Here is a 144,179-nt window from a genome sequence, read left to right as displayed (position 1 = left end):
GTTTCCTGACATTTAGGGAGAGATTATTGTTGCCGCACCAGTTCACCAGATTCTCTATCTTATTCCTGTACTCTGTCTCGACATTGTTTGAGATCCGACGGTGGTGTCGTCAGCAAACTTGAATATCGAATTGGAGGGCAATTTCGCCACACAGTCATTGGTGTATAAGGAGTATAGTAGGGGGCCGAGAACACAGCCTTGTGGAGCACCTGTGTTGAGGATGATCGTGGAGGATGTGTTGTTGCCTATGCTTACTGATTGTGGTATGTGAGTTCGGAAGTTCAGGATCCAGTCCCAGAGGGAGGTGCCAAGGCCCAGGCTACGGAGATGAGTTTCGTGGGAATAATAGTGTTGAAGGCTGAGCTGCAGTCACTATATAGGAGTCTGACATAGGTGTCCTTGTTATGCAGGTGTTCCAGGGTTGATTGCAGGGCCAGATAAATTGCTTCTGCTGTGGACCCGTTGCAGCGGTAGGCAACAGTGGATCCAGGTAGTCCGAGAGGCTGGAATTGAATCATGCTATGGCTAACCTTTCGAAGCACTTCATAATGATGAATGTCAGAGCCACCGGCCGATAGTCATTAAGGCACGCTGCTTGGTTTTTCTTAGGTACCGGGATGATGGTTGTCTTCTTGAAGTATAAAGGGACCTCAGATTGTAGTAAAGAGAGGTTGAAGATGTCTGTGAATACATCCGCCAGCTGATCTGTGCAGAATCGGAGTGCACGTCCGGGTACCCGATCCAGACCAGTTGCTTCCCATGGGTTGCTTTCCATGGGTTGCGTTCCATGTGTTGACTTTCAAGAAAGCTGCTCTGACATTTATAATGGTGGCGCCCGATAGAGGTTCATCCAGGATTTCCAGTGTGGATGGCCTGCTCTCGCTGACCTCTTGCTCAAAACGGGCATAGAATGCATTGAACTCATCAGGGAGGGGTGGGTTGGAGCTGACGATTTTATATGCATTCGTCTTGTAGCCTGTTATGTCTTGCAGACCTTTCCATAGTCGGCGGGGGTCGGTGTGGCTAGCCTCCGATTCTAGCTTGGTCCGGTATTGCCTTTTGGAATCTTTGATGGATCTCCTTAGATCGTATCTGGCTCGTTGTCACCTGACTTGAACGCCTCAGACGTGAAACAGGGAGGACTTAGTGCAGCTTAAATAAATATTGGTTAGGCCACAGATGAGTTATTGAGTGCAGTTCTGATCGCCACACTATCATGAGGACGTGATTGCACTGGAAAGGGTGTATGGGAGTTTCAGCAGGATTTTGCCTGGAATAGAAGATTTCAGCTGTGAGGGGAGACTGAATAGGCTCGTTTTGTTTTCGAAGGAACACAGCAGGCTGAGGTGGATCTGATAGACGTACACATAATTATGAGATGCAATGATAGGTAGATCGTTAGTATACTTTCCCCATGGCGGGAGTGTCTAAGACTAGAGAACATAAGTTTAAGGAGAGAAGCAAGTTGTTTAGGGGGTTTATGAGAAACAAAAACATGCTGTGAAACATGCAGCCTGAGAGGGTGATCGGGGAAAGTACTCTCGCAGCATTTAGGAATTATTTGCACAATAACTTGAATCCCCACGGCAAAGTCGGCTATTGACCAAGTGCTACTAAATGCAATTACCATAGATTGGCATTTGATGGTCATGGTGTCTCTATGTTGTGTGACTCTATGGCTCTAAGACTTTATGTGAATGTACACTGAACTCCACCAGCCAATGACCTGACCAATCTACCAAATTTTCAAAGGCCAAATATATTGGGATTTTCAGAAAGATTTTGATAACACAAGAGGTTAGTGAATAGAATTAAAGTGAGTGGGAATCGGTAAAAATTACTGGCATAGATTGAGAACAGTTTAACGAACGACACCGAGCTTACGACAAATGGGTGATTGACAAGTTAGCGGACTGTGACTGGTTCTTTAATTTAAGCCTCCCCGTTGTTTATCATGAGGATCAGGACCCGGGATCCCAGCTACTCACATTCAGTATCAATGATGTGAAACTTTAAATGTAATATTTACGAGTTTTCAGGTGATATGGAAGTAAATGAAATTGTGGTTGTGAGGAAGAGGTAAAGACACCTCTATGTGATTTGGAATTAATGGCTGAATTAATGGCGAGAGGACACCTGAAGTGTTAGGTGCAGTTATGGTTTGCTTACCTAAGGAATGCTGTGCTTGTCAGACAGGAAGTTCAAATTGGGTACACCAGATTAACACCTGGGATGGAGGGATTGTCTTCGAGGGAGGATTAAACAAACCGCGTCTTTGTTCGATGTAATTTAGAAGAACGAGAGGTGATCCCCTGCTCTAGACTTTACAGCCAGTCTGTCCATCTTTGTCGGAATGTTATGTTTCACTTAGCTCCCCTCTCATTCTTCTAAATTTCAATGAAGACAGATACAACCGACTCTATCTTTGCGCATATGACAAGCCTGCCATCCCATGAATCAGTCTGGAGAACGTCTGGTTGCATTCCCTCTATGGTACCTATATCATTTCTTAAATATTAGGACCAAACAGCACTCATTTCTCCAGGTGTGGCCTCACCAATGCACTATACAGTAGCAGTAGGGCGTCATTGTTCCTGAACTAAGTTCCTCCTGCAATGAAGGCAAAAATGCCATTTGTCTTCCTGACTACAAGCTGTGATTGCTGGGAAAGGACCTAATAGAGAAATGGTCAGCAGTAAAATATTACATTGCGACGAAGGTAATATTCACAATGGCAATCACCAATGCAGTAATAATTCAGACAGAGTGTCAAGCAGCATTTACAGTTAATCAAACTGTGGTGCAATAAATTGAGCCAGGGCTTTGAATCGTATTATTAAAATATGGTCCATATTAATTGAAATTGAGAGGGACTAGTGTGAGGATTACTCATACATAATTGTAATAAACGAGATCGTCCAGTGATGTGTTTACACTGGAACACTCAAGAAATGGAAGCAGGAGAGGTCACCAGACACTTCAAGCCGGGCGCTCCATTCAGTAAGATAATGATTGATCTATGTTGACTTCAACTCCTTTCCGTTGTCATTTCCCCATCACTCTCTATTCCCCAATCTATCAAATATATTTCCACTTCCACTTTCATTATTTCTAATGACCCAGCCTCCACTACCCCATGGAGCAGAGAAATCCAGAGATACACCATCCTCTGCGTGAAGAAATTTCTACACAGCCCATTTTAATTGACCTGCTCTTTATCTTGTAGCTATGCCCCTTGTTCGAGACTCTCTCATTGGTGAAAACATCTTACCAGCTACCCTATCAAAACGCCTCAAATTCCGAGGAATACACAATTTAGTCTCTCTTGGCAGGACAACTCTCTGATCCAAGGAATTATCTGGGGAATCTCTGCTGGACTACAAAACCTCCCAATGTGTTAACGCTTTTGCAACAAAATGTTTTTTCCCTCATTAACAGCGTGTTAGACCTGCCTGCTAGCTTTTTGTGATTCCTGCACTAGAACACCTAGGGCCCGGTCCATTTAGTCTCTCTCTCCATTTAGATAATAATCTGCCCTTTTATTCCTCTTAATGAAGAGCATCTCCTCACACTTGCCCACATTAAACTCCATTTGCCAGGTTTTCGCCCAGACACCTACTCTATCTATCGCCCTTTTCAGAATCACAATATCCTCATCAGAACATAGCCTTGCACCTTGCACCTTTCTTCGGCAAATTTGTATAGGTTACATTCTGTTTCAGCCGATTTCAATCCATGCTCACAGACTTCCTCCAATTCCATTGTCGTTTACTTGATGCACCATCCTCCTAAGCAACACCATTGCAAATGTTCATACAATGCCCAGACTGTCATAACTGAGAGAGATCTAGTGCTGTGTTTACTCATAGATGCATTAGATTGCAATTTTGAACAGTGTTTTCTCACACAAGACCTAGATTGTAATCATTGAGAAGATCTAGTGACTATCAAATACATTCAATGACTTGGCCTTCACAGCTTTCAGTGGTACATGTTTCCAGTTTCACCATCCTGAGTGAAGATATTTCCACTGATCTCAGACCTAAATGGCCTTCCCCGTATTCTGAGACTGGGACCCCTTTGTTCCAGGCTCCATGCAGCCAGTAATTCCTGCAGTAGTCTGTCCAGCCGTATCGGAATTTTACACCTTTAAATTAGATCCGCTCTCATTCTGAAAAAATCCAGTGAATACAGGGCCAGTCGAACAAATCTGTCCTCATACGACAATTTTGCCATCCCATGAATCAGACTGGTGAACCGTCTCAGCAGTCCCGCTCTGGCAGGTATGTGCTAATACTCTGTTTCTCTCCCCACAGATGCTGGCAGACCTGCTTCGTATATTCACATTTTCTATTCCCGTATCTGAGGAGCCGTGAATGGTATTGAATGTGGTGCAATCATGAGTGAACAACCCACTTCTGACCTTATGATGAAGGGAAGGTCATTGATGAAGAATCTGAAGTTGGCTGGGCCGAGGACAATAACTCTGAGGAACTCCTGCGGCAATGTCCGGGACTGAGAGAATTGCGTTTGAGATAATCAGCACATTGGCGGATCGGTTGAAAAGGGGAGGATGCTGAGTTAAGGTACATAACGACAAAACGAACATGAGGATTTTTATTTTAACATTGTGAGTGGCTAGAATCTAGAATGCACATCCCGAGATTGTGGTAGAAGCACGTTCAATCAGGAACTTCAAGAGAAATTTGAATGGGAATCTGAAGGGAAAATATTTACAGGGTTAAGGGAAGAGAAGCACATCAGACCAACCATGGCATTATCGAGGGTAGCAGCAGAATTGAAGGGCAGAATAGCCTAATACGTTTCCTATAATTTTTTGCTACCACTCTACAAGACATTGGGAAGGCCACAATTGGCGTACTGCGTAAAATTCTGGTCTCCCTGCTGTAGAAAAGATGGTAGTAAACTTGAAGATGTAGACAAGATTTACAAGAATGTTACCGGGCCTGGAAGGATTTGATTCTAAGGAGAGGCTGGATAGGCTGGGAACTTTTACACTGGAGCGTATAATGATAAAGGATGACATTATAGAGCTTTATAAAGTCATGAGGGGCATGGATAAGCTGAGCAGCCAATGCATTTTCCCCCAAGGGTGGGGCAAACCAGAACCAAAAGGCGTAGAATTAAATTAAGAGGAAGTATTTAAAAGGGGCCTGAGGCGAAACGTTTTCAGACAGAGGTGCGTGTATCGAATGAGTTAAAAGGGAAGGTGGTAGAGGTGGGTACAATCACAACATTTAAAATAAATTTGTATAGGTAGATGAATGGGAGAAATTTAGAGGTATATCAGCTACATGCAGGCAAATGGGAGTTGTTCCATTTAGCAAACTTGGTCAGCATGGACGACTTGGGCCGCAGGACCTGTTTCCTTGCTCCATATCTCTATGACTCTATTCCTTATGCTCTGCATGGTACCTTCAAGGCCATTGCCCTCAGATTTGCAGCAACAGTACCCAGCACTCGCCATCGCAATCGCTTCCTCTCTCTCTCTCTCTTCAACTCTCAAATCATTGCTATCCTCCCCCTCTCTCTTATTCTCCCTCCATTTCAAGCCTGTCTCTCTTCCTCTCTGATATTCTCTCCAGGTGGTTGGAGGAGAACAGGCAATGGGATTCGTTTGGGGATTGATACAGGTCTATGTGGAGAACGTGGGGCAGTGGGATCAGTTTTGGGATTGATAGAGGATTATTGGGAAAGGGGAGGATAGTGGGATCTGTTTCGAGCGCTCTCCACACTCATTCTCCCCATTAATTCTCTCTCCCCCTCACTCACTCTCCCCATCTTTCTTTCTCCCCTTCAATTTTTCTGCCCATCACTATCACTGGTGCAAGGGACTGAGGGGCCGACTCCCCCCTAATTCAGATGTTTGTGTGCAGGGAGGGACCTCTTCTAAGGAAAATGAAAAGAGCTGATGAAGTGCAACTTTCTTTCTGCTGTATGGGGTGTGCGGGTCTTTGGGACATTGGCTCTCAATGTTTAGTATTTTAGGCTTTTATGGGTGGAATTCAGGAACGTTTTGCCACACCAGGTGTGGTTTTGTTTTGGAAAAAGCTTCTGCAAAATGGAAATTGATGCTCAGTCAATAATTAATGCTTAAACCCGAGGCTGAGAAATTTAATTTTCACAGAGGAAAGACAGTTTAAACTAAACGGGACAATGTTAAAATCGATGCAGGAACAGAGAGGCCTGGGATTTCATGTCATTTCTTCATTTTAGAGATACATTTTGCTGCCTAGGATCTGCCAGTTGAAACTGTTTTTCACGTCCTGAAAAAAGTGTTCACAATTGATTTGGTAAATGTGCAAAGCTGAAACACTTGGATCGTGGAATTGGAGGCTATTCTCAAACAGATTTAGGCATCTTTGAATGGGAGATTCAGGGATTGGTTATTGTGGAAGCTGTGAATTTTTCACAGAGAATGAAATCAAATACCAATTTCTCGCATTTCCAAGTCTCCATACGCATGAAGTGAGGCAAAGATAGTGTAATATACAGAGCGTCAGATGCCAAAGACCAACAACATCGAAGTTGTGAGTCACTCTCCTTTTTCAGAAAGTGAATGTGTATGTTTGAAACTTTAATCCTGGGGTAATAATTGAACATGTCCAATCCAACACTTTGCTGTTGTGAATTTGAGTACTGAATTTTCTAAAATGTATTCTGTCACCATTTGAATAACACTTTAGTGTTCTGTTTCATCCGTCCAGAATGGATAAATTCACATTTATCTACATTATACTATTTTTATCTATATTACATTGCCTTTCCATTGTGTATTTGGCCACGCACACAACTTGTTTAAATCACCTTGAAGCCACACACACACACGCACACACACACACGCGCAAACACGCACACAAACGCACACACACATACAGACACATTCACACATTTGTGAGGGTTGTTCAGGGGGATTTGGACAACTGTCAATAGTCAAGGATACGGCAGATGGAATATAATGTGGGTAATTGTGAAGTTTTCCACTTCGGTAAATGCAGGAAAGCAAAGTAATTATTCAGTGGTGTAAGATTGGAAAGTGTTGATGTCCAGAGAGTGTAGGGTGTCCTTGTTCATGGGACTCTAAAAGCTAGCAAGCAGGGACAGCAAGAATTTATCAAGGGTAATGGTCCGTTGGCCTTCACACAAGGGGATTTGTGTACAGCAGTAAAGATGTCTTGCTGCAATTTACAGAACCTTGGCCAGACCACACCTGGAGCAATTTGTACAGTTTTGGTCTCCTCATTTCAGTAAGGATATGCTTACATTAGAAATCTGGATTAAATTTTATTTTCTCATTGTGACATATAAAGTTTCCACTTTCAAAAGACAGAAGCTTCAGAAACATCGCAATGGGAGGGTCACTGGGATTTGAACTGGAATCCTCAGATGTGAATTCCTTCAGTTAGAACGTTCGAAATCATTAATTCACATTCAATTCAAATTATGATTTAATTTCATGAAATTATATTGTCCCCAACTGTTGTCTGTTAACTCCCCTTTCAACTCATCAATCTTTCCTTCTCCCCATCTGTTCGTCCCTTACACAGTTTCTCACTCCCTCAACCCTTTGCTCCTTCCCCCTCACACTCTCTCCCTTCACACCCTAACCACCTTCTCTCGCTCCTCATTCTCCCCCTCACTCTCTCCCCCTTTTTCTCTCTCCCCGCACACTCTGCCCCAGCTCTCTCCCGGTCAGACTCTTTCCCCCTCACCCCACTTCCCCTCGATGGATTCCCCCTAGCTCTATCCCGCCACACTCTCTCCGTCTCACTCTCTCTCCGCTCACTCTTTCCCTCTTCACTCTATTCCCGCACTATCCGTCGCCTCACAGTCGCCCCTCACTGTCCGCCCTTACTCTGTTTCCCATCACACCCACGTGTGCAGACACATGCACACACAAACGCACTGAGACAGACAAACGCACATACACACATACACACACACACATGCGCACACACACACACACACACACAAACACACTGGGCACACACAGGTGTACACACAGAAACACACATTGACACAGACAGACACATACATAGACCGAAATACACATAGGTCCCCACACACACACACACACAAACACATACAAGCAAACATAAACACACACAAACACTGTCTCCGCTCACTCTTTCCCTCTTCACTCTATTCCCGCACTATCCGTCGCCTCACAGTCGCCCCTCACTGTGTCTCCTCACTCTGCCTCTCGTCACACCCACGTGTGCAGACACATGCACACACAAACGCACTGAGACAGACAAATACACATTATCAAACACACACACACACACACACACACACACTGCGAGCACACACACACACAAACACCTATATATACACACACACACACACACATGGAACACACGCACACACACACAAATACACACACGGGGCGCACACAGGTGTACACACATAAACACACACTGACATATAGACACTGGAGCGAGCACACACACGAACACGACCATACACACAAACACACATTTCGACAATCACACACACACGCACACACACAAAGATACATGCACACAGGCAATCACACACACTGCGACACATGGACACACACACTGAGGCACACACATGGATACTGGGAAACACACACAGGCACATGCAGGTGGGCATACGCATACAGGGACACACACACATACACACACACACACACACACACATGCAGGCAGAAATACACACACCGACACTGAGACAAGCACACATGAACATATACACACACCCACATATACACCTCAACACACAGAGCATACTGAAACACACACACTGATATTGAGCCAAACACACAGAAACAAGCTGCACGCACAAACACAGATACACAAGCACACGCAGGCATGCACAAACATATGCAGACACACACACACACAGGCACTGATACACACACACAGATACGCGCAAGCACAGACAGAGACACATACACAAACGCACATGCAAACACACTCGTTCACATACACACACACCCAGACACATTCACACAGACACAGACCGACACATACACAAAAACACACACAAGTACACATCAACACACACAGCCACATCGACAGACATGCACGCATGTACAATTGGGCACACAGAGGCACACGCATGCACGCCCACTCGCACTCACACAAACACATGTGTACCACAGAAAAACGCACACACACACTGGGTCACACACAGGCACATGCACGCACACGCACACACACTGGGGCACACATATAGACAGATAGACACACACAAATTGGGACACACACACTCACACACACATAGACAATCGCGTTAATACAGGCACATGCAAACACAAACACGCACATACGGTGACAGCCACATGCACATGCACACATGAACACATACGCAGGCACATACATCCAAACTCACGTGAACACATGTGAATAGTCAAACACACGTAGAGATACAAACATAGACACGCACGCTGGGTGACACACACGGCCACACACACTGACACACACATACATGAACACGCAGGTACGCATATACAGATACACATTCTGACACTGAGAGAGACACACAAACATGCGTACACACACACATACACACACACACACCCCTACCTCTGTGTCTGTGGGCATTTTCCCAAGTCTGGATAAGTCCCTTCAGTCCCTGAAAGGGTAAACGTCCCTCATGAAAAGCGTGATGACTTTTTAAATCAACATGCCTGCTGCACAGCAAGATCCCACAATTTACAGTCGGCAGTGTGGACTGGTTTTTAAATCTGGTCAATGTTTGTACAGAGGCAAAAAGCGAGGTGGAGAGAGGCTGAGACAGCGATATCCACAGCCCGGGGTCCTCTGAATTTAATGGAGACTCCGTTCCCCATTGAGACCCCAAATACATTACTCACAGCTTCTTTGTTTCTCTCTCTGACTCGAACCCACAATCTGCAGCCGTTTCTATCTCTGTCCCTCTAACTCACTTTTCCTGTATCCTTCAATCTGTTTCTGCAACATTACTATCATGTTGGAATCCGCACAATTGTCGTCGACACACAGTAAGATCCCAAAAGCAACAGCATGCTGAGAGCTAAAAAAAATCCCCTCGCCCTCTCTCTCAGGTTCCACCGAGAACCTGAATTTCTGCTCTGGTCAAGTATAGGAACCGTTTAAATCAATACATTCAGGAGACTTTCTTTCTGATCTCTTTATGCTGGGTTATGTCACGTTCACGTTTTGTCCTTCGCTGCCTTCTCCTCGCCCTTTTTGACCTACTCTGACCAGTATAGCTCTAGTTCTCCCGCTTTTTGCCTGAGCCGTTCACGTCTTCCTGAGGCAGTTCAGTCCTGCAAACAATTTCTTTTCACTTCCTCCCGTGGTCACATCTTGCTCCTCATTACCTGGATATTTGTCATGTTGCTTTTCACTGGGCCACCTTATCCTTGTTCCTTATGCACTGGAAAGTTGGGTTACTTTAAACTGTTGTTTTAATCAATGTACTGAGCAATCGATACAAACGGATATATCAACATTTTCTTTAACTCTGCTCTGAAGTTGGGCTGAGTCGCCATATAAATAAAGGTATTTGTGCAACAGCTTAAATTCCGAAGCATATAGGCGACTGCCTCAAAGATATCATAGTTGTTAGCATGGAAAATGTGTTCTGGCACATCAAGCGTATACAAAAGATAGAATGACCGCAAAATGAAGAAGTTGCTGTCTCTGGCGAAGAGTAAAATAATAGGCATCTTTCTACTCTCCATCTCTGGGTCACAGTGTTTGTCTCCAATACTATGACCCTTCAACAACTTGCGAGCTCGGCTGGCCATTAAAATGGGTCGGAAAATCAGAACGTTAAGGATCAGAATTACAGCGATTGGAATCTTTGGCGTTAATGTTGTTGAAAACTTTGTGAACCCCTGCAATCTAGGGTGAGTATAGTAGATTATCTTAATGGAAAAGAGCCACGATACATTGTTGACTATTTTACTCGGTTCATATCTAAAGTCCCTGGGGATCTTTTTCGACAGAGCAGAATGGTTGTTGTTGCAATCATAACAGCCACAGTTTTATTGGTACAATATTTAGCTTTCAGCTTCTGGGAATCAATGGCGACAAAGCGATCAAAACTGAACATGATGGTGAACCAGACAGAACAGTCTATGGCTGCACAGAGAAGGCAATCGACAGCACTGCACACAGAGGTCAAGTCCAGGAAATACCCTGGGTAATAAGAGAAATTGAAGCGCCTCTGTATGATCTCAGTGATAATGACAATCACTGATCCCCGGCTGCCATGGCATCAGGTAGCGAGTGATGTAGCTGGAGAGACACACTTTCCCCGTAAATTAACTGCAGAAACGGAAGGGAACAGAGGATGGAAATGGCACAGCAACTATTGTTAACATATTATGGCGTAGGCGGGCCCTTGATAAGACCAGCGCGTATTGTGAAATTTCAGTTGCCCGTGAGAAGGTGATTCGCCTTCTTGAACTGAGAGTGAGGTGGGTGAGGGTGGGACGGGGGGAGGGGGGATTAACATATAAGACTTCAAACGGAGGATGCAGGGGTCCTGTAAGTGGATTATTTGTTTAGTATTGGTTACTTGAGAATTACAGTCTCCGCTACTATAAGTGAATGTTAACACTTCATTTGATGATACATATGACCTATATCGCCAAGCATAAATCATCCCCCACCATGAGCCCCATTCTTCCTCTTACTACTTGTAATTCAATCTGTGAAATTCTCTCATAGCAAGAAGCCAACATGTTATCCTCCTCCCTCGTTGCTTCTCTTATTTGATTTGTTTATAAGTTCTCTTGTCTTTGTATAGTGAGTCTGCTCCTTAGTCGTGTTAACTTCCTGGATCCTTTCTTTTTCTTATTAAATTTAATCGCTGTCATTTTCGATATTCAATGAGCTCTCTAATTGTTCTCTCTGCCTTTGCTTGGAATGTACATTGACTGTGGCCAAATTATCTCTGAGATGATGATGGCCCATTCCTGAGGTGCTGCTTCCATTGTCTACAGTCCAACTCGAAAGAATGCAGAAAAGATTTACTTGGATGTTACCGGGACTTGATGGTTTGAGTTATAAGAAGAGGCTGGATAGGCTGAGACTTCTTTCTCTGGAGCGCAGGAGGCTCAGGGGTGAACTTGTACAAGTCTATAAAATAATGAGGGGCATATATCTGCGAGATAGTCAATATATATTCCCAAAGGTAGGGGAGTCTAAAACTAGAGGGCATAGATTTAAGGTGAACGGGGAAAGATCCAAGAGGATCCAGAGGGGCATTTTCTTTCACACAACGGATGGCGAGTGTCTGAAACAAGCTGCTAGAGGTAGTAATAGAGGCAGGTCCAAGTTTACCTTTCAAGAAGCGTTTAGACAGTTCTCTGGGTAAGATGGGTACAGAGGGATATGGGCCAAACGTGGGCAATCGGGACTAGCTTAGCGGTTAAAAAAAGAGGCGGCATAGACAAGTTGAGCCGAAGGGCCTGTTTCCTGCTGTAAACCTATTTGATTGTATGACACTATGTGCTCATCTTCGGCAGGAGTGAAAAGGCAGACCTGCGAGGGATACTCGAGGGCAAATGAGGGGTCGAAAGGCATCGAACCGTACTGTATCGAGGCAAATCAGAGTGGATAAATCCCCAGGACCGGACAGGGTAATCCCACGGACCTTGAGGGAAGCTAGTGTTGAACTTGCAGGTGCCCTGGCAGACATATTTAAAATGTCAGTATTCACGGGGGAGGTGCCGGATGATTGGAGGGTGGCTCATGTTGTTCCGTTGTTTAAAAAAGGTTCCAAAAGAAATCCGGGAAATTATTGGCCAGTAAGTTTGACGTCGGTGGTGGGCAATTTATTGGAAGGTGTGATAAGGGATAGGATCTACAAATATTTGGATAGACAGGGACTTATTAGGGAGAGTCAACATGGCGTTGTGCGTGGTAGGTCATGTTTGACCAATCTATTAGAGTTTTTCGAGGAGGTAACCAGGAAAGTGGATGAAGGGAAGGCGATGGATGTTGTCTACCTGGATTTCAGCAAGGCCTTTGACAAGGTCCCTCACGGGAGTTTAGTTAGGAAGGTTCAGTCGCTGGGTATACATGGGGAGGTAGTAAATTGGATAAGACACTGGCTCAATGGAAGAAGCCAGAGAGTGGTTGTGGAGGATTGCTTCTCTGAGTGGAGGCCTGTGACTAGTGGTGTGCCGCAGGGATCGGTGTTGGGTCCATTGTTGTTTGTCATCTATATCAATGATCTGGATGATAATGTGGTAAATTGGATCAGCAAGTTTGCTGATGATACAAAACTTGGAGGTGTAGTGGACAGTGAGGAAGGTTTTCAAAGCTTGCAGAGGGATTTGGACCAACTAGAAAAATGGGCTGAAAAATGGCAAATGGAATTTAACGCAGACAAGTGTGAGATATTGCACTTTGGAAGGACAAACCAAAGAAGAACGTACAGGGTAAATGGTAGGACTCTGAAGAGTGCAGTTGAACAGAGGGATCTGGGAATACAGGTTCAGAGTTCCCTAAAAGTGACGTCACAGGTGGATAGGGTCGTAAAGAGTGCCTTTGGTACATTGGCCTTTATAAATCGGAGTATCGAGTATAAAAGTTGGAGTGTTATGGTAAGGTTATATAAGGCATTGCTGAGGCCGAGTTTGGAGTATTGTGTACAGTTTTGGTCACCTAGTTACAGGAAGGATGTAAATAAGATTGAAAGAGTGCAGAGAAGGTTCACAAGGATGCTGCCGGGACTTGAGAAGCTGAGTTACAGAGAGAGATTGAATAGGTTGGGACTTTATTCCCTGGAGCGTAGAAGATTGAGGGGAGATTTGATAGAGGTGTATAAGATTTTGATGGGTATAGATAGACTGAATGCAAGCAGGCTTTTTCCGCTGAGGCGAGGGGAGAAAAAAACCAGAGGGCATGGGTTAAGGGTGAAAGGAGAAAAGTTTAAAGGGAATATTAGGGGGGGCTTCTTCACGCAGAGAGTGGTGGGAGTGTGGAATGAGCTGCCGGAAAACTTGGACGGGTTCATGAATGAGAGGGGTGTGGAGGGATATGGTCCCAGTGCAGGTCAGTGGGACTAGGCATAAAATGGTTCGGCACTGAAAAGAAGGGCCAAAAGGCCTGTTTCTGAGCTGTAATTTTCTATGGTTCTATGGTTCTATGGTCACAGCCAGCAGGTAAGTGGTTGACTGTGAACGGTAAGAAATTTTTCTTTTTTTTGACATTGTAGTGTTGCTGTTTTACACTAAAATAGTGTCTCCCTGTAATTTTGTTAGTTTCTTAAGATTATTTTCAGTCGTAACAAGTATCAATAAGGAAGAGTCCGAGAGAATTGGATATAATCTGAAACACAACATCATTCAAATTTTTAATTTAAATGGTGAGACATGGCAGGAGTGCTCCCAGCTGTGGTTTGCTCCTCTTGCTCCCTGTGGCAGGCTGGGGGCAGTTCCAGTCCGCTTGGTCAGCACGTGTGCAGGACGTGACTCCAGCTACAATTCCTGGAAGCTCGAGTTTCAGAGCTGGAGCGGCGGCTGGAGACACTGTGGAGCATCCGCAATGCAGAGAGTATCGTGGATCGCACAAATAGAGAGGTGGTCACACTGCAGGTTCAGACTCCGCAGGCAGGAAGGAATGGGTGTCCAACAGTACAAGAGAGATAGGCAGGTATTGCACGAATCTCCTGCGGCCACTCCCCTGCAGACAGTTATACCGTTTTGGATAGTGTTGAGGGGAATGACCTCTCAGGGGAAAGCAGCAGCAGCCAAACTCGTTGGACCACGATTGGTTCTTCTGCAGATGGTAGGGGTAAAAAGCCTGTCAGTGCAAAAATTATAGGGCACTCAATTGTAAGGGCGTTCCAGTGGCCGCAAACGAGACTCCAGGATGGTGTGTTGCCTGCCTGGTGCCAGGGTCAAGGATGTCTCGAAGCAGGTGCAGGATATTCTGGGGGGTGGGGGTGGGTGGGGGGATGAACAGCCAGTGGTCGTGGTACATATCGTACAAACGGCATTGGCTAAAAAAGGTATGAGGTCCTAAAGGCAGAATACAGGGAGATAGGAAGAAAGTTAAGAAATTGGACCTCAACAGTAGTGATCTCAGGATTACTACCGGTGCCACATGCTAGTCAGAATCGTAATGACAGGATATATCGGATGAATACATGGCTGAAAATATGCTGTCAAGTGGAGGTTTTCAGATTCCTGGGGCATTGGGACCGGTTCTGGGAGAGGTGGGACCTGTACAAATTGGATGGGTTACACCTGGGCAGAATTGGGACTGATGTCCTCGGGGAACTGTTTTCGAGAATGGTTGAGGAGGGTTTACACTTAAATGCCTGGGCGGTGGGAATCTATAGAAGCAGTCAGAGGAGGGGGCAAGAACAAAAACAAAAGGTAGAAAAGGGAATACGAAAAGTGATAGCCAGATAAACAAAGGGCAAAATTGAAACTGGGATATTGAGAAAAATATTGGAGCCGAGACTAACGGTGTTAAAAAATACAAACTTAAAGGCTCTGTGCCTTAATACGGGGAACATTTACAATACGGTGGATCAACTAAATATGCAGAAAGATGAAAAACAGCACGATATGATTGGAATTACAGAGACGTGGCTGCAGGGTGACCAGTGGTGGGAACTGAATGTCCCACTGTATTCAATATTTAGGAAGGACAGGCAGAAAGGAAACGGTGGTGGAGTGGCACTGCTCGAAAGAGGAAGTTAACACAATAGTGAGGGAGGATATTAGCTGACAATGTGGAGCCTGTATTGTTAGAAGTGAGAAATACCAAAGGGCAAAAAGCATTATTGGGTGTCATATATAGACCCCAAACTGCAGTGGCGATGTTGGGAATGGCATTAAGCAGGAAATTAGAGATGAATGATGAGGGAATATCGGTGATCATGGGTGATTTTAATCTACATTTGGATTGGGCAAATCAAATTAGCTACAATTCCGAAGAGGACGCATTCCTGGAGTACACAAATGGTTTTCTTGACCAATATGTTGAGGAACCAACTTGAGAGCAGGCCATCTTAGACAGGATACTGTGTAATGAGAAGGGAATCTTGCTGTGCGAGACCCCTTGGGGATGTGCGACCATAGCATTATAGAATTTATTGTCAAGGTGGAGACTGAAGTAGTTGATTCGCTGACGAGAGTGCCGAACCTTCACAAAGGAAACTATGAAGATATGAGGCGTGAGTTGGCCTTGATAGATTGGGGAGAGTTGCTTAAACGGATGAAAGTGGATAGGCAATGGCAAACATTCAAGGAACACATGGGGGAACTGCAGCAGCTGTTTATTACAGTCTGGCAGAAAAGCAAAATGGATAAGAGGGCCAATCCATGGTTTACAAAGGGAACTAGAGATAGTATCTGGTCCAACGAAGAAGCATACATATTGGCGAAGAAAAATAATAGGATTGAGAACAGGTTAGAATTCAGCAAAGAAAGATCAAGGGATTGATTAAGAAGGGGAAAATAAAGCACGGAAGTAAGCTTGCAGGGAACATAAAGACTGACACTAACAGTTCATATAGATACGTGAAAAGAATGAGGTTGGTGAAGGCAAAGGTACAGAGGGAAACGGGGGAATGTATATCACGGGGCAAAGAAACGGCTGAGCAATTCAATACATATTTTGGTTTTGCCTCCGCAAAAGAGGACTCAAATCTGACACCAGAAATGTTGGAGAATGCAAGATTCAGTGAGACGGAAGAACTGAGGGTGACCAATATCAGTAAAGAAATGGTGCTGGGAAAATTGGTGGGATTGAAGGCGGATAAATCCCAGGGCCTGATATTATACATCCAAGGTTGCTTCAGGAAGTGGCTCCAGAAAGAGTAGGTGCATTGGTGATCAACTTCCAGCATTCTATAGTTTCTGGAACAGTCCCTGCAGATTGGAGGGTAGCTAATGTTACTCCAATATATAAAAAGGGAGGTAGAGAGAAAACAGTGAATGAGTGACCAGTAAGCTTAACATCGATCGTGGGGCAAATCATAGAATCCATTATCAAGGACTTTATAGCGGAGCACGTAGAACACAGTGGCAGGATCAGACAGAGTCAGCATGGAACTATGATCTGTTGGAATTCTTTGAAGATGTAACTAGTGGAGATAACAAGGGGAGCCAGTTGATATGGCATATTTGGACTTTCAGAAAGCGTTTAACAAAGTCCCACATAAGAGATTATTGTGGAAGGTTAAAGCATATGGAATTGCGGGAAGTGTATTGAGATGGATAAAAAACTTGTTGGCAGAGAAGAAACAAAGAGTAGGAATTCATGAGTATTTTCAAATTTGCAAGCAGTAACCAGTGGGGTACCACAGGGTTCGGTGCTGGGACCACAGTTATTCAAAATATATGCTAATGATTTGGATGAGGAAACAAAATGTAAAATTTGAAAGTTTGCAGACGATACTAAGTTCGGTGGGATGGGGAACTGTGACGAGGATGCATAGATCCTTCTACATGATCTGGACACGTTGGGTGAGTGGGCAAACCAATGGCAGATGCACTATGATTTGGATAAATGTGAAGTTTTTCATTTCGGAAACAAAAACAAGAAGGGAGACCACTACCTGATTGGCTGAAAATTGGGATCGTGGAGTGTGCAGCGGGACCTGGGCGTCCTTGTGCACCAGTCACTGAAGGTAAGCATGCAGGTGCAGCAGGTGGTAAAGAAGGCAAATGGTATGTTGATCTTCATTGCAAGAGATTTTGAGTACAGGAGAGGGATGTGTTGTTGCAATTATACAGGGCCTTGGTGAGGCCACACCGAGAGTATTGGTTGCAGTTTTAGTCTACTTTTCTGAGGAAGGACGTTCTTGCCCTCGAGGGAGTGCAGCGAACGTTCACCAGGCTGATTTCGGGGATGGTGGGACTGATGCATGATGAGAGATTGACTAGGTTAGAATTGTTTTCGCTGAAGTTCAGTCGAATGAGGGGGGATGTCATAGAGATTTATAAATTCTAACAGGACTAGACAGGGTTGATGCAGGGAGGAATTTCCGATGGTGGGGGAATCCAGAACCAGGAGTCACAGACTGAGGATTCGGGATGGATCATTTTGGACGGAGATGAGGAGACATTTCTTCACCAAAAACCAATGGCCAGCACGATTAAGGAAAAGTCACGAAATTAGCATTGGCCAGCACGATTAAGGAAAATCCCAAGGATTTTTATACATATATAAAGAGCAAGAGCGTAGTCAGGGAGAGGGTTGGCCCACCCAAGGACAAGAGAGGGAATCTGTGCGTGGAGCCAGAGGAAATAAGTGAGGTATTAAATGAGTATTTTGCGTCAGTATTCACTAAAGAGAAGGACTTGGTGGATGATGAGTCTGGGAAAGCCTGTGAGTCTGTGTGTATAGTCTGAGTCATGTTGCGATCAAAAAGGAGGAGGTGTTGTGGTTGTTGAGAAACATTAAGGTCGACATGTCCCCAGGGCCTGATGGGATATACTCAAGAATACTGACAGAGGCAAGGGAGGAAATTGCTGGGGCCTTGAAATAAATCTTTGCAACCCCATTGGCTGCAGGGGAGGTCCCAGAAGATTGGCGAATAACCAATGCTGTTCCTTTGTTAAGAAGGGTAGCAACAAAAATTCAGGTAATTACAGGGCGGTGAGCCTTACGTCAGTGTAGGGAAATTATTGGAGCGGATTCCTCGAGACAGGATTTAATCCCACTTGGAAATAAGTGGACGTATTGGCGAGAGGCAACATGGTTTTGTGAAGGGGAGGTCGTGTCTCACTAACTTTATCGAGTTTTTGGAGGAAGTGACGAAGATGATTGATAAGAGTAGGGCAGCAGATAGTGTGTACATTGACGTCAGTAAGGCCATTGACATGGTCGCTCATGGCAAACTGGTGCAGAAGGTGAAGTCGCATGGGATAACAAGTGAGCTGGCAAGGTGGATACAGAACTGGCTCTGTCATAGAAGACAGAGGGTAGAAGTGGAAGGGTGCGTTTCTGAATGGAGGACTGTGACAAGTGGCGTTCCTCAGGGATCAGTGCTGGGATTTTGCTGTTTGTAAGATATATAAATGATTTGGAGGGAAATGTAACTTGTTTGAATAGTAAATTGTAACTGGAGTGATTAGGAAGTTTGCAGAGAACACAAAGTTTGGTGGATTTGCGGATAGCGATGAGCACCATCGGAGGTTACAGCAGGATGTAGATCGGTTGGAGACTTGGGCGGAGAGATGACGGATGGAGATTAATCCGGACAAATGTGAGGAAATGCATTTTGGAAGGTCTAATACAGAGAGAAATATACTGTAAATGGCAGAAACCATTAGAGTATTGATCGGCAGAGGTATCTGGGTGTACAGGTACACAAGTCATTGAAAGTGGCAACGTAGATGAAGAAGGTAGTCAAGAAGGCATACGGTATGCTTGCCTTCATTGGCTGGGGCATTGAGTTTAGAAATTGGCAAGTCATGTTGCAGCTTTATAGAACCTTAGTTAGGGCTCACTTGGAATATAGTGTTCAATTCTGGTCACCACACTACCAAAAGGATGTGGAGGCTTTGGAGAGGATACAGAAAATATTTACCAGGATGCTGCATGGTATGGAAGGCATTAGCTATGAGGAGTGACATTGGTGAAAATGATGTAGGTAGGAAGAGCAGGGGGGTCATATGAGAGAAATTCAGGGAGTTAGGTGCTAGGCTGAAAAGTAAGGCCTCCAGGGTAGCAATCTCTGGACTGCTCCCGGTGTCGAGTGCAAGTGAGGCTCGGAACAGGGAGATTCTACAGTTGAACGCGTGGCTAAAGGACTGGTGCAAGAGGGAGGGTTTTAAATTCATAGATAACTGGGAAATCTTCAAGTCAGGATGGCAACTGTACAGAAAGGATGGGTTACACCTTAACTGGAAGGGAGAAAAAATCCTGGCTGGGAGTTTTGCTAGAGTGTTTCGGCAGGATTTATACTAGTGTGGCAGGGGGTGGGGAACAAAACAGTAGGTCAGTAAATACTGAGGCTGGGGTTGAGCTGGGGGCCAGGGCAAGGCTAGCTAAGAAGAGGAGCACTCTGGAGGAGGATGACCTGAGTGGGCCTGGAGGTCTTGAGTGCATCTGCTCCAATGCGATGAGCGTAACGGGTAAAACAGACGAACTTAGGGCCTTAATGCTTACGCGGAATTTGGATGTGGTTGCGGTGACGGAAACTTGGTTGAAAGAAGGACAGGACTGGCAGCTGAATATTCCGGGGTATACGTGTTTTAGGTGAGACAGAAGAGGGGCTAAAAAAGGTGGGGGAGTAGCGATATTAGTTAAGGAGCATATCACCGCGGTGCAGAGGGTAGACAACTTAGAGGGGTCATGTACTGAGTCGCTGTGGGTGGAACTCAGAAACAGGAAGAGCGTAGTCACTATGCTGGGGGTGTACTACAGACCACCCAACCGCCCACGGGAAGTGGAGGAAAGGATATGTCCGGAGATTCTAGATAGGTGCAGAAAAAATAGGGTTGTTGTAGTGGGGGACTTTAATTTCCCTGGCACAGACTGGAAAGTGCTTAGAGCTGGGGGTCCGGACGGGGAGGAATTTGTAAAATGCGTACTGGAAGGTTCTTTGGAACAGTATGTAGATAGCCCGACTAGAGAGGGGGCTACACTGAACCTCGTTCTGGGAATGAGCCCGGTCAGGTCGTCAAAGTCTCGGTATGGGAACATGTGGCAAATAGTGACCACAACTCTGTTAACTTTAGGATAGTAATGGACAAGGATGAGTGCTGTCCTACGGGCAGGGTGCTAAATTGGGGGAAGGCTAACTATAGCCGGATTAGGCAGGAATTGGTGGATGTTGATTGGGAGAGGATGTTCGAGGGTAAGTCCGCATCTGGCATGTGGGAGTCTTTTAAGGAACTATTGATAAGGCTGCAGGATAAGCATGTGCCTGTAAAAAGGAAAGATAGGAAAGGTAGGATTCGAGAGCCGTGGATAACCAGGGAAATTAAGGATCTGATTAAAATGAAAAGGGAGGCGTACGTTAAGTCCAGGCAACAGAAAACAGATGGAGCTCTGGAGGAATACAGAGAGAGTAGGAAAGAACTCAAACGGGGAGTTAGAAGGGCAAAAAGAGGTCACGAGATGTTCTTGGCAGGCAGGATTAAGGAGAATCCTAAAGCATTCTATGCACAGGTTAGGAACAAAAGAGTTGTCAGGGAGAAAATCGGACCTCTCAGGGACAAAGGAGGGGAATTATGCTTAGAACACAAGGGAATAGGGGAGATCCTAAATGAATACTTTGCATCGGTATTCACAAAGGAGAGGGGCGTGTTAAGCGGGAAGGTCTCGGAGGGAGGTGTTGACCCGTTAGAGAAAATCTCCATTACGAGAGAGGAAGTGTTAAATTTTTTAGGGAACATTAAAACTGACAAAGCCCCAGGGCCTGGTGGCATCTATCTTCGATTGCTCAGGGAGACGAGAGATGAAATTGCTGGGCCTCTGACGGAAATCTTTGTCGCTTCTTTGGACACGGGTGAGGTCCCTGAGGATTGGAGGATAGCGAATGTGGTCCCGTTGTTTAAGAAGGGTAGCAGGGATAACCCAGGAAATTAGAGGCATCCGTGGTAGGGAAGTTGTTGGAGAGGATTCTTAGAGACAGGATGTATGTGCATTTAGAAAGGAACAATCTCATTAGTGACAAACAGCATGGTTTTGTAAGAGGAAGGTCGTGCCTTACAAATTTGGTCGAGTTTTTTGAGGAAGTGACAAAAACGGTTGATGAAGGAAGGGCCGTGGATGTCGTCTATATGGATTTCAGTAAGGCATTTGACAAAGTCCCACATGGCAGGTTGGTTAAGAAGGTTAAGGCTCATGGGATACAAGGAGATGTGGCTAGATGGGTGGAGAACTGGCTTGGCCATAGGAGACAGAGGGTAGTGATCGAAGGTCTTTTTCCGACTGGAGGTCTGTGACCAGTGGTGTTCCGCAGGGCTCTGTACTGGGACCTCTGCTATTTGTGATATATATAAATGATTTGGAAGAAGGTGTAACTGGTGTAATCAGTAAGTTTGCGGATGACACGAAGATGGCTGGACTTGCGGATAGCGAAGAGCATTGTCGGGCAATACAGCAGGATATACATAGGCTGGAAAATTGGGCGGAGAGGTGGCAGATGGAGTTTAATCTGGATCAATGCGAAGTGATGCATTTTGGAAGAAATAATGTAGGGAGGAGTTATACAATAAATGGCAAAGTCATCAGGAGTATAGAAACACAGAGGGACCCAGGTGTGCAAGTCCACAAATCCTTGAAGGTGGCAACACAGGTGGAGAAGGTGGTGAAGAAGGCATATGGTATGCTTGCCTTTATAGGACGGGGTATAGAGTATAAAAGCTGGAGTCTGATGATGCAGCTGTATAGAACGCTGCTTAGGCCACATTTGGAGTACATGCGTCCAGTTCTGGTCGCCACACTACCAGAAGGACGTGGAGGCGTTAGAGAGAGTGCAGAGAAGGTTTACCAAGATGTTGCCTGGTATGGAGGGTCTTAGCTATGAGGATGGATTGGGTAAACTGGGGTTGTTCTCCCTGGAAAGACGGAGAATGAGGGGAGATCTAATAGAGGTGTACAAGATTATGAAGGGGATAGATAGGGTGAACGGTGGGAAGCTTTTTCCCAGATCAGAAGTGACGTTCACGATGGGTCACGGGCTCAAGGTGAGAGGGCGAAGTATAACTCAGATATTGGAGGGATGTTTTTTACACAGAGGGTGGTGGGGGCCTGGAATGCGCTGCCAAGTAGGGTGGTGGAGGCAGGCACGCTGACATCGTTTAAGACTTACCTGGATAGTCACATGAGCAGCCTGGGAATGGAGGGATACAAACGATTGGTCTAGTTGGACCAAGGAGCGGCACAGGCTTGGAGGGCCGAAGGGCCTGTTTCCTGTGCTGTACTGTTCTTTGTTCTTTGTTCTTTGAGATGTTGAAGAAATTTGATTTGTTCTCACTGGAACGACGAAGGTTGAGGGGAGACCTTATAGAAGTTTATAAGATTATGAGGGGCATGGAAAGACTGGATAATCAGTAGCTTTTTCCCAGGGTGGGAGAGTCAGTTACTCGGGCGAATAGGTTTAAGATGTGAGGAGCAAGGTTTAAAGGAGATGTACGAGGCAGGTGTTGTACACAGAGGCTGGTGGGTGCCTGGAACTTGCTGCCGTGGAAACAGATACGATAGTGACTTTTAAGAGGCGTCTTTACAAGTACATGAATAGGATGGGAATAGAGGGATCTGGTCCCCGGAAGGGGCGGGGGTTTTTGTCGAGTCAGGCAGCATGGTCGGTGCAGGCTTGGAGGGCTGAAGGGCCTGTTCCTTTGCTGCATTTTTCTTTCTTTTTTGTTCTTTGTTCAAAGACTGCTGAGCATGTGGGATTCATTGCCACAGAAAGTAGTTGATGCCCAATGATTGAATGTATTCAAGAGGCAGCTAGATATAGCACTCGGGGCAAAAGGGATCAAAGTGTATGGGGAGAAAGCAGGATGAGGCTACTGAGGTGGACAATCAGCCAAGATCTTGACGAATGGTGGAAAAGTCTGGAAGGGCCAAATGGCCCCTCCTGCTCTTATCTTATATGTTTCCATGACAACGATTAGGTAACAATGAATGTCATCTGAGAGGACAGGTCCCACCCAGTGAAATGGTAATCGGAGGTATTCCAGCATGATTGTGCAGTCAATTGTGTTAAGGACGCAGAAAGGAAGAACAGGCCGGGATATACTAGCTCGAATTAACAGCAAAATGGTAAAATAACTTCGAAGGATAAGACTTTCGTCATTGGTTCAGAGGTATGTATGACCTTTCGTTTGCTCCAATAAAACAACAACTTCTGTCACGTGATTTATTTACTGATGACTATGTTAAACCAAACATTCAGAAAACTTCTTTACAAAGGATAAATCTGTTTAAGATCCGTGAAAATCTGCAACAAATGAGACAATGTCATATCTTACAAATATTGCATTGAATTTATAAGCAGAGAAAGTGAGAATTGCCGAGCTTTAAAAACTGTGAAGAAATGAATCAAGACATATGGCCATGGAACTTTTTTTGCTATTTGTTAATGAACAGCAGTACAGAGAGCGTTTGGAGAAGTTAATTTGTCTCCCTCCTGTAAAATATAATCCGAGATTTGAACGTGAGCTGCCAGATCATTGGGCTTGTGAGTTTTATGTTTTTTCCATGTTGCCAATCGTTTTTTACGTTCAAAAATCTTTCTTTCCAAAATCTTAAGGACAATAATCAAATTTCCCGAGTGCAGCATCTATCTGAGAATAAATGCGAGTGAAATACTGAAAGAATTGGTAGCATTGTCTTACTGCAACGGGCCTTTCAATGGGGCAGATTTCCCAGCCTGGAATCAAATATTTGTGTTTTGCAAATCCTGTTACTGTGACAAAAGTGGCGCCACGGTGGCACAATAGTTAGCGCTGCTGCCTCACAGGATAGGCGACCCGGGTTCAATTCCAGCCTCGGGTCGCTGTCTGTGTGGAATCTGTACGTTCTCCCGATACCTGCGTGGGTTTCCTCTGAGTGCTCCGGTTTCCTCCCACAACCCAAAGATGTGCAGATTAGATGCATTGACCATGCTCAATTGACTCGAGCGTCAGGGGGATTAGCAGGGTAAATTATGGTTGTGGAAATAAGGCGGGGGTGGGATTGTGGTCGGTGCAGACTCGATGGGCCGAATGGCCTCCTTCTGCAATGTTCGGATTCTAAGATGACAGGCTTCAGTGAAACGTGTGGACATTTCTGAGTAATAAATGCGATCCTTCCTCCCAACTGCAGTGTGCAGGCTATAGAATTGTACAAGCAATATAACTGTTGCAGCTGGTTACACTATCATAAGGAACGTCTGTCAATCTGCCGCTCCAGCCAGCTCAATCATTCAACAGGTCATGACAGATCACATTAGCTCCACTTCCCAGGCTGTTTCCCAAAACCTTTAATTCTCTTGTCAATCAGGTCCCAGCCAGCCAATAAAACTCTGAATTATTTTCCTCAAATTCTTTCAACATTCCCTTCAGAAATCCTTCCATTTTCTACCACTATGTGATACCCCCACCATTTGTTCCTGACGCACTGAAACATCTTGAAGATCACATTTATTTCGGTCACAATCCCACCATCCTGCCCTCTCCAAAATATTAATCTCCTCCCGAACCAATTCCTTCTCTCCCCCCACCCATCGCATCACCTCTTCGAACTCTTCTACTTTCATTTCTGCATCTCCCATTTCACACAGTCTTCGCTCACTCTGTCCAGCTCTATGTGACCAGCCTATCGCTTGCAAACATCTCCAACAACTCTGCTCCTGGCTGCTTAACACCAAAGACTCAAATTGCCACCTCTTCACCCGCCCCCCGCCCACTTCCAGACCAGTACCACTGACCCCCCTCCCCCAACTCCACTTCAGGACTTCCTAAATCACCCTGATACCCCTGTCTGAACCTGCACCCTGCTTCTCCAATGCATTTTCACTCGCTTCACTAGCAGTTCTGTTCTTCCATCTCCAATAACCCATCCTGTCAGCAGCCATTATTCACATCTCCATACGGCCATAAACACCCAGACATTCCCCAATGCAATCTCTTAATTTGCAGCAAGCAACCATACCAAAGCCCTCCCAATTCTGGACCCCTTCTGTCACACCGTTTCCCTCCGACAAGCTGCATTTCGATCTCCCCCCATCAAGCTGTATACCAACCCACTCCCACTTACATCTTCATGCAGTGTATGTAATATTCCCTGTGATCGTCATGCCACAACTAAATCTCTTCAATCAATTTCAGTTCATATCCTTAACTGCAACCTTCCCGTCCACCTGATAGTTCATCACCTGCCCCACCTCGTGGGCCACGTCGTTTTGTGTACCGCCACAGCCGATGATATGTTTAATCCCTTCCCGCTAACAAATCCTCGAATCCTATACATTCCTCCATCGTGGAGATCCCAATTCAATGGCTTCATTACATTATTTCTTCACCTGTGCAACCAGCTCCATGGCCACCTCCACACCGCCACTGTCATTCCTCCACTCATCAGCCAACATCCTTCCGAGTTTCATCTCTCTGAGATATCCTTCCTCAATGTCTACTAAAAACAGCTCTTCTTACTCTCCAACATTTGCTAATCATGTATCTCTCCGGAAATCTCCACTCCTTCTGATAAACTTCCACCAGTGCACCTCAACAGCTTGTGCCTACATGTTTATTACTTTCGCTCATTACAAATGACAATCTTCACTGCTTGCCATGTCGGAGTTCAGCACTGTTTCTGATTTCCACATGCTTCACCCTTTCATCCTCCAGCCATGATCTATTTATTTTGCTATCTTCTACGGCAACGTTTCTAGCCAAATAGACCTCACTCTTTTCTGTCTCTTGTGGCATTTCTACTCATATCTAAAATAGAGTCAAGTGAACTGGAGAATGTCAGTTTAATCTGCTCCTTTGAAATTTCTACTTCTGCAATTCAACTCTGATATTTGAGTGACGTCTTGGTTCCATAATTAATCAATTGTTTTGAACACTCTTGGAAAACAAAATCTGTTGAAAGTGGAAGCATGCTCTCATTGGTATTGACTTAATAAATATCAGGATGAACGTGGATTTGGCATTTTTAACTTATCATCGGCAGATTGTAGCAGGAATGTGTTAATGAATAGGATTAATAAACACGCTGCTGTAAACTGGGTAAAATTATTCGACAGGTTTCGTGGATATACATATACTATTTCTAACTGAATGCCAACTTGGACGCTTGTATTTGGGTCAGTGTTTGAAGCTCTTTTGAAAAATGTAAGTTTGAATTACTATAGTTCATCATTCTTTTGCATGCACTTTCACCTATTGGATTGCAGATGTTGGAAAATTTATGCCGGATTAACAATTTAACATCAAATATATTTAAAATGTGAATTTGTAATATTTAGATCCCCTGATTTGGTAACATTAAGTGATGCTTTTGAAATGCTTGAATTATGTAGACATGAATGGGAGTTCAGAATTCACTGAAGTTTCCCCCCAGATTTCATGAATCTCCCAATCAAAGTAAAGGGATAATTGATCGTTTTGAGCAGCAGGTTTCTGAATTTTCCCTGAGTTATTGTGTAAATGGCTGTGTTGGTGCAGGAACTCAGAAGTTGCAGCATAATGCCAGCCTCTTCGAAAATGGGGGTGCTGCTCAATGTAACTCTGCGTTTGAACGACGTTGTAATACTGTAATATAAGAAATACATTAATGTTGTCATCCAGAACAGGATAAAACTACTGGATATTGCAAATAGTAACATAATGGATCTTCTGCGGCTCATCAGCTCAGGGTCCTTTTCACTCCTGTTAGTGTTGCTCTGCCTCAGGGTCCTTCTGGCCCGATTCGCTCTTAAAATTCGCTTGATGGTGACAATGTTAAAGAATAAAATCAGGAAGAATGGAATCACTGGGGTTAACAGCTGCTCAATCCAAGAAAATGCTATCCAATAGGGCAAAATATAAAAAAAGATTGATAATCTGCAACCCAACTCTATATTGTTGTAATAAGAGGAATACAGGAATGGCCAGGGAATGTTCTTTAAACAGAATAGCGAGCTCACAATGCTGATAACCACAGCAGCAGTTTTCTCAGTGCAGTACTTTGTTTTCAGCTTCTGACAACAAATGGCCACAAGGCGATCAAAAGTAAAAGCGACCGTTAACCAAACAGAAATGTCAATGGCAGCCGGAGACATGTAGAGAATGAATCTGCACACGGAAGTATGGAACAGGAAAGTGCCATACCAATACAGTGTAACGATGCGATGTAATATTACATTACAGACAATAACCATAAAATCTGCTGCCGCCATTGCCACCAGGTAACGGGTGGTGCACTTAGAGACGCCACAATTTTTGAAAGACAGGATTGCAATTGTTACGATGTTCACTGTGAGAAATGAAATAGAAAACAGTAACAAAACCAAACGATGATTATGCTGATAGAACAATGTAATAACTAATCAATCTTAAAGTAGAGGATCTGCTGGACACACGATAATTTGATGTCAAATATATTGAAAATCTCACTGTCCAGCGCTCTGCATTACTCTCCTGAATATCCAGTGTACGGTGCTGGTTTATGATGTGGTGTCCCATCTTGCAGCTGCAATGCTGTGTTTTTGCCTTTAGATAGCGATATTTAGCTACTTTAAAAGGTAAAATTAAAACTGAAGAGAAGTGCAGGCAAGAGAGGAGAGAATGTCCATTGTGAACGGGCTGAGGGAGCAGACAATACCAATGATAAACGGAAGACCAGATAACGAGACAAAAATGGCATAAACAGCAGGAAAGAAGACGATAACCGGTCTAAACAGTTCTGGAACAGCGATTAGAAACTGGTGTCAAGGGAGCAGAACACCACATTACATTTAAAAAGCAGCATATCGTTAAAATGAAGCAGGTGCCTGGGAAGAAAATGTCAAGTGAAGAGGAAATTATGTTTAAGAAAATCTAAAACAATAAATATTCAGACGAAAATGTTAATATCAAAATGCAAAACATGTAAGGAACAGAGACAACTCAGTCAGGGAGAAAACAGCAGAACGACAAATGTCGCAATAAAAAATAATCTACAAGGCCAAGTCATTCTAGACCACGTGGTTATGCCTATATTCAATTCAACATCGTTAAAGAACAACGCCACAGTTCACTCAGATTTGGAGGCCAATGTAATTTGGCTGGTACAGAAAATAAAACAGAAATAATTTCAAAAGTTGAAGACATCAAAGCACCTTACCAGGTACTCCGATTGCTGCGAGAATCGGATAGTACACAACTGCTGTCTGGGTGATTAAAGTCCAACGCATTCTCTGTGTTTTAATGAAACCTGCTGCTGCTGGAGAAGATCTGTCCCGCTGAACACTGAGACAGTAACGAGAATTGAGGGTTTATTTATATTAAAGTAGATGCTTAGTGATGCTGAATACACACATCTGCAATGATAGTACTTAAAGGTTCGTTAACAAACACGCTGCTGACACCAGCTGTTCTCTCACTCCAGACCTCATTAGGGATTGTAGCAAAACATATAAGCCTTTTGGGATCAGGATAAATGCTCACTCTGTATTAACTCCACAATGATGTCCATTTCAAAAACCAGCCTATCAACATTGACACTGCTTTTCGTGTTCCTCGATCATCTGCTCTCTTACAATCTCGCTTGCGAAGTCCATATTCTTAGTAAAGTTCTCTAATCTCGATTTCTTTCGCTTTCTTCAATTACTGATCTCCTTTCATTCTCCACCTTTGCTTTCCGAATTGTTTTCCCTCTTTTTCGGTCTCCTTTTCACGATTAAGAAATTTACAGCTGACGCGAAGATTGGCCGAGAAGTGGATGGTGCAGAGGATAGCTTTAACCTGAAACAAAATAGATGGGTTGGTGAAGTGGGCAATAAATTGGCAGGTGAATGTTAACACACAAGTGTGAGATTATGCATTTAGGGAGGTTTCAAACAGTTACAGAATGTAAAAAATATAAAGGATATAAAGGGGTAATTTATATTCTATAATTTAAGAGGGGTAGATATAGAACATAGAACAGTACAGCACAGAACAGGCCCTTCGGCCCACGATGTTGTGCCGAGCTTTATCTGAAACCAAGATCAAGCTATCCCACTCCCTATCATCCTGGTGTGCTCCATGTGCCTATCCAATAACCGCTTAAATGTTCCGAAAGTGTCTGACTCCACTATCACTGCAGGCAGTCCATTCCACACCCCAACCACTCTCTGCGTAAAGAACCTACCTCTGATATCCTTCCTAATTCTCCCACCATGAACCCTATAGTTATGCCCCCTTGTAATAGCTCCATCCACCCGAGGTAATGGTCTTTGAACGTTCACTCTCTCTATCCCCTTCATCGTTTGAAGTGAGAGATATTGGTGTACAAGCATACAGGTCCCTCAAGCAGCAGTTCAAGTGGACAAGGCATTTGGAATGCACTGCTTCATTGGAAAAGGAATAGCATTCAAGAATAAGGAAATAACGTTGGAATTGTGTTAAACACTGCTGAGGCCACAAGTGGAATATTGTGTACAGCTCCAGTCAACGCAATATAGGAAGGATGTTTTTGTTCTGTAGAGAATACGTACGTTGCCAGGGATAGAAAAGGCTAGCTCCGAGGAAAGCTTGGGCAGGTTGTGGTTATTTTCCTTCGAACTAAGAAAGCTGAGGGTTGACTTGATGGACGTGTACAAAATTATACGGGGAAGAGATAAAGTTGACAGCATAAAATAGTTTCCCTTGGTGGAGAGTTCTCTTCCCAGGGAACAGAGGTTTAAGATAAGCGGCAGTAGATTTTGAAGGAATATGAGGAATAATTTGTGTTACAGAGAGAGTCGTGGGTGCCTGGAATTCACTGCCCGAGTTGGTGGTGGAAGCAGAGATCCGAAACTATTTTAAAAAGTAACTGCATCTTCATCTTAATTGCTGGAAACTTCGGGGCTATGGGCCGAGTACAGAAATGTGGGACTAGAAATGGCCGTTGTTGATGTGGGGCTGACAAGAAAAGGTGGGCCGAACTGCTACATTTTGTTATCTCACTTTTTATCCTAATTTTCCACAAGAAACGATCTTCATCTTCCCGTCTCTTAAAACTATTTCCATTCTTTATGTGTTTATGATTCGTCTGAGGGTCTGATTTTCCATATCCCTTCTCTGCACTTCTGCAAACTGCAAAATATTTGGGAAGTGAAGTGGTGAAGATGGAGCAAAGAGTTTACAACGGGATATGGACAGGATAAGTGAGTGGGTCAAAAGTTGCAGTTGGAATATAATGGAGGAAAATCTGATGTTATGCACTTTGGTGAGAAGAATAGAGAAGTTGGATATTATTAAAATGGAGAAGCTGCAGGAACCTGCAGCACAGAAAGATTCAGGGTACTCATGCTCGAATCGCATAAAGCTAGCATGCAAGTTCAGCAAGTAAAAGAGAAGACAGATGTTGATCTTTATTTCTCAATGATTTGATTATAAAAAGGACGTCTGCCTAAAGATATAGACATCACGATGTAGAGCACACCAGGAATACTGGTCTAGCTGATGGCACTGGATGAAGTGAAGTGCTAGGTCGAGCAAGACCGTAAAGAGACCAAAATACACATGTTGGAATGTTACTGTGGTGATTCAGCCGCACGCCAGTTTCCTGCCATTAACATCCTTTATTGTGCACCAAAGGAAAAGGCCGCTCCTGTGGTTAAAATCAGGTAATCTTCATCCCGGGCCTACAATCCAGTCCAAGTAAATTTATACGTTTAACAACGCTCGCTGACTGCTTCCCGTTGGGCGAACTTCCATGAAGCCTACGGATAGATCTATTGATGTTCTTCGTGGCTTTTGTAGTTGTTATAACAGCCCCCTCCCCTTAGGTCCGTGTCGGTCCCAGCACCCCCACTTGCGAGGTGGGACTTTCACTTGCTTGGAGCTCGGCTGGAGGTCCGTTGAAGGCGGGGCTGGGTGTAAACCAAAGAGGGTAACATTTTGTTTTGGCGGGAGCGGCGCCGATTTACCAGAGGAGGTTCTTCCTCAGGTTCCAATTGAGTCTCAGAGTCTGTACCCTCTATATATCGGGAATCACCACTGCAGATCAGCTTCAAGCTGAGGCCTGGCACTGGCAGCGGCTATCTCCATGTCCGGTGGGTGGGGCGGCTCGGGCAGTGGCTCCCTGGTCCATTACGTCTCTTGGGTTTTACCCTGACTCTGGCCTTGTAAGATATCGGTCCTGTTTTCGGGTCCCACCTGCGACCATCCCCGAAGTTCCTTACATGAATCACATCGTCCATGCAGCAGTTATTTCTACCCTTGCAGAATCAACGTATAGATTTGCATTTCCTGTCGGGATTCCACCCTCTCCAAGAAGTCTCGGTATAGCGAGCTCTGTCAAGGACAAAGGTATCGTCCCATTCATAGTTCCGCTGGGTCTTGTGGTCTGCAATGTGCAGACTTGTGGTCTGCAATGTGGCCCTGTAATCAAACAGAAATCGTGCCAATTCAGTCTCCATGGATGCTGCTGGTTGTTTCTTATTATCATTGTTGAAGGATTGAACAGCCCATTCTGCCAGTCCATTTGAGATGGGTGATATGGTGCAATGTGGATGTGTGAGATACCATTCGAGAGCACAAAGTTCAGAAAAATTACCGCGAGAGAAGGCTATGCCATTATCAGAAACCAGACAACCAGTATTCCGTGCGATGAAAGTATAGAATCCATAAAGAGACTTGTGAAATCAACCTGGACCCGCATCCATGGCCTTCCAGGCAACTCTTATTGGTATAGGAAGGCTGAAAGCGGAAGTTTTTAATTTCCATGGCACAGGTCACATCTCGTCCCCAAGCCTGTGATAACACAGTAAAGACTGAGTCACCAAACCGAACATCTGACCATTTGATCATTAACACACTGGATTGGTCATTATGTTGTTGTGTTCATAGCAGATGTTGGATGGATGTTGAATGGATTATCAATTGACAAGGCTATCTGAACGCTTATTTGAAGTCAAAATTGGATTTGGCCAATCGTATCTTGTGGGTTGGTTGAATCATTTATGCCACATGCCAATCTGTCTCGCAACGTTTCATTAAGAACTGCTCCAAATCTGCAATGTTCAGCTGGTTTCTATAACACGTCAAGAGTTCAGTGATAGCTTTGCCGGGAGATGCCCCGAAACATGATGAAGTGATATCTCTGGAGAATTATTGGGGTTTCGGACCATTGTATTTTAAACAGAAATACATCATGAGTGAATGAAATTGAGAGGGATGACAGAATTTGGGGCTACAGATCTATCCAGATGTTCTCATGCATAAATCAGTTAGAGATAATTTTCAGATGTAACAACTGATTAGAAAAACACACGTAATGCGGTCTTGTATTACAAGGGGAATGGCCTATAAATGTCGGAAGAATCCACAGCAATTCAAACAGAAGAACATCTATCTCTGCCAGACCCCTTAGATCATACACTATTTAAAAAAAAAATGCTTTCAAGGGCACTACAGGCCCTTTGTCGTAATAATTTATTGTATTTTCTAAAACCTATAGAATGGTATTTTGGGAGATGTGCATTCCCGGATAGATTCAGATTATGGAGGGTGTGCCTGGGAAAAGATCATTGTACTTAATTGCAAATGCTATTTTCTGCTGTTAATTGTAAATATGTTACTTCATTGTTCATTGGAAATGGTGTTCTTTACTGTTAAATGTAAGTGTTCATCTTTATTGTTAATAATAAACGTTATTTACTGTTAATTGTAAATGTTGTTCTTATCATGGTATAATCAGACAAAGTCACCATGCACATACAATGGGAAAATCTTGCTCGACGATTGTATTGGGATTATTTGAGGGCGTAACTAGTAGAGTTGATCAAAGAAAACTGGGGGATATGGTTTATTTAGACGTTCAGAAGGCTTTCGACAAGGTCTCACATTGCTGGCTACGATGCAAATTGAAGGCACATGGGATTACGGACCATGTCCTGAGATTGATTGAAAGCTGTTTGGCAGATATGAAGCAAAACGTTGGCATGAATAGGACTTTTTACCGATTGGAGGGTGGAAAAGCAAAGTAAACGTATTATCTCAAAATTTGTTGATGACACAAATTTGGCTGGAAGAGTGAGCGGTGAGGAGGATGCAGAGATGTTTCAGATGCTCCAATTGTACAGGGCTTCGAAAAGGCGGCACGGTGGCACAGTGGTTAGCACTGCTGTATCACAGAGCCAGGGACCCGGGTTCGATTCCCGGCTCATGTCACCATCCGTGTAGAGCTTGCACATTCTCCCCGTGTCTGCGTGGTTTCCTCTGGGTGCTCCGGTTTCTTCCCACAATCCAAATATGTGCAGGATAGGTGAATTGGCCATGCTTAATGTTCGCATGGCGTCAGCAGGATGAGGCGGGTAAATATTTGGAGTTATGGGGATAAGGCCTGGGTGGGACTGTGGTCGATGCAGACTCGATGGGCCGAATGGTCTCCTTCTGCACTGTAGGGATTCTATGAGTATTGTATGTGGTTTTCGTGCCCTTCTCTGAGGAGGGAAGTCAGCGCTATTGAGGGAGTACAGCAACGGTTTACTAGGTTTTTTCTTTACCAAGTTGACATTTGTTCCAATTAACCTTAATTCCAAGTTTCTCCTATGTAGTTTGGGATGTCTTCGCATTAAACATCAGCCGGCTCATCACAGTACCGTTAAACTAATGGGCAAAATGTGAATCAAATATAGGAACCATATCAATACAATAGTTTTGAGAGCAGGTAGGAGACCCAGAGTCCTGCTGCGAGGCACACCTCCAGATCCCCAACTCTGTCTACAAACTACCAGGCACAATTCAGGAGTGTTATTGAATACTCTCCAGTTGTCTGGATGGGTGCAGGCACAGCAACACTCAAGAAGTTTGACACCATCCAGAACAAAGCAGCCCGTGTCATTGGTATTGCTTAATAAACATTCACTCTCCCCAATACCGAAGAACAGTGAAAGCCATAATAAATACGGAAGAGTCAGACTGCCGGAACACAGCAAGTCTCCAGGGGCAGCGCCTTCCAAATTCATGCCCACTGCACACCAGACAGCGAAAGCAGCAGCTCCTTGGGAACACCAACAGCCGGGCATTCCACTTCTCCCTTCCCATCAATCATCATTCTGACTAGAAAATATATCACCTTTAATGTCGATGGGTCAAAATCCGGGAATTCCCTCCCTAACAGCGCTTTCGATGGACCGACACCACATGGATTGCAGCGGTTCAAGAGGCCAGCTTATCTCCACGGACACACGGGGATTGAGCGTTGGGGATTTAATGCTGCATGAGCCAGCCCGATCTTGTAAATTAATAAAAATAAAAAAGCATAATACTGGGAATGCTAAAAAATCAAAAGACAGTTTGGAAAAATAAGCAGATATTTTCCATACTCCGATTTCTTTTGAATTTCTCAACAGAACCTACCCTCCCAACACCCTTGGGCCGTGAGATCCAGATTCATATCATCTGCCTGTCTAAATTACCTTTTTTTTTACATGGACTCCATTTCCATTTTTACTCCTTTCACTAATTGTCTTAAATTTATGCTCCCATGCTCGCAATTCCAGCCTTGGGTGACGGTATGGAGTCTGCACGTTCTTCCCGTGCCTGTGTAGGTTTCCTCCCACAGTCCAAAGATGCCCAGGATACGTGTATTGGCCCTTAGTGTCTCACGATGTGTACGTCAGGGGGATTAGCGGGTTAAAGATGTGGGGTTATGGGCTAGGCACTGAGTAAGATTATCTGCCAGAGAGTATGTGCAGACTCGGTGGGCCGAGTGGCCTCATCCTGTACTATACGGATTGAGTTATTCTATGACCCTTCTGCAAATATAAACAATTATGGTTTCTCCCTTTCTGCTATTTACAGATGATGATGATTTTACACATTCCTCTAGACCTGTCTTCTACACCTCTTTTTTTTCCCCTCAAGAGAACGATTCACGCTCTACCAGGCTACATTTCCTACCAAAATTGCTCATCACTGTATCCATCCTTGTGAATATGTGTGGTTTAGATCCTAATAACACCAATTTTCCGAGGTCTGGAGGATAGCACAGTGAATAATATTCGATTTTAACCCAAAATAGTGTGGCATAATGTTATACACCAGGAATTACAGTGTCGTTTCTTTAATAATCCATGCCCTTCTTTATCGAGCCCAGGAAACCATGTGCCATATCAAACCGTGAGGCTACCTTGCAAAATTGTTTTCACTGATAAACCTCAAGTTAATGTCCCGCGTACATCCCCAGTTTATTTTGCTGCTGCACCTTCTGCAGTCTTTTAACCTGTATCGTGTATTGTCTCTCTATGTTCTTCACACCATAATGAATCACTTCCCACTTTTCTGCAGTAAATTCCTTGTCAGTTGTCCACCGATTCCCAACGACTTTCTATGTCCATTTGAATTCTCCAAAATATTTCTGATAGTTTGCAATACTTCTATGTTTCATGACGATGTAAATATTGAAGTTGTGTCCTGTACACTCGGAACTAATTCTTCATCGGGTCTCCAAGATGTTATTTTCCCCTTTATTCCACAGGCTATTATGTTGTAGCTGCTTTGATATGATCGACAACACACAGAGTAAGGCGAGAAGCCATTATAAATCACGTCATGATATGCAAACCCGCAGGAGATTCAAGCTAAATTTCCTTGGCAATTTTCAGAGGGCGGCACGGTGGCACAGTGGTTCGCACTACTGCCTCACGGCGTCAGCGACTGGGTTCGATTCCCGGCTTTTATCACTGTCTATACGTTGCACGTTGTCCCCATCTCTGCATGGGCTCCTTCCAGTTGTTCCATTTCCTCCCACAGTCCAAAAGGTGCATTGGCCATGCTAAATCCTCCCTCTATGTATCCAAAAAGGTGCCCTGTTAATGTAAGCCAACTTATGACAAATAAACTTTAATTTTTGTGAATTTCGACATGCGAAGCAATGCACAATGAATCAAAGTGTGTTGATTGCCAAGTTAGGTTTTGCAAACAATTAACCGGCAAATAACGCCGGTTATGAAATTGGAGACGGCAACAGAAATGCAGGGAATAATGTTACTCTTTCACAGGAAGGATAGTGACAGTTTAAAGAATGTTCAAAAGGCTGATTCCTGGGATAAAGCTCCATCAGTCTGAATCTATACCAAGTGGATTCTGGAAGCATTGGAAGTAATTTCCTTGAAATATAGAAACTCCTTCAGCGATTTGACATCGTCGATGCTGGGATCTTTCCCATTGAAGCGGACTCTGTGCTGAAAACAGAAATAACCGCAAATTATATGAGAAGACGCTTGTATTCATTCATAAGTGCGTGTTCGTCACACCAATAAGGCGTGAGAGAATTGGTTAGTTACATGGAGTACAATGTGGAAAATTGTGAGGTTATGCATCTTGGAATGATGAATGGAGTGCACACTATTTTCCAAATAGGTAAATGCTTCGGAAAACAGAAACACAAAGGGTTTGGGAGTCATTGTTCAAGATTATCTTCAGGTTAACGTGCAGGTTCAGTCGGCAGTTAGGAAGGCAAATGCAATGTTAGCATTCATGTCGATAGGGCTAGAATACAAGAGCAGGGATGTACTTCTGAGGGTGTAAAGGGCTCTGGTCATACGCCATTTGGAGTATTGTGAGCAGTTTTGGACCCCATATCCAAGGAACGATGTGCTGGCCTTGTAAAGGGTCCAGAGAAGGTTCATAAGAATGATCCCTGGAATGAACAGTTTGTCGGATGAGGAATGGTTGAGGACTCTGAGTCTGCACTCGTTGGAGTTTAGAAGGGTGAGGGGGGATCTCATTGAAACTTACAGAATACTGCGAGGCCTGGATAGAGTGGACATGGAGAGGATGCTTCCGCTGATAGGAAAAACTAGAACCAGAGGACACAAACTCAGGTTAAAGGGACAATCTTTTAAAACAGAGGTGAGGAGGAATTTCTTCAGCCAGAGAGTGGTGAATCTGTGGAACTCTTTGGCGCAGAAGGCTGTGGAGGCCGGGTCATTGAGCGTCTTTAAGACAGAGCAAGATAGGTTCTTGATGAATAAGGATGTCTGGGGTTATGGGAAAAAGGCAGGAGAATGGGGATGAGAGAAACATCAGCCATGATTGAATGGCGGAGCAGACTCGATGGGTCGAGTGGCCTAATTCTGCTCCCATGTCTGATGGTCTTATGGTCTTATAGTAATCACCTAATATTCAACCTGTGTCTCAAAAATCTTCACAAATTTAGCAGTCAGCACCTGGGCTTCACAGGAAGATACCGGGACCATAGAGTGATCAGCAGCAAAATTGGTTGCAATAACTAGGTTAAAATTGGATTAATTCTTGGCCCACAGGAATTGAATGTTGCAGCTGCGATGTCCGGCTCCTCACCGTTCAGTCAGCCGGAAATGGTTCTTTGTGTTGTTTGTACTCAGCCGCAAGCAAACAGATATCAGTGCTTTGGGCTTTAAGTGATTATTACCAAATATCTTCCGCCGGCACCAAAAATATCACCTAGTTGTAACCGATTAGATTAATTAAACTAAGGATCTGTTGCATTTTCTGGAATGATCAATCACGAGTTTCAAAATTGTGCTGATTCTTTCCATTCGGCCTCGCGACCCGCACTGAGTAGAATTTTACAATTCTACAGGAGCAGATATCCTCAGTGAAACCCGGCCAGTTGTGTCACGCGTTGCACTCCCAAATGTAATCCACAGCCCGTCCGATTCCACAATAACAGATACACCAACAGATACATTTCCTTGGAGACTCGGCCATTTTGTAATCTGATTCGAAAGAGGACAACATTTCAATCAACTGTTTATTTATAATTATTAACTAAATACTGCAGAAAATCTTCGAGTATATTACTGAACTGCAATTGATAAACTATAAAGGGTTATACATTTGCAGCGACTTGTATTCGGTTTGATATCCAGCACACAGGAAAATAATACAAAAGATTGTTGTTACCGTCAGCATTACAACTGCTGCAGTCATCAAATACTAGGATTAATTGTTTAATTTGCTTTGATAATAACTGCACACTGAAATTAAGTTGTTGTTAATTACAGATGGGCATTTTAAACAAACAAGCTTACATAAATGCAGCTAAATATTAAATTGTGCGTGATCAATGTAGTTATTAGTTAACTAAAAATGCTGATGGCAATTTAAACACGATGCTTTCTTCAATTGGAAATGACATTTCAACAGGAGGCTAAACTTAACTGAGAGCAAAAATAGTACATAACCCAATGCACACTTCTAATATAGTGATGATTAATTATTCAGTTGTGTATAGGAATGCAATTGATCTTAAAATTAGTTAACATGTCAAAACGACAAAAAACAGCAAGTGACGGACAGAGCTAAGCGATCCCATAACCAACGGACCAGATCGAGGCTCCGCAGTCCTTTGACATCAATAAGTATTGATATATCCACAGCATAATGATTGGGGACAAGGAGGAAGGCAGAATCCCTGTACACATCACAAGCACAGGCAGCTGCTAAACCATCTCACGAAATGAAGAAGGAGGATTAACCTTCGCTGAAACTGGAGACACCTTTACCAAACATGGCCACACAGTTTGTGTGATGTAACCATTTCTCGGATTTAGCTCACAGCTTCATATATTATTCGAAGTCGTTGCGGAACAAGTGGCGACTGAGACTACAGAACTCGCAGATATTTGTGATCTAATTAGCAATTTCATGTCACATCTGTTTACATAGCCATCAGAGAACTTGTGTTTTGTAGTGTATTGCAGTCTCTCTTGCTTCTGTTTTTTTAATTTAATAAATATTCTTTATTAATTATTCACACAACGGCTGAACAATCGCCTCCTGGGTTCACATATTTTTCTCACAGTATACCAATTTGAGATTTTAAACCATTAAGGAACGATGTTCCCAGTTAGCCATATGAATTCGTGATACTTTTGCCTTTGTGGGGGTTTTAACGCCAGGTTTAATTTAATTTTGTAGGCCCCGAGATATCTGGCCCCTGTTGCACTGCCACCTGAGTCACTTGAATAAAACTGGCTGCATTCCTCACGTCCCATTCCTCTCTCAGGTCGCTATGTCGCCATATTGAAAATGACCTGGCAATACGGGGCAAAATAATTAAAATGAATGTTTGTTGCTCCACAATAGTCAATGGTCAGAACACTGCGTAGCACAACAGATACCTGCTTGTCAAGTTTCAGAATAATGAGCCTTTGCCTCCAGTATTTTTACATTTTCATATAGCGATTCAGCTGCTCAAAATGGTTCACTGGCATCGCTCCAAATCTTCTGTCTCTATCTCTGCCACCTCCCCCAAACACCTTATCACTCTGCGTTGCAGACCTTCGATAAAATCTTCGACTCCCAAAACCTCGATTAATTCATCTTCTCATGAGAAATGGCCTGAATTCCAGATTTCTGGTCCCTGGCCCGAATATCAGATGGCAGATTAAATTTTACCATCGAATGGACGAGCAATTTCTGATATACATAAACTAATTTTCAGCAGCTTCTATAGTGGGATCTGAAATTATTTACTCAGAGCTCAACCAAGTTTTCAGCACCATGGCGGGGGCGGGGGGGGGGGGGGCGGGGGGGGGGGGGTGATCAGCACCACAACATTATCTGCCTGAATCAGCTTGTTGAATAAAGTAGTGTTAAAGCTGTTCTTCAGAATTGTAGTTCGAACTTCCTGCCATAATTGGGTTCTGCGGATGAGCATGGAATCAGGCATTTTGTGCTGAGTTCAGAAAAAAACTTGAGCAAAATGGAGGATAGACAACTCAGCCAAATCAACAGACAGCGCGAAATCAATTTTGAACAATTGAAAGGAGAATGTCCATCAGTAGCTAAAATCAGATTAATATATATTTGGTGAAAATGAACTCATAATAACATTGCACAGACAAGTCCTCGGCTGTGGTACTGCTAATTGCGAAGAGAAAAAAAAGGTTTAAAATCATAATTTTGGTAGATAGTCAAACATTAGTTTCTTTCAGTGTAAATTTGAACAAGATGCTGTCAACAAAGGGATGAAGGGATAATTTTAGCAACATTTTATTGGAAAAATTCTGTTAGTTTCGTCATGTAATAAATGGATGAAAACTGGTTACCCAAGCGGCGGCCGTCATCAACAGAGAATTATATTCAAGGATGATTTGGAAAAACATAGCGAGATGATTCGGCAACCAAAAGGTATAAAACCGGCATTAATGAACACATTATGTAAGGACCAGGCACACTGGCGATTTGGAAAACTGAGCTCCCAAACTGAAGCTTCAAGAAACAGACACAGTCCTGTGAATCAACTTGTGAGAGACAGAATTGTCTAACCCAACAACGATAAACTCACAGCAAATCTCTGCAATCTGGTCACATTTTGTGGCAGTGTCAAAAAAAATGTAAACAGAGGAGGGCGTGCCAAAAATATCTTGAGTTTGAATGAGGAAAAGTGTTTGAAGCCATTGAAAATACAGAAGGCAACATATGCAACATCCTCAGCCAGAAGTATCGAATTTATGATCCATCCTGACGTCCCCTGATTCATTGATCGCAATGTTAAGGCCACTCGATTCCCTCCAACTGCAAGTTCTGGATATAACATTTCAGCAGTTGTGCGGGTGACCCATGCCGCGTGAAAAGACAAACAATGAAGCACATTTTGTTCTCATTCATGAATGCAAACTGCTCACAACATGCTAAAAGTTTAGTTTATTTCATAACTCCTCAAAGCCTTTGTCGTCTTTAGATAATGATTTACACGAGTTGAAAGGATTAATCGTTTGATTATCAACTTTTATTTCTGAACCACATCCTGAGTTGGACAGCTTGGCGACTCGTGCCAGGGCAGTTCCGCTTCAGGTGTAAATATTTAACAAACAGCATTAAATTTAACCATCTGGGCTTTGGGAGAAGGTGAGGTGATACAGACACGGAGAGATAGCATGAAAGAAAACGGGAAAGGAGAGCGAGGAAATATTGAAAACCTGAGGAGTTGTATGCAAAAAGCTTGGCTCTGATAAGATGGGGAAACTGGGCCTTACACGGCGAATGTCCAGAATACGGAATGAACTGCCTGAGAGTCTGTTGTGGGCTGGTTCAATCCTGCTTTTCCAAAAGAGACATTGCAATTTATTTGAAGAAAGTGAAGAAGCCGGGTGGCGGTGAAAATGCAGCTGCAAAACTCGCTGAGTTATTACGGCATGGAGACGGTACAGATATGAGGAGAACATTTACCTCAGGTTCCAATGCAATCGTTATTTTTCCAGTATAAAAGGAAAAACAAACTTGAGAAGAGGCAGAGAGGGAAAGAGAGAGAGAGACAGAGACAGTGACAGAGAGACAGAGAGAGAGGGAGAGAAAGAGAGGGAGAGAGTGACAGAGAGAGAGAGAGACAGAGAGAGAGACAGAGAGACAGAGAGAGGGAGAGAAAGAGAGTGAGAGAGAGACAGACAGAGAGAGACAGAGAGAGAGACAGAGAGAGAGAGACAGAGAGACAGAGACAGAGACAGAGAGGGAGAGAAAGAGAGAGACAGAGACAGAGAGACAGAGACAGAGACAGAGAGAGAGGGGGAGAGAGAGAGAGAGCACCTCTGAGAGATGTCACGAGAGATTATTAACAGGGGCACAAACTGAGTGATCCATATGTGTGTGTGTGTTGGCGGGGGCGGGGGGGGGGGGGGGTTCGTCGAGGAGAACCCATGATTGATCGAGGTTTTGAAAATAGGAGAAATAAAGCAGCCAAGCAGAGAATTCTAGTCAGCGAAACAAAAATAAATGGAGTAGAAAGAGTGAGAAAGAGGCAGAGCGAGAGTGAGGTAGGGAAGTTAAATATGTGATGTAGAGAGACTTAAATGGATAAGTGGATAAGTGTAACCAAAAAGTAAATGCTGTAAAATCTCAACAGATCTGGGAGCATCTGTAAGGAGAGAAAAGAGCTGATGTTTCGAGTCCAGATTTCAGATTCCAGCATCCGCAGTAATTTACTGTGAGACAGATGAATGCCCCCTTACAGAGATAGAAATATAGATGCAGGAAGAAAGCTGATTGTGGCTAAGATAAAAAAACAAAGTTTGAGCAAAGGTAAAGGAAATGGCCCGCTAATAAAATAAACATAGAAATGTTTCTCAAACACTTCGCGCAGCCTCAGATGGTTGAAATCAATCTCAGTGACATAATGTTGAAGCGCTGGAATTCTACAACGTTGGGCACATGGAAAGCACATTTCTTATAGCAGTTCGAACCGGTCACAATAGGACAACTTGTTATCGTAGTACTGTCGAATGATTTAAATATTGGCCAGGGGCATCAGAATTTTAAAATTTTCTTTCATAGAACATAGAACAGCACAGTACAGGCCCTTCAGCCCTCGATGTTGTGCTGAGCTTTGTCCGAAACCAAGATCAAGCTATCCTACTCCCCACTATTCTGGTGTGCTCCATGTGCCTATATAATAACTGCTTGAAAGTTCCTAAAGTGTCAGACTCCACTATCACTGCAGGCAGTCCATTCCACACCCCAACCACTCTCTGAGTAAAGAACCTACCTCGGACATCCCTCCTATATCTTCCACCATGAACGTTATGTCTCCTAGTAACAGCTACATCCACCCGAGGAAATAGTCTCTGAACGTCCACTCTTTCTATCCCCCTCATCATCTTCTAAACCTCTATTAAGTTGTCTCTCATCCTCCTCCGCTCGAGAGAAAGAGAAAAGCCCTAGCTCCCTCAACCTTTCCTCATAAGACCTACACTCCAAACCAGGCAGCATCCTGGTAAATCTCCTCTGCACTCTCTCCGATGCTTCCACATCCTTCTTATAGTGAGGTGACTAGAACTGCACACAATATTCCAAATGTGGTCTCACCAAGGTCCTGTACAGTTGCAGCATAACTCCACGGCTCTTAAACTCAAACCCCCTGTTAATAAACGCTAACACACTGTAGGCCTTCTTCACGGCTCTATCCACTTGAGTGGCAACCTTCAGAGATCTGTGGATATGTACCCCAAGATCTCTCTGTTCCCCCACATTCCTCAGAACCCTGCTGTTGACCCTGTAATCCGCATTCAAATTTGTCCTCCCAAAATGAATCAACTCGCACTTATCAGGGTTAAACTCCATCTGCCATTTTTCGGCCCAGCTCTGCATCCTACCAATGTCTCTTTGCAGCCTACAACAGCCCTCCACCTCATCCACTACTCCACCAGTCTTGGTGTCATCAGCAAATTTAGTGACCCACCCTTCAGCCCCCTCCTCCAAGTCATTGATAAAAATCACAAATAGCAGAGGACCAAGCACTGATCCCTGTGGTACACCGCTGGTAATTGGTCTACAGTCTGAAAATTTTCCATCCACCACTACCCTCTGTCTTATATGAGATAGCCAGTTACTTATCCAATCGGCCAAATTTCCCTCTATCCCACACCTCCTTACCTTCTTCATGAGCCGACCGTGGGGAACCTTATCAAATGCCTTACCAAAATCCATGTATATGACATCAACTGCTCTACCTTCATCGACACACTTAGTTACCTCCTCAAAGAATTCAATCAAATTTGGGAGGCAAGACTTCCCCTTCACGAATCCGTGTTAACTATCCCAGATTATTTCCAAATGGTCGTAAATCCTATCCCTCAGTACCTTTTTCATTAACTTACCGACCACCGAAGTCAGACTAACCGGCCTATAATTACCAGGGTCATTCCTACTTCCTTTCTTGAACAGAGGAACAACATTCGCCACTCTCCAGTCATAGAAATCATAGAAATCATAGAAACCCTACAGTGCAGAAGGAGACCATTCGGCCCATCGAGTCTGCACCGACCACAATCCCACCCAGGCCCTATCCCCACATATTTACCCGCTAATCCCTCTAACCTACGCATCCCAGGAATCTTAGGGGCAATTTTAACCTGGCCAATCAACCTAACCCGCACACCTTTGGACTGTGGGAGGAAACCGGAGCACCCGGAGGAAACCCACGCAGACACGAGGAGAATGTACAAACTCCACACAGACAGTGACCCGAGCCGGGAATCGAACCCGGGACCCTGGAGCTGAAACGTCCTCTGGCACCATCCCCGTGGACAGTGAGGACCCAAAGATCAAAGCCAAATGCTCTGCAATCTCATCACTGGCCTCCCAAAGAATCCTAGGATATATCCTATCTGGCCCAGGGGACTTATCGACCGTCAGGTTTTTCAAAATTGCGAATACATCTTCCCTCAGAACATCTACCTCCTCCAGCCTATCAGCCTGTATCACATGCTCATCCTCAATAACATGGCCCCTCTCCTTGGTGAACACTGAAGAAAAGAAGAAAATCAAGTCTTAAAGGTACAGGCAATGTGAGTGGAGAGAGGGTGAAGCACAGGTTAAAGAGGTGTGGGATTGTGTACAGAGAGTGTGAGTGGAGAGAGGGTGAAGCACAGGTTAAAGAGGTGTGGGATTGTGTACAGTGTGAGTGGAGAGTGGGTGAAGCACAGGTTAAAGAGGTGTGGGGTTGTCTCCAGACAATGTGAGTGGAGAGAGGGTGAAGCACAGGTTAAAGAGGTGTGGGATTGTCTCCAGACAATGTGAGTGGAGAGAGGGTGAAGCACAGGGTAAAGAGTTGTGGGATTGTGTACAGACAATGTGAGTGGAGAGAGGGTGAAGCACAGGTTAAAGAGGTGTGGGATTGTGTAGAGAGAATGTGAGTGGAGAGAGGGTGAAGCACAGGTTAAAGAGGTGTGGGATTGTGTACAGTGTGAGTGGAGAGAGGGTGAAGCACAGGTTAAAGAGGTGTGGGATTGTGTACAGTGTGAGTGGAGAGAGGGTGAAGCACAGGTTAAAGAGGTGTGGGATTGTGTACAGTGTGAGCGGAGAGAGGGTGAAGCACAGGGTAAAGAGGTGTGGGATTGTGTACAGACAATGTGAGTGGAGAGAGGGTGAAGCACAGGTTAAAGAGGTGTGGGATTGTGTACAGAGAGTGTGAGTGGAGAGAGGGTGAAGCACAGGTTAAAGAGGTGTGGGATTGTGTACAGTGTGAGTGGAGATTGGGTGAAGCACAGGTTAAAGAGGTGTGGGGTTGTCTCCAGACAATGTGAGTGGAGAGAGGGTGAAGCACAGGTTAAAGAGGTGTGGGATTGTCTCCAGACAATGTGAGTGGAGAGAGGGTGAAGCACAGGGTAAAGAGTTGTGGGATTGTGTACAGACAATGTGAGTGGAGAGAGGGTGAAGCACAGGTTAAAGAGGTGTGGGATTGTGTAGAGAGAATGTGAGTGGAGAGAGGGTGAAGCACAGGTTAAAGAGGTGTGGGATTGTGTACAGTGTGAGTGGAGAGAGGGTGAAGCACAGGTTAAAGAGGTGTGGGATTGTGTACAGTGTGAGTGGAGAGAGGGTGAAGCACAGGTTAAAGAGGTGTGGGATTGTGTACAGTGTGAGCGGAGAGAGGGTGAAGCACAGGGTAAAGAGGTGTGGGATTGTGTACAGACAATGTGAGTGGAGAGAGGGTGAAGCACAGGTTAAAGAGGTGTGGGATTGTGTACAGAGAGTGTGAGTGGAGAGAGGGTGAAGCACAGGTTAAAGAGGTGTGGGATTGTGCACAGTGTGAGTGGAGAGTGGGTGAAGCACAGGTTAAAGAGGTGTGGGGTTGTCTCCAGACAATGTGAGTGGAGAGAGGGTGAAGCACAGGTTAAAGAGGTGTGGGATTGTCTCCAGACAATGTGAGTGGAGAGAGGGTGAAGCACAGGGTAAAGAGTTGTGGGATTGTGTACAGACAATGTGAGTGGAGAGAGGGTGAAGCACAGGTTAAAGAGGTGTGGGATTGTGTAGAGAGAATGTGAGTGGAGAGAGGGTGAAGCACAGGTTAAAGAGGTGTGGGATTGTGTACAGTGTGAGTGGAGAGAGGGTGAAGCACAGGTTAAAGAGGTGTGGGATTGTGTACAGTGTGAGTGGAGAGAGGGTGAAGCACAGGTTAAAGAGGTGTGGGATTGTGTACAGTGTGAGCGGAGAGAGGGTGAAGCACAGGGTAAAGAGGTGTGGGATTGTGTACAGACAATGTGAGTGGAGAGAGGGTGAAGCACAGGTTAAAGTGGTGTGGGATTGTCTCCAGAAAATGTGAGTGCAGAGAGGGTGGTGCACAGGTTAAAGAGGTGTGGGATTGTGTACAGACAGTGTGAGTGGAGAGAGGGTGAAGCACAGGTTAAAGAGGTGTGGGATTGTGTACAGTGTGAGTGGAGAGAGGGTGAAGCACAGGGTAAAGAGGTGTGGGATTGTGTACAGTGTGAGTGGAGAGAGGGTGAAGCACAGGTTAAAGTGGTGTGGGATTGTGTACAGTGTGAGTGGAGGGAGGGTGAAGCACAGGTTAAAGAGGTGTGGGATTGTGTACAGACAGTGTGAGTGGAGAGAGGGTGAAGCACAGGTTAAAGAGGTGTGGGATTGTGTACAGACAGTGTGAGTGGAGAGAGGGTGAAGCACAGGTTAAAGAGGTGTGGGATTGTGTACAGACAGTGTGAGTGGAGAGAGGGTGAAGCACAGGTTAAAGAGGTGTGGGATTGTGGAGAGACAGTGTGAGTGGAGAGAGGGTGAAGCACAGGTTAAAGAGGTGTGGGATTGTGTCCAGTGTGAGTGGAGAGAGGGTGAAGCACAGGTTAAAGAGGTGTGGGATTGTGTACAGACAGTGTGAGTGGATGGAGGGTGAAGCACAGCTTAAAGAGGTGTGGGATTGTGTACAGACAGTGTGAATGGAGGGAGGGTGAAGCACAGGGTAAAGAGGTGTGGGATTGTGTACAGTGTGAGTGGAGAGAGGGTGAAGCACAGGTTGAAGAGGTGTGGGATTGTGTACAGACAGTGTGAGTGGAGAGAGGGTGAAGCACAGGTTAAAGAGATGTGGGATTGTCTCCAGCCGGGACAGTGACTCATCACAATCTGCCCGACTCCACCCACACCAACTGCCAATCATTCTGCTGGAGCGGCTTCCTATTGGTTGTCTTCATCTGAGGGACAGCAGAATGCACCAATGGAGAATGAGGGTGCAGTGAGGTCCCGCCCACTCAGTGAAAGCGGCTCGCGGTCACGTGGGAACGGCCGTTAACGGTGTCTGCGCGAGGTTGGAGAGGGGGGTCTGAAGTCACTGCCCGCTCACAGCACGTGACCGGGAGCTGACCAATCCGCGCGAACTTCACTCCGGGAGGGTGCGGCCCGTTCCTACTGTGCGCAGGCGCACTGCCGTTTGTGGCTGCGTATCCGGGTATTTCCGGGTCCGGGTTTGTGAATCACGGTGAGGAATTAACGGCCCAGAAAAAGCTTCAACTTCAACAACATTCAGCTTGAGGATTAAAATGGCGGTTTCCTGTGTAAATACAGCCTGTCTTTGTATCATATTAACAGAGCGGGGACGGTCAGTTACATTGTGGGCGGCGCGGTAGCTCAGCGGTTGGTGCTGCGGTCTCACAGCGCCAGGGAGCCGGCTTCAATTCCCGGCCTTGGCTCACTGTCTGTGTGGAGTCTGCACATTCTCCCCGTGTCTGCGGCCCATTCCTCACACTCTCCAAACATCAGCAGCAGAGGGGCACTGGCCATGCTAAGTTGCTGCTCAGTGTCAGGGGATTAGCAGGGTCAACACGGGGATAGGGTCTGGGTTGGATTGTGGGCGGTACAGACTGGATGGACTGAATGGCCTCCTCCTGCACTGCAGCAATTGGATGATTCTATGTTTCATAGAAATATCTGTTATTACACGGCATGGGCGGCACGGTAGCACAGTGGTTAGCACTGCTGCTTTACAGCTCCAGGGACCTGGGTTCGATTCCCGGCTTGGGTCACTGTCTGTGTGGAGTTTGCACATTCTCCTCGTGTCTGCGTGGGTTTCCTCCGGGTGCTCTGGTTTCCTCCCACAGTCCAAAGATGTGCGGGTTAGGTTGATTAGCCATGCTAAAATTGCCCCTTCGTGTCCTGAGATGAGTAGATGAGAGGGATTAGTGGGTAAAATATGGAGGGATATAGGTGTAGGGCCTGGGTGGGATTGTGGTTGGTGCAGACTCAATGGGCCGAGTGGCCTCTTTCTGCACTGTAGGGTTCGTTCTATCTATCTATATCTATCTATCCAATCTAGGCCTTGTCTGTGTAAACACCATCTAAATTGTACGAGCAAACACAGCACCGGATCTCTCTGTTATTTCAGTCTCGGCCCTGTATGAGCATTTGCAGAACATGAAACTAAATTGCTTTTACGGCCGCACATTGAGCAAATGCAAGGAAACTGACTGAGAGCTTGATTGAATACGAGGATATGTGCACATTCTCAGTGCAACACATGTATTGCCACAGCAGTCCCAAATCTCTATCTGTAGAGAGAGAGAGAGAAGAACAGGTACCCGCAATGTTTGTGCCTCATGGAAATCCCCTCCCCACCCTTTTGCCTGTCTGGGCTTCAGCTGTGCAACTTTCACCTCCTTGCCATTGTCCACAGTCCGGACACACCCTGGCATACCTTGTTACCGTCTGGCGGCTCTGGTCCCCAGTGGATGGCCTTTCATGCGTGAGTCCTTCCCCTTATCATCACGACCTAGGGTGGAGGGTTTTGCATGCAGCAACGCCATACAGTCACAGGTTGAGTTGGTTCATAGACCAAAAATACGTCTGTAAACTTTTGCAACCTTTTGGAGTGCATAGACCACATATATGCAAGTTGCCAAAGGCTGCACTTCATTTTCAGTTTCCTGAGAAATGTGTAACTTTCTTTTTTGGTGGGACTTCCGCCCCAAGCACCGATCTTTGGGCACCCGTTATGGAGGGGGACGGGAATGGGGGAGAAGCTCCTCGTGTGCCTGCTCCTGGGCTTGGCCAAGCTGGCCATTAATAGGTCCAAGCTGAGTGGGTCGTCTGTCCCAACTGTTTTCCCATCTACCGCAGCTATGTTCACTGCCAGGTGAAAGGGAGCATGCGATCTCTGCTGGCAACATAGAGGTTTTCCTTACGTGGTGGGCATTGCGGGAACTGGAGTATGTTTTTAACCCCTTTCATCATATTTTTCTTTGTAGTTTAAGTTTCCTTTGAGATTCTGTTCATTTTTATGATGCGGCATTTTAATTGATTCCCTCAATTTGTTGATTTGGTTTATTTTGATAAGATGCTGACTGCAAGATGTAGAATTTCACTGGCATCTCAATCTCTGGACTTTTCCTCGGATGCCAACAGTCCACAGTCAGTCACCTTGCAGAAATGTCCCCCCTCATTTTAGCAAAGAGTAGAGGGCTTTCCTGTGTCAGCAGCTGCTGCATCCCTGGTAGGGATAAGGGATGGAGGGAGAAAGCACGGCGTTGGGGGTGGGGGAAGAACAAGGGGGCGGTCGAGATGGAGTGAGAGGTGGAGGGGGAACCAATTGTAGGTTGCAGTGGTTAGAAAAAACATTTGTACAAATTTATGATTTCTGAAATTTGTAATTTTGAGCAAACTGAGCAGTGGATGTTTGGTGAATTGTCAATCTGGTAGATTGTGTTCAGTAACAGATGAACAATAATCTAATTGAATGAAAGTGCAAACACTCGGGAGTGTTCACTTACTCCTGTCCTTGTAAGTTTGTAAATACTTGCTGTTTTTCCTTGATGGGATGAGGTTCCTCAATTAACTCCTGCTGATGTTGGAACAGAGTCTGATCAATGAAAAATACTCTTGTCCCACGCATTGGTCAGAGCAGTGGAGAATAGGAAAACTGAATGGGGAAGATTGAAGAAATAGGGAGGGAGTCTGTCACAAGGTGTTTGGAAGGAAGGGAAGAACCCTCTCTCTCTCTCTCCCTGAACCATGCCCTCTGTTTCTTTTGCTCTGTGTTTTTCTCCAGTATTTCCTGGATTTAATTCAGTGTCCATCAATGAGCATTATTCGAACTGGGCCTCATTGAATAAAGGAGGATAATTGACATCTAGATCCACCAATGAGGAGATGGAAAGCATCGAAGCGCCAGCCTTAGTGACGCAGAACGTCTGTGCACAGAACGTCACAGTCGGCAATGTGCATGCGCCAGTCTGCTGACTACGCGTGAGAGAGAACCGTTGGCGAACAACGGTGTTAGAAAAGAAACAGCATCAACAGTGAGTATATCTGTGTGATTCTACACTGAATTGAAACAGCATTATAACACTGAGTATATCTGGGTGATTCTAGGCTGAATGCAGACCATCAACACTGAATATATCGTTGAATCATAGATTTTCTGCATTGCAGAAGGAGGCCATTCGGCCCATTGAGTCTGCACCGAGCACAATTCCATCCAGGCCCTATTACCTGTAACCCCACATATTTGCCTTGCTAATCTCCCTTACACTAGGGTCAATTTAGCATGGCCAATCAACCTAACCCTCACATCTTTGGACTGTGTGAGGATATCGGAGCACCCGGAGGAAACTCACGCAGAGACGGGGAGAATGTACAAACTCGAAACAGACAGTGACCCAAGGCTGGTAATTGAACCCGGGTCCCTGGCACTGTGCCACCGTGCCGTCCATAAATCTGGATGATCAAGCCTGAATACAGAGACAACATTATAACACTGAGTGTATCTGAGTGATTCTAGGCTGAATAGAGAGAATTACCAGAGGGTTAACCTTCTCTCCACTCACATTGTCTGTCTGTACCTTTAAGACTTGATTACCTGAAAAGACTCGCATTCCAACCATTACTTTGTAAATTGAGTTTGTGTCTTTATATGCCCTGTTAGTGAACAGAATTCCCACTCACCTGAAGAAGGGGCTTGGGGCTCCGGAAGCTTGTGTGGCTTTTGCTACCAAATAAATCTGTTGGACTTGTTACTGTGAACACTACCAGCTACAGGTCACCATTCTGAAAACAATACGCTTTCCCTGCTGCTCTCTGGAGCGAAGTTTCCCGTTCCACCCACCATGGGAATCGGAAAGCCGAGGGGTGGACCATGGAAAGGCCCGTTGACCTCGGGTTGGATTTTACGGTTTTGGGACGAGCGCAGCCGTAACATCCTGCCCTCTGTCTTCTATCACCAAGCCAGTTCTGTTTCCATCGAGCCAGCCCACCCGATTCCTTGTGATTTCAGTTGTTGTACCAGTCTGCCATGTGGGATCTTGTCAAACGCCTGACTACAGTCCATATAAACTACATCCACAGCCCTTCCCTCATCAATTATCTTTGTCACTTCTTCAAAAACCTCAATCAAGTTGGTGAGACATGACTTCCCCCGACAAAACCATGCTGCCTGACACAAGCTAGTCAATTTCTTCCAAATGTGCACAAATCCTCACCAAAAGTTTCTCCACCACAGACGTTAGGCTCACCAACCCCTGATTTCCTGGATTATGCCTGCTTTCTTTCTGAAACAAGGGATCAACAATGGCTACTCTCCAGTCCTCTGGAACCTCGCCTGTGGTGAAAGAGGATGTGAAGATATCTTTTTACTCCCCTGTTTCTTTCCTCCCACACTAAATTGGGGTCGATCCCATCTGGCCCCAGGGACTTGTCTACCTTAATGTAATTTAGGATACCTACCACTTCCTTCTTCGATATATTGACATTCCCTCGAGTGTTCACACACATATTCTTGGCCTTAACATCCTTCACGCCCATCTCCTTGATGAATATGGATACAAAGTTCTCATTAAGGATCTCACCGCCTTCCTGTGGCTCCATGCATAACTTCCCTCTATTGCCCATGAGTGGGCCTATTCTTTCTTGGGCTAGCCTCTTGCTCCGAATACATGCCTAAAAGACCTGGGATTCTCCTTCTCCCTGTTTGCTAAAAATGTTTTATGGCCTCTTTTAGCCCTCCTAATTCCTTCCTATTTTCTCTCTACTCCTCAGGGGCTTTGTCAGTTTTTTAGTTGCCTCGACCTATTGTATCTTTTCTTTTTGACTATGCTTACAATTTTCCTTGTCATCCATGGTTCCCGAATTCTGGCATTTCCATCCTTCATTTTTCCGGGTCAGGCATTTCCTGCATTTCAATCAATTGGCCTTTAAAAGCTTCCCACATGCCAGACGTGGATTTGCCCTCAAAGAGCCGCTCCCAGTCCGCATTCCCCTGTTCCTGTCTAATTTGGATATATTTGGCCCTCGTCCAATAGAACCGAGGGTCACTCCTGTCCTTATCCATTACTACCCGAAGTCTTATGGAATTATATGGACTTTGCTCCCGTATCTGCTCTGAGCTTTCCAGGTGATGTGTAGCTGACTGATGCTTTTTCAAATTTGAATTCCCTTGCTCTGCCATCGACTTGCTCTGCCTTCGACTTGCTCTTAGCATCTTTGCAGTTCTTCGTTAAACGCCCCTTTTTTGTTGCAGTGGTGACAAACAGCATCAAAACATTTGCAATGATTCACATAGTGTGTCCCTCGACACCTGACACATTGCATTGCTTTCACCTTTCTTCTTGCTGCCTCTTTCTTTACTTGATGCAGTGCACCCTCCTGCGCACCACCATTGGTCTTCTGAATATCTTTTGCATTGCAGCCATTTCCATGCACTGAGAAATTTCTGGGGTCCTCTTGAAAGTCAATGTGGCTTCACCCAATAACTGATGCTTGCTCGGTGTGGGTGAGGCCGGGTCATTGGAGTTGATGAGGAATAAATCCGGATCTGTTCAGATGACCAGGTGTGTATTACAGAGCCTCGCTAGAATGATATTGTAAATTTACTGTTAAATTGAGGAGACCCATCAGGGAGAATGAATTTGTGCTTTGGGATATTGTTTTCACAAAATCAGACACAATGGAAATCTGAGTTGTTGCATGAGATTAAGAGTGAAACGGGTAACTGCATTTTACATTGCTGGTTTTAAACCTTGGTTGTAAATTATTGCTGTTGAATAACTTCCAATTCTAATTTGAAGAAATTAAATGTCTGAATCACTTTTCCATTTCCATATTGGAGAAAGGAGAGGACAATAGCTGAGTTTGATTATTTGTCAAGGTATAGGGACACAGACACTGACACATCCACACGAGTGGAGAATATGGAGCCACATGCATTTGTATAGCAGCTTTAATGTGGCAACACATCCCAAAACACTCAACAAGAGAAAAATTCAGTGGGAAAACAAATACATAAAACATTCGAAGGGGTCGCTGGGCAGGTGACTAATTTTTGTCAGATTGTTAATCTTTTTGAGGTGAATCTGAGAAGAGGGAAACGTAAAGCAGCCGAGAGGCTTCGGGAGGGAATTCTGGAGTTCAGGACTTGGCCTGGATTGTGGACAAATTATCCTCAAGATACACAACTTGTCAGATTGGGCACGGTAGAGATGTCGCTGGCTTCTCGGGCTGCTGTAGGCTGCATGAATAGGAAGAGAGGGGCCATGGAGAGATTGAAAAGCTAGTTTGAGCATTTTAAAATTGTGTTGTCAGGCTGTGAGATAGTGAGAGTTGGTGAACATAGGTGAATGAACTGAGACGTGGTGTGAGTTAGTCAGGATTCAGGAAGCAGAGTTTCAGAGCAGTGAGAATGTAGAGCTGGATATCAGCAGTTTGCATGTTGAACCTGCTGCCAGGTTACCGAGGGGCAGCATGTTGATGAGGAATAGAAGAGGGCCAATGATAGTGATAATGATGTGGGAGTGGCAAGAGAAAGCAATGTCACTGATTCCCTGGATGGAAAGGAATAGATAAGAATTGAACCAGGGGCCTTTGATGCATTTCCACTCAGCTGCACGACAAGAGGCAGGAGTTGGAGAAGGATAACATGGTCAAGCACGTTAAAGGTTGCAGACGGGTGAATGAAGATATTTCATTGACTTTTGTCAGAGTCGGCCAGGATAGTATTTGTGATTTTAACAGCAGAGGCAGGGTGCAAACTTAACTGTATGGAGCTCCTGCAAAAATGGTGCCGGATTTGGGAGGTAACAACATGTTCAATGACTTTGGAGAGGGAAGTGGGAACTGGAATTGGGGCAGAGGATTGCATGGATAAAGGATGGATTTTTCAAGGGACCCGATGAGGGTGACTGGTATTTTGTGAAATAGCTGCCACTAATATCGTGGTAACATGTGCAATTGTAATATTCTGAAATATATCTTACATATCAGTGAAGATCTCAACGCTCTGCTTCTGATTTTAATATTTACATCTGATCCTGACATTGATATTATCCTCATTACAGAGTCTCAGAATCAGGGAACGTCTGTCAATATCATGGCTGAAGGTTCAAACAGGGGAGAATGTTCAACATCTTCAAAAAGAATGAGCATGGACACAGGTAGGATCACAAAACAATACAAATATAATTCCTGTCTTGTCTGCTGCTCACACAGGAAGAGGGAACAGGACAGGGACTGAGTAGAAAGTGGGAGTGAGGCACCATCTCGAGCGGGTTTATCCAAAGTTCAGCCCAGGGGCCGGGTGTGACTTGTGAAGCTCCTCTGCGCGGCCCTGGAGGCAGTTTTCAAATTGTTGCCAAACAGCTGAGTTTGAATTCAAGATTCTGCTTGGAGTTGCTCCTCTAATCAGAGGTTGTTTCTCTCTCTCGTTGCTGCTGATTGGCTGACTAGCGAGTGTGAATAGGAGAAACAATCCATGATTGGTGACGCAGTGAACAGCGTGCTGAAGGCTGGTGTGAAAAAGGAGCAAAGGTATCTCTGGGTGGGGCAAAGTGCAGTGAGGCTGCAGCCCGGTGGGAGGGAACAGGCGTGGCAGGGCTGGGGTGGATGAAGTCTCGTCGGGTAAAATCGAATCGGGGCTTAAGACAGAATGTTTGTCATTTTCGTGAGAACAGTGACTAAAGGGATGTGTGAATGAATGAGGGTGTGTGGGAGAAAGAGTGACCATGTATCTGTGTGGGGTGGTGAGAGTGAGAGAGAAAATTGAGACTGAGCGTATGTACTCACACTCGTCCCCACTGTCTCAGACAAAAAAATCAGGACCTTTCTCCCGTTATCTCTCCAAGATTTGGCCTCTTGAGTGATTAAAAATGTATATATGTCCTCAAGTTGTAAAGGTGAACAAGCCTGATCGAGAGTGAGATCACATTTACAGGTGGAGGGAGCCCTGACGTACCCAGACTGTCCAATCGACAACTGGAAGTGGGCATTGTAAGGTTGACTCAAGCAAAGTGTTCCTGAGCAACAGTGTGACGTGGGCCACAGAAATAAGAGTGATAGTGGCTGGAGATTCTGTTGTCAGGGGAATAGACAGATTCTTCTACAGCCCTGGCACATCACAAATGGTAAATTAGCTCCCTCGTACCAGAGGAAAGAACATCCTGGAACTGATGGGATCGTCTTTGAGAAGGAGGAAAGACCAGAAAAGATCCATGTTTTGAAGTAGTGACACAGATGGAAAGATGTTCATAGAGGAGCTGTTAAAACTGACGCACTGGAGTGAAAAACAAAGCATGAGTGAGTGATATCTGGATTGTTCTGTGCTGGGTCAGGTCAGGAGGGAAATAAGAGGCTGGTCAATGTGAAACTGCAAGGCTGGAACAGGAGTGGGGTTTCTCATCCTCGGCTTCAGAAGACTGGGCCCTAACGTCTGTACCATGAACCTATCAAGGACAATAGAAAGGTAAGTGGAAAAGTGAAAACAAATAATTGATACGAACATATGGAATAGGAGCAGAAGTCGGCCATTCGGCCCCTTCAGCGCTTCTGCCATTCAATCGGATTAACACTGATCTATTTGTGTTTCGAAATCAACAGCCCTCTGAAAGAAGAAAAACATCTCATCATCTCTGACCTCAGAAGACAACTTTGTTTTAAAATAGTGTCCCCTAGTTCTGGACTTACCCACAAGGGGAAACATCCTTTCCATGTCCTCGGTGTCAATAGCGGATTTTATAGGCTTCAATCAAGTCGCTGCTCACTTTTCTAGACTCTGGGGAAAACAAGCCCAGTCTGTCTAGTGTTTCCTCATAAGACAACCCGCTTCTTCGGGGTATCAGTCCAGTTAACTTCCTCTCAATAGCATCTAATGCACTAATATCTTTGTTACATAATGAGCTCATTAACTGGGCACAATATTCATAGAGTCATAGCGGTTTACAGTATGGAAAGTGGCCCTTCTGCCCAACTTGTCCATGCCACCATTTTTTGTTAACCAGTAAGCTGGCCCCAATTGCCTGCGTTTGGCCCATATCCCTCCATACACATCTTACCCATGTAACTTCTAAATGCTTTTTAAAAGACACAATTGTATCTGACTCCACTCCCATCTCTGGCATCTTGTTCGAGACACTTACTACTCTCTGTGGAAAAAATTGTATCTCTCCCCTCTCACCCTAAACCTATGCCCTCTAGTTTTAGAACCCCCCCCCCCCCACCCCACTACATTTGGGAAAAGTTGTTTCTCATTAATTTCTCATTAAAGTTGCCCCTCATGAATTTACAGACTCTATAAGATGTCCCCTAAGCCTCCTACGCTCCTGGGAAAAAAGTCCCAGTATATCCAGCCTCGCCTTATAACTCAAACCATCAAGTCCCAGTAGCATCCTAGTAGATAATATTTTTTGCACTCTTTCTTGTTTAATAATATCCTTTCTATAATAGGGTGACCAGAACTGTACACAGTATTCCAAGTGTCGCCTCACCAATGTCTTGTACAACTTCAACAAGACGTCCCAACTCCTGTATTCAATGTTCTGACCAATGAAACCAAACATGCCGAATGCCTTCTTCACCACTCTGTCCACCTGTGACTCCACTTTCAAAAAGCTATGAACCTGTTCCCCAAGATCTCTTTGTTCTGTCACTCTCACCAACGCCCTACCATTAACTGAGTAAGTCCTGCCCTGGTTCGATCTACCAAAATGCATCACCTCGTATTTATCTAAATTAAACTCCATCCGCTGTTCATCAGCCATTTGAGATGTGGTCTTCCTAATTCCCTGTAAAACTGATGCATAATATCCTTTTATCTTCAAGTCCCCTCAAAATCAACGACGATATTCCATTAGCCTTTTAATGACTTGCTATACCTGCAAATTATTTTTTTCTGACTCATGCACGAGAACACCCAAATCCAAATGCATCCGAATCCTGCAGCCATTCTCCTGTTTAGTAATACTGTTTCTTTTATCCTCCCTGCCAAAGCAAACAGATTCACATTCTCCCACATAATACTCCATCTGTCAGTTTTACTTACTCACCCATGCTCAACCTCCTTATATCCTCTTCACAAGACCCTTTTCTACCGATGTTTGTATCATTTGTAAATTTAACCTTGATGCCTTCGCTTCTCTCGTCTATTTCATTCATAAAAATTGTAACAAGTTGATGCCGCAGCATAGACGCTTGCAGCTTTCCACTGGTCCCAGCCTGCCAATCGGATAAAGCACCCATTCATCAATACTCTGTTTTCTACCAGCCAGCCAATCTTCTATCAATACTATTATGTTACTCCCTGCACTGTCATCTTTTATTTTCCACAAAACTTTGATGTGGCACCTCCTCAAATGGCCTCTGGAATCCAAGTGCAGCATGTCTACAGGCTCCTCTTTATCCACGGTGTCACTGATCCTTCAAAGAACTCCAGTAAATTAATTCAGCACGATTTCCCTTTTCATGCTGACTCTTCCAGATTTTCTTGAGTTTCTCTGAGTGTCCAGGTATAACCTCCTTAATGATAGATTTGAATGCTTTACCTGTAACAGAAGTCAAAGTAACTGGCCTATAGTATCTTTTTTAACCTCCATCCCTTATTGAATACACGGGTTAAATTTATCTGGTTTTCAGCCTGATGGAACCGTTTCACAAACGAGGGAACTTTAGAAAATTAACACCAATGTGTCCAGTACCTCATGAGCCACATCTTTGTGATCCAAGGATGAATGCCATCTCGATCTGGAGATCTGTCAGCCTCAGCTCTAGCAGTTTGCTCAGCACCAATCCTTCTCGTGATTGCAACTTCATCAAGTTCCTCTCCTAATAGCTGTCCTACAGCTTTTACTGAATGCTTCTGTAGCCGCTAGAGATGTTCCCTTCATCCGCCAGTTCATTATTATCTGCTAGTCTCTCCACATTGTCACTCTCCACAGGACCAGCACCAACTGTATCGGCTCTCTTCTTGTTTGAATACTTGTAAAAACTCCTACTATCAACGTTTGCCATTTTTACCTGCTACCTGTTTATTTAAGTGAAGAACACACGTCTTAGACCCATTCTTCTGTCTCAACCTTTTTTTCACTCTTGCTCTTTACTGCAGTGAACAGTGTCAATCCCCCTCACTGTATTCTTTTGGAACAAAGTGTCCAGCTATTTCTCTCTCTGCCTGATGTTGCACACTGTCTTTTGTTCAGCTTCCAGATCAGTATTCCTAATCTGGATTTCCTCGAGCTGCTTACACTTTCTGCAGACGTGTTTGTCAGGAATCGCCTTGGTGTCCAAAAGCTCCCACATTTCCACAGCTGCAACATAGCACCAATGCTGCCATTGGTCCTTATGTTATTTAGTTAGTTAAATTGGTCATTTAATTAACTTAAAATCATTCCTATGTGTACAACACCTCTTTCCCCCAAGCACTGAAATCCCACTTGAAGCAAATTTGCTGCTCTCAGTCTCTGTCTTACTCCGGCGTAGTTACCTGTTCCTCACACCCCTTTTACACAATACAAAATTAGTATTGATACTGCTACCTTGAAAGAACAGCAAAGAGTGAAAACACATATTTTCGGAGCATCGAAGGAAACTTGCAAGTGATATTAAATCAAAACATTTTTTTCAGTTACATTTGGGTGGTTAGTAATAACGTACACCCTGTGAAAATTGATAATAGTGATATTGTCAGTGAAAATATGGAAATAGGGATATGTCAAATACTTACTTTGCATCAGAATTTACAGTAAATTAGAGAACAACATGCCAGATATCTCCAGGAAACTAATGCTGAATCAGGGATAGGGTTCATTGCAGCATTTTAAGGTGCTGGTGAGGCCACACCTGGAGTACTGTGTACAGTTTTGGTCTCCTTACTTGAGAAAGGAAAAACTGGCACTGGCGAGGATGCAGAGGAGATTCACTCGTTTGATTCTGGAGTTGAGAGGGTTGGCTTATGAGGAGAGACTGCGTAGACTGTGCCTATATTAATTAGAATTCAAAGGAATGAGGGGAGATCTTATAGAAACATATAAGATGATGAAGGGAATAGATAAGATAGAAGCAGGGGAGTTGTTTCCGCTGGCAGGTGAAACTAGAACTATGGGGCATGGCCTCAAAATAAGGGCTAAGTTCGTTACAGGGTTAAGGTCAAATATGCTTTCACTGAATGTTTCTGTGTTAAACACAGTAAGAAGTCTCACAACACCAGGTGTTGGCATCATGTTTCTGTGTTCCCAGACGGTTTGTTGGCAGGGGCCTCGGTTGCTTCTTGTAATGTGAAGTGTAACAACATGGATAGAAACTCATTGACATGTTTATTTTTCTCCATTTGTGTTCACAGATCCAAACTCCACAATCCCTCAGTTCCTGACAAATTGTGATGATTACCAGTTGTTCCAATGGACACAATTCAACCGGGACAGTCTAGTGCGGGCGATGGAAGGAGGAGTGGATGGAGTCAGCTTATCGTTAACATACGAGAAGATTTTCACTGGACAAGAACATGGAGTAAGTGGGAGGAATACAGAATTAGTTTGCATTATTTCAATCAGTACACACCTTTCAGGATATATTGACAAATGATGGTAAAAGAGCAGGTTCTGTCCAGATAATCTTCTAGCAGACAAGGAATCACACCCTGCACTGATAATGGAGTTATGGACCAATAATATTCCTGTCTTTAAGTCTATACCTGACCCAGGTATGAGGAGAGGGAAACCTCAGAGTTTGGAAATTTTGGGATCTGGCGATCCTTTTGGATACTTCACAGCTCGACTGTACTCACCACGCACGGGGACAGCAGCCTGGCTGCACTCACCACGCAGCTTATTGGGATATTTCTGAGTCCACTCAGGTGCTTGTGTAAACCAGTGTTAAAGGCGCCCTTGTAAGATCGGAGCATTGAAACACCATGAAACATGCTTTGATCTCACTGTGGCAGTTTGTATATTTCGTCAAAACCAATTTGTTTCACTAAGGACCTTTATAGAGTCATAGAGATTTACAGCATGCCAACAGGCCCTTCGGCCCAACTTGTCCATGCAGCCCCATTTTTTAACCCCTAAGCTCGTTCCAATTGCGCCTTTTTGTCCCATATCCCTCTTTACCCATCTCATGTAACTCTCTAAATGCTTTTTAAAAGACAAACTTGTACCCGCCTCTACTACTACGTCTGGCAGCTTGTCCCGGAAACTTAACACCCTCTGTGTGAAAAAACTGCTCCTCTGGACCCTTTTGTATCTCTCCCCTCTCACCTTAAACCTATGCCCTCTAGTTTAGTCTCCTCTACCTTTGGGAAAATATATTGACGATCTAGCTGATCTGTGCACCTCTATTTTATAGACCTCTATAAGATCACCCCTCAGCCTTCTACGCTCCAGAGAAAAAAGTCCCAGTCTATCCAGCCTCTCCTTACAACTCAAACCATCAAGTCCCGGTGGCATCCTAGTAAATCTTTTCTACATTCTTTCTAGTTTAATATACTTTCTATAATAGGGTGACTAGAACTGTACACAGCATTCCAAATGTGGCCGTACCAATGTCTTGTACAACTTGAAGACATCCCAACTCCTGTATTCAATGTTCTGACTAATGAAACCAAGCATGCCGAATGCCTTCTTCACCACCCTGTCCACTTTTTCAAGGAGCTATGAACTTGTGCCCCTAGATCTCTTTGTTCTGTAACTCTCACCAACGCCCTACCATTAACTGAGTAAGTCTTGCCCTGGTTCGATCTACGAAAATGCATCACCTTGCATTTATTTAAATTAAACTCCATCTGCCATTCGTCAGTCCACTGGCCCAATTGATCAAGATCCCGTTGCAATGCTAGATAACTGTCTTCACTATCCTCTATGCCACCAATCTTGGTGTCATCTGCAAACTTACTAACCATGCCTACGAAATTCTTATTCAAATCATTAATATGAATGACAAATAACAGTAGACCAAGAACGGATCCCTGAGGCACACCACTAGTCACAGGCTTCCAGTTTGAAAAACAACCCTATACAACCACCCTCTGTCTTCTGTCATCATGCCAATTGTGTCTCCATTTAGCTACCTCACCCTGGATCCCATGAGATTTAACCGTATGCAACAACATACCACGTGGTACCTTGTCAAAGACCTTGCTAAAGTCCATATCGACAACATCAACTGCACTCCCCTCATCTACCTTCTTGGTTACCCCTTCAAAAAACGCAATCAAATTTGAGAGACCTGATTTTCCACTCTCAAAACCACGCTGACAGTCCCCTGTCAGTCATTGCATCTCTAAATGCCTGTAGATCCTATCTCTCAAAATACCTTCTAACAATTTACCCACCACAGATGTGAGGCTCACCGGTCTGTAGTTCCCAGGCTTTTCCCTGCAACTCTTCTTAAACAAACGCACAACATTTGCCACCCTTCAATCTTCAGGCATCTTACCTGTGACTTTAGCTGAGGAAACCTGCTGTCCTGACTCAAGCTGGCCTGTATGTGGATCCAGACACACAGAAATGTGGTTGACTACTCACTGTCCTCTGAAATGGTCCAGAAAAAGAGGCAAACGTTCCCAATCAAGAATGTATTGGCAGCACGATTACTGACTGAACTTTCCAGGCTGAACTTGTGGCAGATTCACTTTTTCATGACAGTGTTGGTAAGACTCAGCGCACAGTCTGTGTTGGAGATGAAGTACCTTCTTTAAACTGAGGAGTGGGTGTGGTGTTGTGCGATGCTCTGCCCTTGTGAAATGTGATAGATTTATCAGGTGCAGCATTGCTTATCACCTCAATCTATTCAATAATAGCATGACGCATCCATCACTCCACCATTATAATCAAACCAGAGGCCTAGCCCTGGTTCAATGAGTTGTGTAGACGAGTGTTATGACAGCCATAAAGGACATGGGAGATGGTCATTAAATCTCCTGTCAGTTTATTGAAGTTCAAAGTTCCTGCTTGAGCAGAGGCTTTAGTCGGACTGCTGGTCCTGGGATACAGACTTGCTTGCTGTAAGTCGTGATTGCGGCTCTTCCTTTTGATTTTCAGTAAACGGTTTCTGGTGATGGGAAAGTGGATTTGGAGGCTGACTGCATTGGCGATGAGGAGTGAATAAAAAAACATTTTTTTCCCCTCTGTGAACAACCGCCATTTGTCAAGTAGCTTCTTCAGTAATGAAAAGCAAATATGTTTCTTCTTGGGCAACCTGAGCCCTATAATAACAGTGTACAGAGTGCATGCATCACTACTTGTCAGGCAGGGAGGAGGCAGACGTGTGAGGGAACCGTGGTTTACTAAGGAGGTTGAATCTCTTGTGAAGAGGAAGAAGGAGACTTATGTTAATATGAGACGTGAAGGCTCAGTTAGGGCGCTTGAGAGTTACAAGTTAGCCAGGAAGGACCTAAAGAAAGAGTTAAGAAGAGCCAGGAGGGGACATGAGAAGTCTTTGGCAGGTAGGATCAAGGAAAACCCTAAAGCTTTCTATAGGTATGTCAGGAGTGAAAGAATGACCAGGGTAAGATTAGGGCCAGTCAAGGACAGTAGTGGGAAGTTGTGCGTGGAATCTGAAGAGATAGGAGAGCCACTAAATGAATATTTTTCGTCGGTATTCACACTGGAGAGGGATAGTGTTGTTGAGGGGAGTACTGAGATGCAGGCTGTTGGACTGAATGGGATTGATGTTCATAAGGAGGAGGTATTAGCAATTTCTGGAAAGGGTAAAAATAAATAAGTCCCCTGGACCAGATGAGATTTATCCTCGGATTCTCTGGGAGGCTAGAGAGGAGATTGCAGAGCCTTTGGCTTTGATCTTTGTGTTGTCATTGTCTACAGGAACAATGCCAGAAGACTGGAGGATAGCAAATGTTGTCCCCTTGTTCAAGAAGGGGAGTAGGGACTACCCTGGTAATTATAGACCGGTAAGCCTTACTTCTGTTGTGGGCAAAGTATTGGAAAGGATTATAAGAGATAGGATGTATAATCACCTCGAAAGGAATAATTTGATTAGGGATAGTCAGCACTGTTTTGTGAAGGGTAGGTTGTGCCTCACAAACCTTATTGAATTCTTTGAGAAGGTGACTAAAGAGGTGGATGAGGGGAAAGCGGTTCATGTGGTGTATATGGATTTCAGCAAAGCGTTTGATAAGGTTCCCCATGGTAAGCTTTTGCAGAAAATACGTACACATGTGATTGAGGGTGATTTAGTGGTTTAGATCAGGAATTGGCTTGCTGTAAGAAAACAGAGGGTGGTGGTTGATGGGAAATATTCATCCTGGAGTTCAGTTCCTAGTGGTGTACCGCAGGGATTTGTTTTGGGGCCACTGCTGTTTGTCATTTTTAGTAATGACCTGGATGAGGGCGTGGAAGGATGGATTAGTAAATGTGCGGATGACACTAAAGTCGGTGGAGTTGTAGACAGTGTGGAGGGAAGTGGCAGGTTACAGAGGGATATAGATAGGCTGCAGAGCTGGTCTGAGAGGTGGCAAATGGAGTTTAATGCGGAAATGTGTGAGGGGTGATTCACTTTGGAAGGAGTAACAGGAATACAGAGTACTGGGCTAATGGTAAGATACTTGGTAGTGTGGATGAACAGAGGGATCTGGGTGTCCATGTGCATAGATCCCTGAAAGTTGGCACCCAGGTAGATAGGGTTGTTAAGAAGGCGTATGGTGTGTTAGCTTTTATTGGTAGAGGGATTGAGTTTCGGAGCCAGGAGGTCATGCTGCAACTGTACAAAACTCTGGTGCGGCCACATTTGGAGTATTGCGTACACTTCTGGTCGCCATATTATAGGAAAGATTTGGAAGTGTTGGAAAGGGTGCAGAGGGGATTTACCAGGATGTTGCCTGGTATGGTGGGAAAATCGTATGAGGAAAGGCTGAGGGGCTTGAGGTTGTTTTTGTTAGAGAGAAGAAGGTTAACAGGTGACTTAATAGAAGCATACAAGATGATCAGAGGATTAGATAGGGTGGATAGTGAGAGCCTTTTTCCTCGGATGGTGTTGGCTAGCACGAGGGGACATAGCTTTAAATTGAGGGGTGAGAGATATAGGACAGATGTTAGAGGTAGGTTCTTTACTCAGAGAGTAGTAAGGGCGTGGAATGCCCTGCTTGCAGCAGTAGTGGACTCGTCAACATTAAGAGCGTTCAAATGGTTACTGGATAAACATATGGATGATATTGGAATAGTGTTGATTAGAGGAGCTTTAGATTGGTTCCACTGGTCGGCGCAACATCGAGGGCCGAAGGGCCTGTACTGCACTGTAATGTTCTATGTTCCACTTTCATGTTCGCAACATTGAAGGAGATGAAAAACAAATGTAATATTGTTGACAGCATGCGAGGCCCTGACATTCAATGTGATTTTAAAAGTTTGACTTTGCTGCATGTCCCTGACTTAAACTTTTGATGAAGTAGTAGACGTGGGGAAAAACCACCGTGACCCGAATCCTTCTGTTATACTCCAGATATACCACTTCAATGTGGCCAAGAAACCTGTAGGGAACCTGTCACCCAATTCTTGTCCGGATTATGAAAATTAGCAGAACATTTGTGAAGTCATGCTGCCTCTGGATGAATTGTGGTGATATAGATTGGTATGCAGCATCAATAACCTAACGACCCAAAATAAGCTGTTGGCATGACTCAGTCTGGATTTACAACAAATAATTCCAAGAACCTCATGTCAGAAGAATGCAGACGAGGTGCTCAGGAGCTACAAGGGTCGTCAGGCAGCAAAGTTATCCAACTGGGGAGAGTGTCATTGTGTAAACAGTCTTCAATAGAGAGTGCTTGTGTAAACCAGGTGTTAAAGGACCCCTTGCGAGATCGGAACTTTAAAACACCATGAAACATTCAACGAAAGGCAATAATGACCCGAAGAGTGTGAGGGAACATAGGCCAGAGAGTTGCGGATGCCAGACAATAAATTATTACAAGTACTGCCAAAGGATACAGCCAAGGTGAAATTTTAGGAATAGGCAAAATGTGTGCTGCCCAGTGAAGAAACCATGGCCAATACCTGACCGTACCATGCAGCTATTCCTTCTTCCAGAGTCAGAGATATACAACGGAATCACATCACCACAACAAAGGCTGCCCTCATAATTGCAGAATTACTGGTAAATGGCTAACCCCAAAGAACAAAGAAACAGGAACAGGCCCTTCGGCCCTCCAAGCCTGCACTGACCATGCTGCCCGACTTAACTAAAACCCCCTACCCTTCCAGGGACGATATCCCTCCATTCCCATCCTATTCATGTATTTGTCAAGATGCTTAAAGTCACTATCGTATCTACTTCCACTACGTCCCCCGGCAGCGAGTTCCAGGCACCCACCACCCTCGCTGTAAAAAATCTGCCTCGTACATCTCCTTTAAACCTTGCCCCTCGCACCTTAAACCTGTGCCCCCTCGTAATTGACTCTTCCACCCTGGAGGAAAAACTTCTGACTATCCACTCTGTCCATGCCCCTCATAATCTTGTCGACTTCTATCAGGTCGCCCCTCAACCTCTGTCGTTCCAGTGAGAACAAGCCAAGTTTCTCCAACCTCTCCTCATAGCTAATGCCCTCCATACCAGGCAACATCCTGGTAAATCTTTTCTGTAACCTCCACAAAGCCTCCACATCCTTCTGGTAGTGTGGCGACCAGAATTGAACACTATATTCCAAGTACGGCCTAACTAAGGTTCGATAAAGCTGCAACATGGCTTGCCAATTTTTAAACTCAGTGCTCCGGCCGATGAAGGCAAGTATGCCGTATGGCTTCTTGACTACCTTCTCCACCTGCATTGCCACGTTCAGTGACCTGTGTACCTGTGCACCCAGATCCCTTTGTCTATCAATACTCTTAAGGGTTCTGCCATTTACTGTATATTTCCTTTCTGTATTAGACCTCCAAAATGCATTACCTCACATTTGTCCCGATTTAAACTCTGCCACCTCTCCACCCAAGTCTCCAACCGATCTATATCCTGCTGTATCCTCTGATGGTCCTCATCGCTATCTGCAAATCCACCAACCTTTGTATCGTCCGCAAACTTACCAATCAAACCAGTTACATTTTCCTCCAAATCATTGTAATATATATATATATATATATATATATAAAACAGCAATGGTCCCAGCACTGATCTTTGAGGAACGCCACTTGTCACAGCTCTCCATTCAGTAACGCACCCTTCCACTGCTACTCTCTGTCTTCTTTGACTGAGCCATTTTTGAATCCACCTTGCCAGCTCAGCTCTGATCCCATGCGACTTCACCTTCTGCACCAGTCTGCCATGCGGGACCTTGTCAAAGGCCTTACTGAAGTCCATGTAGACAACATCCACTGCCCTACCCTCACCAATCATCTTCGTCACTTCCTCGAAAAACTTGACCAAGTTCGTGAGACACGACCTCCGCTTCATAAAACCATGTTGCCTCTCTCTAATTTCCAAGTGGGAATAAATCCTGTCTCGAAGAATCCTCTCCAATAATTTCCCTACACTAATGGACGTCATAATGGATACCCATAATGGGCATTTGGTACATCCTTAGCTGGTCTCTGTTCTAGGAGAACAGACACACAAACACCTCCAACCTGGCATCCAACTCCTAAGTTTGGAAGACACAAAGGCCAGGCTCGCCACCCGCACATGGGAATCTTTATAAGTAAAAATCACCACCGTGGTCTCAGTGACTTCAAGGCAGCAAACAACTCGCCTCACACAAAAGGATCAAGTTTCATGGGACGAGATTGGCTCCTGAAGACCCGGCTGATGCGGTTGGAGATCTTTCGGCTCGGCGTTGGGTGACTGTACAAAGTCCAGTCGATGCCCTGGAAGTTTCCAAGAAAGTCTTGAAAAAAATAAAAGGGGCCAATGCCAAGATCTACATCGACCCCGATGCTAAACCTAGGGCAAGACCAGTTCCTTACTCCATGCTGGAGAAGTTGGAAACTGAACTGGGGTGTCTTGAAAGTGGAGATAGAATAAGGCCTGTGCAATTTGCAGAATGGGCGGTGCCTGTAGTGGCTGTTTTTTAAGTCCAGCAAATCAGTTTGTCATCGGGATTATAAACAGCCAGCTGGTTTTTCAAACTCGATAGGCACTCCTGTTCAGAATCAAAGATCTCTATGCTAACGCAACAGGTGGCAGATGTTCACCAATTTGGACATGTGCCACGTCTATCTTCGGCTTGTATTGGATGAGTCCTCCTAGAAATATGTGATAAATGCGAACAAGGGACAGTATAAGTAAACTCGCTTGCCCTTCGATCTCATCAGCGTGCCATTTTCCAATGAGTCACGGAGAACATTCTTCAAGGGCAACCCAAGTAGCTTCGTAACAGGGACACCTAGCATACTTTAAAAAAGGTCTTGCAGAGTTTTTCAAAAACGGGCGAGTGCTTGATGAGGGAGAAATGCATCTTCCAAGCAGCTGAAGTAACCTACTTAGGCTACCAGATAGATGGCAACGGGTTAGACCCAGTGGAGGATAAGCTAAAAACAATCAAGGAGGCATCAACTCCAAAGAACTCCACAGGGGTTGAAATATTTTCTGGGATTGGTTACTTATTATGGAAAAATTATCCTGAATTTGCCTTCCATGCTGGTCCCCTTGCACGCCTTACTATGAAAATACAGAGATGGTCCTGGGAAGCTCCACAGGCAGAGACTTTTGCCAAAGTCAAATGTTAGCTATTGTAATCTAACTTATTGGCCCATTTTGATGCCGACAAATAACTTGTGCTGACACGCAACATTTCCCTGTACAGGGATAGGCCGGTGCTTTTACAGCACTCGAAAGATGGGACGGAGAAGCCCACCGTGCGTGCATCCAGGACCTTTCTGGATGTAGAGTGAAGGTATTCTCAGATTGAGGAAGAAGGGTTGGCGATGTATTTGGGGTGGAAAAATTCCATCAGTATGTCTATGGTAGACGTTTCACAATCATTACCAATCACAAATTCTTATTGGGACATTTCAACCAGGACAGGGCATCCCGTTATTGTCTCCATCCAGATACAGCATTGGGCCATTTTACTGGCTGCCTACAAATATCGTGCAGAGCACCAGTCTGGAATCCAGATTGCCAATACACTGAGTCGCCTCGCATTGCCCACAAGCCTATCTCCTTTACCAGCATTGCATCAGGTCGTGATGACACTAAATCATTTGGAGAGTTTGCCAGTCTCCGCAAGGCAGATTAGAGCCTGGACATAGAAAGATCAATCTACAGCATTTGATCCTACATGGAGGTTTCCAATGATGACCCTGCGAAGAAATGCAACCTTAACTAGCTAAGAAAGACTAGCAGTGTTGAGGATGGGATCATTGAGGGTCTCGAGTGTCGTTCTACCCCCAGGATGACATCCAATATTCATGGAACTACTTAATGGCCATCTTGGAGTATCAGAGATGAAAATGCTGGCCAGGAGTTACGTCTGCTGTCCCGGCCTCGACTCAGTCACTACGGACTTGGATAAGCAGTGTGACATGTGCTAAGAAAATCAAAAGCTTCCTCCCTCAGTCTCTCTGCACCCATAGGAATAATGTGGCAGGCCATGGGTACAAGTACATGTGGACTTTGCAGGGCTCTTTATGGGTTCCATGTTTTTAATCATGGTACATACACACTTCAAATGGTTGAAGATGTACTGCATGAGTTCCATGACTTATCACAGTGTCAGAGAGGAGGTTTGATGAGGACTTATCTGTTGAGGTAGTATGGGCGGAGATTAGAAATAGGAGAGGAGAGGTCACCCTGTTGGGAGTCTTTTATAGACCTCCTAAAAGTTCTAGAGAGGTTGAGGAAAGGATTGCGGAGTCAATCCTGCTTAGGAGTGAAAGTAATAGGGCAATTGTTATGGGGGATTTTAACTTGACTAATATTGACTGGAATTGTTATAGCTCTAGCTCGTTAGAGGGGTCAGTTTTTGTTCAAAGCGTGCAGGAAGGTTTTTTGACTCAGTATGTAGACAGGCCAACTAGAGGTGAGGCTATATTGGATCTGGTGCTGGGAAATGAGCCAGACCAGGTGCTAGACTTGGAAGTTGGTGTGCATTTTGGTGATAGTGACCACAATTCGGTTACGTTCACCTTAGTGATGGAAAGGGATAGGCATGAACCTCGGGCCAGTGGTTTTAGCTGGGGGAAGGGTAATTATGAGGCTATTAGGAGAGAATTAGGAAACATAGGTTGGACTAGGAGATTACAGGGACTGGGAACGTCCGACATGTGGAGTTTTTTCAAGGAGCAGCTACTGCGAGTCTGTGATAGGTATGTCCCTGTCAGGCAAGGAGGAATTGGTAGGGCTAGGGAACCGTGGTGCACCAAAAAAGTTTCTTTGTTGGTTAAAAAGAAAAAGGAGGCTTATGTTCGGATGAGACGTGAGCACTCGGGTAGTGCACTAGAAAGCTTTAGATTGGCTAAGAGGGAGTTGAAGAGCGAGCTTAGAAGGGCTAAAAGGGGACATGAGAAGACTTTGGCGGATAGGGTTAAAGAGAATCCTAAGGCGTTCTATAGGTATGTCAAGAACAGAAGGTTGGTTAGGGCAAGTTTAGGGCCAGTTATAGATGGCAGAGGGAAGTTATGTGTGGAACCGGAGGAGATTGGTGAAGCATTGAACCAATATTTCTCTTCGGTGTTCACGCAAGGGGACATGAATATAGCTGAGGAGGACACTGGGTTGCAAGGGAGTAGAATAGACAGTATTACAGTTGATAAGGAGGATGTGCAGGATATTCTGGAGGGTCTGAAAATAGATAAATCCCCTGGTCCGGATGGGATTTATCCAAGGATTCTCTGGGAGGCAAGAGAAGTGATTGCAGAGCCTCTGGCTCTGATCTTCAGGTCGTCGTTGGCCTCTGGTATAGTACCAGAAGATTGGAGGTTAGCGAATGTTGTCCCATTGTTTAAGAAGGGGAACAGAGACTTCCCCGGGAATTATAGACCGGTGAGTCTCACTTCTGTTGTCGGCAAGATGTTGGAAAAAATTATAAGGGATAGGATTTATAGTTATTTGGAGAGTAATGAATTGATAGGTGATAGTCAGCATGGTTTTGTGGCAGGTAGGTCGTGCCTTACTAACCTTATTGAGTTTTTTGAGAAAGTGACCAAGGAGGTGGATGGGGGCAAGGCAGTGGACGTGGTATATATGGATTTTAGTAAGGCGTTTGATAAGGTTCACCATGGTAGGCTTCTGGGATTGGGGGTGATCTAGGAAATTGGATCAGGAATTGGCTAGCGGATAGGAAACAGAGGGTGGTGGTTGATAGTAAATATTCATCATGGAGTGCGGTTACAAGTGGTGTACCTCAGGGATCTGTTTTGGGGCCACTGCTGTTTGTAATATTTATTAATGATCTGGATGAGGGTATAGTTGGGTGGATTAGCAAATTTGCTGATGACACCAAAGTCGGTGGTGTGGTAGACAGTGAGGAAGGGTGTCGTAGTTTGCAGGAAGACTTAGACAGGTTGCAAAGTTGGGCCGAGAGGTGGCGGATGGAGTTTAATGCGGAGAAGTGTGAGGTAATTCACTTTGGTAGGAATAACAGATGTGTTGAGTATAGGGCTAACGGGAGGACTTTGAATAGTGTGGAGGAGCAGAGGGATCTAGGTGTATGTGTGCATAGATCCCTGAAAGTTGGGAATCAAGTAGATAGGGTTGTTAAGAAGGCATATGGTGTCTTGGCGTTTATTGGTAGGGGGATTGAATTTAGGAGTCGTAGCGTTATGTTGCAACTGTACACAACTCTGGTGCGGCCGCACTTGGAGTACTGTGTGCAGTTCTGGTCCCCACATTACAGGAAGGATGTGGAGGCTTTGGAGAGGGTGCAGAGGAGGTTTACCAGGATGTTGCCTGGTATGGAGGGGAGATCCTATGAGGAGAGGCTGAGGGATTTGGGATTGTTTTCGCTGGAAAGGCGGCGGCTAAGAGGGGATCTTATTGAAACATATAAGATGATTAGAGGATTAGATAGGGTGGATAGTGATAGCCTTTTTCCTCTGATGGAGAAATCCAGCACGAGGGGGCATGGCTTTAAATTGAGGGGGGGGTAGTTATAGAACCGATGTCAGGGGTAGGTTCTTTACCCAGAGGGTGGTGAGGGATTGGAATGCCCTGCCAGCATCAGTAGTAAATGCGCCTAGTTTGGGGGCGTTTAAGAGATCCGTAGATAGGTTCATGGACGAAAAGAAATTGGTTTAGGTTGGAGGGTCACAGTTTTTTTTTAACTGGTCGGTGCAACATCGTGGGCCGAAGGGCCTGTTCTGCGCTGTAATGTTCTATGTTCTATGTTCTATCCCAGGCTGCGATCAATAAATTGCGATAAAGCTGTTGTACGCATGGGACAGCAGAAGCCCTGGTTTCCAATAGTGTTATGGCCATTACCTGCAGTGATTTTCAGAATGTCGGCTCTGTGTCCAAATCACCCGACCCAGCACCTACCAGCCCGTCGTCAAACAGATTGGCGGAACAGGCGGTGCAAACCTTCAGAAATGGCATGAGCAAAACAACTGATGGCAACCATGGAGAGCAAACTGGCATGATATTTGTTTGACTATCGGACCACACCATATATAACAAACGGAGTTGCCTCTGTGGAACTGTTACTGGGATGGCAGCTTCATACAAGACAGAGACTACTGTTTCCAAACCTGGCAGGGAGGGTGGGGACCCAACGAGAAAATCAGAAGAAAAATCAAGATTCTACAAGGACAGAAAGAACATTTGAAACCGGTCACCTGATTCACACAATCAACTTCAGCGATGGTCCCAGCTGGGACCCTGTGCTTGTTATGGAGAAAACGGGGCCTGTATCTGAAGCTTAAATCTTTAAAGAAACAGCTGGAGCATCTCAGACGCAGGTTGTCCACTTCTGAACAGGTCTCACTACCCATGGAGACAGCTGCTTCCAATGTTGGCCCTCAACGCAAAGCTGAGTCCGCATTAGCCTCTCCAGATAAAGAAGGCATGGACTCGGAGATGAAAGCTGAGGAAGCGGGTGTCCAGGCTACAAAAAAAACCCACGGAGGAGACCGCATCAGTGAACCTACGATGCTCCCTCGAAACAGAGATCCCTATTCACTTCACTGCCTGACCCAGGCCGGCCTTCAATGCACAGCAGACCAAACGCTAAGTGACAGAAAGTATCTCCTCATGGTGGGTGTTTTGGGGGAGAAACGGACTCGAGGTGGGGGGAGGGGTGGGGCGTGTGTTATGAAGGACACGGGGGATCGTTGATAGATCTGCCCAGGGGTTTTGTGGAGTACAAAGTCACTTATTAAGCAAAGGGAGCCTTGCCCAATGGTAAGATAGCGATTGGAGTTTAAAACCTGTTGCTTTAAGCCACACTGTTATTGCAGGTCCCAGGTTTACAGACTTGTTTACTCCAACGGACGCAACTCATCTTGTTAGTCCCATTAAAGGGTTTCTAGAGAGAGGAAACTGGCTTTTTCTGAATTACTACAGAGGGCACTGCAGGAACAGCAGCAGGGATACATAAAAATGATATGCCAACCTGCTGAATCTACAACCCCTCACCATGCTATAGGTAGACAGGCAAGTTGAGCCACAACTGACACAGCATAAAGCTTTTCTATCCTGCCACGCCAGGCATATGATGTTGGATAATTAAACAGCAAACGTGTGGAGGGGATTTCGCAAAGTTCCACGTCAAAAACATCAGAATCCAGCTCACGAGTGCAAAAGACACGGCTGAAGCATTCGCAATAATATTCAGCCAGACATGATACTGAGTTATTCATTTCAGCCTCTTCATGGGATCCCCATCATCACACAAAAAACAATTCAATTCCCTCCACATGATCTAAAGGAATAACTTAGTGCTTGGTGTGCAGGGACACTGACAACATCCTGGCTGTGATACTGAAGCTTTGTGCTCCAGCACAGGCTGCACTGTGAGCCAAGCTGTTGAGTGCAGCTACAACACTGGCATCTACCCGACAATATGCACAAATTGCCAGCAACAGCCTGTCCATGATAAACAGGACAAACCCACTCCAGGAATTACCATTCTATTAGTCTGTTCACAGTCATCAAAATGATGGAAGGGATCATCAACAGTTCTTGCAGTGGGACTTGCTCAGCATTAACCTGCTCACAGATACTTAGTTTGCGTTCTGCCAGGACCACTCTGCTGCAGAGCTCCTTTGGTTCAGACATGGCTAAAAGAATTACATGGGAGAGGTGAAAGGGTCTGTCATTCACACCAAGACAGCATTTTCACTCAATTAGCATCAAAACCTTCCGACAAAACTGGAGTCAATGGAAATCCGTAATCATATTGCCTCTGAAACTTGTTTTCAGTGAAGACAGATCCACTTTCCACAATGGGTCCTCGTCCAACCACACAATCATCTCAACCATTCCAGTTGTTTTCAGAAGCTGCAATAATTTTGTTGCACTGAGGGAACCACAACTGGATACAATATTCTAAATGTAGTCTCATCAATGATTTTCAAAATGAGCTGGATTATCTCACTTTGACTCAATATTGCTCTCATAATACACCACAACGCTTAGTTTACTGCAACTGACACTGACTCGTATCAATTTTCGATCCTTATCGTCTCAGAATCTTACAGAACAGAAGCTGGAATCGTGTTAAAAAGAATGCTGCCCCTATTTTTTTCATTGTGGAAAGTCAGTCTTCACGGGGGAATATAACATAATTGAATTCATTCACTTTGTGATTTTCTGCCCCTGTGCTCTGGGAAAGTAATTTACTCCCTCTCTTAAACATTGAAAAAAATAACTCCATTGTCTGCTACCCCCGACACAAACTCCATCTTCTCACCACCTGATTGTATTCCATTCCCAGCCGCTGACTGAGACCTGGCCAGACTATCTATGACTTCAGTGTTCAGAATCAAGCTGAACTCCATTTCCTGCATAATTGTCAGTGCAGAAATATCCTTATTCTCTGAATGTAACACTGCAAATTTCTACTCCCACCTCAGCACAGCTCCTGCTGAATCCAAATCTATATTTTTGTTCCCCCCAGATTCGTCTGTTCCAATGTTCTCCTGTTGGGCCTCCCACATTGCCTTTTATCTTCAGCTACTCAGATTCTGCTGCCTTTACTGTGTTCCCCGTCAGACTCCAGATATCACTTTGTGCTCACAATGGCCCCCCAGTCCTCAGATGTGTTCAATTTAAAATTCCCATTCTTCTAGTTTAGGAGTCAATGAGTTTGAACCATTCCTGTAAACTCCAGTCTGAAGTTCTCCATTAGCATGTCTCTGACATCTTGCGCAGCCCCTCCTTCACACCCCACTTGTAACTGTGTTACTATCTCTCGAATCCGATCTAACTCCCCTCTCTTCTTTACCCAGATTTCATACCAGTAAGTTGAAAACGAAAAATGTTTTGTTTCTGGAATTTGAGTTACTGAGCGGTAAAGTTTACATTAGATTTTTCACCATTGTCAATGGCTCATTCTCCTGACCTAAATTCGCAGTCGGTATTTGGATTAGTCAATGGCAATTTGTCAGTCAAATTTAATTTTAACATTGCTTCCATTTAAATAACTGGAGAGCAGGAATCCCTACAGTTCATAAGGAGGCCCATCATTCTGCACCAACTCTTTGAAAGAGCAACTTACCCAGGCCCATCTTCAGACAATGCAGGAAACCGACACAGACATGGGAAGAATGTGCCAACTCCACACAGACAGTCACCCAACACCGGGATCAAACCTGTGCGACTGCAATGGTAACCACTGTGCGGCTAGGAGTAGGCCGTTCAGCCCCTCGAGTCTGCCCCGCTCTTGAATAACATCATGTCTGATTTGATTGTAGTCTCCAATCTGCCGACTGCCTATCCACGATACCCATAACTCCTTGCTTACCAAGAGGCCATCCACCTCTCCGTTCCTACCACCGTTTCAGGGAGAGCGTTTCAAAGACGCACTACCCTTTCGGAGAAAAAGAAATCATAGCTACATCTCATCAGGATTTCCTGGTAAATCACAGCGTGAGGAAAAAGTGCATCATGTTGTCAATCAGTAATCGAATGTCATAGAATCATAGAAACCCTACAGTGCAGAAAGAGGCCATCTGGCCCATCGAGTCTGCACCGACCACAATCCCACCCAGACCCTACCCCCTTATCCCTAAACATTTACCTGCTAATCCCTTTAACCTATGCATCTCAGGACACTAAGGGGCAATTTTAGCATGACCAATCCACCTAACCCGCACATCTTTAGACTGTGGGAGGAAACCGGAGCACCCGGAAGAATCCCACGCAGACACGAGGAGAATGTGCCAACTCCACACAGGCAGTGACCCAAGCCGGGAATCGAACCCAGGTCCCTGGAGCTGTGAAGCAGCAGTGCTAACCACTGTGCTACCGTGCCGCCCGGGAATCGAACCCAGGTCCCTGGAGCTGTGAAGCAGCAGTGCTAACCACTGTGCAATCGTGCCGCCCCATCATGTTGGACACTGAAGGACGACAACTAATCACATAAAAATATTGCAGATTCTCAGTGATTCCTCACACGAGTTGAAATGTGTTTTTGATTTCTAGTTCAGTTGATTCACATTTGTTTATTGTTAGTGATTGGAACGAGATTTCAAGAGAATTTTCAGTCCGTGTTTATTATGGATCAGGACCCGGCCCAGTGACTGATTTCTGAGCTGAAAACAACTGGGAAATCCCATCACTGAGCAGATCCTTTCCATCTCATTCTCAGTGTTTATCTTTCACTCTGCGTCTCATTATTCTTCATCACTATTCTTCATAGAAAGTCACTGAGCTCGTGGATAAGGGAAACCGGGCGGACAGTTCCAAACTTCTCCTCAACCTGGTGATGGAAAAAGGATCTCGGGCTCGAAGGGTGATGTGCGAATCCTTTGTGAGAATGCGTCACGGAGTCCCAAAGCTGGATAAAATACTGAAAGAAACAAAGGAGCTTGGTACGGCAAAATCACAGTGAATTCAATTTCCCATTTAAACATTGTCGATATCAATGTAATATTACACTGAGCTGATTTCATGGAAGTTCATTTATTTAAACAGGTGCTGATTCGTTTGATTATATCAACATCGCACATGGTTTATCTGAATTACCCACTAACCTGAAAGGTAAGAGAGGAAATGGAGATTATGAACTATTTCACTTCTGAGAATCTGAATGATTGGTTGGAGCCTTTGTTTTAGAGATTGTGAAGATCTGGGGTACTGAAAATTCAAGACTGTGGAAATTGGTTAGAGCATGATTCGGTTTTGTCATGAATGCTCGACCATACATAGCTTCAAATTACAATTCATATGATCTGTCTCTTTTTTCCAAAAATGTGTGACCATTGCATCTTTTCACTTAACATAGCTGTTAATTGCTATTACTTCTGAAGTCTTATACACACCTGTCTGAAACCCGGTACCGTGTGAATTCAGTGCAGAACTCCTGCGTGCCTAGGTGTTGTAACAGAAAGCAAAGAGAAGGGTAAATGGTTGTTTTGGTTGGCGATCAGTGACTAGTGGTGTGCCTCAGGGATCAGTGTTGGGACCGCAATTGTTTTTGATTTACACAGATGAGTTGGAGACCAAGTGTAGTGTGTCAAAATTAGCAGATGACACTAAGATGAGTGGCAGAGCAAAGTGTGCAGAGGACGCTGAAAGCCTACAAAGGGATGTAGATAGTCTGTGAGTGGGCGAGGGTCTGGCAGATGGAGTACAATGTTGGTAAATGTGAGGTCAAGCATTTTGGTACGAGTAACAGCAAAATGGACTATTACTTAAATGGCAAAAAATTGCAGCATGCTGCTGTGCAGAGAAACCTGGGTGTCCTTGTGCAAGAATCACAAGGTGTTTGTAGGTGGAGCAGGGAATTAAGAAGGTAAATTGAATTTTGTCCTTCATTGATAGACGGATGGAGTTTAAAAACAGCGAGGTTATGTTGCAGCTGTAACGGGTGCTGGTCAGGCCACACCTGGAGTACTGTGTACAGTTTTGGTTTCCTTACTTGAGAAAGGATATACTGGCATTGGAGGGGGTGCAGAGGAGATTTGCTCGGTTGATTCCGGAGTTGAGAGGGTTGACTTTTGAGGAGAGACTGAATGGACTGTGAAGATACTTATTGGAATTCAGAAGAATGAGGGGAGATCTTATAGAGACATGTAAGATTATGAAGGGAATAGATAAGATAGAAGCAGGGAAGTTGTTTCCACTGACAGGTGAAATTAGAACTTGGGGGCATGGCCTCAAAATAAGAGGGAGCATATTTAGGACCGGGTTGAGGAGGAACTTCTTCAACCAAAGCGTTGTGAATCTGTGGAATTCCCTGCCGAGTGAAGCAGTTGAGGCTACCTCATTGAATGTTTTTAAAGCAAGGATAGATACATTTTTGAACAGTAAAGGAATTAAGTGTTATGGTGAGCAGGTGGGTAAGTGGAGCTGAGTCCACAAAAAAATCAGCCATGATCTTATTGAATGGTAGAGCAGGCTTGTGGGGCCACTACGCATGCGCCGATCTCTGCACTGACAGATCACCGCACGCACAGTGGCCGCTCAGCGCGATGCTGCCGGCCCCTCCAGCTGGAATAGGCCCCACCCACTGATTTTCAACCTGATTCACACTCGTGCAATCTGCTCTGCAGAGATTTTGGAGATTCATTTTGAAACTCCCGTTGAAAAGTCCAGCATGATCTACTCCAGTTTTTACACAAATTCGACACCGAGATTCCTTTTCGGGGGAATCGCCCCCAACATGTGATAGAAATATTGGAATTAAGTGACGACCTGAAACTTTAAGTGGAAATTAATCATTGTCAATTGAGGTTTTCAATAACTCAATTTTATATCCTACTCAAACCTTGACTGACACTGTAAAATAAATCTCTCAAATCAGCAAAGACCGTGTCTTAATGCAACTAACATTTTCTCTCTGTTCTAATTGAAGATCTCCAACGGAAACACAAGGAGACACTCCGGGTACAAACTGAAACACTGAGAGTGAACACTATCATCATAAAGGAGAAGGTTAAGATTTTCCAGCTGGCTGATCGATACGCTGAGCTCACGGTTATTTCTACTGTTCGAGATCGGACACTTGTCGAACATGAACTGCTGGCAAGAGGCCGAGACCATGAAGAATGGAGAGAGAAACATCTCCGGAGAGAACTGGAAAAAATCCGAACTGATCAATTGTTTCACAGCAGCTTTTCCCAGAGAAAATTCAAATCTGGGAATTCAGCAGCAGTGAGCGGAGTGCCGGGAATTGGAAAAACAACAATGGTACAAAAGATTGTTTATGACTGGGCCACTGGGAAAATATACCCACACTTTCAATTTGTTTTCAGTTTTAAATTCCGGGATTTGAACACTATTAACTGTAGAATAAACCTGAGGAATCTGATATTGGATCAGTATCCCTACTTTGGGAATATTCTGGGAGAGCTCTGGGGGAACCCAGAGGGATTGCTGTTTATATTCGATGGTTTGGATGAATTCAAGGACAGGATTGATTTTGCCGACAATCGGAGAAATACAGAACCTCAGTCCATGTGCACAGATCCTGAATGCTGGTGTGAAGTGTCTGACATTGTGTACAGTTTAATACAGCACAAGCTGCTCCCAGGATGTTCAGTGCTAGTGACCAGTCGCCCCACTGCATCACATTTATTGGAAAAGGCTGACGTCAGTGTCTGGGCTGAAATCCTGGGATTTGTTGGCGATGAACGGAAGGAATATTTCAACAAGTTTTTTGAAGATCAGACGGTGGCAGCAGCTGTTTTCAAACACGTGGAGGAGAACGAGATCCTGTACACCATGTGTTACAACCCTTCCGACTGCTGGATTCTCGGTCTGTCACTGGGTCCCTTCTTTCCACAAAGAAACAGGAAACAGCAGCAAGTTCCCAAGACCATCACCCAACTATATTCCTACTATATTTACAACATTCTGAAAAACCATGGCCGAGAGATTGAAAACCCCCGTGATGTGTTACTGAAGCTTGGCGAGATGGCCTACACGGGAGTCTCCAAGAAGAAGATTGTGTTTAGAAATGGAGATTTGATTGAGTACAATCTACAACCTTCCCAGTTCCTGCCTGGGTTCCTGATGGAGCTTTTAGAGAGAGATAAATCTGCTCAGAGTGTGGTTTACACATTCCCACACCTCACCATCCAAGAGTTTGCAGCTGCACTCACACAATTCCTGACTCCCGATCCCAGGGAGATCGGGAAACTCCTCAGTGAAGCCCACAGCAAGGAAGATGGGCGATTTGAGATATTTCTCAGTTTTGTTGCTGGTCTGTCCTCATCACAGTCAGCTCGACCCCTGGTGGAGTTTCTGGGTCAATTTCTTCATCAAACAACCTGCCGAGTGATTGACTGGGTGAAGGAGAAGGTTGAAGGGCAGATTGGAGAGACACAGACTGAAACTGGGAAGAGGAAGCTCCTGAATACATTCCACTACCTGTTTGAGTCTCAGAATAAAGCACTGGCTCGGAACACAGTGGGATCTATGGAAATACTTTCATTTCACGGATTGCGACTGACCCCGATTGACTGTGCGGTCCTGTCTCATGTCATTGGACTCTGTGATACAATAAAACACCTCGATCTATGGCGATGCGACATTCTGTGTGAAGGGCTCCAGCGGCTGGGACCCATTCTGCACAAATGTCAGGAGTTGAGGTAACTGTTTTGTCTCATAGCGGATATTTTCATTGAGAAGCCATTTCCTTTGTTCTAATAAAACAGAGGCATGTTCATTCGAGGACGTCAAGAGAGAAACAATGTCCAATGGTCACAAAGTGTGGGAGAATGGCACAAAGTAATAATGCTCATTTGAGAGCAGATGCAGATATGATGGGCCGATTGGCCTCCTTCTGAACCTGTAATAAGTCTATGATTCTTTGATAAAACTATATCGTTTCAAGAAGGCAGATTCTCGTGGAATAGGCGTGGGCAATAAATGTTGGTATAACCAGCGATGCCCACATTCCATGAATGAATAAAAACATTATTGGGATGAATTTTAAATAATTATTGCTGTAAAGGCCTCCCTCCAAAATCTGAAAAAGGATCATTCCGTCTCCCAACATAAACCATCTGATTCTGTACGATGCTATACAGAAATTAGTTTCTCTTGTTCGGTACAGCTTACAGTTTGTGGTTAATTATTATCAGGATTATTTTACTGCGCTCTACCTCTGTTATGTATTACAGTCGGTGTGTGTTATATTGGGACAATGTCCCTTTATAAGTCACGTGATCACTGGTGACATCATCAGTTCGGGTTGCTTTCTGAATGCCTGCGTTGCGCTGCCTCTACTGGCAGCCTCTGTGAACTCCGTCTTGCTTCTTGGATTAACTGGTTGTAACTGAAACTCAGTGATTCTATCATTCATTGTGGGCCTCTGAATAGAAGCAACCATTTTTTTAAACCTTCATAACTCTTACAACGTCGTAAACCTTAAATTAAAATGCAGGGACAGTTGAAACTGAAACCAAAAACCCGCAGGCAGGCAGCTTTGTTTAACATGAAGTGAAATTAAAGTTTTGGCCCTTTCTGAGCTCACAAGCACAGAAACACAAATTAAACTTAAACTCATGAATTACTGTGTAATGCCCACAAACACAAATTATTACATAACAGTGAAGCCCAAGATGCTGTATTCTTTATTAATTGCGACCTACACTTGCCCTGCCAATGGCAATGATCGGTCCCTCTGCTCCTGCAATCCGTTAACAATTCTACCGATTATTTTATATTGCTTTCTCATGCGCATGTTTCCTGAAAGTATCACCTCACCCGCCTCTGCATTGAACTTAATCTGCCTCCTGTCTGTACACTCCCCCATGGTCTGTCTTTCAGTCCCAAGCTCTTCTCACAGTTTACAATGCCTCAAACCTTGAAATTTTTCTCGAGACAGCAAACCATAGAAACCCGACAGTGCAGGAAGAGGCCATTCGGCCCATCGAGTCTGCACCGACCACAATCCTCACCCCAGGCCCTACCCTCATATCCCTACATATTTTACCCTCTAATCCCTCAAACCTACACATCTCAGGACACTAAGGAGCAATTTTAGGATGGCCAATCAACCTTATCCGCACGTCTTAGGACTGTGGGAGGAAACCGGAGGAAAGCCACGCAGACATGAGGAGAATGTGCAAACTCCACACAGACAGTGACCCGAGCCGGGAATCGAACCCAGGTCCCTGGAGCTGTGAAGCAGCAGTTCTAACCACTGTGCTACCGTGCTGCCCATTTCTCATTTCCATTGACTTCAGTTTTTCTCTGGCTCCTTTTTGCCACATGTAGCCATATGCTGCCTTGATGTCAAGGACAGACACTCTCCCCTCTCATCCTGAGTTCAGCTCTGTTGTCCATGTTTGCATCAAGGCTGTAATGAGGTAGGGGGCTGAGTGACCCTGAGTAAGCACAAGTTTCACGTCAGATAGCAGGTCATTGCTAATTAAGTGTCACCTGTTAGTCTCGTTAGCCTTCCATTACTCTGCTGATGATCGAGAGTAGACTGATGGGGTGGTAAATGGACAGATTGGATTTGTTCTCTCCTTTTTGTTTACGGTCATATCTGGACAATTTCCCACTATTTTGGGTAAACATCAGTGTTGTAGCTCTACTGGAACAGCTTGGCGAGGAACAGAGCAACTTCTGATGCAGTAATCTTCAGTACAGTTACTGGAATATTGTCAAGATCTGAGGTCTTTGCAGTATCCATTATCTTTAACTATTTCTTGACATCATGTGGGGTGAATGGAATGAGCTGATATTTGTGATGTTGGGGCCCTCTGGATGGTTCAGCCACTGAAGTTAGTTACTAATATTTGAGCCATATCTTTTGTACTGATGTGCGAGTCTCCTCCGTCATGAGGATGGGATATTTGTGGAGCCTCCTCCTTCTGTTGTTACATCGTCCACTATCATTCACAGCTAAATGTGGCAGGACTGCAAAACTTGCATCTGAGCCGAGGAAACCAGAATATCCTGAATGAGGAAACCTGCTGCTGGAAAATCTCCAGTCAAACTGTCAGTGATATGAAACAGGGTTTTCGGATAATCCTTTTCCTATGTGAGGATCTACCGGGAAGAGGGAACTCCCGGTATTTCCCGGAGATAGAACACGAGCCATACCTGCAGAAAATGTAGAGCCTGTTTACTGTGGAATGTAGCGGGAGACACCCCTCCCCTATAAACTAATCAAACAGAAATATTTCAACTTTCTAATGGGATAATAATCTTTCCTGGTTGTATCAAATCTAGGGGATGGATCTTAAAGCAACAGTTTGCACAGTTTCACACTTTAACTCACCCTGAGATATTACACAGATGTTACAATGTCAATAGTTAAGAAGTACAGGGAATTCCGAGGGATCCACTCTCACAGCTTTATCATTTAACCCTCAGTAAAATGTACAATTCTCATAAAATGCTGGATTTATGTAACAGCAGAAATTATTTGAATTTTTGGAAACTTAGCAGGGTCAGTGAGATTCAGGAGGGTAATTCTGATGATCAGGACATGAGACCAGAATGTGGGATATGTTTAAAAATGACTTGCTTGTTCACAGGATGTGGGCATCACCTCCTCTGGGGGCCATTAGCAGTGGGAACTAAATGCTGGTCTAGCCAGCGACACCCATATCCCATGGACAATTAAACAAAATATACATTTTGGGAGGTGTAAAAGTGGTTTCCCCCAGTAGGCAAACCAGTGGGAGTTAATTGTTCAATTGTTTCAATGCTGACTATTGCCTTTTCCATTCAACAGAAAGGATTTGATATTATTTGATTTATTGTTGTCACATTTATTTCTGCCAAAGCATAACATACATAGGGAAGGAAAGGAAAGAGTCCAGAATGTAGTGTTACAGTCACAGCTGGGGTGTAGAGAAAGATCAACTTGGATGAGATATAATATCGTAACTTGAATCAGTTCACTACTCGTGCTAAGTTTCTGACACAAAAATAGATCCAGCTATTTTTCCTGCTGAACATTAATCTGAATTTAACGTGTTTCTCACTTTCTCCATTTAGTCTGGATCGCAATGAAGTGGGAGATTCAGGAGTGAAACTGTTGTCTGTGGCTCTGAGGAATCCAGAATGTAAAATACAGAAACTGGAGTAAGTATCAAACTGTGTTAGATTGTGTTAATAATCAGTGGATGTCTGACACTGTAAATTATTATCGGTGTCAGTAATCGTGTCATTAATAACCATTCCATGTCATTCCCGTCAGTATTCGTGTTAAACACCACAGATTCACTCTGATTCCTGAAATCTTTCTCTCTCTGATCTCCAGTTTGGAGAGTAACAGCCTCGGATATTCTAACCTCTGCTCTGAGTACAAACCAGTCAGTGATGTATCTGAACCTGCGTTACAATAAACTGCGAGATTCAGGAGTGAAAGAATTAACTAATCATTTATAATTATGCTCAAAACCATTCATGAGAATAACAATGATGGACAAAACAATTAAATGTTTATAGAATTACCAGATATGGCTGGTCACATGTTGAATTTAGTTTAATTTGTCATTCAGATTATAGATGTTTATGTCTGTCGGCTTCTCAGTTTGATTAAACATAGAAAACTGCTGTATATCGGTAAGGCAGATTACAAACTACATTGAATTCTGATGAGTTTTATCCCGAGGGATCCACTCTCAAATTTACGTTAAATGGAGCTTAAGGAGCATCTGAAAAGAGAATGCAGAGACGGAGGTGGGGAGGGTTATGAAGAGAATTCCAGAGCTTACAGCCCAGCAGTTCAAGGCACAGCTCAGCTGGCAATGGCAGTAATCACAGTGCAGAATAGTCTGAATGATGTCCCTGTTAATAATGGACATTGCTTTTAAGAACACAAATAATGATACTAAATATACCATTGCTGTCAGTATTTGTGTTATTAAAAACACTGTCCGCTATTAGAAGACACATAATAAGCTTGGGAGCAAAGTTGGAGACCATGAAATAAAAGAGGCAAAGGCAGCCTGGATATGAAGTTATCTGAGTGACAGGAAACAGGCAGGAGAGGTGAACTGTACCTTTTCATTTATAGGAAGCTGACAGTGGCTTTCCCCAGCAACCAGTACTGTGTTACTACGACTAATTATCGTTACATATCCTACCAAATGAGACTTGAGTTTATCTAAAGATGAGATGTGAAGCTCCAGCACACGGCCACCAGACCACAGAGCGGACGCAGCATATGATAGACCGAGCTCAATCACACCAAAACCAATGGATCAGATCAGAGATCTGCTGTCTTGCCATATCCAGTCATAAATAGTGTTAGACATGCCACAAAATATTGGACATGCCGGTTACATTAGGCGACAAGGTGGCACAGTGGTTAGCACTGCTGCCTCACAGCGCCAGGGATCAGGGTTCAATTCCGGCCTTGGGTGACTTTATGTGTAGAGTTTGCACATTCTCCCCGTGTCTGTGTGGGTTTCCGCTGGGTGCTCCAATTTTCTCCCACAGTCCAAAGATGAGCAGGTTCGGTTAATTGGCTATACTAAGTTGTCCCTTGGTGTCTCAGGGTGTGTAGGTTACGGGGATTAGTGGGCCATATATGTGGAGTTACAGAGATAGGGCCTGGATATGATATTCTTTCAAAGAATTGGTGAAGACTCGATGGGCCAAAGGGCCTCCTTCTACACTGTGGGAATTCTATGATTCTATAAACATGCCACAAGAATTCCATCATTACTGATGAGGGAGGCCAGAGCATCAGTGCCATCTTCAGCCAGAAGTGCTGAGTAGAATGATTAATCTCAGCCTCCTCCTGAGGTCCCCAACATTCCAGATGACAATTTGATTCACTGCGTGTGAGGTAAAGAAATGACTGAAGGCACTGCATACTGCAAACTCTGTCAGCCTAGCAGTACCCCAGCAATGGTACTGAAGAATTGTGCTCCGTAACTAACCATTCCCCTGGTCAAGCTGTTCCAGTACAGCTACAACACTGGATCTACCGGACAATGTGGAAAACAACAGGGCAAATCCAATCTGATGAATTGCTGCTCCATCAGTCTGCTCTTGATCATCAGAAAAGTGTCATCCTTCAAGTGCCTCATGAATATCACTGCAGGAGTTCCTCAGGATGATGTCCAAATCCCAACCACCTTCAACTGCTTCATCAATGTCCTTCCTTCCATTATAATGTCAGAAGTGAGGATGCTCACTAATGATTGCACAATGCTCAGTACTGATCACAATTCCTCAGAGACTGAAGCAGTCCATGTCCATAAACAGCAAGACCTGAACAAAACAGAAAATGGTGGAAAGGCTCAGCATGTCTGACAGCTTCTGCAAACGTTGCGAATCTGGATGACTCTTCAACAGAGCTAGCGTCTTATGGTCTGAGGAACATTTGCTCCGGTCGATGAAGACAAGCATGTTGTCTGCCTTCTTGACCACCTCATCCACCTGTGTTGCCACTTTCAGGGATCTGTAGACTTGTACACACAGATCCCTCTGTAGGTCAATGCTCCTGTGGCTTCTTCCATTTAATGTGTAAATCGCTCAGATTGTCAAAAGTTGAATAGAAGATTCGTTCACAGAATCTATTCAAGCAATTTCTTGGAGAAGCGCGTTCCAGTTCCAAACACAAAACAAGCTGTTTTAGACATGGTGATGTGCAAATGTGTGGCGTTTCCAACAAAAATAGATTCCTTTCATTTGAAAAAGAGCAGCAGAAGTGGTCCAGCCGTTGCTAATTCAAGGAGTGTATTAGAATAAGCGAAGATGTGGCACCGGGGTTGGCACTGCTGCCGCACAGCGTCAGATTCCCGGATTCATTCCAGCTTTGGACGACTGTCTGTGGAGTTTTCACATTCTCCCCGTTTCTGTGTGGGTTTCCTTCGGCTGCGCCTGTTTCCTCCCATAGTCCAAAAAGATTGTGCAGGTTGGGTGGATTGGCCATGCTAAATTGCCCGTTCGTGTCCAAGATGTGTAGGTTAGGAGGATTAGCGGCGTAAATATGTGGGGTTACGGGAAACCAGGCAACTGCAGATCTATTAGTCTGACATTGATGCTATGGAAATCCTATAATAATCTATAATAAAGGAAGAGATAACAGAACACTTCGAAATTAATGGCAGGATTAGACGGGGCCAACAAGGATTTATGAAAGGCTGGCACGGTGACACAGTGGTTAACATTGTTGCATCACAGCCAAGGGCCCAGGTTCAATTCCAGCCTTGGGTGACTGTGTGGAGTTTCCACATTCTCCCCGTGTCTGCGTGTGTTCCCTCTGGGGGCTCCGGTTTCCTCCCACACTCCAAAGATATGCATGGTCGATAGATTGGCCATGGTAAAATTGCCCTTCATGTCCCAAGATATGTAGGTTAGGTGGATTAGCCCCAGTAAATTTGTGAGGTTATGGGGAGCGGACCTTGGTAAGTTACTCTGTCAGTGTGTCTCGATGGGCCGAATGACGATTCCTACACTAGGGATTCTATTGTTGCATGATTCACACTCAAGAGGTTATTAAATAAAATTGGAGCACGTGGGATTGGGAGGAATATACCAGCATGGATTGAGAACTGATCAATGGACAGAAACAAGGAGTTGGAATAAATGGGTTACTTTTGGGTTGACAGCCTCTAACTAGTGGAGTACGGCAGGGATCAGTGCTTGGGTCTCAGTTATTCAGAATCTATATCAATGATATAGATGTGGGGATTAAATATAATATTTCCAAATTTGCGAATAATGGAAAACAAGGTGAAAATCTGAATTGTGAGGAGGATGCAAAGATGTTTCAAGGGGCTGTGGAGAGGCTCAGGGAGTGGTGAAAGGATTGCCTGCTGGACGACAAGGTGGAAAAATGTGAGGTTATCTACTTTTGTAGAAAAAACAGACATTAAGATAGTTCCAAAGATATTTTGATGTCCTTGTTCATGAGGCACTGAAAGCTAAGATGAGAGCAGGTAAGATAACAAATGGTATGTTAGCCATTATTCTAAGAGGATTTGATTTGAGGAAAAAGATGTCTTTCGGCAATTATATGCAGCCTTGCTGAGACCAACCTGGAGTATTGTGTACAGTTTTGGTCTCCTGCCCGAAGCAAAGATGTACTTGGGATGTAAAGAAGGTTCACTAAAATAGGTCCAGGGACAGATGGGTTGTCCTATGAGGAACAAAAATACTTTATTCTCAGGCCTTTAGAAGAATGATAGCTGAACTTATTCAAACCTACACTATTTTACGGAGTTCAATAGGCCAGATGTAGAAAGGATGTTTCCCTCTGCTGGAGGGACTGAAACCTGGGACACAGTCTGAGAATAGCGGCAGTTATTTAGGCTGAGATGAGGGGTATTTGTTTCCCATTAGAATGCTGGTGAATCAAGGAATGCAGGGATAATGCTGGAAATGGTGTTGAAGCAGAGGATCAGCCATGGTCACATTGAATGATGGAGTGGATTTGAAGGACAGAATGGATGACTCCTGCTCCTGTTTCTTAACGTTCTTATTGCAATAGGAATGGAAGGTAAGAGTAAGAAGGTTTTGCTGCAGCTTTAGACGACCTTCATTAGATCACAACTTGAGTAATGTGTACAGTGTTGAGCTCTTTACTTAAAAAAGGATAGAATTGTATTAGTACCAGTTCAGAGAAAGTTCACGCGGCTGATTCCTGGGATGGAGAGGTTTATTTTATGAGGAAAATGTGAGCAGATTGGAGCAATATCTATGAAAGTTCAGAAGATTTAAAGGTGATCGCATTGAGGGGATGAGACAGGGTGGTTGCTGAGAGGCTGTTTCTTCTTGTAAGAGAGACCAGAGCAAGGGGAAAGATTTTAAAATGTAATTGTCAGTCCCTTAAGACTGAGATGAGGAGAAATTTATTTTTTAGATGGTGACTGGTCAGTGGAATTCTCTTCCCTGGAGACTAGTGGCGGCAGAGTCATTGAATATATTCAAGGCTGGGTTCAGAATGATTTTGGATTGAGAAGCGAATCAAGGGTTACGGGGAAAAGAGTTGAGACTATAATTAGATCAGCTGTGATGGAGTATGCTCGAGGGGCTGAATGGCCTTCTGCGGTTCCTAGTTATTTTGTTCCTATTCCAATACTTCCTTCAGACTGCTCTCTCTGACCAGTGATGGATAAACAAGCTCTGTGTTATGTCTTCACCAGACGCTCTCCTGTGCCCATTCATTAGGCCACCCACTCAACCCATCTCACCAGCAGTAATTACCCATTCTGCCCCCAGGCCTTCCTGATCCAGCACATCATCTTACATTGGTGTAAGGTTGGCAAGACCTGGATGTCTCCACTCTTCTTCACTCATTCTCTGATGATGTTTCCTCTCTTTCCAAACACATAAACTATTACTCAAACATCAAACACATGCAGTAGCCCAGGGTTGTCCAACGTGTGGACCAAGGGGGGAATGTGACCCTGGAAGCCCCTCAATGCGTCCCCCGGAGCGAGTTTCCAGAATCTCAGTCACACAGTTCAGTTTGAATGGAAGAATCTGCATGGAGCTGCTCCTCCAATCACATCCCGTTTCTTTCCCATGTTTGCTGCTGATAGGTTTTTGAGCCAATCTGCAGCAAATGTGGGAGAGAAACAATTTGTGATTGATGAGGATTAAACTCTAATAATCATCTTCATTCGTTACTCATTATTGTGCTCAGCAAGTTGTTTCTTTTCATATCTCAGTTTAGTTTTTAATTGAAATTTCTGCTGTGCCAAACTTTATCATTCTGAAATTTACTCATCGGCCGCTTGAGTGAGAAAAGCATTGACGTCTGTTTGCCCAGTGAATATGTTGGTCAACCCTGCTCGAGCCTATGCTGGTGCCAGCCGAACGGACATGACTCTGACAGTCAATGCTGCTACCTTTGCATTGCCAGTGTCTGGGTGGAGATGTTATTTCCACAATTTCCCTCTCATCCTTATTCACATATCAGGCTGTGCTGCACTCACCGTGCCGGAACACATCAGGACATTGATCCTTTTCCACTCTGTAACCACGTGTCTCAAACCTGCTCACCTCCCAGCAATCTCCATCCAGACTGGCTTGTACCGATGAGATCATCTTCTCCCATCCTGAGGGAACAGGACCACCCTCTGAGCCTGAGCAGCCGGGAGGAGCCCCTCCAGGGAGAGAGGGGGGGGGGGGTGCTGCGGGGGCGCAACCCTTGCTCTGCTTTCTGACATTTCAGTCCTTCATTCAATAAGCAGAGCTCCCTCGCTGCTCCCTCCAGAGCTGCTGTTTGAAAGTCCTGCTGCCTTTGGAGATGGTGCCAGCATTGCCTGAACTGGGACTGCCCCCTGCCCAGGCTGCCTCAGTGGGTAGCTCCCCCTGCCTCCCAGCCGTTAATTGTCCGCCTCTGACAATATCACCTTCATAAGTCTGCCTATCCTGCCCACACGGACACACCACCCATTTCCAATCCCCATGCTGGGACTTCAGAGCTTCAGGTAAAATCACAGCCATTATCTTCAACCTCACCACAAACTGCATTCCCAAACCACTGACCATCCCATGTCCCACCCGAGCCACTCCGAGTAAGGACATGGGGATCCTGTGATTATGGTCCTGTCCCATCATCACTTTTATAATTTAATCACTCCTGTATTTCCAGTTTGTCCTTTCTTTGTTTCTTCCCCAGCCACCCACCTCTGTCACTTCAAACCTGTCAATTCACTGCCCGTTCCCAGTTCCAATGGAAGCTCAAACTTTACCCCTGTTTCTCTATTCACAAATATTTAGCTAACCTGCTGAGCATTTCCCGTTAATTATATTTATATTTCATTTTCAGCGTTAAGAATATTTCCTCATTCTACTGGAATGCAAGTTGTGTTTTTGGAATGTCTGATACAATACATTATTATTGTTATTAACAGTATTATTTAAAACACTGGGGATTGAGCCTGATTCCAGTTATTCCTCTCTCTGGTCTCCAGTCTGGAAGAAAACGCTCTCACAGATTCTTGTGCTGAGGATCTCGCCTCCGCTCTCTGTACAAACCATTCTCTGAGGATTCTGGACCTGGAATCAAACTCCTTCACAGAACAATCTGTCCCTGCTCTCTGCCGCCTCATACTGACCTGCAGGAGTCTGGAGTGGATGCGGTGAGAGTTTATGTTAATTTTTAGTGTAATCATGAAAATGTAAATGGATTTAAAATATAAATGGGCCTGAATTTTCCAAGCAGCAGCAATGGTAAGCAGATTGCCTGTATGTGTGAAAATTCCCCCAACCTGAAACTGCTGCATATTTCTTCTGGGATCTTCAGGACGCTGACCTCAGGGAGCTCCACCAGAGTAGATCTGGGGAAGAGAGAGCACACACCCTATTTACAGCACAGTGACCCGTGGAGCTCCATCAGAGCAGAGTAGAGTCGGGGAAGAGTGAACGCACACCCTATTTACAGCACAGTGATCCTGGGGAGCTCCATCCGAGCAGATTCTGGGAGGAGAGAGCACACACCCTAATTACAGCACAGTGACCCCGGGGAGCTCCATCAGAGCAGAGTAGAGTCGGGGAAGAGAGAGCACATACCCTATTTACAGCACAATGACCACAGAGCGCTCCATAAGAGTACAGTCTATGCCAAACGCAGGAAATTGGGACTAGCTTAGGGGTTGAAAAAGGGCGGCATGGACACAGATTGCCGAAGGGTCTGTTTCCATGTTGTAAACCTCGATGACTCTATCAATGACTACGAGTCGGGGAAGAGAGAGCACACACCCCATTTACAGCCCAGTGACCCCGGGGAGCTCCACCAGAGTAGAGAAGAGTTGGGGAAGAGAGAGCACGCACCCTATTTACAGCACAGTGACCCCGGGGAGCTTCATCAGAGCAGAGTGGAGTCAGGGTAGAGAGAGCATACACCCTATTTACAGCACAGTAACCCCGGGGAACTCCATAAGTATTAGTTGATGGGGGAGTGAATGGGTTGGTTTGTCGCTGGATGAGCAGTCAGTCAGGGATCTGGGGGGAGGTTGGATGATTAGTTCTGGATGTCAGGGAAGTGGACGAGTTGTATTGTGTTGGGTTGGAGGGTTAATCCGGAGTTTAGATGGTGGCTGGGAGTTGGTCATGTTGTTGGAGTCTAAACAGATGTGATAGTGTGGTGGGGGTTTGGGGTTGGTTAACAGCTTTGAAGAGGGTAGTGGGTTGGGGTTGGTTCTGGGGTAATGAGTTTAAGTCAGGGGCTTGGTCAAGAATGTATTCAAGAGGCGGCTGGATATAGCACTTGGGGCGAACGGGATCAAAGGTTATGGGGAGAAAGCAGGATTAGGCTATTGAGTTGGACGATCAGCCATGATTCTGATGGATGGTGGATTAGGCTTAAAGGGGAAAATGGCCGCCTCCTGCTCCTATCTTCCATGTCAGGAGAGTTTGGGTTAGGATGAGGCCAAGTCGGGAGGTTTAGTCAGATTTGTTCAAGGGCTAGTGGGAGGTAGTCGGGCTGGAGGGGAGGTAGGGATGAGTTGGGGGGAGTGGGTCTAGTCAGATTGTGGGAGGTGTAGTATGGGGATCAGTGGGAAGTGATTAGGGGACTCGGTTGTGCTGTTCAGGTATTCGCCGAGGTAGTGAGCTGTCTAACATTACCTGAGTAACTATCCAGGTAAATTTTGTGGATCTGTCCCAAGTATCTGACTCCAACTGCAGCAGGGGAGTTCCCCAATAGTAGTTAATACCTCTGGGACAATTCCCAGATAGATCAGTGCGTCAGGACATCCACAGGGTCCCGATGTTCATCTTCGGATGTGTGTCTGGTCTCTGGCAATCCAGAGACCAGAAGATTTGTCCCATTAACTCCAGTCTCCTGTTATTTACTCTGTTTTTCAATCTGTTTATTTCCTGTTTCATCTTTAATCTGTTTCAGGCTGCGGCAAAATCAGTTCAGTCCAAGTGGAGAGACACACCTGGAGTCGCTGCGGGGATCCAGACCGGGACTGAGAGTGACATTGTGAACATTTCAATCTATAAACATTGCTGCTCCACCGGTTACAGTGAAATCCTGAATTGTGAAGATCTTCGACAGCTCCTTCCAAACCCTTCATTCCTGCCCCTCTCCCTCCCTATTCCATCAGCCCCTCCAGCCTGGCAGTGATTTCCCTGCTTACCTGGTTTCCCAGCTGGAAAACTGTTGTAGTTTTAGTCTCCACATTGAAGGAAAGATTGCTGCAAACCATTATTTAAGCAGCAATGTGATGTCAGTGTTCTCAGCAACAGAGTATTCAACCTCCTTTCAAAACGGAGCAGCAGAGATCGTTCTCCAGAGAGAGAACAGAGTGTGTGTGATTCTGACAGTACCCAGCAGAGGGCAGAATGGTCAATCTTGTCAGAGTTTCCTCTCTGTCTCTGTGAATGAATTAAAGGCTCCACCAGCCTCTCCTCAAAACCTCTTTCACTATCTGGTGATTAAAGTGATTCAATGCCACCATCTGCTGGCGGCTCACAGCTACTGCAGGCGCTGCTCGCTGTGAGCCTCAGACAAGTTCAGTAAGTCCCATGTCTGCATCTGGGAACCGGTTACTGCAGTGTGAATATTGAACAATATTGACAGGGATTGAAGTTTGCAGCAGGTACCTTGGCTGGAGAATTAACCCTTTTATCGCCAGACACTGTACATGAGACTGTATGAGACTTCTGGATGAGTACATGGGACTGAATAGGATTGAGGGTTATAGGCAAGCCTATGTATAAGCCGAGGTAGGTAGCGACATGACCGGCGCAACTTGTGGGCCGAAGGGCCTGTTTGTGCTGTATTCTTCTCTGTTCTATGTTCTATAAACTCTGTTCCCTCATTTCCCATGGGAGATATTGTCTGGAGCTTGTGGTTGGGGATGACCGCAGACTAATGTGCACATTTGGTGCAGTTCTCAGACACTAATTCCATTCAGAATCAGAGTGGGTAAACTGTGCTGCACTTTGTAATTCCGAGGGGAGGGGGGAGGGAGGGAGGGGGGAGGGATGAGGGGGGAGGGATGGGGGAAGGAGGGGGGAGGGAGGAAGGGGGGGGGAGGAAGGGGGATGGGGGAGGGGGGAGGAAGGTGGGGGGTAGGGGGGAGGTGGGGGTAGGGGGAAAGTGGGGGAAAGGGGGGCAGGGGAGGAGGGGGGAAAGGGGGGCAGGGCGGACGGGAGGGGAGGTCGGGGGGCAGGGGAGGGGGCAGGGAAGGGCGGGAGATGGGTGTGGAGGGGGGCTGAAGGGGAGAAAGGGAGGGATTGATGGGGAAGGGAGGGGGTTGAGGGGGGGCAACAGAGAGGAGTGACTATGCTCGAAGTGGAACGTTCCATGTTCATGCCAAATATAGGGACAGCACCAAACCTGTAGTGACTTGTCATTATTTTAATTGGGGAGGGGTGGAAGGAAGCGGGGTGGAGGGAGGGAGAGTGACGGAGAGGTGTGGCCCCTCATTGCCCACTCGCTTTACCGAAATCCATACTTAAATATCACATTGTATCTGGACATGTTCAGACTCTGTGTGTGTGTGGGGGGGATCTTGCTGTGCACTCATGCTCTGTGTCTCCTCCCCGCCCCATATTCCTCACACTACAACAGTGTCCACATTTTAAACATAAAAGATTGAGGGAAGGTAGGGTGGGATACAGCGAGGAACAGGGTGAAACAGAGCTGCAGAGAGGATGTTTCGATCGAGTTCTCACAAGGGCCTGGAATGAAAAAGGCTGCGATTGGGACCCGGTTTAATTGGCCAATTGGACAGTGCCTGTGCTTTACTCTCAGTAATGTCACGGTGGTGTGTGAGAGCCCAGGGCAGCGCTTCAATCTACTTTTACTGAGTTTCTCTTTGTAACATTCTCAGTCTCCCTCTCACTGCGAAGTACTTGGGAGGGAGAGGGAGCTCCAATTCACATTCCTGAGCCTGGGGAAAGGCCTGTTCTCCATCCCAGAGTCCTGCTTGTGTTTTCAGACAGGGCGCTGGGATTTGTGGATGGAAAGGATTGTTGAGTTTCACCAGGAGTGGGGGAGGGTGTGGGGCGGGGGGGAAGAGGGATTTGTTCTTTGTACCTGAGGTATAATGCAGCCTTTCTGACTCGGCCACAATTCAAGGCCTGTGTGTCTAGGCCTCAATTCAAGTCGGATCTATTTTCCCAAAACACAGATCCTTTACGGGAGAACCAAACAAATAGAAACAAAAACAGGGAGAAAATCAGTCTGCTTCTTAGCTTGCAGATAAACTGTTTCCAAAAACATAACTGAAAGCCCAAAGGAAACAAACCCTATCACCTGACTGCCACAGCTTAGCTGCAGCCCCCCAATGACATAGCTGAAGCTGTAAGCTGCATGGCATTTACATTGCTTTAATGTACGCTCACATGACAATGTCCAAGCAGAGAGTTCCCATTAGATGCAATTGTACTGTTCTAAAAGTGTTTGTGATTTGCAGTGATTGAAGGGGGAGGGGTCTGGAATGGGGGCGATTCGGTGAGACTGCAATTCATGTTGCTGCAACTGAAAGAGACCTTTATACTGACAAAGATGCTGAAACTAATGGGGGCCCTGAATCTATTGGACACAAAATCTAACATAGACTCTGAAATATTGTTAACGCATACTAACATAAGCAGATCCTCCAATTCTAGCTGAAAACTGCCACACCACATCGCTGCAACTAAAGAGATATCCCACAGCTGCACGTTTCACCACAATGGCAGAACAATTTGCATTGTGTTACTAAGAGATTAACATCATTCCAAACGTGCCCCAATACAGATAGTCATCAACATGTTACCATAGTGACAGGTCCCAGCCCTACTCTCTGAAAACACATAGCGGTCTGACCCATGCTCTGCCAGCACAGTGCTGGCACCTTCCATGCTTTGTTTGATTAGCGGCAATCCTCCGCCCTGCTCTGCTACCATCATTTTGCCTGCATTCCATCTCTATTGCAATAGAGATATTCTGTTACCACAATGACAGGCTCTGCACCCCACTCCCCCCCCACCCCCCGCTCTGTCATTCACCTACCATCCGCCCCCCGCCCCCCCCCCCCCAGCCAACCTTTCCTATTATAGATTAAGATGCACCACATGTTCTATTAGTTCAGGGACAGTTGGTGCACATGGACAGTGACATAAACCAACCACACGCTGTCTCCAACTTAAAAGAATTGGTCTATTTACAAGTAAAATTAGATCTTGACTTCATTGGAAATTTCAATTAATCATCTAGTCGAATCATTGGATACATTTCACAATTCTACTGAAGGGGTATTTTAGCATAGTTTTCACCTGCTGCCTGAACTTTGTCTGTGTTATTGCACAGATGCAATTGTTTGTGCACAACTAAGAAGTTGAAGCATGGTCCCCAATTGCATGATAAAATAGCCCACAGCAATATCCGTAATCTGGAGAAATGTCATGCGTGTCTGTATAGAAGAAAACACCAACAATGCCCATAACAGAATACAATTCGCTGATATAGCAAACAGTAAATTGATAGATTTCCTCCTATTCTCCATTTCTGGGTCTAGGTGAGTCTTCTCAATGCTCTGAGCCCGGAGTCTCCTGCGGGCTCTGCTGGTCACTAAAATGTTTCTGACGGTGAAGGTATTGAGCATTATAATCAGGCCAAGTGGAATACAAGGTGTTAAAATATATTGCAGCAATTCGATTGATGCCCACAAACTAGATGTAGGGGAGCTTATAAAGCCGCCTGTAAGTCTACAAAGCCATAGTCTTTTTATAAATGCATATGAACCTGTGAACGTAAAACACCAGAACATTTTTTTTTGAACAGCTCAACCCAGTTACTGTTCCCAGAGTCACCGCTGCGGATTTCACGGTGCAGTATTTACTTCTCAGCTTTCTGCAACATCTGGCTACAAATCTATCAAAGGTGAAAGTCACGGTGAACTAGACAGAACAGCCCGTGGCTGTATGAAGAATTGTACTGTGGATATTGCACACTTTGAGAGAGTGCAGCAAATAATAAAAAATGTAAAAGGTAAACATGCGGAATCTGCTTCATTATCACGTCGAAAATAATGACAAATAGTTCTGCTGTGCCATGGCCACTAACTGGAAGGTGACACATTTGGAGAGACCACATGTTCCACGTGTTAGTATCAAACCAGTAAATAGGTTAGTTGCAAGAAAGTGAAATACACAGTCACATAGACACTGGACATAGAACAAAGTAAACACTTTAATTAAAAAGCTATTTTAATGTTCAGCGTTACTGCTCCATTCACAGTTGCCTGGGAATATTGCATCTGAACAAAAGAAAATAAACTCTGCCGTGTGCGTGCATGTGTGTGTGTGTGTTGTGTCAGAAAGACCAGAGACAGGACATGTGCGAGTGTGGGTTAGAGATTGTGGGAATGTGAAAATGAGTGTGATTGTACGTGTGAGAGAAAAGTGTGCAAGAGAGAAATGTGTGTGTGTGTCTGTGAGCGTGGGAAAAGACAAAGACAGTGTTTGTGTGTGTTTGTGAATGTTGGCTTGCATGTGAAATTGGGAGTGCATGCATGAGTGTGAGAGGGATATAGACTTGCTGTTTTGTCTGTGCTTGTTAGAGTGTATCTATGTAAGTGAGTGAGGTGGTTAGTCTCTATTTGTGTGTGGGAATGAGAGATTCGGTTTGTGGTTGTGTTGCATTGAGGAAGTGAGTGTGTTGCAGAGAAAGCTTGAGTGTGACTGTAACTGGAAGAGAGAGTGAGACTCTAGATTGTTCGTGTGCATCTGTCTGAGTCAGACAGTGAGTGATTACGTGTGGGGTAAGAGAGCGACTGAGTTTGTGAGCGGGTGAGTGTGAATTTGATGGGGGAGTTGGAGAGTGTACATTTATACTGTAGTGAGGGTGTGAGTGTTGCTGTGTGTGGGAGTGAGGGAGCGAATGTGTGAGCGGATGAGTGTGCATTTTGAGGGGGAGTTGGAGAGTGTAAATTTATACTGTAGTGAGGGTGTGAGCGTTGCTGTGTGTGGGAGTGAGGGAGAGAGTGCGTGAACGGGTAAGTTTGTATTTGGTGGGGAGGGGGCGGTTGGAGAGTGTAAGTTTATACTGTAGTGGGTGTGTGAGTGTTACAGTGTGTGGGAATGAGGGAGTGAGTGTGTGTGCGGCAGCGGAGTCACAGAGTATACATTAGTCAGAACACTGAATACAGGAGTTGGGGCGAATTGCTGAAGTTGGACAAGACATTGGTGAGGCCACACTTGGAACACTGTGTACAGGTCTGGTCACCCAAATCTAGAAAGTATATTATTAAACTGGAAAGAGTGCAGAAAAGCCTCACTAGGATGCGACGGGACTAGATGTTTCAGTTATAAGAAAAGGCTGGATAGACTGGGACTTCTCTCCTGGAGCGTAGGAGGCTTGGAGGAGATCTAATAGAAGTATATAACATAATGAGGGGCATAGATCAGCTGGATAGTCAATATCTTTTCCCAAAGGTAGGGGAGTCTAAAACTAGAGGGCATTGGTTTAAGGTGAGAGGGGATAGATGATGCAAAAGGGCCTAGATGGACTTTTGTTTGACACAGAGGGTGGTGAGTGTCTGGAATAAGCTGCCCGAGTTAGTAGTAGAGGCAGGTACAACTTTGTCTTTTAAAAAGCGTTCAGGAAGTTACATGGCTAAGATGGGTACAGAGGGATATGGGCCAAATGTGGGCAATTGGGACTAGCTTAGGGGTTTAAGAAATGGCGGCATGGACAATTTGGGCCCAAGGGCCTGTCTCGATTCTGTAAACCTCTACGGCTCTATGACAGGTCTGCCATATGACGAGAGATTAAGCCGGTGAGGATTAGATTCCCTTGAATTTAAAAGAGTGCGAGGGGATCTCAGAGAAATTTATAAAATTCAAATAGCGTTAGACAGGGTTGATTCCGAAAGAATCTCTGTAATGGGGGGAGGTCCAGAACTAGGGTCATAGTTTGTGGATACGGGTTAAACCTTTCAGAGCTAAGGTGAGGAGAGTTTTCTTCACCCAGAAGGTGGTGAGCATGTGGAGTTCAGTACAACCGATTGTAATTGAGACCAAAACTTTGTCTGATTTCAAGAAGAAATGAGATGCAGCTCTTGCGGCGGAAGGGGACAAGGTATATTGATGGGGCGGGGGGGGGGGGGGGGGGTGGGGGTGGTAGGTCGGGAGGGGGGAGGAGGGAGGGCGGGGTGGGGGTTCATGATATTGAATTTGATGATCAGCCATTATCGAAATGAATGGCGGAGCAGGCTCAAGCGGCCGAATGGCGAACTCCTACTTTTGGTTTCGATATTTCTCTGTTTAGCGCTTTTGCCTGAAATTTGCCTTGTAAGAAACCGGTCATGTTTTTTTCTTTCATAACAATGCCATGGACTCATCGGAACCATCCCCTAAATTCCTTACATGTACCAGATCATACATTGCAAAAAAATATTTCTGTCCTTGCAGAATCGAAGTTTCACATTTGATTTTCCTTTTGGGAAGCCATTCACCCGGTTATTCTCGAGGAATTAAGGGCTATGGGGAGAGAGCGGGTAAATGGAGTTGAAATCAACCATGATTGAATGGTGGAGTGGACTCGATGGGCCGAATGGCCTTACTTCCGCTCCTATGTCTTATGGTCTTATGGTTACGTTTGGGATTTGCAGTCTCACAGGGGCGGCACGGTGGCACAGTGGATAACACTGCTGCCTCACACCGCCGGGGGCCCGTGTTCAATATCGGCTTCGGGTGACTGTCTGTATGGAGTCTGTACAATCTCCCCATGTCTGCGTGGGTTACCTCCGGGGGCTCCGGTTTCCTCCCACGTGCCAGAGATGCGCGAGTTAGGATGATTGGCCATGCTCAATTGCCACTTAATATCAGAGGGACTCGCAGGGTAGTCATATGGAGTTACAGGGATAGGGCCTTGGTGGGATTGAATATCATTGAATTTCACTTCAATGTATCTCGAAGCAATTGACTCTGCTTTTTTTGTTAATTATTTGAACTCTCATCAGTTATCTTCCTTAAGGATGCTGGACTAAATTGGTCTCAATTCACCTCAAATTGACACTCCAACGTTTTGCCATTCGACCCCAGAATTAATCGCCCCTCTCATATTCCTCCACGTCGAACATTTCCGCTAGTTTGTGTTAATGCCCATGCATTTTCAGTCTCTGTCATCTTACTTCCACTCTATCAACTCACTTACACTCGGACCCCCCTCCTAAAGAAACCCCACACCCCATTTTTAGGTGACCTTTGTGAATAGATGTCTGGATTGAGGTTTGCGACAAACCAGGCACAGAGATTCAGCCTGAGTGGCGACATACAATAGGGCAAGGGGAAAGTGAATGGTAATTTTTCTTGGGAGGGGAGGGGGGTGGGTGGCGGAGGGGGGGGGGACTGGGAGGGGACGTTGAGGGGTGGGGGGCACATGATGGTGGGTAGAGTCGATGATGCAAATATGCTGATCCTGAATGCGGTTGGCTGTCCAATCTGTCTCAGGGAATATACCGTTTTGATGTCAAATATCAAAGTGGTGACACATGATGTGCCTGGAGAATGCAGGAAAAAAAAGTGTGCATTCCTTGCCACTCTCTCGGTGCTCCTCTCGGATCAGTGATCAGCTGTCAACTGTCGATTTGTCTCGGCAATGCAGATAATTTGCTGCAGCCAAACTGTTTGCTATCAATAACTATATTAAATAATGTTAAACTAGTCACCGACAGTCAACTGACCATTGTTGTTTTGGAAGCCCTGGAATCCAAAAATCAAAACGGGTTAACGTAACCTGTTTGTTTAGTGACAGAAATTAATTTCATTCTCCATGGATTCGTGACAATTATGCCTCACGGGAGAGCTTCATTGTTTCATTAATAAGGGAGTCACCTCGATAAGTTATGAACTGGTAACAGCAGCAACAGGAAATGGTGGCTCAAGTGAGAGTTATGGGAGGGATTGGAACTGTAGTTTGAAAGATGACAACAATTGATCTATTCTGACAGCAATAATTTGGAACGGTTCAGCAATGGATGAGAATCTGAGAACAATAGTTTGGGATGAAACAGCAATGGATCAGGATCTCAGAACAATAGATTCGAAAGTTACAACATTGGAAAGGGGTTTATCAGTGTGGCTTCATCCTGCCACTACAGCCAGATGGATGAATACACGGATCGAATACGCACTTTCTGTTATTCAGTACTTTTATTATCCTGTTCTCGGTCTGATTGGTGCTCCTTGTGATTTTCTCCATCCACTTTTTAATGGTATACGTAACGATGATCTGTGCTGCAGTTCCTATATCTGTAAGTTGGACGAAGGAACGATATCTATCAATTATAAATTTGCTAATGATATTAAGGTAGGCAGGGAAGTAACTGTGAGGACACTAATGAGGAGTGTGAACATATTGTATGTTTGAACTTTAATCCTGGGTTTATAATTGAACATGTCCAATCCAACACTTTGTTGTGAATTTGATTTCTGAATTTTCTAAAATTTATTATGTCACCATTTAAAGAATACTATACAATTCTGTTTCTCTATCCAAAATGGATAAATTCACATTTAATTACATTATACCATTTTTATCTACGTTACATTGCATTCCCTATGTATTTGCCCACTTAATCAACTTGTTTAAATCACCTTGAAGCCACACAAACACACACCCACCCACCCACGCACACACACACTTGTGATGGCTCTTCAGCGGGATTTGGACAGGCTGTGTAAATGGGCAAGGACAGGGCAGATGGAATATAACGGGAATAAGTGTCTAGTTCTCCAATTTTGGTAGAAAATACAGAGAAACAAGGTAATTATGCAATGGTGCAAAATTGGAAATAGATGATGTCCAGAAAGTTCTGGGTTTCCTTGTTCATGGGACTCTAAAAGCTAGCATACAGGGACCGCAATCATTTAGCAAGGTTAATGGTCCGTTGGCCTTCATCGCAAGGGGATTTGTGTAAAGCAGTAAAGATGTCTTGCTGCAATTGCACAGAACCTTGGCCAGACCAGACCTGGAACATTGTGTACAGTTTTATTCTTCTTAACTCAATTAGGATTTGCTTGCTCTAGAAATCTGCATTAAATTTAATTTTCTCATTGTGAGATATAATATTTCCACTTACTAAATACAGCATCTTCAGCAACATCACAGTGGGAGGGTCACTGGGATTTTTAACTGGACTCCTCAGATGTGAATTCCTTCAGATAGAAAGTTAGAATTCATGAATTGAGATTAAATTCAAACTGGCCAGTATATTCTGCTTTCTGTTAGCTCCCCTCTCACCTCAACAATCTCTCTCCCATCTGCTCGTCCCTTACCCAGTATCTCACTCCCTCAACTCCTTTATTCCCTCCCCATCTTACTCTGTCCTATCACACTGTTCCTTCGCACCCTAAAACCCTTCTCCCACTCACTCACTCTCCCCCTCACTTTCTCTTCCCTCACATTCTCCACAACTCTTTTCCCGTTACACTCTTTACCCGTCGCTCTATCCTCCTCTTGCGCTATTCCGCCTTGATCTCTCCATCTCACTCTCTCCCCCTCACTCTTTTTCCCTTCGCATTATTCCCGCACTGTGCGATGCCTCAAAGTCGCCCCTCACTGTCTTCCCTCACTCTGTCTCCCGTCACACCCACATGCAGACAAGCATGCACACACAAACGCACTGAGACAAACTAACACACATACATACACATATATATATATATAGGCACACACAAGAAGACACATACACACAAACACACGGAACACATAAAGCTGTACACACAGAAACATAAACTGAGACATAGACACACACGCATGCACACACACAAACACATGAACACAGACACAAAATACACACCTAGAAAAACGCACACACTCACACACAGTCACACGCATAGAGATGCACTCACAGAGACACACGCACACAGACAAGCACACAGACAAACACAAACACTGAGACACACGCACTGAGACGCAAACAGACACACATGGAGACACAACACTGAGGCACACACACAGATACTGGGACACATACACAGGCGGGCTCACACGCACACACAGGTGCGCACACACACACACACCAACACACGCAAGTACAATCGCACAGTGATGCATACACTGACACTGAGACAAACACACAGCAACGTGCAGCACGCACAAACATAGACACATGCACACAAACAGACACACAAACACTGTCACACGCAGACACACGCACATACATTAAAACACACCAAGACACACGGCCTGAAAAACAGACAAGCACACACACAGACACACACACCTCTGTATCAGTGGGCATTTTCTCAAGTCTGGATATATCCCTTCAGTCCCTCAAAGGGTAAACGTCCGTCATGAAAAGCATGATGGCTTTTTTAAAGTGAAGCCCCTGGTGGTGAGCAAGATCCCACAAGATGCAATCAACAGTGTGGAGTGCATTTTAAATGTGGTCAATTAGTATACAGAGGAACAGAGTGAGGCAGAGTGAGGCTGTGACAGTGAAATCCCGGGACCCTCAGAATTAAATGGAGACCCTGTCCCCCATTTAGGCCCCCCACACCTCACTCGAGGCTTTCACCGCTCCCTCTGCCTCTAACACACAACATCCAGCCGTTTCTATCTCTCTCCCTGATTCTTTTTCTTTATCTTTCCCTCTCTCCCTTTATCTGTTTCTGCAACATTACTGTCATTTAGAAAGCCACTCACTTGTCCTCTTCACAGAACAGAATCGCAGAAACGGGAACATGCTGACAGCTAAAAAGCCCCCTCGGTCCAGGGGATACCCTGAAATGAGAAATTAACAACCTCCCTTTCCGCAGTTGTCAAGTTTAGGAACTGTTTAAATCAATAAATTCAGGAGAGACGTTGTTTCTGATCTCTTTATTCTGGGTTATGTCAAGTTCACCTCTTGTCCTTCGCGGCTTCTCCTCGCCTTGTCTGACCTCCTTGTAGAAGTAGAGCTCTGGTTCTTCCGCTCTCTCTCTCTCTCTCTCTCTCTCCCTGCGCCGCGCACATCCCTCTAATGCAGTTCATTCCTGCAGACACTTTACGTCACCTCCTCCCCAGTTTCATCTTGCTCTTCTTGAGCTGGATATCTGTCATATCTCTGCTCACAGGGCCACCATGTTCCTGTCCCTTACATGATGGATTTTTTAAAACTGTTGTTTCAATCAATGTACTGAGCAATCGTTACAAACGGATATTTCAGCATTTTATTTAACTCTGTTCTGAATTTGGGCTGAGTGGCCACATAAATAAAGGTGTTTGTGCAGCAGCTTAAAATCTGCAGCATATAGGCGATGTCCTGAAAGATATCAAAACCACTGTCATCTAAAAATAGTTCTGGCACACCAAGCATATATAAAACATAGAATAACCACAGAATTATGAAGTTGCTGGATATGGCAAAGAGTAAAATAATAGACTTCTTTCTACTCTCCATCTCTGGGTCACTGTGTTTGTCTCCCTTGCTCTGATCCTTCAGTGACGTGCGAGCTCGGCTGGCCATTAAAATGCGTCGGAAAATCAGAGCGTTAAGGATCAGAATTACTGCGAATGGGATCATTGGAGTTAATGCTGTTGAAAAGTTAGTGAACCCCCGCCATCTAGGATCAGTGTAAAAGATTCTCTTATTTTTACAGTACCACGATATATTGTTGATTACTTTACTGGGTTCAAATCTTAAGTAATGAGGCACATTTATTAGACAGAGTAGAATGGTTGTTGTTGCAAGAACCACAGCCGCAGTTTTCTCCGTGCAATATTTAACTTTCAGCTTCTGGGAACAAATGGCGATAAATCGATCAAAGGTGAACATGACGGTGAACCAGACAGAACAGTCTATTGCTGCACGGCGAATGACATTAACAACACTGCACACGGGGGTCAAGTCCAGCAAACACCGTGGGTAATAATAGAAACGGAACCGCCGCAGTATGATCTCAATGATAATAACCATCAGATCCCCGGCTGCCATGGCGACCAGGTAGCGAGTGGTGCAGCTGGAGAGGTCACACTTCCCCCGGAGCAGGACCAGAATCGCCATTAAATTAACTGTAGACAGACAAGGGAACAGAACATGGAAATGACACAGCAACTCTTATTAACATATTATTTCATGGCGGAGGCACGCCTCTGATAAGACCAACACTTTTCGTGAAAGCCCATGTTGCCTTTGAGAAGGTGATCGGCCTTCTTGAACTGACAGTGAGGTGGGTGATGGTGGAGGGGAAGAGTTACAGATAAGAATCTAAACTGAGGTTGCATGAGTCCCATAGGTGGATGGCTTGGTTGGTATTGGGTACTTGAGATTTTCAGTCTCCCCTCTTAAAAGTGAATGTTAACTCTTCATTTGATGGTAACTATGACCTCTATCGCCAATCATAAATCATCCCCCGCCCCACCATTCGTCCCAATCGTCCTCTTACTATCTGTTATTCAAACTAAAACTGTGATATTATCTTACAGCAAGAAGCCATTATTTTATCCCGCTTTCTCTTTGCTTCTCTTATTTGAGTTGTTTGTAAGTTCTCTTCGCTTTGACAGTGAATCTGGTCCTTCGTCATGTTAACATAGAACATAGAACAGTACAGCACAGAACAGGCCCTTCGGCCCACGATGTTGTGCCGAGCTTTCTCTGAAACCAAGATCAGGCTATCCCACTCCCTATCATCCTGGTGTGCTCGATGTGCCGATTCCAATAACCGCTTAAATGTTCCTAAAGTGTCTGACTCCACTACCACTGCAGGCAGTCCACTCCACACCCCATTCTCGATATTTTCTTACTTTTTCTTATTGAACTTAATCCCTGTCTTTTTCGGTACACAGTGAGCTCTGTAACTGTTCTCTCTTCCTCTCCCTTTGCTGGGAATAAACGTTGACTGTGGCCGAATTATCTCTGAGATGATGATGGCCCATTCCAGAGATGCTGCTTCTGCTGTTTACTGTTCATTGCAGTTGATCACTTGAACACTGCTGATAGTAAACATAATTGCGCAATATACAATTTTCAATGCCATTATTCCTTTCTACGTTAATAAAAGCAACTGATTCAACAAACCACACCATCATTAATAAACCACAACTCTTACAAATATTGATAAATTCTAAAAATATTAATAAACCTCATCAACATTGAAACATATTGCCAAATAAATAGCCTGACTTCTTGCATTGATAATGTTAGAAATATGAAGAATTGACTTCCCTATTGTAATTAGTTTCAGTAGGATTAATAAAACTTCAAATAACACGGAAGTCTCACCATCTGTCCTGGCCCAATCTCTAAGTAAACTCCATCACCAACCATTTAACTTCGAACTTTCCTGCGATGACAGGAATTGTTTTAATTTCAAAATCCCCAAAACTTCCCTGGATCCCTCTTCCTACTCTTTCCAGGTAAGCGAGTGGCCCTGAACCAGGATCTAGACCTATATTGTCTCTGATAGATCCTTGCATGGCTCTTATTCCCGCCTCCATTCCCCACTCTCCACAAGTCGTGGAAAACCGCATTCCTGAATCTGCTTTTCTCTTCTCCCTGGTAGGTCTCCTGTTGTGCTCAGCAAACTCATCTCATTACACTCCCACAAACAACGTGATAATGTGCCATCGCTGCCAGACTGGTTGAGATGTTTCCACATTTGCTGTTTCAATGCCTGTTTTTCAGCATCAGCGGTATTTTACTTTAATGTTTTTGAGATCTTGAGGGCTCGTGAAAGGATGGGTACCAAGTGGGAGTCTCCTCGTAGAAGGGAGACTACAAATGGAGGTCCCAAGTCAAAAGAAGAGGTCTCACTTGGTTTTGGGATGTTTAGAGATTATTTCTATCAATCACAGAAAGTGATTTGTCTGCCGAGTCTGTTTCTCAGAAAGCCGTAGCTGTTGTGAAATTCAATATATTCAATGCTGATTTCAGTAGATTTATTTGATAAATAAACGACTAAAGTGTTAGTGCCAGACGGGAGGAAATTCGAATTGAGAAAAATTCATGTCACTCGTGATCTTATTGAATAGTGGGGAAGGTATGAATGCAATACTCCTGTTCCATTCTCACATGTTCTGATAGTCACAATCAGCACAATTTCCCCGTGACTCAGAGCCCAGATTTTGCATGGTCAGTGTCCCCTCCAGTTAGTGCCAATCTTACACACAATCACAGATACCTGTATTGTAACTTGCCCTCAGAAACTTTCCGTGTTCTGATATCTAATTCAACAGTACCCACTGTGGGGCTCAAGAAATAATCGCTTTATAATTGATCGGAATTGTGGCCAGTTTGATTTTCCGTGCAGGAACCAGAATTAAATCATGCAAGCGATTGGGAAAATATCACAGATATCTGCACAATGGTCAGCATCAGATCAGCGTATAACACATTAAACAGCAATTGGCACATTGAACAGATTAAAAACAGGCACAGACTCACACATAGATTCACACAATTTCAATGGATGTGTGATTTACCAGGAACACCAAAGACAGCAATGACCGTATAGAATATTTTCATGACCCAATCTATTGGACGATGCATTGCATTCCGTGTAGAAGTCTATCTCGCTGTAGACTGGTGGAAATCTGCCTCAGATAAACTTTGAGTAGTTTTCAGGAAGCCTTTAACTTATACTCTGCGGAATGTCCACTGGGTATAGAAATTACATCATTATTCAGTGTTTTTTGAAATTTTGAACAAACAGATGACGCCACCTGTGTTAAGTCCCTGTTGTTCTAACCTATTTTTTAGCTCTGTTTTTAAGTTAGAAATAAAGTTCCACGCCATTTCTCATGAGTGCTAAGTTGAAGCTGCATTCACTCAAAGATGGTCATTTTCCAATGAGCAACATGACGCACATCTGTCGTTGTTTGGGGTGAATTCTCGCAGCCACCATATCTAATTCAGCACACACTGGTCAGCCTGCACCACATCAGAGTGTGTTTATCCCCCTTACTGTTCTTGCCTCTATTGACATTTGTAATTCGTCATCATTGGTAAATTGACATTCGGACTCCATACTTTTATCCACACAGAATCTGAAGTTTTCTCATGTTATTTTGGAACGGTTTCCCGTAATTCTTGGTTGTCCCATGAATGACAATATCCTATGATATTGAAAAGGTCAGAATATGACATTTGTCCGTAAGATTCGTTCTCTTTCCTCTAAATTCCCATTGGTATGGGCTCAAATTACTCAGTTTATTACTGTAAATAAGAGAAATTGTCCGCAACAACTCTGGATGCGGCCTCACCAATGCACTGGCCTGTTGTAGCAGGAGTTCCCTCGATGTGAGCTGCAGTCCTTTTTGAGTAAAGGTCAACATTCAATTTTTTGCTGTATATGTAAGATGACATTTCCTGATCCATGTATGAAAAAAACAAGCTCTTCTCCACTGTAATTTTCTGTAGTCCCTCTACATTTAAACAACAGCCCGTGTTTCTGTTCTTCTGACAAAGTTTATGATCTACAATTGTCCCAGATTGTACTCAATATGACATTTCCTGCACATTCCCTGACACTTTTAATTTCCCATCTGCCCTCCTCACATTTCCCTTAGTCACTGTGTTAGTGTGAACACAACTGTGTGCAATGCACACGGCCTCATCATCTAAAACATAGGTCATATATCGACCTTCTGAATACTTAGGGAAACTTTATTTGATCACAGCGGCAAAACAATAGTTTTATCGTCCTAATTGGAGAGCAGTTATCCGGATTTCCCGTTTCCGGGTAGATGTTTTATCCTCTCTCGCTGCTAATGTATGACCACCAGTCTTGTGAGCAAACAGCTGGCATGTTTTTTAATGGCATGGGTTTATGAACTATGTACAATAGTTGAGTGATTCTCCTTTAGTCCACGTTGATCCTTACAGCCTCTGAGAGCATCAAGACATTTCTCAATCCTATTTTCCGCATCACAAAGTGATGCTGCCTCTGTTACCTTTTTTCGTAAGTATCCTGTTCGTCCTTATATTATAATGGAAATATTCAGTTTTGCAATCACATGATTGATTCCAGCATTCTGTCCGAGGTCTGTGCTGGCACGTTACATTTTTCCATCTTATATGGATGTTTGAATTAAAAACTTAGAAACTTAGAAACCCTACAGCACAGAAAGAGGCCATTCAACCCATCGAGTCTGCACCGACCACAATCCCACCCAGGCCCTACCCCCATATCCCGACATATTTACCACTAATCCCTCTAACCTACACATCCCCGGACACTAAGGGCAATTTTAGCATGACCAATCAACCTAACCCGCACATCTTTGGACTGTGGGAGGAAACCGGAGCACCCGGAAGAAACCCACGCAGGCACGAGGAGAATGTGCAAACTCCACACAGACAGTGACCCAAGCCGGGAATCGAACCCAGGTCCCTGGAGCTGTGAAGCAGCAGTGCTAACCACTGTGCTACCGTGCCGCACAATGGACATTGTGCTACCATGCCGCACAATGGACATTGTGCTACCGTGCCGCACAATTGAGGACAGTGAAGATCGGAGGTCCAGATTCGCATTTAACACAAAGTTTTGGAAGATAATATATCGTGAGGGGGGCATGAGGAGATTGAATATGGATCGAGAAGAGTTGTGTGAGGATTGCGGAGTCAATCCTGCTTAGAAGTGAAAGTAATAGGGCAATTGTTATGGGGGATTTTAACTTGACTAATATTGACTGGAATTGTTATAGCTCTAGCTCGTTAGAGGGGTCAGTTTTTGTTCAAAGCGTGCAGGAAGGTTTTTTGACTCAGTATGTAGACAGGCCAACTAGAGGTGAGGCTATATTGGATCTGGTGCTGGGAAATGAGCCAGACCAGGTGCTAGACTTGGAAGTTGGTGTGCATTTTGGTGATAGTGACCACAATTCGGTTACGTTCACCTTAGTGATGGAAAGGGATAGGCATGAACCTCGGGCCAGTGGTTTTAGCTGGGGGGAAGGGTAATTATGAGGCTATTAGGAGAGAATTAGGAAACATAGGTTGGACTAGGAGATTACAGGGACTGGGAACGTCCGACATGTGGAGTTTTTTCAAGGAGCAGCTACTGCGAGTCTGTGATAGGTATGTCCCTGTCAGGCAAGGAGGAATTGGTAGGGCTAGGGAACCGTGGTGCACCAAAAAAGTTTCTTTGTTGGTTAAAAAGAAAAAGGAGGCTTATGTTCGGATGAGACGTGAGCACTCGGGTAGTGCACTAGAAAGCTTTAGATTGGCTAAGAGGGAGTTGAAGAGCGAGCTTAGAAGGGCTAAAAGGGGACATGAGAAGACTTTGGCGGATAGGGTTAAAGAGAATCCTAAGGCGTTCTATAGGTATGTCAAGAACAGAAGGTTGGTTAGGGCAAGTTTAGGGCCAGTTACAGATGGCAGAGGGAAGTTATGTGTGGAACCGGAGGAGATTGGTGAAGCATTGAACCAATATTTCTCTTCGGTGTTCACGCAAGGGGACATGAATATAGCTGAGGAGGACACTGGGTTGCAAGGGAGTAGAATAGACAGTATTACAGTTGATAAGGAGGATGTGCAGGATATTCTGGAGGGTCTGAAAATAGATAAATCCCCTGGTCCGGATGGGATTTATCCAAGGATTCTCTGGGAGGCAAGAGAAGTGATTGCAGAGCCTCTGGCTCTGATCTTCAGGTCGTCGTTGGCCTCTGGTATAGTACCAGAAGATTGGAGGTTAGCGAATGTTGTCCCATTGTTTAAGAAGGGGAACAGAGACTTCCCCGGGAATTATAGACCGGTGAGTCTCACTTCTGTTGTCGGCAAGATGTTGGAAAAAATTATAAGGGATAGGATTTATAGTTATTTGGAGAGTAATGAATTGATAGGTGATAGTCAGCATGGTTTTGTGGCAGGTAGGTCGTGCCTTACTAACCTTATTGAGTTTTTTGAGAAAGTGACCAAGGAGGTGGATGGGGGCAAGGCAGTGGACGTGGTATATATGGATTTTAGTAAGGCGTTTGATAAGGTTCACCATGGTAGGCTTCTGCAGAAAATGCAGATGTATGGGATTGGGGGTGATCTAGGAAATTGGATCAGGAATTGGCTAGCGGATAGGAAACAGAGGGTGGTGGTTGATAGTAAATATTCATCATGGAGTGCGGTTACAAGTGGTGTACCTCAGGGATCTGTTTTGGGGCCACTGCTGTTTGTAATATTTATTAATGATCTGGATGAGGGTATAGTTGGGTGGATTAGCAAATTTGCTGATGACACCAAAGTCGGTGGTGTGGTAGACAGTGAGGAAGGGTGTCGTAGTTTGCAGGAAGACTTAGACAGGTTGCAAAGTTGGGCCGAGAGGTGGCGGATGGAGTTTAATGCGGAGAAGTGTGAGGTAATTCACTTTGGTAGGAATAACAGATGTGTTGAGTATAGGGCTAACGGGAGGACTTTGAATAGTGTGGAGGAGCAGAGGGATCTAGGTGTATGTGTGCATAGATCCCTGAAAGTTGGGAATCAAGTAGATAAGGTTGTTAAGAAGGCATATGGTGTCTTGGCGTTTATTGGTAGGGGGATTGAATTTAGGAGTCGTAGCGTTATGTTGCAACTGTACACAACTCTGGTGCGGCCGCACTTGGAGTACTGTGTGCAGTTCTGGTCCCCACATTACAGGAAGGATGTGGAGGCTTTGGAGAGGGTGCAGAGGAGGTTTACCAGGATGTTGCCTGGTATGGAGGGGAGATCCTATGAGGAGAGGCTGAGGGATTTGGGATTGTTTTCGCTGCAAAGGCGGCGGCTAAGAGGGGATCTTATTGAAACATATAAGATGATTAGAGGTTTAGATAGGGTGGATAGTGATAGCCTTTTTCCTCTGATGGAGAAATCCAGCACGAGGGGGCATGGCTTTAAATTGAGGGGGGGTAGTTATAGAACCGATGTCAGGGGTAGGTTCTTTACCCAGAGGGTGGTGAGGGATTGGAATGCCCTGCCAGCATCAGTAGTAAATGCGCCTAGTTTGGGGGCGTTTAAGAGATCCGTAGATAGGTTCATGGACGAAAAGAAATTGGTTTAGGTTGGAGGGTCACAGTTTTTTTTTAACTGGTCGGTGCAACATCGTGGGCCGAAGGGCCTGTTCTGCGCTGTAATGTTCTATGTTCTATGTTCTATGTGTGTGTGTGCACAATCTGGAGGTGGAGAGTGAGGTCGGAACGTGTGGAGTTCTTCACTCTGGAAGGAAAAATCAAAAAGGGAATATTACTGAGACGAAGAACAGTTGCAGAATCCCAAGTTGTACAGGGATCTAGGTCTTCCATTGCATAAGTTGCAAGCCGTTTGCACACAGGCTCAGAACGTGAGTAAAAAGGCTAATGGAGAGATATGTTTAATTATCAGAGGAACTTAACATCGAATAAGGATGTTATGCCTTAATTATACAGTGATTGGTGAGACCTCATCCCTAATTTTGTCGGCCTTACAGCATCAGGGTCCCAGTTTCGATTATGGGGTTGGGTGACTGTGTGGAATTTGTAAGTGTGGGTTTCCTTCAGCTTTCTGGTATGTGGCAGTCTTTTAAGGAACAGTTGTTAGGGCTACAGGACAAGCATGTGCCTGTAAAAAAGAAGGATAGGAAGGGTAGGATTAGAGAACCGTGGATAACCAAGGAAATTGAGGGACTGGTCAACAAGAAAAGAGAGGCGTATGTTAGGTCCAAGCAGCTGAAAACGGAGGGAGCTCTGGAGGAGTACAAAGAAAGTAGGAAAGTACTCAAACGGGGAATTAGAAGAGCAAAAAGGGGTCACGAAATGTTCTTGGCAGAGAGGATTAAGGAGAATCCCAAGGCATTTTATTCATACGTTAGGAACAAAAGGGTTGTTAGGGAAAAAATCGGACCTCTCAGGGACAAAAGTGGGGACTTATGCTTGGAGCCCAAAGAAGTAGGGGAGATCCTAAATGAATACTTTGCGTCGGTATTCACAAAGGAGAGGGATGTGTTGACTGGGAGTGTCTCGGAGGGGAGTGTTGAACCGTTGGAGAAAATCTCCATTACAATGGAGGAAGTGTTAGGTTTGTTAGAGAATATAAAGACTGACAAATCCCCAGGGCCTGATGCAATCTATCCAAGGCTGCTCAGGGAGACGAGAGGTGAAATCGTTGGGCCTCTGACGCAAATCTTTGTCTCGTCACTGGACGCAGGTGAGGTCCCAGAGGATTGGAGGATAGCTAATGTGGTCGCGTTATTTAAGACGGGTAGGAAGGATAACCCGGGTAATTATAGTCCGGTGAGCTTGACGTCCGTGGTGGGGAAGTTGTTGGAGAAGATTCTTAGAGATAGGATGTATGCGCATTTAGAAAGGAATAAACTAATTAACGATAGTCAGCATGGTTTTGTGAGAGGGAGGACATGCCTCACTTACCTGGTGGTGTTTTTTGAAGAAGTGACCAGAATGGTTGACGAAGGAAGGGCCGTGGATGTTGTCTATATGGACTTTAGTAAAGCGTTTGACAAAGTCCCTCATGGTAGGCTAGTGAAAAAGGTTGGATCTCATGGGATAAAGGGGGAGGTGGCTAGATGGGTGGAGAACTGGCTTGGTCATAGAAGACAGAGGGTGGTAGTGGAAGGGTCTTTTTCCGGCTGGAGACCTGTGACTAGTGGTGTTCCGCAGGGCTCTGTATTGGGACCTCTGCTGTTTGTGATTTATATAAATGATCTGGAAGAAGGAGTAACTGGGGTGATCAGTAAGTTAGCGGACGGCACAAAACTGGCAGGACTTGCAGATAGTGAGGAACATTGTCAGAGGCTGCAGAAGGATATAGATAGGCTGGAAATTTGGGCAAAGAAATGGCAGATGGAGTTCAATCCTGATAAATGCGAAGTGATGCATTTTGGTGGGAACAATGTAGGGAGGAGCTACACGATAAATGGAAGAACCATAATGGGTGTAGAGACACAGAAGGACCTGGGTGTGCAAGTCTACAGATCTTTGAAGGTGACGTCACAGGTGGAGAAGTTGGTGAAGAAGGCATATGGCATGGTGCCTTTATAGTACGGGGCATAGAGTATAAAAGTTGGGGTCTGATGTTGCAGATGTATAGAGCTTTGGTTCGGCCGCATTTGGAATACTGCGTCCAGTTCTGGTCGCCACACTACCAGAAGGACGTGGAGGCTTTGGAGAGAGTACAGAGGAGGTTTACCAGGATGTTGCCTGGTATGGAGGGGCTTGGTTATGAGGAGAGATTGGGGAAACTGTGGTTGTTCTCCTTGGAAAGACGGAGGATGAGGGGAGACTTAATAGAGGTGTATAAAATTATGAAAGGCATAGATAGGGTGAACGGTGGGAAGCTTTTCCCCGGGTCGGTGGTGACGTTCACGAGGGGTCATAGGTTCAAGGTGAAGAGGGGGAGGTTTAACACAGATATCAGAAGGACATATTTTACACAGAGGGTCGTGGGGGCCTGGAAATGTGTTGCCGGCCAAGGTGGTGGAGGCGGACACTCTGGGAACGTTTAAGACTTATCTAGACAGCTATATGAACGGAGTGGGAATGGAGGGATACAAAAGAGTGGTCTAGTTTGGACCAGGGAGCGGTTCGGGCTAATTGTTCTTTGTTTCTCGTTTCAAGGCTTCATTCTATGATCATCTTGCTGGTGCCAGTACAGAGCGAGATTGCGGATAGTTGGGAACCTGTCTCGGCGGCAGGGAATTCAGATGGTGTTCGTAAAGCAGAAGTGGAAATGAATAGGGTTGGGAAGCATTTTCTGATCAGGGCCAGTGTGATCTCCTGGACTCGTTTCGATCGCCACAGGGGGTCGGAGAGGAATTTCCCAGATTTTTGTTTCCCCATATTGGCCCTGGGGTTTTCACTCTGGGTTTTCGCCTCTCCCTGGAGATCACATGGTCTGGAATGGGGGGTGGTGGGGGTGAGTTAATAGGTTGTGATGAACAAATCATCGTAGCTGTGAGGGACAGCTCGGTGGATAGGATATTAAGATGTAGATAGGCTGGAAAATTGGGCGGGGATCCTGGATTCCGGATTCAATCCTGGACCGGGGAGCGGCGCGGGCTTGGAGGGCCGAAGGGCCTGTTCCTGTGCTGTATTGTTCTTTGTTCTTTGTTCTTGTTCTTTCCCCCAGAGTCCAAATATGAACAGGTTAGGTGAATTGGCCATTCTATATTGTCCCTTAGTGTCTATTCCAAGGTGTGTGTATTACAGAGATATTGGGGTAAATACGTGAGTCTAAAGGGGATAGGGCCTTGGCGGATTCTCTGCTGGAACAGATTTATGTTTTACCTGCGCATATGAATCACCTATTATCACTTTGCAAAATTGCAACCTCACATTGCTCAGGATCACGGGTCAGGTCTAGATTGTTGAAACAACTACTCAGAGGCCGCTGTCCCTTCACCAGATTCCCTTTATTTACAATCTTAGTTCCACTCTTAAAAGTGTTTCAGGTACAAAGTCAGAATCCAGATCGTCAGTAGCCCTGACACTCCCCAACATATATACAGGCAAGGCTCCCTGATTGAGTGGACAATCATCAACCCAATCAGAGAGCTGTGACACCAAGAGCCAAACCTCATGTGCCTCGTTGAGGTCGTTACACCCCTCCCACCTTAAGTCCAAAGATCCTCAGTGCTTCACGCTCCGCATGCCTCCCTTGTGATGTTTCGGCGCCGTTCTGGTTCCGCCGACAGAGTGTCCGACATGGGTGGCGTACTTCGAACAGTCACTCCTCTCTGATGAAGCGAGTGCCAGAGTGCTGGTTCACTCCATTCCTCAGGAAGCAATGGAGTAGCCGCAGCTTCATGTGCGTATTCATTTCCGGCTGCAAAATCCTAAATACAAATGATGGAGAGCCCGGTCCGGGGTGCTCGCCGGCTGGGCATAGCTGGCTTCGGCATGAACTGGGCTTTGGAGGCCTACACCTGGTCCAGACGTTTCTTACTGGATGGCCTCACCCACGCATATTTTATTGGATGCCGGACCCCCTTAGTCACAACTGTACCCTGCGGGACACTTGGCGTAATTTTTCAGCCAGTACTTTCTCACCTGCCTCCAATTGCCTCCCATGGCTGCTGGTGCCATGGCCTCCGCTTTGAGATTCTTGCTGTGTTTCCATTCTTCTACCACTAGTTTCAGGAAGATCAAAGGTGGAGTCGTCTGCCCATGAGCAATTCCGCAGGCACTATTCCCATCATGGTATGAAGGTTTTCTCCGATATCAAGTAACATTTGGGAGAGTTTGTTGTCTATTAAGGCTGCGGGATGCTTTCTTTACAGCTACTTTTAAAGTCTGGACCATTCTTTCCACTGGGCTGTTCGACAATGGATGGTGTGGTGCCATTCTGATATGTTGAATCTCATTCAGCTGCTTGAACCTGGTGAACCCCTGGCTGGAAAAAGGATGTCCCGTTGTCAGAGATCAGCATCTCTGGGATCTTATGCTAGGAAAAGGAGGTGTGAAGTTTTGAGAGGACCCAGTTTTTGCATGCAAAGTTCTGTTACGTGCAGCCACTGGGCGGATAGCCAGAAAATTCATGGTCATTACCGTAACATCTATTGTGGTACCATCAGTGGTGCGTCCGCTAAAGCAGGCTACTCATGGCCTCTGCATTTGCTACGTGGCCTCTCAGCCGGTGTTCCAACTGATAGTTGTAGTTGGACAATAACATATCCCTCGGTTGAACACAGGCTCATGCTACCGGTAGCACCGCTTTGTCCTCTCTGAATAGTCGCAATATCTGCTCGTGATCGGTGAGAATCACAAATGTCCACTAATAAATGTATTGATAGATTTTATTTTGCTCCAAATATCACCACCAACCTTTCTTTATCAATATGGGCGTGTGTTCTTTCTGCTCTGGTGAATGTCCTGGAGGCATTTTTAATTGGATGTTCCTTTCCATTTAGCTATCTATGTGCTAATACCACCCCAATGCCTACAGAGATGCTTCACAGGTTAGCTCAAACACTTTTCCAGGGTTGGAGTGTTTCATGACACTCGATGATGACACCAGTTCCTTTATTTTTTTTCAAAACCAGGTCCTGACAGGGTGATCATTCCCAAGCTTGACTGCTTTTTAACAGGTGATATCGTAGAGCAAAGATAGATTTCCACAGCATCTCAGTAGCCCTGACACTCCTATCAGTCTCTCTCTCTCTCTCTCTCTCGATCATTACCGTTGTGACTTCCCTGGGAACAAGGTAGCAACACTTTGCCACCTGTATTGTCAACATGGAGAAATGACCAGTAAAGTTGTATGGAACAATTGCCGGTTATATTGAAGTAGTAAGTGTCGATTAGTGTCACCATGAGTAAATTTAGATTGGAAGCAAGGCCAGTAATGAGTTCATCGTTTATACTTTTAGGGTTGGGTCTGTGATCTCTGGTGGATTATTTCTCGGTGGAGTCTTCAGGTACATTGAAGATGAAAGTCTTACCGCGTCTGATAAACAAATGTAACTCATGTGGAATGCTGTGTAGGCCGATATTCTCATCATGGCACCTTGTATCCTACATCCAGAAAGGACTTACATGTCTAAGATCCAGAGCTTTATTCCGTATAACCCCTTGCTCTACCTGTCCTGGGAGTGATTAATGGGATATTGTAGAGCGAGCCATACCCTCTAACTTACCCCATGCTGTACCAGTATTGGGGATGTGTGGTAGAGACAGTGTACAAGCGATCTCTATTCTCATTATGACCACACTCTAATCACCTGAGGTAACCGGCCACCGACGACTGCAGTACAAAAGACGAGCAGCAGATTTTCATATTCAGTGCTGCACTAAGTGGACAATTCTACTTTATTGCTGACCCATCGCACAATTTTGGTAATTTCAGCCCTCCTGGATTTGCAAATTCAAAGCTTCAGCTTTTCAGCCTGCTGTGAGGAATGTTTTTCTCCAGAGCGTTCTGAATGTTTCCATCTTCATAAACCTGCTCAGCAACAGCTGCGTTTTTCTTTGTCGCAATGATCAATATATTCTGCACAAAGCAAATCTCAAGCTGCAAGTTTCCTCATCATTGGCAATCTGATGCGATCCCATGTAAAAACATTTACTGTCATATGGTTTGGGTACATTTCACATCACCTGTATGATATGCTCACCCCAATTCCATTTGAAATTATTTTTCAACTAAAAAAGCAAGATTTGTTCAGACCTTTCAGTCAAAATATTTTAAAATGTCACTCCTTCCCAGCTTTAATATGTTGGATTTTGAGGAACATTTTCACCATTTGCAGGTCAGGCGCTCAGTATTCCAAACTCATGGCCGGTGTTTCAGCGCAGAATTACCCGGAGCCTGTTGAATTTTAAATTTCGGGCTCTGGTTCTGGGAGTTGCAACTTCAGTGAACTGAAATATATTCCTGAGTGGCCGTCAACCTAGATCTGTTTACCGGTTAGAGCAAGTCATAAATTATTGAAATAAAAAAAGAAAGTGGAACTCGCTTTGTGATTGATGGAATTCCCTCTGTAACAGTCATAGCGGATCCCCATTTCACGGCCTCGGGTTACACTCGGATGAACGCAGTTGTATTTACCTTGCGTTTCCTCTCTGGAAGCAAATTTTGTGACAACATTCTCCCAGTGATTTGGAATGAACAAAAGTTGTCGGAGAAAATTTTATCTTTGCCGCCACGGTGATTATAGAGTCAGAGTGTCAGAGAGGTTTACAGCATGGAAACAGGCCCTTCGGCTCAATTTGTCCATGCCGCCCTTTTTTTTTAAACCCCGAAGCAAATCCCAATTGTCTGCATTTGGCCCATATCCCTCAATACCCATCGTACTCATGTAACTATCTAAATGCTTTTTAAAAGACAAAATTGTACCCGCCTCTACCACTACCTCTGGCAGCTTATTCCAGACACTCACCACCCTCTGTGTGAAAAACCTTGTCCCTCTGGACACTTTTGTACCTCTCCCCTCTCACCTTAAACCTATGCCCTCTAGTTTTAGACTCCCCTACCTTTGGGAAAATATATTGGCTATCTAGCTGATCTGTGCCCCTCATTATTTTATAGACGTCTAAAAGATCACCCCTCAGCCTCCGACGCTCCAGAGAAAAAAGTCTCAGTCTATCCAACCTCTCCTTATAAATCAATCCATCAAGTCCCGGTTGCATTAAAGTAAATATTTTCTGCACTCTTCCTAGTTTAATAATATAATTTCTATAATAGGGTGACCAGAGTTGCACACAGTATTCCAAGTGTGGCCTCACCAATGTCTTGTACAACTTCAACAAGACATTCCAACTCCTGTATTCAATGTTCTGACCAATGAAACCAAGCATGCCGAATGCCTACTTCACCACTCTGTCCAACTGTGACTTCACGTTCAAGGAGCTATGAACATCTACCCCAAGATCTCTTTGTTCTGTAACTCTCCCCAACGCCCTACCATTAACTGAGTCCTGCCCTGGTTCAATCTATCAAAATGCATCGCCTTGCATTTATCTAAATTAAACTCTATCTGCCATTCGTCAGCCCACTGGCCCAGTTGATCAAGATCCCGTTGCAACTGGAGTTATCCTCTCAGTAGCTGCTCAATGAAGGGAAGTCCGTCCTTTAGGAATTTTGATTTTCTTCCCAAACGAGTTTCACTGGAACCAGCAACACACCGGAGACCGTCCTGCCACATTTTTAAAGGACATTTTTAGCAGCTACTACGTTTGGTCTCGCCAGCAGCTCCCTGCCACTCTGGATTTTCCTGATGATTCGTGAAAGGTGCAGTATTTGTGTCAATTGTTTGTGAAGCCAGTTATTAATTTGTGCCGAGCGCCGTTGATGGATTGAAACCAGATGAAAGAGAGGAATGGGCACAGCTCAAATCGAGGTGACTGCTCCGCTATATAAGAACACAAGAACATAAGAACAGGGAGCAGGTGAAGGCCATCTGGCCCCTCGAGCCTGATCGTTTTGTGGACTCAGCTTCACTTACCCGCCCGCTCAACATAACCCTTAATTGGTTTAATGTTCAACAATTTATCTATCCTTGCCTGAAACACATTCAATGAGGTCGCCTCAACTGCTTCAGTGGGCATGGAGTTCCACAGATTCACGACCCTTTGTGTGAAGAAGCCCCCCCTCAACTCAGTCCTAAATCTGCTTCCCCTGATTTTGAGGCTATGCCCCCTAGTTCTAGTTTCACCCGCCAGTGGAAACAATTTCCCTGCTTCTATCTTAACTATTCCCTTCAGAATCTTATATGTTTCTACATGACTTCCCCTCATTCTTCTGAATTCCAATGAGTGTAGCCCCAGTCTACTCACTCTCTCCTCATAAGCCAACCCTCTTAACTCTGGAATCAACCTAGTGAATCTCATCTGCACCCCCTCCAGTGCCAGTATATCCTTTCTCAGGTAAGGAGACCAAAACTGTACACAGCACTCCAGGTGTGGCCTCACCAGCACCTTATACAGCTGCAACATAACCTCGCTGCTTTTAAAATCCATCCCTCCAGCAATGAAGACAAAATTCAATTTGCCTTCTTAATTACCTGCTGCACCTGTAAACCAACTCCTTGAGTTTCCTGCACAAGGACACTCAGGTTCCTCTTCACAGCAGCATGCTGCAATTTTTTACCATTTCAGTAACAGTCCATTTTGCCGTTATTCCTACCAAAATTGATGACCTCACATTCACCAACAATGTACTCCATCTGCCAGACCCTCGCCCACTCACTTATCCCTTTGCAGACTTTCAGCGTTCTCTGCACACTTTGCTCTGCCACCCATCTTATGTCATCTGCGAACTTTGACACACTACACGTGGTCACCAACTCCAAAACATCTCTGTAAATCATAAACAATTGCGGTCCCAACAATGATCCCTGAGGCACACCACTGGTCACTGATCGTCAACTAGAAAACCATCAATTTACCCACACTCTTTGCTTTTTGTTACTTAACCAATCCTCTATCCATGCTAATACATTACCCTTAACACCGTGCACCTTTATCTTATGTAGCAGTCTTTGGTGTGGCACCTTGTCAAATGCCTTCTGGAAATACAGATACACCACATGCACAGGTTCCCCATTGTCCACTGCACATGTAATGTTCTCAAAGAATTCCACCAAATAAGTAAAACATGTCCCTCCCTTAATGAACCCAAGGTGTGACTTACCAATGGGACAATTTATATCCAGATGTCTCGCGATTTCTTCCTTGATGATAGATTCAAGCATTTTCCCTACTACAGAAGTTAAGCTAACCGGCGTATAGTTACCTGCCTTTTGTCTACCTACTTTTTTAAACAGTGGCATCAGATTTGCTGTTTTCCAATCTGCGGGAACCATACCGGAGACCAGCGAATTTTGGTACATTACCACTAGTGCATTTGCTATTTCTCCCGTCATCCCTTTTAGTACCCGAGGATGCAGTCCATCAGGACCAGGAGATTTGTCTACCTTTAGCCCCATTAACTTGCCCAACACTACCTCTTTCGTGATAATAATAGTTTCTAGGTTCTCACCTGCCATCGCCATCCTGTCATCAATTTTTGGCATGTTATTTGTGTCTTCTACTGTGAAGACCGACACAAAATACCCGTTCAATGCCGCAGCCAATTTCTCATTTCCAGTTATGACATCCCCCTTCTCATCCTGTAAAGGACCAATGTTTACTTTAGCCACTCTTCTTCGTTTTATGCATTTGTAGAAACGTTTGCTATCGGCTTTCATATTCTGAGCTAACTTACTCTCATAATCCATCTTACTTTTCTTTATAGCTTTTTTCGTGGCTTTTTGCGGACCTTTAAAGATTCCTCAATCCTCTCGGCTCCCACTAATCTTTGCCACTTTGTATGCATTTTCTTTCAATTTGATACCCTCCTTTATTTCCTGAGATATCCATGGCTGATTATCTCTTTTTTCCACAGCCCTTCCTTGTCACTGGTATATACTTTCGCTGAGCACTGTGAAAGATCGCTTTGAAAGTCCTCCACTATTCCTCAATTGTCCCACCATAACGTTTTTGCTCCCATTCTACCTTAGCCAGCTCCTCCCTCATCACTTTGTCGTCTCCTTTGTGTAAGCACAAGACACTGGTATTGGATTTTACCTTCTCACGCTCCATCTATATTTTAAATTCAACCATACTGTGATCGCTTCTTCCAAGAGGATCCCTAATTGCAAGATTATTAATTATTTCCGTCTGATTACACAGGGCCACATCCAGGATAGCTTGCTCCCTTGTTGGTTCCATTGCATACTGTTCAAGAAAGCTATCGCAGATACATTCTATGAACTCCTCCTCAAGGCTGTCTTGACCGACCTGGTTTGACCAATTGATGTGTAGATTAAAATCCCCCAGGATAATTGCTGTACCATTTTTACATTCATCAGTTATTTCTTTTTTTTATTTCTCACCCCACCATGATGTCATTATTTTGTGGCTTATGGACTATGCCTATCAGTGACTTTTTCTCCTTACTCTTTCTAATTTCCATCCAAATGGATTCAACCTTTTTTTTCAATAGAACCGATGTCATCTCTCAATACTGCCCTGATATCACCCTTAAATATCAGAGCTACACCACCTCCCTTACCATATGTGTATCGCTGTAGAGTGGCGAAAGTTTGATCAAATGTTATTGACAGCTTTACGGCAAGAACTGTTCAAATATGGACAACTTGTCGAAATGGGAGGCTGAAACTTTCCGAGATAGAAGAGTTAAAACTCCAGAGCCTGCAATGCAACTGGAGTGAGATGTCTTGTTCAAAACTGTCCCGCACTGTGATGGTTTCCATGCATTTGAGTAAAAATATAAGAGTGCATGATTAAGAATTTACCTGATCCTGTTTGAAACAGCATTTCCTTCATCAATTAATTATCCTCTCCGCTTGCACTTTAAGTGGCAAACACTGATATTCACCTCACTGAAGCAGCGAGTGACCTTCTTGTATCTGTCAGTATGGAGATGATGAGGTCGGGTCACTTTGGATTACTCACCCTGCATCATGATACCAGTAGAACATTCCCTGAGTTTTTGACCAATTTTCATTATTGTGTGTGAGCTTCAATCGTAAGGCCGACACTTATTTTCAACCCTCCCTGTCCTTGAGAAGGTTGTTGTAAACCACTCCTTAAACTGATAGTCCTGTGGCGAGGGAAGGGTGTGAGCATTGTTTGTGGGTTCTGGCGGGATGGATCTCTTTGATGCAACAATATTCGCTGCTCCCAGAGTGGTCTCACATGGGGGAGACTAAGCACAAATTAGGTGTCCACATTGTGGCAGACGTTTGCTCAGTCGGCAAGCATAACCGTGACCCTCCCGTTGCTGTCATTGCAAATCAGCACTTTGCTCCCACGTCCACATGACTGTTCTTCGGCTGTTGCAATGTCCCCGTGAAGCCCCACGCAAACTGGAAGAACAGCATCTCACCTTCCGATTCAGTAGGTTACATCCTTGTGAACTCAACATTGATATCAATACCTTCACACTGTGACATTTCTCTTCCACCTTTACCCCGTTTTCATTCTTTATTTGCCACAGCAGAATTCCAGCCCAGGTTTGACAGGAGGAGGATGTGGAATATTTCGACAGAATTTCCATCTCCAGGAACAGTGGTTCGCATTGGCACATGTCAGAGCGGGAGGATGGCAGCTTCTGTCTGTATCAGATTGTTAATGCAAGAAATGGATTTTGAGGTGGGATTAGTGGCATCAAGATTCTAATTTTTTCAGACAAATACAAGTACCTAGTTGGCCAGAAGTGACCATGTCGTGCACATAGTTATCACTGCAGATTCCAATAAAGCTCCAGTGACAGATCATCACCATCCATGCCCATGTAATCAGTACTGAGAAGGTGCTCCAGTTTACTTTAGTTTGACAATTGTTCTGTTGGAAATTAGTTTGAGTGGTAACAGCTTTCAGGTAAGAATGGAAAACTAAATCGCAGAATCACAGAATTGTTACCTTGCAGAAGGAGACCATTCGGTGCACCGACTCTCGAAATGAGCATTAGAACGTCGTGTCATTCCCCTGCCTTTCCCCGCAACCCCTGCATGTTGTTTCTCCTCAAATCAACATCTAATGCTCCTTTGAATGCCTCGATTGAAACAACCTCCAACATATTTCCAGGCAGTACATTCCAGACTGAACCCCTGGCTGTGTGAAAAAGTCCACAAATCGCATTTGTTTCTTTTCCAAACCACAGCTCAGTTGAGCTGATTTAACTCAAACCGGAAAGATCTCCAACAATTCACGGTTCTGACAAAAGGTGGTGAACACACTCTGTGAACTCCTTAAATCCTGCTGATTTTAACAATCTCTGACACCGCCTGTCAAGCGGCCTGAGTACATCAGTCCCATGCCTCATCATTCGTTTCTAGGATTTTGGAGTTGCTGATTCCAGACAGAAAGTTATCCAGACAAACAATCCTCTGGAACTGGTGCTCGCAGACTTTGGAAATGACACAAGCTAATATAATACATATATATGTTTCTTTTTATTGATATTATCCATAGTTGTAAAACCTCCGCATTTATTGTGAATACGTGTGAGGTTGTAAAGAAAAAATACGCCCACCCCCCGAGGACTGAGTTCGGCGGAGATTAGTCTTTCCAGTGAAGAGAGTTTGCTGTGTGGTACTTACAGCATCCCAAGCCCTTTCTCTTCCCTTCCGCGATGATGGACGGCGATAGTTACTCACAGGTTGGTGAAGAAACAAGCTGCTGACACCTGCTTTCTCTCACTGTAGATCTCATTCGGGATTGTAGCAAAACAGATGAACTTTTGGGATTAATTTAGAAACTAGAATATTCTGATTTTAATTTATCTATAGGATGTTGGACATTTCAAAAACTTTCCTTAAAACGCCGATTTTTCATTTGTAAACCGGACGCTGCTTTGGATTCCCTGGCATCATCCCCTCTCTTACAAACTCCCTTTCTCAGTGCTTACGCTTCTTAAAGTTCTCTCGTCTTGATTTCTCCCAATTGCCCAATTACTCTTTCTCCTTTCCCACTCCATTTCTGTTTTCCAAATTATTTTCTCTTTTCCGTTTGATAAAAAATCAATGTAATTGAGTCAGAGAGGTCTACATCACAGGAAATGCCCTTCGGCCCATCTCTTCTAGGCTGGTCAAAAACAACCACCCAACTATTCTGAACCCATTCGCCAGCACTTGGCTCACAGCTTTATAAGCAATGGCATTTCAAGGCTACATATCAATACTTCTTAAAAGTAGCGAGGTTTTGCGCCACCACCACAGCGAGTACTGAGTCCCAGCTCCTGCTATGTGCAATGGACTTTCCTCACGTCCGTTCCAATCCTCCTGTCCCTTACCTTAAATCCATTGCCCCAGATCATTTATCCACTCCACCAAGGGGAAAGGTTCCTTCCTGTCTAATCTGTCCATGTCACTCATAATTATTTACATCTCAACCATGCAACCCTCTGCTTCAACTGAAACAATACCATTCTACCAAATCTCACTCTCTCATGACGAATACTCCTCAGACAACGCAACACCTGGGTAAATTTCCTTTAAACCCTTTCCAATGCTATCACACCCATCAATAATGTGAATTCCAGAACTGCATACAATACTCTAGCTATGGCCTCGCCAAGGTTTTATACAGTTCCAGTATAACAATCTTGCTCTTAAACTCTGTGCATCGGCTAAAAAATAAAAAGCTACCACATGCCGTTTTATTCACATCATCAACCTGCCCTGCTACCTTAAATGACCTCTGTACATGCACACCGAGGACCCTCTGATCCTTGGTAGTCACTGCCTTTCATTATCTGTTTCCTTGCCTTGTTTGTCCTGCCCAAGTTCGTCACCTGAGATGTCGTGGAGCCCATCCGATGCACCTGTTGCGACTTGGAGTGTGCTGCCATCATTATTATAAGCAGAGACGCCTCAAAAAGACGAGCAAAGTCCACATGCAACCACACACATGCCAGGCACCTCCCTTGGATTTAGGGACGCTTGAGGTGGCAGCTTTTGATTTTGCTGCCAGAAGTCTGCGATTTCAGAATCAACACTGGGCCACCAGGCGAATCTCCGCCAGCATTTTCATTTTTATACTCCCGGGCGGCCATTAAGTTGTTCCATTAATATTTGGCTTTGATCTCGGGTTACAAGATTTTCCTGGGACCCCCAACGAATGATCCCATTCTCAACACTAAGCTTGGCTTCCTTAATGAGCTCGGGTTTCATTTCTTCGGAGGTTCCAAGCTGGAATTCAGTGTGTAATATTGCGTGCCTTATTTTGGATAAGGCTGGGTGCTTTTGAGTCGGGGCTTTAATCTGCTTTGCTGACACTAGCAAGGTCTCCAAAAGGTTCAGTGTCATCACAACATCTTCGAGTGTTGCTAAAGGAGTCAGGCGTGTGACTCGAACTGTCCACATTCGCTGCCCTGATTTTCCATGGAGGTATTCCAGAATCTGTTCATAGTCAGTCAATATCAATGTGCAGCATTGTATCCGAGTGGTGGTGATTGGGGGATTTGCTTTGCCCTCTTTGATGAAGCGCAGTATGGGATGGGCAACTATTTAAAAAATCAATAACAGTAGATGTATTGCTGAAACTTATCCACACCAAATGTGGCCGCCAAACCTCCCTTCTGAATTTGAAAGTGTCATCGCTCTGCATCCTGAAGGATCTGGGAGGTATACATGACGGGATTCTCCATCCCGTCTTGCCAGCAATGTGATAGCACTGCACGCACCCCGGACGAGGAAGAATCACGAGTTAAAATAAGGTCTTTCTCAGAGTCGGAATGAGCCATTGCATTAGTGAGAGTAATTGACGATTTACTATGGAAATATCCTCTTTCTGCGTCACTCCCTAGGAAAATCGGAAGCATTTGCATACTAGTGTATATAAGGGGGCAGCATGGAAGCTACATTCAGAATAAATTTTCTGTTATAACAAATTAACTCCATAAGGATTTTAACTCTGTGGCGTTCCTTGGGGTTCGCGCTTCCTTGATGACTTTTTCTTCATCCACAGCTCATGTAATCACTTATCATCATGTCAAATGTGGAGAACGTCTTGCGACCTGTTATCTTGTTTACACATTTTGATCCAGGTCCTGGGGTATTTATAGTGTTTGGAGACCCAGTTGACTGTCGGTTTATTGTCACCACACGGACAGGTTGAGTTTTCAGGCGGAAGAACAGGGACAATGGGCACAATCCATTCTGCACATTGCACAGGACTGATTGTACCAACCTTTCTAGATTTCGTAGTTCCCTTTCCACCTTCTCCAGGTTTGGCTCTGAAATAGCTATATGTAGCATTCGGGTTCACGCTGATCTTGGCCTTGGCCCCTTTTATAATTACCTCGATGTTCCTGAAACTAACTCCAGGGTATCTTCTGAAAACATTGTATCCCACTCCGAACCTGAAGACTTCCAGTTTAGCCGAATGTGCTTGAGCAAGTCTTTCCCCATCCTGCTTGGTCCATGCCCCATACAACAGCGAGCTGAATGCTGTCTAAACGTGACTGCAGCCACTGTGATTTGTTGGTTGAATTCTCATTGAGAAATATAATGTTGGATATCTTCCCGTACCTTGCAGTCAGGAAGTCCAGATCGGAATATGTCGCTGTGTTAACAGTAAATCTCCTCAGTTGGTTTTCCTGTGAATTATTTTCAGCGTGTTTCAACTTCATTTTCATTATTTCATAGAACGTGTGCGTGGCTGAAGGAGCCAGCATTTGGTGCCTAACAATGACCCTGATCTGAAAGACTGGCTTGGCCAATTCAGGGAGAGTTTGAGAGTCAACCAGGTTGACCAGTGTCCGGAATCGCATGAAAGCCTGCTTTGCAAAGTGGACAGGAGTCAAGCCATTAAATGCATTAATAAACCAGGTTGTTTTTTTGGACTCCAAAGATATGTTCATGGTCCGCATTACTGAGAATAACTTTCAGTTGAGGGTTGTATTCATTGGATTTAAATACACCAACCACGATGGATTTTAAATCACATCTGGGAGCACCAGCCGAGATCTCTGGAAAGCGAATACACTGAAACTCCCAAAACAGTGCCGACGAACCAATACCTGGTTAGCAGAGTTATAACCGAATATCCCACGTTCCAACTTTCCTGAACCTAGTGCAAAGAAGATTTTGAGCGCTTTCCCTCGAGGGAATATTGCTCCCTCCCTGTAGCAACATTCGTCCACCGACCAATGTCGTTGAAAGTGATTCGCCGGTCAGTCTGCAATTGATGTTTGTGGGAGTCTATAATTTTAGCTGGAATACAATACGATATGAGCATATGTACGCGGGGGCAAGGGATCGGGGGCTGGATGGAGGGGGGGGGCGTTTTTGCCGGGGGGGGGGGTTTGGAGGGGGATAAGAATGTCATTCGCTATGTTTAGCCGATAGATCCCTCCATTTCATTTTTTCATTCCTGAATCTGTCTCTGTTCCTGGCCCTGTCATTGTTTGTCTCACCCGTGTCTGCCTAACCCTTTCTCTCTCACTCTCCTTCATCTATCTACCTATTCCATCTATCCCTTTTTCCCTGTCTCTTGTTTCAGTTGTGCAGGATATTTAATTTTGTTTCAAAACGTTTGGGTTAATCGATTTTGCATATGTAACGATTTGTTTATAGAAACATAGAAAAAACTACAGCACAAAACAGGCCCTTCTGCCCCACAAGTTGTGCCGAACATATCCCTACCTTTTAGGCCTACCGATAACCCTCCATCCTATTAAGTCCCATGTACTCATCCAGGAGTCTCTTCAAAGACCCTATTGAGTTTGCCTCCACCACCACTGACGGCAGCCGATTCCACTCGCCCACCACCCTCTGTGTGAAAAACTTCCCCCGATCATTTCCCCTGTACCTACCCCCTAGCACATTAAACCTGTGTCCTCTCATAGCAGTCATTTCCACCCTGGGAAAAAGCCTCTGAGAATCCACCCGATCTATGCCTCTCAACATCTTATATACCTCTAGTACGTCTCCTTTCATCCTACGTCTCTCCAAGGAGAAAAGACCGAACTCCCTCAGCCTATCCTCATAAGGCATGCCATTCAATCCAGTCAACATCCTTGTAAATCTCCTCTGCACCTTTTCAATCTTTTCCACATCCTTCCTGTAATGAGGCGACCAGAACTGAGCACAGTACTCCAAGTGGTGCCTGACGAGGGTCTTATATAGCTGCATCATTATCCCCGGACTCCGAAACTCAATCCCTCGATTGATAAAGGCCAGCACACCATACGCCTTCTTAACCACCTCCTCCACCTGCGGGGCCGATTTTAGAGTCCTATGGACCCGGACCCCAAGGTCCTTCTGATCCTCTACAGTACTAAGAGTCTTTCCCTTAATATTGTACTCCTTCATCCCATTTGACCTGCCAAAATGGAACACCACGCATTTATCTGGATTGTAGTCCATCTGCCACTTCTCCGCCCAGTCTTGCATCCTATCTATGTCCCTCTGTGACTTCTGACATCCCTCCAGACTATCCACAACCACACCAACCTTCGTGTCGTCGGCAAACTTACCAACCCATCCCTCCACTTCCTCATCCAGGTCATTTATGAAAATGGCAAACAGCAAGGGTCCCAGAACAGATCCCTGGGCACACCACTGGTGACCGACCTCCATTTAGAAAAATACCGATCTATACCCACTCTCTGCCTCCTTTGGGCAAGCCAGTTCTGGATCCACAGGGCAGCAGCCCCTTGGATCCCATGCCCTCTCACTTTCTCTAGAAGCCTTGAATGGGGGACCGAATCGAACGCCTTGCTAAAATCCAGATCAGCCACATCTCCCGCTTTCCCTTCGGCAATGTGTTTAGTCACATTTTCGAGGAACTCCACCAGGCTCGTCAGGCAGGATCTGCCTTTGACAAAGCCATGCTGAGTATTCTTGTGCATACTAACCCTCTCTAAATGCTCATAAATCCTGTTACTCAGGATCTTCTCCATCAGCTTACCAACCACTGAGGTTAGACTCACCGTCGGTAATTTCCTGGGCTATCCCTATTCCCCTCCTTGAAAACAGGAACCACATCCGCAATCCATTTTTTTTCTTTAATTTTTTAAAGTATTGGCGGCCTTGCCGAGCGGCCGGGGGACAACCCCAACCGCCGCCATTTTGTGTCCATCACTCCTCGGTGATGGCGGCGCCCCTCATAATGGCCTCAAAACACCGTGTGAGGGGAAGATTGTCTCCAAAATCGGAACAGATAACATTTATACCTTATAGTCAGTGACAACAATAAATAAACCCCCTCAATTTAAACATGGTTTTCCTCATGAAGATGCTCCGAGCCGACGTTCGCCCTGACTAACAGACGCCCACCCGCCATTGTGATTGACAGGCGAGCCGCCCAATCAGCTTGCCGCATGCCGCATAATAACTGACGGTGGTTTATTTTATTTTTATTCTTCCATGCGTTCTGGCTGAGCCAGCATTCATTGTCCATGCCTGACAGTATTTTAGAGTCAACCAAATTGCTGTGGTTCTGGAGTCACGTGTAGCCAAGGCAGGTAATGATGGTAGATTTCCTGCCCTGTCGGGCGTCAGTGAACCAGATGGGTTTTTATGAAGATCGATAATGGTTGCATGGTCATCAGCAGACTTTCAATTGCATATTTTTATTGAATTGAAATTTCTTCAGGTGCCAAAGTGGGATTCGAACCTCGAGTCCGAGAAAATTACTCCGGTTCTCTGGATTATTAATCTGGCGACAATACCACGACGCCACAGCCTCGCAATTGGTCAATCGCAAATAAAGGCTTAGATTTTCTCAGTGAGAGGTTGGTGCCAGGTATAAAATGTTGCAGGCAATTGCCTCAGATTTTAAGTTCACAATATGGAGACGTAAATTCGACTGAGACTAAGAAATCTGTTACCCATATCGAATTGGAAAAATGTATTATAATCTGACACTTAGTTCCCAGTAGATTAGGCCTTTCTGTTCAGAGGACGCTGATGCACGTTTGAACTTCCATGCAAAAGATGATGTGACTCCCATGGTGGTTGAGGAAATGACATGGACCAAAGAGAAAGGTAGAAATCTGAAGCTAATGATTCCCTCAACTATCCTGTAGCTTTGAGTAGCAGAGATTTTTCAGCTGATGGAGGGTGGTAGGTGGGAATCAGCAGAAGATGTCCTTCCCTGACATTGCACGAATGCCGTGAGAAATCATAATTTTTGGAGTCACTATTGGGGATTTCCCACCAGAATGCATCCAGAATGTGTGCCAGACAGCTGTCAGCTCTGCTGGATCTGCAATGCCAGTGGGACTGGACATAACAGGGATGGTGACGACGAATGACCCTGACACATTGCTCACGAGTCAGATTCAGCGTGCGATTGAATTGCAGGTAGAACATGCCAAAGAAACCTTGACTTGTTCTGGCGTCTGCTCTCTCCCTGCTATTATCGTGACAAAACAAACCGAATGATAGTCGAGGTGCGGTTAAAATGTAACCCCGTTGCAGCATGAACAGAATCAGATGTCGATTAGACTGGAAAAACCCTGCAGATATCATTCCCCAAAGCACATTATTAAAGCAACTGGATCTTTATCAGAATACACGTGTTTTGTATTCATAAACACCGATGCTAGTTCTTGATAGCAAAAGGTAATCCACAACAGCAGAGTAAAATCTAACAGGTTTATTTGGAATCACGAGCTTTCGGTGCGCTGCTCCTTCATCAGGTGACTCACCTCATGAAAGAGCAGCGCTCCTGATGAAGGAGCAGCGCTCCGAAAGCTTGTGATTCCAAATAGACCTGTTGGACTTTAACCAGCTGTTGTGAGAATTCTTACTAGGCCCACTCTAGTTCAACGCCGGCATCTCCACATCACAGCTTTTTTATAAATAAGGGACAGTATTTCCAGTCTCTAACATCCCAGATTGAATGTGGAGGCACGGCTCTAGAATGAACAATGCACTATTCTGACCGATGTTTATTTTACCAAAAGAGAAGCTGCACTCAGTCTTGGACTAGTCGCTATCTCATTTAAAGAATAAACTAGATTTAGTACTTGGAGCTAAAGGGATCAAGGGATATGGGGGAAATGGGGAATTAGGATATTGAACTTGAAGATCAGCCATGATTATAAAGAATGGCGGAGCAGGCTCAAAGTGTGAAATGGCCTACTGTTGAGTCTCGTGTTTAAGTCACTATGGACACTGCAGATTCAGGTAGACATTCGAGCGATGTCCAATATCAACAATCGTGAGGTAAACCATTTTGTCCTTCTTCTGATACGGCTGCTGCCGTTGCATTTCTTGATATCACACGCTCTGTCCATTACAACCGAGACCTAAAGGACGTCCAGTAAGATCTCAGTGAACAATATATCCATTCCTCCAGGTGAATCATCGAAGCTTTCGGCAGAACATCACTTACACTTGATCAATGATAGGCTTCTGAAATAGTGGATTCAGCCTCACGAGAGCAATTGCATTCGTTACCTGAAAAGGAAAAATATTGCGGGATCTGAGCAGAAGGTGGGCTAATGACACTGGGTGCATTTTTCATTCAGAGGCCTGAACACGCATAATAAGAATAAACTCATTCCGTGTCTTCAAAGTTTTGTGGTCCTGCGAATCTCTGATAGGAAGGAGGACCAAGATCCGGCCAGACCAATAAGTGTTAAGGTGCATCTTAAAGGGGTAACGGGTGGCAGAGAGCGTTAGGAAAAAGAAGAGTTAGGCCTAAGCAGCTACTGACATTTCTGCAATGTTGAATGGATGATTCTCATGCATGCTCAAGAGGCCAGTTTTGGAGCAATGCAGATAAGTTATAGGATTTAAAGGAAGTTACAGACATATGGATGTCTATGGAGGACCAGTGTGTCTGTCGCTCCCTGTGTCTGTGTCTCTGTCTCTGTCTCTGTCTGTCTGCCTGTCTCTCTCTCTCTCTCCCCCCCTCTCTCTCAGACTTAGTTACATGACCTGATTTGTTTCCTCTGATGTGAGGAGAGAGAAGCACCCATCTTATCTGCGGCACGGTAGCACAGGGGTTATCCATGCTGCTTCACAGCTCCAGGGTCCTGGGTTCGATTCCCGGCTTGGGTCACTGTCTGTGTAGAGTTTGCACATTCCCCTCGTGTCTCCGTGGGCTTCCTCCGGGTGCTCCGGCTTCCTCCCACAGTCCGCACATGTGTGGGTTCGGTTGATTGGCCATGCTAAAATTGCCTCTTAGTGTCCTGCGATGCGCACATTGGAGGGATTAGCGGGTAAATGTATGTATGGGGGTAGGGCCTGGGTGGGATTGTGATCGGTGCAGACTCGATGGGCGAAATGGCCTCTTTCTGCAATGTAGGTTTTCTATGATTATCTCGTCTCCCTCACTTAGCTGAGACTCCTCCCGGTATTTTTTAGTAAATCTCCTCTTCACCCTCCTCAAACTATCTGCATCTTCCGAATATTCAATGCCAGTGTTACTCACAATATCTCAATTGACACGCACTCGATGAGAGATATCACATTGTAATAAGAAAGGTATTTTGGCATTCTAAGCCTCTTATATTAAATCCACATTGGACATGAATTTAGCAAAGGATATGTCAGGAGATTCTGGATAGGTGCAGAAAAAATAGGATTGTTGTAGTGGGGGACATTAATTTCCCTGGCACAGACTGGAAAGTGCTGAGAGCTGGGGGTCCGGACGGGGAGGAATTTGTAAAATGCGTACTCGAAGGTTCTTTGGAACAGTATGTAGATAGCCCGACTAGAGAGGGGGCTATACTGGACCTAGTTCTGGGAAATGAGTCCGGTCAGGTCGTCAAAGTTTCGGTAGGGGAACATGTGGCAAATAGTGACCACAACTCTGTTAACTTTAGGATAGTAATGGACAAGGATGAGTGCTGTCCTACGGGCAGGGTGCTAAATTGGCGGAAGGCTAACTATAACCGGATTAGGCAGGAATTGGTGGATGTTGATTGGGAGAGGATGTTCGAGGGTAAGTCCGCGTCTGGCATGTGGGAGTCTTTTAAGGAACAATTGATACGGCTGCAGGATAGGGATGTGCCTGTAAAAAGGAAAGATAGGAAAGGTAGGATTCGAGAGCAATGGATAACCACGGAAATTGAGGATCTGATTAAAATGAAACGGGAGGCTTAGGTTAAGTCCAGGCAACAGAAAACAGATGGAGCTCTGGAGGAATACAGAGAGAGAGTAGGAAAGAACTCAAACGGGGAGTTAGAAGGGCAAAAAGAGGTCACGAGATGTTCTTGGCAGGCAGGATTAAGGAGAATCCTAAGGCATTCAATTCATACGTTAGGAACAAAAGAGTTGTCAGGGAGAGAATCGGACCTGTCAGGGACAAAGGAGGGGAATTATGCTTAGAGCCCAAGGGAATAGGGGAGATCCTAAATGCATCGGTATTCACGAAGGAGAGTGGCGTGTTAACCGGGATTGTCTCGGAGGGAGGTGTTGAACCGTTAGAGAAAATCTCCATTACAAGAGAGGAAGTGTTAGGTTTTTTAGGGAACATTAAAACTGACAAAGCCCCAGGGCCTGATGGCATCTATCCTCGACTGCTCAGGGAGAAGAGAGATGAAATTGCTGGGCCTCTGACGGAAATCTTTGTCGCTTCTTTGGACACGGGTGAGGTCCCTGAGGATTGGAGGATAGCGAATGTAGTCCCGTTGTTTAAGAAGGGTAGCAGGGATAACACAGGAAATTATAGGCCGGTGAGCTTGATGTCCGTAGTAGGGAAGTTGTTGGAGAGGATTCTTAGAGACAGGAGGTATGTGCATTTAGAACGGAACAATCTCATTCGTGACAGACAACATGGTTTTGTAAGAGGGAGGTCGTGCCTTACAAATTTGGTAGAGTTTTTTGAGGAAGTGACAAAAACGGTTGATGAAGGAAGGGCCGTGGATGTCGTCTATATGGATTTCAGTAAGGCATTTGACAAAGTCCCACATGGCATGTTGGTTAAGACGGTTAAGGCTCATGGGATACAAGGAGAAGTGGCTAGATGGGTGGAGAACTGGCTTGGCCATAGGAGACAGAGGGTAGTGGTCGAAGGGTCTTTTTCCGGCTGGAGGTCTGTGACCAGTGGTGTTCCGCAGGGCTCTGTACTGGGACCTCTGCTATTTGTGATATATATAAATGATTTGGAAGAAGGTGTAACTGGTGTAATCAGCAAGTTTGCGGATGACACGAAGATGGCTGGACTTGCGGATAGCGAAGAGCATTGTCAGGCAAAACAGCAGGATATAGATAGGCTGGAAAATTGGGCGGAGAGGTGGCAGATGGAGTTTAATCCGGATAAATGCGAAGTGATAAATTTTGGAAGAAATAATGCAGGGAGGAGTTATACAATAAATGGCAGAGTCATCAGGAGTATAGAAACACAGAGGGACCTAGGTGTGCAAGTCCACAAATCCTTGAAGGTGGCAACACAGGTGGAGAAGGTGGTGAAGAAGGCATATGGTATGCTTGCCTTTACAGGACGGGGTATAGAGTATAAAAGCTGGAGTCTGATGATGCAGCTGTATAGAACGCTGGTTAGGCCACATTTGGAGTACTGCTTCCAGTTCTGGTCGCCGCACTACCAGAAGGACGTGGAGGCATTAGAGAGAGTGCAGAGAAGGTTTACCAGGATGTTGCCTGGTATGGAGGGTCTTAGCTATGAGGAGAGATTGGGTAAACTGGGGTTGTTCTCCCTGGAAAGACGGAGAATGAGGGGAGATCTAATAGAGGTGTACAAGATTATGAAGGGTATGGATAGGGTGAACAGTGGGAAGCTTTTTCCCAGGTCGGAGGTGACGATCACGAGGGGTCACGGGCTCAAGGTGAGAAGGGCGAAGAATAACTCAGATGTCAGAGGGACGTTTTTTACACAGAGGGTGGTGGGGGCCTGGAATGCGCTGCCAAGTAGGGTGGTGGAGGCAGGCACGCTGACATCGTTTAAGACTTACCTGGATAATCACATGAGCAGCCTGGGAATGGAGGGATACAAACGATTGGTCTAGTTGCACCAAGGAGCGGCACGGGCTTGGAGGGCCGAAGGGCCTGTTTCCTGTGCTGTACTGTTCTTTGTTCTTTATTGTCAAAATTATCCAGAGGATAGGGTTGAAGGAATTCCATTTAATTTCTTTGCAATTCGGGATGCACATAATGACTCAACTTCATTCTACCCATTTGAATTAGGTTTTGGTCATGAGCTAAAATGACAATTGAAAATGATTCAGCAGCAATTAGTCAATCAACGTTCTGAGAGCACATTCTTAGGCTATGAACCAAATTTTCAGGAAAGTTTGCAGAGAGCAGGAGAATTGGCTGGACACCATTTAAAAGTGGCACAGCATGTGATGAAACCGGAAGAGCATAATAACTCAAAATTTTGTAGTTTTGTTAGTGTGGATAATGTTTGACAATTGCAACCAGTGGTAGGTGAAACGTTAAAAGCATTTTTTAGTGGGCACTGTCAAATTGAAAGAAAATTGAGTGTGGTGAATTGTTTGATAAGAACGCCAGATGGATGGAAAAGTAACAGAGGGCGTCATGTGAATATGCTTAAAATATATTTTTATAGGGAAGGAAAGCAGTGGTCGGATTTTTCAATGATTACAACTAAGAGTGAATAATCAAATCGAAATGGATCGGAACTTTACATTCCTCAAATTACTGACCAATTACTGAGACTGAATAACTTGCCAGGCTAACTCAGGTGGTTTTTAAGCATCAACCACAAGAGCTGCTGCCTTTACGTGGGGCACGCACACTATTCACGATTTCAGTTTCCATTCATGCACAGCTGCACAGTGTGATCCTGCAACACACTCACTGTATTGTTATCCATTCATGTACAGCTGCACAATGTGATCCTGCAGCACACTCACTGTATTGTTATCCATTCATGTACAGCTGCACAATGTGATCCTGCAGCACACTCACTGTATTGTTATCCATTCATGTACAGCTGCACAGTGCGATCCTGCAGCACACTCACTGTATTGTTATCCATTCATGCACAGCTGCACAATGTGATCCTGCAGCACACTCACTGTATTGTTCTCCATTCATGTACAGCTACACAATGTGATCCTGCAACACACTCACTGTATTGTTATCCATTCATGTACAGCTGCACAATGTGATCCTGCATCACACTCACTGTATTGTTATCCATTCATGCACAGCTGTACAATGTGATCCTGCAACACACTCACTGTATTGTTATCCATTCATGCACAGCTGCACAGTGTGACCCTGCAACACACTCACTGTATTGTTATCCATTCATGCACAGCTGCACAGTGTGATCCTGCAGCACACTCAGTGTATTGTTATCAATTCATTTTCTTAAAACGTGAACTGGAAAAAAAAGCAACAGAATTTGTAATTTCTACCTCATCGACAAAACGCCGCCGGCTAATTCTATGACCGATTCCTGACTCTTCTCTTCCATTCTCAGCATTTCGAGGTGCACTCGAGTCATTGGTTTGTCGAACAATATCTCCAGGATGATCAACAATTCCCACGGTGCCTTTGATTATTTTCGCAGGCGCATCATGTTTATTTTGAATACCGTCTTAATTTAATCAATATCATCCCATTTGTTCAATTTTTCCTTGCGATGCCACCTTCATAATCTGTGCTCCTGAAATTCTATTTCTTTTTAAACGGGGAGAGGGAATCTCTTGTTCGGCAACAAAGTCAAGAAGCTGCCGTGCCCGATCGAAGTGCACTAGAATGCCAGTTGGACCACAATCTATGAAACATCCTGACAGATGTGCATTAATTGGGCTCCTGCTAAAAACAACAGGACTGACCATATGAACGTCGAATGCTCCGTTAGTAGCCCGACATCTTTATGAGGAACACATCTCTGAAGTAGTTTGAATGGTAATCAATATCACAAATATCTCAAGCCACGGCTTCACTGTGTAATGCTATTAAATGACTTACTGAAAACTATGGTGTTGATCCTAACTGGAATTAAGAAACAGTTTAGTGGTCACAGGTAGAAGCGCAAGTTCAGTGGATTAGCAATGATAAATTGTCCCGAAGTGTGAAAGAATGTGTAGGTTATATGGATTAACGGGGAACATGTATACGGTTACTGGAAGATGTCAGGCAGGGAGCATGGGTAAGGTGCTCTGTCAGAGTTTCAGTGCAGGATGGATGGGCCAATTGACCTGCTTCCGCGTTGTCTCGATGATGTGACTATAATAGATGAACCTGCATGGAGATGGAATTTAGGAACATTACAAGGATGCAGATTTCCTTCATTGGTCACAACGGTAATTCTGCACCCTATCATCACAATGAAAAGATTAACTTGTACTCATCTTTCACTTTCCATTTTCTAACAATTTCCTAAAACCGATAGAGATGGATCACTTGTGCCTTTATTCCATTGTTCTGTCGGTACAAAACCCATACGTGCCTTTTGAGAGCAGTTTTCTGATCGACAACTTTTCTGATCTTCAATCCAAGGAGAAAGCAACCTGCATTTTGTGCGCTATTACCTCTCACCGAGTTGCAAATAATCCTTTACTTCCTGCTAAAATCCAGCACTTAGTCTCAGGGTCAAATGTGGTGACTTATTAATAAGTCATTTTCAGTACGTTTTCGCTTCTTTCACTGACAGTTAATTTAATGGTAAATGGAATCCTGTCTCAGAAAAGTGTGCTCTCCAGTTGCACCAGCCCCTACATCCTGGCCATGTCTGCTGCTGAACTATTATTCATCATCACGGCTATCATATTGTATTGGATAAATAATTATAATTTTGCTAGACCCTATCTGAACATCGCACTCATATTGTAATGCCATTTTTCTGCAGCCACCGAGTACTTCCTCCGATTGACTGTCGTTTTTTCTTCGATCGATTTGAAGTTATATTGACAGAATGCGAAGTCAAAATATTGCACTTAGGAAACTGTGGCCGTGATTATAGCCAAAACATGCATTCTGCTCTGTTTGAAAAATGCCTCCGTCTAATTTGCAGTTGAACCCAGATAAATAATTGATAATTTACCGTGGTTCTTTGCTGTGAAACCAGTCGATGCTTCTCAGCCAGTCTGGATGGTATTTGGCTGATTTGAGATAATTGCAACACGGCTGTTGGATTTTCATTGATTGTATTGCTTAATGCTCTGACAGTGAGACCCATTTTAGGCACATTCGACTCTGTAAATTCCGAAGAGGTCAATGCAAGGTAGAACAATACAGTGACCCAGAGATGGATAGCATACACCTGCTGCAACATTACACTGCGCCATATCAGGCAACTTCATCCAATGTGTCGCGATTGGTTATTGAGTTCTTAGATTATAATGTTACTGGAAAAATATGGTGAAGCGTCATGCTTCTGAGCATATCTTTCAAAGCTTCCCGTATATGTTGGCCAACTTACTTTGCTGCAAAAATGCCTTCACTTATGGGGTGAAACAGTCCAAGTGCAGAGAGCAGATTAAGGATGGGGAGGGGGGGGGGGCGGGTAATATCCGATTCGTTTAATTAAATGAGTCATTAATAATGTCGGAGAAAAGAAATACCACCGTGTGAAAGCTGGTCCCATCATTACCACTCGAAAGATTAATGTAAATTATTGATATCCATCTTTGTTATTACACCAGAAATATATAGGAGTTGACGATAACTTCCTGAACAATGTGTGCTCTTGTGGGCCAAGGCAGTAATATGGAATTGACCCCGCTTGCTGGATAATAAGGGAATAAAAATACCTCCAGTTTCTCGACTCACAGATCTTCGCATGATCTCTGAAATCAACACCATTTCTTCCAAAATCCACACTGCTGCAGATTCTATGAATATTATTCCATGGTTCCCATTGCATTCGATTTAACGCCAGCTTGATCTTTCATAATAGACTGCTCCAGGGTCCGTCCTCTTCCTCGTGTTATCTAACATTTTGAGAGGCTATTTCTCCTCAATTGTGTTGACATAATTTCATTTTAATTAGCACCACATTCCAAATATAATCAACATTAGTGCCTCTATACTTTCAACTGCCACATTTCCAAGTTCCCTTGGCACTGCCAAGAGTCGAATATACTGTTATCTGAACAGTTAGGTCTTCTATTCCAAGGACTTCTACGCTCTTTCTAACAGTGGTTTACACATTCTGGGAGGGTTCAAACGTTAACAAATACAACGTTTATGCTCTTTGTAACCCCATGTTGTACTGGCCCTGTTTACTTTTCGATGCAACCAAACTGAGTGACTTTTACTCCCTACCTGACGTTTGAAACACGAGTGCAGAGTGAAGGTACGCTTTAACTAACACCACATTTGACTGGTCCTTGGAATGATCGGTGGGAGAATGTAATATCTCATCTATTACACAAACTCTGCATCACAAACAACAACACACAAAGACAAAGGCACGGACAGATATCAACTCGCTCACGACAATATAACTGGCAATCCAGATTCGCTTGTGTAAAGCATCACCATTATCTAAAATATCCTGTATTTGAGTTTTTTGTTCCAGATTTGGGGATTATATGGGCTTAGAGCTTGATATTTTTCAAACTACCACAACAGAGGTTGAAGCATAGTGTTATGCAGTGAGGCGAGCACGCCTCTGCGAGCTCTCAGCAGTGGCTTGGATTGCCTTGAAGGCTTATGATATAAGCTGAAAGATGGAGAGGAAATGCCCACTGGCGCACATTCGATTCACAGACTTAAGCATCCAAGGCACTTCCACAGTAGGTTGTAAAGCAATGATCTCCAATTGCTAGATAGAGAGGGAAGAGAGATGAATCGGGAGACAGGAAAACAAGTGGCCCTTCCCTTAACATCTTGATAGAATTGTAACATAATTACCTCAATGTTGCGCAGTCAGGATTTTGAAACTGCTTCTACAACACAGTGCAGAGGTGATTACAAAACATCGACTGCTGAACCGAAATAAGAGGCTTTATCACCACCCGCTCAAGTGTTTCATGCCTGACCCGTCATTTAATGTAATCAAGGATGGTCAATATCTTACCTTTATCATTTCCCCATCTCCCTCTATTCACCAATCTATCAAATGTTTGCGCAGTTCCACCTTAAATACTGCTAATGATCCGGTCTCCACTATATGTTGGGGCAGAGAATTCCAGAAATTCGCCAATCTCTGTGCGAAGAAATGTTTATGTTACTCAGTTTTAAATGACCAACCATTTATCTTGTCGTCATATCCCCTTATTCGAGGTCTCCCACCATTGACGGTATCGCACCATCTACTCTGTCAATCACCCTCAGAATGTTATGTGATTGAATAATGTCACCCTTCAGTCTTCCAATCTCCAAGGAATACAGGCACACTATTAATTCGCTCTTGAAAGGGAACAGTCTTATCCCAGGAAATAGCATAGTTAAATCCATTAGACTGCTTCCAATATGACTGTATCATTTTTAGTGTACGCGGACCAAAGCTGTATGCAGTTCCAGATGAGGTCTCATCAGCACCCTGTACAATTTCAACAATATCACCCTTTGTTTAATCTTCAACCATTTTCCAATGAAGGCCTAAATACCTCTCAGCTTGCATTCTTAACTAGTTTTTGGAACTGCCTGCTAGTTTATTTTTATAATTCATGCACTAGATTGCGAAGACACCTTTGCACTTCACTCACCTGCAGCCCCTCTCCATTTAGATACAACTCTGCCTTTTGATTCCCCCCTGCCAATATGCCAATATACATGACATTATCCCTCCCCACATTAAACTCCATTTGCCAGGATTTCACTCATCACTCAATCTACCGATATCCCGTTGCTAAATCACAATATCCTCATCAAAACCTAGATATTGACACAGATGGGTATAGGCTTTGGATGAAGTCGTATTCAACCTTGACATTGAGCACTGAATATGTATACAGTTATGATTTTTTTTTCTGAAAAAAATGTTGGTTAATAAAATAACAAACTGCGAAGAATGCGTCATGGCTCAACGAGACATCAAATCCTTTGACATGAATGTGGAGAAAGTTATGTATAGATGTTCGGAGCAATAGGGCGAATGTAATGGTAAGGGAGGGAAGCAGTAAATCCAACTGTTAAATTATTCTATCTGCTTCTGACACGAAGATAAAGAGTATGAAACATCCTCAGGCTGTGTGGGACTAATGGGGGGCAGGTGTGGTGTTCGTGGGCGGCACGCTGTCTTTTCAGAAAACTGTCGTACAAAAGGGAATCCGGGGTTATCATAGCATTCCTGGATGAACATTGTATAGTAAGCAGTTTCAAGCAGCACTGAGTGTGGCTTAATTGTGCAGCGAGTGGTGCTCGCTGAACCTATCCTGTTTCAACCACTCAACAGCCATACACATTAACATCTGCATCACTTGGAGTGAATGAGCTGGAGATGGGGTTGCCTCTGGGGAGAACAAGTTGTCTGAAAGTAAACACTATGTATTGTAGGATGCTGTTCACCCCTCATATCATTTCAAATCAGTGTCTGTATTTCATTGTCAGGCTGATCGATTTTCCATTCCTCAGGGCCACAAATGATAACGGAATCGGATTTTGTGGAACCATCAAATTAGATCTGATCATGGGCATAATTTGAAATTTTTTGATTAATTCCCTTCAATTACACACCATTCCTGGCATACTTAGGGACCCCGATCATTGTTTACAATGATCATATTCTGTCGTTGGTGTATAATTTGTTACTTCAATCTCCCGAACTCACTGCTTCGTCTAAATTGTGTCTTTTTTAAAACCAAAAGTGGCACAGATTTGTTACAAACTTCAGACAATGCCATCGCCACGAAAGTACGCACTGTTAAATAAAGTAAGTGTGCTAGAATAAAGCAAATTTCATGCAGCTTCTGAGAATCTGAATATAAGTGTAATTTATACACTGGTAATAGATTTCCCATATTTCACTAAAACTTTCAAGGTCGTAATCGAGTGACTTGGCTGTTGCTGTGGGTGTGTCCTTTTGGAGGGAGATGAATCAGGCACAGAGAGGACGTTTGGTTTGCTCTTTATAAATTAAAGCGTCAGAACATATTTTGACATAGAAAAAGGATACACATGGATTGTTGGCAGGGTTTGAATAGTTTGAGGTATAAAGCATAGAATCAAAGAATCAAGACAGTGCAGGAAACTTTGTGTAAACAGAAACTCAAATCCTTGTGTGATTCATGAATACACACTCTCATTTATTTCATGAATTTGTGAATGGACTTATCAGTGGAGCTTCTCAATGTGACATCTTGGGAAAATATATGTTATGCAATTGTTAAATGAGCTTTTGAATGTGAAATATAATAATAGTAACCCGTGGTCTCCAAGTGACTGAAGCCTTCATGTGTCCTTGGTTTTGATGTTTCTCAAATAAGCCGTGTTGGCTGCCACGTAAAAATGCTGAAACAATAATGTTTGTTTAATGTACTGTAATGATGTAGCGAATTACACAACTATTTATCCCTCTGGAATTATTACTAGTGTATAAGTAACGGGTCGTCTTTTAATAAAATGATGTGGTGTTCTGCCAGAGAGCAAACGCACACAGGAGGGACATCAAATGGAGGAAGCAATAATTCTGAGGATTAAAGGTGTTTTTTACTGTATCGTCGCGGCTTTATGTATACCCGGTAAGCTGTGAAATTGTTTTCAGTCAGTGTTAAACTCTGTTGATACATCTTTGCTTTATTCTATTGATAAAACATAAATCCTTCCTTCTGCGAGTTCGGTACAGATAATGCATTCATTTCCATCACTCTGGCTGTAAATTTGAACTCTTCCAGTATTCTGCTGCCCGTGTATTGACTTCACCAATGGTTGTTGTGTTCTCCGATCTGCATTGCATCCGTTGCTGTAATATATCTGTTTTCAAATTCTCTGATCACGCAAATCCCTCGCTTGCTCCCAGTAAATTCGTCTCCACCAAGAACCATCCGAGCTCGCTTTTTTCCTCCAATTATGTCTTCTTAGTGACAGGAAAACACAGCAGATGCTGGAAATCTGAAATAAGATGAATAGTTAATGCAGGATAAATTCAGCAAAACGAGGAGCATCTGTCAGAGAAAAATGGTTATCAGCCAAATAAAATGCAATGGTTGCATTTATGCAGACATCCTGCAGACTGAACATTAATACATTAACATGCATTTATTTTATTGAGATAGTTGGAAGATAACCTCTCTGAAACCCACACAGATACGTGGAGAAGGTGCAGGCTTCACATGGACACTCACCGAACGTCAGTTTTGGACCTGTGCCTTTGGCGCTGTGAGGCAGCAGTGGTAATAATTGTGCGATCCAAATGTGACTTCATTCTGATATTTTTCTGACCCATTTTCTCTGATATTGTTTACAACGTGATGCTTGACTGATTTATTTTATTCGTGCATCAAATATGGCCGTCGCCTGTTGGGCCAGTAATTGATCGCCCATCCCTGAAGGCAATGCTGCAGACCAGATACAGGACACACCAAATAAGGACTCCAAATGTCCTTCCCTGAAATACATTAGTGAACCCGTTATAGAACATTAATAGGATTCAAACTTACTCACCAAGAGCAATTTAACGTTGGCAAAGGGTCATGTGGACCCGAAACATTAGCTCTTTTCTCTCTTTGCAGATGCTGCAAGACCTGCTGAGTTTTACAGCATTTTATCTTTTTGCCCTCAGAGCATCACCCGGGGTCTCTGGATTACTAGTCCATTGACAACAATACGATGCCACTGACTCCCCATGTAATGAGACATAATTGTCCGCAGTCCATTTTAACACACAATACTGTAGTGTGTTGATTTCATTTATCAATTTTACAGCAATATGATAGTTTGAAAGCAGTCAATGTTCAGTTACACACTATTTTAGTCTGGTGTCGATGTGGACTTTGTTCACATCCGCTGTTGGATTAGTCCCTCTTGTAGCATT

At 44.6% G+C, this 144,179-nt stretch overlaps 1 protein-coding gene across 1 annotated transcript; it reads left to right on the top strand.

Annotated features, from left to right (window-relative positions):
* The first annotated feature begins 49,317 nt into the window (after positions 1–49,317).
* Positions 49,318–92,469, top strand: LOC144486544 (NACHT, LRR and PYD domains-containing protein 3-like). Its single transcript, XM_078204594.1, has 6 exons — positions 49,318–49,442; positions 54,560–54,729; positions 59,901–60,067; positions 72,416–72,691; positions 78,530–79,575; positions 92,382–92,469. Exons 1-6 carry the CDS (start codon positions 49,318–49,320, stop codon positions 92,467–92,469), a joined length of 1,872 nt encoding a protein of 623 aa, XP_078060720.1.
* Positions 92,470–144,179: the final 51,710 nt, after the last annotated feature.

Source organism: Mustelus asterias, unplaced genomic scaffold, assembly GCF_964213995.1.
Source record: "Mustelus asterias unplaced genomic scaffold, sMusAst1.hap1.1 HAP1_SCAFFOLD_388, whole genome shotgun sequence".
NCBI lineage: Eukaryota > Metazoa > Chordata > Chondrichthyes > Carcharhiniformes > Triakidae > Mustelus > Mustelus asterias.
The sequence above is the reverse complement of the archived record's forward strand: the minus strand, read 5'-3'. Positions and strand labels throughout refer to the sequence as shown.

Bases quoted from the DNA above. Each gene is read 5' to 3' on its own strand.
- LOC144486544 (XM_078204594.1), top strand. From the start codon at position 49,318: ATGGGGGAGAAGCTCCTCGTGTGCCTGCTCCTGGGCTTGGCCAAGCTG. The intron at 54,730-59,900 runs GTAGGATCACAA...TTGTGTTCACAG, and splicing joins AAGAATGAGCATGGACACAG to ATCCAAACTCCACAATCCCT. The intron at 79,576-92,381 runs GTACAATCTACA...AATCTGTTTCAG, and splicing joins AGAAATGGAGATTTGATTGA to GCTGCGGCAAAATCAGTTCA.